The sequence below is a fragment of the Haliotis rufescens genome, unplaced genomic scaffold (assembly GCF_023055435.1).
Source record: "Haliotis rufescens isolate VD_foot unplaced genomic scaffold, xgHalRufe1.0.p SCAF_12, whole genome shotgun sequence".
NCBI lineage: Eukaryota > Metazoa > Mollusca > Gastropoda > Lepetellida > Haliotidae > Haliotis > Haliotis rufescens.
The window spans coordinates 7,336,130-7,446,591 of record NW_025963802.1 but is presented as its reverse complement, the minus strand read 5'-3'; the positions used below and the strand labels follow the sequence as shown (position 1 = coordinate 7,446,591).

The window sequence follows — 110,462 nt, the reverse complement described above, 5'->3', positions numbered from 1 at the left end:
CCTTATATTGGCTGGCAAAGAATGGGAAGAGAATGAGATTTTAGATATTTCAAGATGATGGAAATAGATACATAGAGGTAGAGAAATTAACAGGCTAGCAGACAGTTTGCCAGATTCATTAGTTCCAAAAGGTCAACAGATGAATAGCTTTGTTAAGTTGACAACTAAATTGAATGACTACTTCCTGCCAAGAAAGATAAAACATCAAGCAAGATTTGTATTTCTGAAGATGAAACCAAATAGTGATGAACCTATAGTGGCTTATGCTGCAAGATGCAGAGAGAAGGCAAATGAATGTGAATTTGGTGATGGTTGTAATTAGAGAATCTTAGAACACCTCATTCAAACAACTGAAGACCAGGTCATAAAGCTATAAAGAAAAAGACTTGACACTGTCTCATGAACAGCCATGAAGACATATCATGGAAAAGTGGGGAAATTAGAAGACAGTTCTCAAGACTTGCAGAAAGAAACAAGAAAAAAAAGAGCATAAGAAATCGGAAGTAACGGATGGCACAGGCCTATTTAATTGTGGACTGACTGGAAAAACAGGGAAATACTGTCCAGCATATGAAAAGCAGTGTGATAAATGAAAACTAGTCAATCACTTTGCCAGTGTGTGTACAACACCACAAGCTCTGTTAGAGAATGATGGAAAACTCTTCAAAAAGAAACCACTGAAAAGACGATCATGACAGAGTCGAGAAGGCAACAGAACAAGAGCTTGACTTGACTAGTTCAGATGATGAATTCTTCTGTAGAGTTAATGAACACATCAAGAAGTCTGGAAATATCTCTGAAACAGTCATTGTCAGATGTCAAGGCATAACCATATAGTGGTGCAGGAGTTGATCTCATGGATGAACATCAGTTCAAAGCCTTAGTACACAGCTCAAGTGAAATGTTCACTTTCAACCCAGCAAAGTGAAAGTGAACACCATTCCGACTGAACTTAAGATTATTGTCCGAAATAGAACTTGCGGAACAGAGGCAATGTTTGTCGTTCTGAAAGGCCGAATGGACTCGCCACCACTGTAAAACAAATCAAAATTGGAAGAGCTGGGGACGATTAAAGTCTGTTAGGATGGATCACTTGCAGAACCAAATGACCTGAGGATAACAGACACAAAGGCACAAATGATTAGGACTGTTGGTAAAAACAAACAGGTGAACAGATCAGAGATAACAGACAAGTTTCAGAATGTGTTTGAAGGCATCAGACTTACTAGAAATAAAAAAATGACAGTGACAGTCACTTTGAAAACTGAACAAAATAAATTCTAGAATGTCTAATAGATGGCCAAAATTGTATGGCAGTATTTCCCACGGGTTATGGAAGTCTCTTCTGTTTGAAATGTTTATCCCATTTAAGCGAGAGAAAGACAATGATTTTGAGGGAATCAGTCCTATAGTCTAAATGTCGTTCAGAATACCCTGTGTTGACCGTTTCGAGATTGCATGATTAGAAAACACATTCCGACTGTCATTTTCCTGATCTGGTAAGCAACGCTCCGATTGGTCAGATGAAAGGACCCTTTGACATGAACCGTTATTGGATGTCCTCACATCTTTGTTTCGCCGTAATGAGAACTCAGATATGATTTTAAAGAGATTATCATGCCTGCATCAATGATATTGACTTTACTATGAAAATTTAATTCCACAATGTCATTTCTTTACATATCATTTCTGAATGAATTTGGAGGTTCCCTTAATATTGTTCCTAGTACACAATAGTAAATTCATACATGCATCATAGAATACAATCTGAAAGATACAAATTATCACAGACATCATAATGCTCATTGGCATTACACAAGTATAGTTTACTCTTTACTCCATTCAGTTGACTATGCTTGTCGTACGAGGCGACTAACGGGATTGGGTGGTCAGGCTCGCTGACATGGTTGATGCATGTCATCGATCTCAACTGCGTGGATCGATGCTCGTGTCATCGATCTCAACTGCGTGGATCGATGCTCGTGATATCAATCACTGGATTGTCGGGTCCAGACTCGATTATTTACAGTCCGCCATCATATAGCTGGAATATTGCTGAGTGCGGCATTAAACAACAAACCAACCAACTAACCATTTAGTTAATAGCATAATCATTTGAAGTAAGAGTAAAACTGTGCCTCATTAACTGGTGAAAAATAATAAACAAAATCAGGAATGTAACATCCTTTTCGATAAACAAAATACATAAATCACTGCATGCAAACTGATTAATAACAGGAGTGAAAAAAATTGGATGTTTTCTTGACCTCTCACTGAGCGTTTGCATAACAATTTTCACTAAAAATTCTAAGGTCATGCTAAATACTAATGTTCAACTTCGCCAACCTCACAATTTGTCAATATTAATTGAGCCAGTAACGATATTTACTCTGATGGACCAAACACTGATATTTTCATTGCTGCATTTCAAATACTGCCATATATTTTGAAACAAAAAATGGTTATATATCAAACCAAATCAGTAGCAAAGGTTTCAGGTTTTGCAAACCAGACAGAGTGTCTTTGTGTAATGCTGTATGAAACCTGGTCGTGGAGCACGTATCTAAAAGTGAGTAGTGTCATTTAACTTTTAGCAACATTGTAGCAATGACCAGAGGGATGCAACCAACAGGCTTCTTGTATAGTACTGTTTGGCAATACTAAACAGCCCTTGATCTAAATACAGCCACTAATACTACAGGTGATGCATCATTCATCAACTATGGAGCTGAGTTTTGATCTTGTCCACCACTTTAGCTGGCAGCTGCCTCACAAATGCCTTAGCAACAGGGTCACTTTTCCTCAAACCATACAAGATAGTGAGGAGAAACACAGGTTTGATTTTCTTTTGAAAGCATTTTTCCACCATATCTGCAGTTTCCCTTGACCGTGTGAGAGTTTTGAACCTTTCCGAGTTCTCCTTGATATAGCTATCAAAAGCAGGGGAAGATTTGTTCAGATAGGCACTTTCCTCCACTGCATGTGGCAAAACATGGAAAAATGTCTGCGCTGAATCTATCATTGCAATATATGGAGTATCCGAACGAAAAGACAGAGGAGTGTAAAGAGACGATAGTGATGTTCCCTCAGACACATGTCTCAGTTGCTGCAGACGAGCAAGGGTCATTGGCATGGTTCTTGACCCACTCTCATAGGACCCCAGAAAATTGGAGCCCGAGGCTATACTCTGTTTGGACCCAGCCTTAAACTGGTGGTGGATCGGTAGTCGTGTTTCCTCACATTTGGCACCATGGTTAGGAAGTGCTTCAAAGGCTGGGCTGACTATTGAGGCTGTATGTGCTGCAGGCCCCTGAAGAGAAACTGTCTCATCACAACTTCCAGGTATATCACAGGGGGATCTTCTGTCCAGATTTGGTTCTATGTCTTTGCCTGTTTCACTCTGAGCAGGTACAGCATGGTTAGAATCCCCACTTCCATGTTGATCTTGTCCAGTCATCCCAGACACAAGACTGCCTGACTCATGACCAACAAAAGTCCTCGGCACAGCACTATCCAATTCGGAAGTATCACCATATAATACAGACTCCTGATTTTCTTGACTATCAACACTAAGGCAAGGTGATAATCTCTGGCCCTCGTTACAGGTACTTTTGTGAGCCACATCGTCATCATGTGGTATGGTTGGTGTGCTGCCATTGCTAACGAGGTTCCTGAGAGATGAGTGGCTATAGGTTTGGTAGGCGCCTATGGTGGGGGAGGCTGTGGGAGTCAGCTCACTGTCATAGAGGTCTGTGCTTGCTGTTTCTGGACGTAGGTCTGAGATGTGAGTGAACTCGGTGTGTATGCTTACATCTGGGTATCGGGTGCCACTGTTCGTAGGACTAGGTGACCGACTGTCCTCTGAAACACATGTATGGGTTTGTTATAATATAGCAATGGTGCAGCCATGTCATATAAGGTAAACTAAGCTCAACTTGAAACATTCTCCAAATGTGGTGAACTGGATATAGTCTTGCATGTGAGTGAGTGGGCGAGTTAAAACTTAATGTCGCATTATTTCTGTCCTACAGTGACGAGAATAAGTTGATATACATACAGCTGATTCAATATTTAAAAACAAATTTGTCAAACATATTATATCATTACAAAGTCTTGCATGGAACTTCAAAGTTTGTCAGCCTGACATTCTTCCATGAAACAGTTTTAGTAATTCAGCTATTACAACACCCTGATGACTTAGAGATGACTTTGTATGAGGCCCTGGACTATTGTGCAGAGATTGATCAAATAATTGATGCACGGTAATTGTCCACGACAATATTTTGACTTTTATTATGTATCTGATGACAAAATATTATTGTTATTTGGAAAAGAACATTGATCCACATGCATACCCGTCACTGCCATTTCTTCATGGCTTAAAGTCTTATTATACCACCACAAAACCTACTTCCAGACCTTGACTTAATTAAGACAACTTCTTAAGATCCAACAATTTACCCACATCTCAGGACTATACAAGTAAAATTGCAACAGCAACTGACCATAAATGATCCAACATGTTTTCACAATAATCTCAAAAAAGATCTTGACCGTTGATAAAAAAAGCATTAGATGTGGTAGGATTTGTAAAGATACATGCAAAAATATAGTTTCATACTTTCGGAAAGGTAACAATGCCTCAGAAACTGACAATGATATAACTATGTTTTACAAAAAGCTGAATACTAAGCTTGACCTATGAATAATCTTGACCCAAATCTTTTCAAAGCAGGGCCCCATCCTAGAGAAGGTATAGACCAAGTATAATGATAGTGAATTATTACTTTTTGAGAAAGTGTAACCACAAACTATCTGTGACCTTTACATGACATTCCCACAAGAATTCCCAAGGGCCATTTGGAAGAAGTCTATAGAAGAAGAATCTATTTTCCAAAGCATTTTCCAAAGCATTTTCCAAAGCATTTTCCAAATTCATGGAATTCTGGTGTCAGGTACAGATGCCACAAATCTTTCCGTTAATGTTAAGCACATGCAAGCAGTATCTAAAGTTCTTAATCTGAGTGATATGACAAGTACCTGTCTCAAGGTCAACAATGTATCGCAGATCTAGGAACTTGAGAATGATCTCAACAGCGATGTCCCTTGTGAACGGTACAAAGCGTTCAACCATCACCGGCTCTGAAACAAAGAATGAAGAATTCTTACCAAAACATTCATATCTTTTAAGAGGGTGAGTGATGTCACTTTCAGCGATATTCCAGCAAAATCAAAGTAGGGACACCAGTACACCTAATGCCTCGCCTGCCCGCCTGCTGATAGAAGAATCAACTTACCAACTCTATAGAAGAGTTCTCTGTTTCGGAAGATCCACTGAAAGAGCTCCTTCCCAGAGAAACACTTCCTGAATCTCTGCAGATCTCTCTGGATCTTCTGTAGTATGACAGTCGGTGCTGGCTTCTCAATCTCATGGGGGAACATGCCTCTCTCTCCCAGGGAGTACTGGTGCAAACAAAGGCTAGGATTAGCATGGCTCACAATTCCCCTACTTTCCATTTATAGTGAGTGAGTGAATATGGTTTTACACCACTTTTAGCAATATTCCAGCAATATCAAGGCGGGGGACACCAGAAATGGGCTTCACGCATTGTACCAATGTCGGCAATCAAACCCAGGTCTTCAGTGTGACTAGCGAATGCTTTAACCACTAGGCTACCCGATCGCCCCTTTTTTCCATTAATGGGGTGACTGAGTACCGATATATGTTAAGTAAGTGAGTAAGTTTTTTTTGTTTTTTTCATATAGCAGGGACTCTACAAATGGGATTCATATATTGTACCCATTTGTGGAATCAAACCCAGGCGTGATGTCCCAATACATTATCCACTCAGCTACACACCAGCCTTTTCCTTGATAAGGAAGCAAAGAACTTACATCTATAAGTTTACTGTAGAGAGCCAGGAGCTGGTGTGTGGACAGTGAGTATAGCTGTAGCTTAAAGACCAGCTCATCCTGAAACAAGAAGGAGATTAACACTCATGCAGCGAAATCGAGATTTCTTCGATCTGGTGCAAGGTACATGCAATTTTTAGTTGTTTCTTACAAGGGACTCATTATTTGATATTCTCAAAGGTCAAATCAAGGCCAAAATCTAAAATATAGCAAAAAACAGCAATGCATATGTCTTTTTCACTACAAATTACACATGTACCAAATTTCATTACATTTAGAACACAAATGCCTGAGCATAGGCTATAAATAGCAGTCTGATTATGGTTTCCACGGTGGCCATGTTGAAAATCGGGCGTGGACAATAACAAATCTATAACAAATTTAGGTGTCATCATTGGCGAGAAAAAGCATGTAAAGTTTCAGCTTCATTGGTCCAGCAGCAAATTGTTTGTTTTTTTCCAAAATGGCTGATGGCGGATGACTTTTTATATTTTTATATTTTAAATCTAAGATGGTTACCTGGCAGCCACATTGAAATTCCAATTTTGACACCTTGAACAAACTTGAACCCCCTTATAGTAACAAATATCCACACAAACCTTATGGAAGTTTATTGAATACGATGGGCAATTTGCAATGACATGAGCTCACATAATCCTTCAGGCCAGGTGAGCTAAAAACGTGTCTCTTGAAGAAGTGACAACAAAAAGTCCCACCAACCTACTCTCCATAATAGTAAATTGTCAGGACCTAAAGAGATTTAATGCCCATGACATCTTGTTGAGGATCTGGGAAAATTAATACAACTCGCAGATCTCACTACTGTTAGTATTTGTTATGTTTGTTCTATCAGTGAAAGAATCAAGAACAGATCTCAACACTATTAAGCATGTAACCATGGTAACACTCAAACAATAATGGTCCCTTACTCTTCAAAGTATTTCTGAACCAGCATTTAACCCAAGCAAGCTAATAACAACTTGAAACAATTTAGTCATATATTGGCTATGAGAAGAAATTCATTTATACCAAGCATTTGTTGTTTGAGTTGGGTTATTCCCTGCTAATGTGTGGAAAGTAAGGTACAAACACAAGTATTACATGATCTGACAATGTATCTACTCACAGCCTGGGACAACAGCAAATTTCTTGTGATACCTTTTCCAAAGTTGTTCATAAATTTCAGCAAGTGCTGAAAGTCAGAATAAACATTCCTCAGCTCACATCCTTGCACCTACATTGACATATATTTCTCTTTGGTGTAGTATTTGTTTGTTTGTGTGTAGTTTGCCACACTCAGCAATATTCCAGCTATATGATGGCAGTCTGTAACTAATCGAGCCTGGACCAGGCAATCCAGTGATTGATATCATGAGCGTCGATCTACGTATATGGGATACAATGACGTGCATCAACGAAGTCAGCGAGCTGGATCATCCAATCCCGTAAGTCGTCTCTTACGACAAGACCAATTCAAACCCGGATCTTCACGGGTCCTTAGGTGTAGTAAGGTTAAGCAACTGTCATGTTTAGGTTTCTGTCATCTTCTATGTTGTGAGAAAATGAATGTTTCACGACAGCAATATTCCAGCCAGTCTGGAAAACAGTGGTCAATATAATGAGCAACAATCCTCACCTTGAAGGTACAATCACAGTCTGCTAGGGCACACACTGTTACCACTGATGCTCATTAGTCAGCCCTAGCATGAGGAACTGGGAACCCATTCTGACCCAGAATACACACACTGTCAAATCTATTGGAATCAGCAGGTCTACAGAATCTCAACCAAGAGACTTCATCTACCTACCGTGAGCGCCTGTAATACTGTCTGTGCCCAGAAGGGTGAGTTGTCTTCCTCCAGACGGAGTCTGTCAGCTTCCATCTCCAAATCCTACACAAGCATAAACAAGCATGGTTGTGAAATCTGTACAGACCTTCACCTTTTTGTCACGCTAAACACCATGATACTTCCACAGGCCTAGCGTTGACCATGGTCTTAGTTCAGCTTATTTTTTTTCAAATTTCAGGTTTAAATTTCTTGCTAAAAGAAGAAGTTTAGGTCGGTCAAAATGAAAGCAAAAATAAATCCTAAATAAAAAATTACATGTGTGTCACGCAATACTTTTTAATTCTATCTGGGATAAAATTGTTTGGGACAGCCCGTTTTGTGGGGGAAAAAATCAAATGCTAATTGTGTGTAAAGTGTGACATTTAGCAGTGTATATGTAATTGCTTCAAAGAAGGATTCATTTTTTTCATGTAGAGGTGTTCAGTGGCCAGAGACTTCTTACAATGCCCATGTTCAAATTCAAACGTTAATAATTTCATTACATTTGTATGATGTATGATTTGTAATCTTTTTATTCTTATCCAACTAAGACAGTGTGGTTGGTCAAAGAGCAAATTCAAACTATTTTTCTCTTTTTTTCTGTTTGAGCTTTCGCAAAATAACATAAGTGACACCAAAGTTGGAGAAGAAACTTACTTCTACAAGAAATATCCACAGACATTCTAACAGCTGATGGAAACAGTCTTTATAAAGCCAGCCACTAAGTTTCTCCATGTACTTGTGGAGAAAGTTGGTTACGGGTTTCAAACAATCCTGTATGGAGACATTCGGAGGCTTCAGCTTCATCAGCAGGGCCAGCGCATCATGGAGAAACAAGTTAAGCTGTGGAAGACACAACCATCTATCACATCCTCAACGTCAAGGGGGAACCATCTCAATTCAACAATTGCAGGAGTTTGTGGGTGATTAAAGGTTGAACACATTTCAGCAATATATTGGTGTGGCTTTAAGTTTGAAATGGTTATTGAATAGTTACCATGGTTGCAGACAAAAACAATTTTGATCACAATTTGAAGACAAGTCTTTGATAGGCATTTAGAAGTTGGGAGAACAAGATTACATGAGTTTCAGTTTTTTAATTTGAAGACACTTCATGAGTCTTTACCAAGCATAGAAACACAACCTACCCTGTAAGCCATGAGTCTGCACTGAGCTTTCTGTATGGCCAGCAGGTGGCTCTGATGGGGGTTGAGGAGTTTGAGCACCAGCGGTGAGTCCGGATGTTGCAGCAGCTCCTCCTGGTCTCGCCACTCGTCCTTCTCCAGCTCCTCCAGGCTGAAGTCTGACAAAATAAACGAACGAAATGACCACTTCATGGATGAGGCATCATCTTGACCTTTTTGACATAATGAATCTCAGATAAATAAATCTCCCAAATAAATTAACCTGTACCTATGTTTTTCTCCATCAGTCTCAAAATCATGATTTTCTAAATAATTATTATTGGCTATATATATTATCCCATTCCAGTCATCCCTTAGGATAAGCATACAACCCATGTTTATTTATTGCACTCGCTCCATCTTAAAACTCCCAAAAATTCTGATTACCATTCTAGTCCAAGTATGGTGCTTGGGGATCTATGCTTCTCTGGAGGCAACTTTGTTCTCAAATATTCCAATTATTAAAGTCTGATTACCGTATTTGACGTAATAAGCGCCTACGGCGATATTTGCTAAGATATTGGCTAGTGAACAATCCCAATTAGCACCCCTTCCGATTGATCAATGTACACAAGACTTATTTATTCGCGTATAATACGCACTCGTGTGTTATATGCACCCTTAATTATGGGCATTTAATTCTGGAAAAATATATCTGTGGTACATAAACATTTCAGGCTGTCAGAATAAACCACAAAATTTATCTTTCAACTCTGTTTTTTCAACAAAATAACATTCTAATAAGAGCCCCTGATTTCTAATTTTGAGAGCGCCCTGGGCGCTTATTACGTCGAATATGGTAATAGCCTTTCAATAATCTTTCAGTTTGTTTTGTCGAAGAGCAAAGAAACTAATTACCGGTAGATATCAACACTGGAGAGACAAAGGTTAACAAATTGGGCAACGAATGCATGGCTGCCTTGTTATGAGGGAATGTTTATTTGTTTGTTGTTTAATGCCACACTCAGCTATATTCCAGCTATATAAGGGCGGTCGGTAAATAATCAAGTCTGGACCAGACAATCCAGTAATTGACATCATGAGCATTGATCTACGCACTTGGGATACGATGACATGCATCTTCCAAGTCAGACAGCCTGACCACCCGATCCCATTGGTTGCCTCTTACGACAAGCATGGTTGCCGAAGACCTTTGCTCTACCTGGATCTTCACGGGTCTGTGAGTGAATGAGTGAATTTGGTTTTATGATGCTTTGAACAGAATTCCAGTTACATCATGGCATGTCAGCGTGATGTGGGAGGAAGATCAAAGTATGGTAGGTCATAGGTGTTTGATGAAACCCATGAGAAAGGGTATGATGCTGACAGCCTAAAAATATATTCACAGAAAAATTAGGATTCGAAACAACCACAGGTTTCTGTACAGTGAATCGTGATGCCTTTGACGATTGCGCCCCTCCCACCTTGGTTACAACATACACAACAGACTGCTGACCTGCCACTGAAAAGCAGCTCTCTCTGCCACTCCTAGGGTTCACGCGGCTCCTGTGTACGTCGTCAGAGTTGATCCACAAATCTTTCTCTCCGAACGTGTTGGCCAGGCGACGCTCATAAACCTCCAGAAACTTCAACATGGCCGACACATTGTTGATACGCGTACACATCTGTCAAATAAATGCCCAAGATTCAACAATCAATAACACAGTATAACAGATTTCTAACTACACTTCCTTCGAAGATTTTTCTGGACTCACGGGCAGACTACGAGCTGACAACTCTAACTTGGTTGTCTACGTTGTACTGCTATCTGGAACCTATCAAGACTGTGCAGCTACATGTATGTAGTTATCTACAGAGGTTGTTCTGAGTACATATTTACTTCAGGAGTTTGTACATCTTTGAAGTTGGGTTTAATCATTAGAAATTCATGTTAGATCATAACTTCTTCTTGTTCAACGTTGCATTATTCCAGCTAAATATGGCCTGTACAGAGGCCAGACAAACCAGTCCTGACTCTGAACCGGAATCCCCTTGTAGGGATAGATTACTGATTTTGGTTCACGCTTCTCATTTGGAAAATTTAATTAAGCTTGTTTGTTTCACCCTTCCACAAACCAATAAACTTTGATAATTGATGTTAATGAAGTGAAAGAAAGTGTATTATTACTGTATGACTCCTACCTTCTATTGCTAATACACTTTTGTTGGTTGATATTTTAGTTACACAGGTAGGCAGACTCTTATATTCTCCTGTTCATATCTGCACTGTGATTGGTTGATATTTTAGTTACACAGGTAGGCAGACTCTTACATTCTATTGTTCATACCTGCACTGTGATTGGTTGACATTTCTGTCTCACAGGCAGGCAGACTCTTACATTCTACTGTTCATACCTGCACTGTGATTGGTTGATATTTCAGTCACACAGGTAGGCAGACTCTTACATTCTCCTGTTCATACCTGCACTGTGATTGGTTGATATTTCTGTCACACAGGTAGGCAGACTATTTAATCTTATCAGAAATACCTGCTGTGTGATTGGCTCATATCTGTCACAGAGATAGTCCGTCTGTTTGTTGAGGTACTCAAAGCAGTTCTTCTTCCCATCCAGCTCATGCCGACATCCCCACACAAGGCCTAAATGCTGCTGATTGGTTACGTGCTCTAGGAGCTACAATGAAATCAGTGACATAGATATAGCACACAAATCATTGCTTAAACTAATGTCGCCTTTACCTAATGATACCCTCCGATTTGTTTGTTCAGTATGAAATTGCAATGTTTATCACTGGACGTTTTAATTTTCTTAAGAATTAAAAAACTATTTCTTGTGTTGTGTTGTACCCAGCTTTAGGCTCTTATTATCACATTAACAGTTCGTGTCAAAACACAGTAAAGAAGATCTAATGACCCAAAACGAGGTGATCTTGAATAAAGCAATCTATTGCCAGAGTGGAGTTTACCTTGCCCCTAACCATCAATGGGCGACCATGTCACATGTCGTTAGTCCATCATTGTGTTTATCAATATTCCTAGGCACATTTAAAAACAATTCCATTAATTTATCATCTATCTCTAATGTTTTCTAATTTCTCAAACGTTTGAGATCTACTTACGACGGACAATTTCAACGTACAAAAAAACATATATAAAAAACAACAACAAAATTTTGACGAGTTGACCTGAAATAATATCCACTATGATAAAAGTCCAACAGGTAGGAAGTTAGTGGCTTCTGTATAACTCTATACTTTGATTGGTCAATCATATTGTTTGATTGACAGGTGGCAATAGATTGATCAGGGGTATACCTTGGGTCCTATGAGCTTTTTTGCCGCAGTGTGTGGAGTTCCACACAGGTCGAGACACAGCATGTTGTCCGCGTACTGGCAGGCCGTCACACAGATGGTCTGGGGGAGATGTCAGGGCAAAGTGTCAACAAACATGCAAGTGAATGCCATTTTAGTCACAATTATATCCCAGCCTTATTAATCAAGATTAGATTGTTTGTTTGTTGTTTAACTCCACACTCAGCAATATTCCAGCTACATGACGTCAGTCTGTAAATAATTGAGTTTGGACCAGACAATCCAGTGATTCATATAGTGAGCATCGATCCACGCATTTGGGATACAATGACATGGATCAATCAAGACAGCGAGTCTGACCACCCGATCCCGTTAGTCGCCTCTTATGACAAGAATAGTCGCCTTTTGTAGCAAATATGGGTTGCATGGGTCTTAATCAGGGGTCCGGAAAATTTAAAATCCCAATCGGACATTTGCATTTAGGCCACGCCCCCTTCAAATAGCATATTTTAGTACGACTTTTCACACACATTACAAGTTTACGTATTCATAATATGATGAATTATTAATTGTTTCAATTTAAATTGTTTAATTCACCGGCCAATTAATAACAAATAATATCATTTTAGATTTACATGGAAAACATACGTTTGTTTCTGTTATAATAACGATCTGTTAATGTAGTGAACGGTCTAATTAATATTCATGAGTTATATTCATGAGTCTGCTCAAGTGTACGTGTTGTAACATTTGGATCGAGACTATTATCCCATATTTGGTTATCACGTGACCTCACGGGAAAAGTTTTTTTTTAAACTAAAGATTTTTTTAAAAACAAGACAGATAATTTAATCACAAATACTAAAATATCGTTGATAGCAATAGTTATTTGAATACTTTTTTCATCTGTACTTAATTATTGACCATAAAAAAATTGGATATCGATCGTCCGAGAAAGCAAAATGGCGGTCAATCAAGATTCAATATACGACTAGCTACTGAAAACAATAAAATCTGCAAATCCTCATTGTATGTCAACCAAGTGAAAGTCGTTAGCCACGACTTACAAAATGATCGTCCAGACTTTGAGGGTTTGGCAGAGGTTCTTGTCTGAGGTTACATGTGAACAGATGTGTTTCACTTGAATATTTGGTAGAACTACATATCTTGTGTATTTCATGAGGTTATTGGGATTTCCTTCATCAGTAGGTGGTTGGGACAAAACAATTAAGTGAAGCTTGATGTCTGATAGTGAGGGGAATGGGAACGGAACTGAAATATGTATTTGTTAGGGTAAAAATATCATATATACGTATCTTGACTCATACTTATTGCTTATCTCATTCCAGCTGAGGGGTGCCTTTGCGTGAGATATTTTTCTCTGTTTTTGGGGACACAGCAGAGGAGTTTCTACAGGAGTCAGGATAAGGTAAAATAATTACCGTATTCGACGTAATAAGTGCCCAGGGCGCTCTCAAAATTAGAAATTGGGGGCTCTCATTAGAATATTATTTTGTCGAAAAAAACCCAGTTGAAAGATAAATTTCGTGGTTTATGCTTACAGCCTGAAATGTTTATATACGAGAGATATATTTTTCCAGAATTTAATGGCCCATAATTAAGGATGCATATAACACACGAGTGCGTATTATACGCGAATAAATAAGTATTGTGTACATTGATCCATCGGAAAGGGTGCTAATTGGGATTGTTCACGAGCCAATATATTAGCAAATATCGCCATGGGCGCTTATTAGAGAGGGGCGCTTATTACGCTGAATACGGTAATTTTATTATGGTCTTACTGTCAGGAAATTCTCATATATTTCTTCTTTCCCAGCAACACTCTTCTGATGAAACTCCAACTGTTCCATACTGAGTTCGCCCCCATCCAGAGCCTCCAGGGTCTCAAGGTCATCCAAGGTCGGGAACAGGATCTGGTACATTGTCCGTGAAATCCCAACCAGACGCTGGAGCATCACCACCAGATCAATGGCAGAACCTGATATTGGCAAGCTAGCATCAGAACCAGGTGGGGGAGTGGGGAGAGAAACGTTTGTAAAATCCGAGGAGAAAGAATCCAAGAACTCGTGTCTATCAGAACTTTCAAAGCAGTGGTCAACAGAATTGTACGACTGTTCAAGTGAGTCTTGGAATCTTCTTGTTTCATATTCCGTGCCAGATTCATGTGTTCCAGTTGAAACCGTTCTTTTCCTAGGCAGTCTGAATGCTGATGTGAGTCGGGACACAAAGCCCTGAGGCTCTACTTCAACCTGTGCACCATCTACATGAAATGCCTTACTGCTGCCTGGTAGGCCAGACGACACTTGCTGTATGGGTGGAAACTTAAAGTCACCTACAGTCTCCGAGTCTTCTTCATTGTCAGAATGCACTGTATCAGATGCCACTGTGCTTGTCTCATCATCATCATCATCATCATCATCATCATCATCATCATCATCATCCACATCACTGTGAACCGTAGCCTGGAATACCAGTCCTGACCCATTGATGTCACTATTGCTGTGTCCAGTCTCTTCATTGCTGCTCATTTCATCGCTCTCGTTGAGCAGGGGCATGAAGGGGCATGAATCAGCCTCCCCTGACTGTGTCATCCACAAGCGCTCCGTAGCATCCTCATCCTTGTCCTTCATCTCCGGCATGGACGCACTGTGCTTAAGGCCTTTAGACTTCAAACAGTCAACATGGTCTTCTACTGATATGAGTGACTTGGTCTCAAATGACCCTTGCTTGCGAATCTTAACGACCTTCACCTCCTTCTTCTCTGGTTGTGTGATTGGGTTGACATTGTTAATTGTCTGAGCTGATTTTATTGTTTCAGGGGAGGTTTCTGGGATGGTTGCAGGTTGTCGAGGATGTCTGGATGGAGAGTCTGCAATTGCAGCCTGCAAAAGATGAAAACAGCCAATAACCTTCTATGCACGTTATCTAATATTAGGTGAGGCGAAGTGAAATGGGGTTTAACATCGCGCTAAGATTATTCCACATATATTAGAATGTGAATATTCCAGCTATATGACCGCGGTCTGTAAATAATCAAGTCTGGACCAGATAATCCAGTGATTGATATCATGCGCATCAATCCACGCATTTGAGCTACGATGACATGCATCAATCAAGTCAGCAAGCCTGACCACCCGATCCCGTTAGTCGACTCTTACGACAAGCATAGTTGCCTTTTACGGCAAGCATGGGTTGTTGAAGACCTATTCTAACCCGGATCTTCATGGGTTGCCAACATAGTGAAGTGAATACATGTTGGTGTGTGACTGCATGTACTAGTCTAGAATAATGATGTTTTTTTAATGCAAAACCACATAGACACCATGCTGTTGGGATGGGGTAACAGAACTATGGAGTGATGCTCCGAATGATGGCCACTGAGTATAGTCCTATACTGACCTGCTTGTTTGGCGTAGATCGGAGTGAGGACACGAGGCTGCTGAAGGCGCTGTTTACGGAGGGGGTGAGAGATGTGGCTAACAAAGACTGACTGCGATGGACAGAGTAGGAGGACCCGGTCAGGGATGACAGCGGAGTCATCAGATGAACCTCCTGCGTCTCGAACTACACAAACAGGATCATGTGTCACAAATATCACACAAAGACACATTACATATATATAAGACTCAGATCATGGTAGGACTCAGATCATATTACCCATCTGTGGTAGATCTTAATATGGCATGGTCGACATTGTAAAGAATAATTAAGAAATTAGATTTATTATAAATACACATTTACATCTACACATTTACATGTGAGTGAGTGAGTGAGTGAGTGAGTGAGTGAGTGAGTGAGTGAGTGAGTGAGTGAGTTGGTTTAAAGTCACTTTTTTAACATTAATCCAGATATATCATGGCGTGTTAGCTTGATGTGGGAGGAAAGCTTGAAGTGATGGAGGTCTTCGACGTTTACCACTTTGGTGAAACCCACAAGCAAGGGTATGGTGTTAGGAACATATTTGGAGCGAACCGGGACTTTGAACCCACGAACCTAGGTTTCTGGCATGAGTGAGGGATGAAACTCTACACAGTGAGTGAGTGAGTGAGTGAGTGAGTGAGTGTGGTTTTACGCCGCTTTTAGCAATATTCCAGCAATATCATGGCGGGGGACACCACAAATGGGCTTCACACATTGTACCCATGTCGGGAATTGAACCCGGGTCTTCGGCGTGACGAGCTAACGCCTTAACCACTAGGCTACCGGACCGCCCCCCTCTACACAGTGAATAGCGGTGCCTTTGATGACTGGGCCACCCATCCCCCCTTCCATACATAAGCAGTTGTCCTCCTTGTCGTAATAGTATGTCATATCTCAGTATCCCTATTAGAAGTTGAGTAGTAGAGCCCTCCACAGATACAGAGGAACACCAGCATGTCTCAGTACCTCATCTCCCGACACTGCCTCTGTCACCAGGTCCTGCACGTGGAACATGATCGACGTCGACCACAGCACAATTTCTCGTAGAAATCTCTTACGCCATTGCTGAGCTCTGAAACACAATTATTTAGTGGTATAGCCTTCCTTTCGTCATCTTCCCGAGTCAAGAGAGTTAATTGACTATAAAAGTCCAGTTTCAACCCTTGCCGTAATGGGCTGGTATTATGGAGTTACATTTTGGCAGGACTAACGAGTCAATAAAAAATGCGCAACGAAATCAGAATCCGGTTCATTAACTGTTGTGCAGATTTCGGTCAATTGCAGGATTTGTCTGAGACTAGAAACCACTGAAGTACTCTTGGAAATCTGAGAAAGGTCAATTTTACTTCATTTGATAAATATGACTGAGGGCTTTCACAATAACAGACACTGAAATAATCTGCCTGATCCAGCATACTAGAGCTAAGATTGTGGTAACTCTCAAGTCGTATGTTTACAAGTAGAATTCTGATAAACTTATGCAACACCGGCTCGGTGACATGGCTGATTGCGTGTCCTCGTACACTGCTAGTGTTGATAGTTTGACTGGTCCAGGCTTGATTATTTTCAAGCTGCCGTCTTATAGCTGGATTATAGCTGAGTGAGGAGTTAAGCAACAAGGACGTAAGATATTGATGCATTTCCCTACAGTACTAAATTACAGCTTTGTTTGTTGTTTGCAGATGCACTCAGCAATATTCCAACTATATGATGGTGGTCTGAGAATAATCAAATCTGGACCAGACAATCCAGTGATTGACATCATGAGCATCGATCTACACAAATGGGATACAATGCATCAACCAAGTCAGCAAGTGTGACACCCTAATCCTGCAAGTCCCTTTTACGACAAGTATGGGCTGCTGAAGACCACTTCTAACACGGATGTTTATGGGGGACATAGTGACGACTACTGACAGTGAGGATGTTCACAGGGGACTACTGACAGTGAGGATGTTCACAGAGGACAGAGGGGACTACTGACAGTGAGGATGTTCACAGGGTACAGAGTGACTACTACTGACAGTGAGGATATTCACAGGGTACAGTGTGAGTGAGTGAGTTGGGTTTAACGCCGCTTTTAACATTATTCCAGTTATATCGCAGCTCACAGGGTACAGAGTGACAACTACTGACAGTGAGGATGTTCACGGAGGACAGAGGGGACTACTGACAGTGAGGATGTTCACAGGGGACTACTGACAGTGAGGATGTTCACGGAGGACAGAGGGGACTACTGACAGTGAGGATGTTCACAGGGGACTACTGACAGTGAGGATGTTCACGGAGGACAGAGGGGACTACTGACAGTGAGGATGTTCACAAAGGTACAGAGTGACTACTACTGACAGTGAGGATGTTAACAGGGTACAGTGTGAGTGAGTGAGTTGGGTTTAACGCCGCTTTTAACATTATTCCAGTTATATCGCAGCTCACAGGGTACAGAGTGACAACTACTGACAGTGAGGATGTTCACAGGGGACAGAGGGGACTACTGACTCTGTGGGGATGTACTCGGCCCAGTCCTGGTCCAGTCGGTTAAGTCTGTAGGCCAGGCCTAGCATCAGCAGGTTGATTTCATGGACGGTCTGAAACAGAGTGATCCAGTTCTACCATGACATGTTACACGTTACGTGATCACATCTCTATTATAGTCAATAGCCTAGACCAAATCCCTAGCCTTGTTTCGCATGACAAAGTAGACACAATTTATGGATAACAACTTCTTTAATTTCCTGTAAGGCTAAAAAGAATAATAGTCTTGGTTCTCAGGCACTGCCCACATCAGCATAAAGTTCATTGCACGTTTCGTTTTGGTTTCCATTTTCAATTTTTTTTTTGCATTGTGTTTAAATATTAGTATTTTTACATTTTTTTGAAAATGGAAATAAAAACAAAACAGGTCGCAGACTTTATGATGAGGCAGGTTGTGCCTGAGAACCAAGACTATAATTTTTTAGCCTAATGGCAACGTTTTGGTGTAGATCCTTATGCCGTTGTGAAACAAATTGTGTCTACTTTGTCATTCGTCAATTTCTAAGAAATACACATCAAACAAGTTGTTTGGGATGTGACATCACAACTGCCATGTTCCTATTTCTAATTTAGCACAGAGTTTTTCATGCTGGTAGGAGTACTTTCATTGGAAAGCTACTTCTTGAATCAGGTGATGTCCAGGGTGATGTCCAAGGTACTGATGTAAATAAAATGAGATACTATTCACCAGATGACTGAGGATGCTGAAATGTTGAATGACCTTCACCTTGTCATGTCTTGCCGTCTGCTCCTTGCAGAGTTCCTCCACATCTTCCATCAGCAGGATATAGAAAGCCTGGGCTGCAATCTCGGTTATGTTCATGTAGCGTGAAAACGATGTCTGGTAGTTGTTGCGGTAGTCGATCACTTCGTCACGGATGTTGCCCATCAGGATATTTAACTGCAGGAAAATGGCCAATGGGCTTTGTTAAAGGTCATTTCATTCAACTGAGTATTGTGTCTCTGTGAGTAATTTTACATATGGAAAACAGGACGTTTTGAGTAAACCAATATTGTTGGGGGGTACTGGGCAGCAATTTTGCCACAGAATCTCCCCAGAGTAACTCCACAAATATGAGCACACCAACTCACCAGAATAGGGCAGATTAACTTGTCTTTGTTCTTCTTGATTAACTCGGACTGAGCCAGGATCTTGTAACGCTCATATGTTGGACGGAATATACCCTGGAGATAGAACAGTTGCACGATGATTGATTTGACATGGTATTTTCTTGAACAATTCAATGACTTTACAACTGGAGTGAATGAGTGGTTTTACACAGAGCATGCTGCACTCACAGTAGTATCTGTGCTGTTTAATGTCACACTCACAATATTCTAGATATATGACGAAAGTCTGTAAATAATCGAGTCTGGACCAGACAATCTTGTAATTTATATTGAGAGCAGAGAGGGACGGAGTGAGGAAGGTAAGGAATAAGGTTAGGTTGACAGAGAGGAGTAACTTAGGGAGATGTCACTGGTGTACCTGCACAGCTCTGTATGGAGTGTGGGTTGGAGTGAATGAGTATGGTTTTATGCCACTTTTAGCAAAATTCCAGCAATGTCACTGCGGGGGACACCAGTAATGGGCTTCACACATTGTACTCATGTCGGGAATCGAACCAGGGTCTTCGGCGTGACAAGCAAACGCTTTAACCACTAGGCTACCCAACCGCCCAAAGGGATGGAGTGAGGGAGGTTAGGTTGACAGAGAGGAGTAACATAGGGAGATGTCACTGGTGTACCTGCACAGCACTGTATGGAGTGTGGGTTGGAATGAGGGAGGTAGGTTGACAGAGAGGAGTAAAATAGAGAGATGTCACTGGTGTACCTGCACAGCACTGTATGGAGTGAGGGATAGAGTGAGGGAGGTAGGTTGACAGAGAGGAGTAACTTAGGGAGATGTCACTGGTGTACCTGCACAGCTCTGTATGGAGTGAGGGATGGAATGAGGGAGGTTAGGTTGACAGAGAGGAGTAACTTAGGGAGATGTCACTGGTGTACCTGCACAGCTCTGTATGGAGTGAGGGATGGAGTGAGGGAGGTTAGGTTGACAGAGAGGAGTAACTTAGGGAGATGAAACTGGTGTACCTGCACAGCACTGTATGGAGTGAGGGATAGAGTGAGGGAGGTTAGGTTGACAGAGAGGAGTAAAATAGGGAGATGTCACTGGTGTGCCTGCACAGCACTGTATGGAGTGAGGGAGGTTAGGTTGACAGAGAGGAGTAAAATAGGGAGATGTCACTGGTGTGCCTGCACAGCACTGTATGGAGTGAGGGAGGTTAGGTTGACAGAGAGGAGTAAAATAGGGAGATGTCACTGGTGTGCCTGCACAGCACTGTATGGAGTGAGGGATGGAGTGAGGGAGGTTAGGTTGACAGAGAGGAGTAACTTAGGGAGATGTCACTGGTGTACCTGCACAACACTGTATGGAGTGAGGGATAGAGTGAGGGAGGTTAGGCTGACAGAGAGGAGTAAAATAGAGAGATGTAACTGGTGTGCCTGCACAGCACTGTATGGAGTGAGGGATGGAGTGAGGGAGGTTAGGTTGACAGAGAGGAGTAAAATAGAGAGATGTCACTGGTGTGCCTGCACAGCACTGTATGGAGTGAGGGATGGAGTGAGGGAGGTTAGGTTGACAGAGAGGAGTAACTTAGGGAGATGTCACTGGTGTGCCTGCACAGCACTGTATGGAGTGTGGGTTGGAGTGAGGGAAGTTTGGTTGACAGAGAGGAGTAAATAGAGAGATGTAACTGGTGTGCCTGCACAGCACTGTATGGAGTGAGGGAGGTTAGGTTGACAGAGAGGAGTAAAATAGGGAGATGTCACTGGTGTACCTGCACAGCACTGTATGGAGTGTGGGTTGGAATGAGGGAGGTAGGTTGACAGAGAGGAGTAAAATAGAGAGATGTAACTGGTGTACCTGCACAGCTCTGTATGGAGTGAGGGATAGAGTGAGGGAGGTTAGGTTGACAGAGAGGAGTAAAATAGGGAGATGTCACTGGTGTACCTGCACAGCTCTGTATGGAGTGAGGGATAGAGTGAGGGAGGTTAGGTTGACAGAGAGGAGTAACATAGGGAGATGTCACTGGTGTGCCTGCACAGCACTGTATGGAGTGAGGGATAGAGTGAGGGAGGTTAGGTTGACAGAGAGGAGTAACATAGGGAGATGTCACTGGTGTGCCTGCACAGCACTGTATGGAGTGAGGGATAGAGTGAGGGAGGTTAGGTTGACAGAGAGGAGTAACATAGGGAGATGTCACTGGTGTACCTGCACAGCTCTGTATAGGAACATGTCCAGGGTCTCGTGGCTCTCAAGAGTCAGGTAGGCTCGCAGGTCCAGTGTGATGGAGATCAGTCCAATCAGGATATCTGCAGGAGGAGAGAGACCACGTCACTACAGAGTCTTATACCTGACATCCACTCACAGTCAGATCATAGTTACCCTGTCCATGAGTTACAAGACAATCATACAGTGGACATAGTTGCCACCCATCACCAAATCCTTTGTTTAATGTATCCTAATTTATGTCAAGTAGTTATATTTTGATAACAAGCATAAAATACTCATGTCCCCCACCATTATGACATGTCTGGTTGTGTGCAAGGCAAGAAATATTTACCGTTTTCAAGTCCGCTCCAGAAACGAGCAATACCGCCATTTTCAGTCTACTGTATATCTCTGTGTATAGGGCGAATTTTTCGTACCTAGAATTAGGGGGCTTTCAAGTAGGGTTGTCTTATACACACGGTTGAAGAATTTTGTTGTTTTTTTCCCCTAACACAAAGACATTACTGTGAGATCGTAAAACCGGAAATACCATGTCAACAAAGTCGTTGCTATGGAAACTTGAAAATTTTATAAAAATCCCAAACTATCAAAACTATCTATATGCCAAGTGTGGTTAAGATATCTCTCATGGATTTTGAGTGCTGATCCGGAAACAAAACGTGACGGATGGACAGCCGCCTGGCCAGTCAGCACCCATTCCTATATCCCCCTTCCACTTTGTGGCAGGGGACCATAAGCCCACATGATTATTATTTGTGCAAATGGTAGCACGTTCAGATACATCAGCTAGCATTCAAGTCAAAGTAAAGCACTCATATGTGTCATCAATTATAAATAGAGAGTTTGGCTTAACACTACTATTAATAGTATTTCAGTAATATGCGCAGCTTAATGTACGATGAAAAGCCCAAAGTGATGCAGGTCTTAGGAGTGAGCAGGGGTATGGTGCTGACAAACCAAGAAACATAATCATGGCGATTATGGCTTCAAACTCACAGTCACAAGTTTCTGGCAGGCCTAAAGGATGCAACACAGGGTATTGCAGCACCTCACATGACCGGACCACCCAAGTTCCCTGATTAGTTACTAAATATTGAGCTTGCTCCAAAGCTACAACTTCAGCATAGTCATCTTACCTATTCCATCTGCAGGTCTGATGGCTTGGAATATGCTCTTCATCTGACAGAAGGACTTGGCTGCCTGGACGAGGATGGACTTGACGCAGCAATCCAGCAGAACAAACTGGATCAAAGATGGCCTACATTACACAGAGTTGCATTCCACATGGCCAAATTGAAGGACAATCTTTTCCCAGTATCACTGAAGAATGCAGTTAAACCGTGTTAACTCTACTAATACAATACATGGTTTATTGTGTTCGAAATAAAAGGGATTTCTAGAGTCTTGAGGTCTTCTCCTGATACTGAAGCTTGGGACTCCCAAAATCAAACTCAATAAATGGTTTATTGTGTTCGAAATTAAAGGTTAGTTGGTTTGTTTGTTGTTTAACGCCGCACTCAGCAATATTCCAGCTATATGACGGCGGTCTGTAAATAATTGAGTCTGGACCAGACAATCCAGTGATTGATATCATGAGCATCGACCCATGCAATTGGGACAATGACATGCATCAACCAAGTCAGTGATTCTGACCACTCGATTCTGTTAGTCGCCTCTTCAACAAGCATTTGTTGCCTTTTACGTCAAGCATGGGTTGCTGAATACCTATTCTACCCCGGATCTTCACGGGTCTCGAGGGATTCCTAGAGTCCTTGAGGTCTTCTCCTGATACTGAGGCTCTGGACTCCCTAAATCTTCAACTCCTAGCCATTTTAACATGAAGGTAATAACATCAACCATGATTCAGCGTTCAACATTAAGAGAGTCCTGGAGTCCTTGAGGTTTCTATGATATTTGAATCTCTTGATTCATATGATTATTTTCGTACACTGGTTTATGACGGTTTATTGATAATAGGGTCAAATTAACTTGTCTTGTACTATGAGCTGTATTATCTTGTGGTCAAATGATAATGATTTTGTGATTTGGTACAAGAACATATTATGAGCAAATTCCACCTTAGAATTTGTAAAATTTGCAAATCAGTGAGTGAATGGTATTGAAAATCACAGTTGTCATTATTCCAGCTAAGGTGGCCTAAATGATTTAGTTAAGTCCAGGCAAACCAGTGACTGTTAGCATGAGAACACAATCAGCAAGGTCGCCGTCTGACCACTTGATCCTAATGTCCAGCTCCTATCACAAGATCTATTCTGACCAATAATCCCCACAGGGGGAGCAGACGTCAATACAGGCATCCCCCGCGATAACACGGGTCTCGGGTTCCATGACGACCCCCGCGTTATCAGACACCCTCTTTATTCCAATTATGGAATGTAGGTCGGGTGATAGTTCAACTAAGGGCGTTATTGCGAGGAACGACTGTATATTTTACTCCTATCAAGATAAGTAAAGTGAGTGAGTATGTTTTTTAGCAACATGCCAGCAATATTAAGACAGGGCAAGAAGAAATGGGCTCCATACATTGTACCAATGTGGGGAATCAAACCTAAGCCTTCGGAGTGAAGAGCGAACACATTAACCACTAGTCTCGCAAAACATCCCCAACATCAAAAGAAGATTTGGTTTCATCACAATACCACTGTACACTATATAATGAGTATATTCTGCTTACCTCTTTCTTCGTCATCACGAGTTGTGACTTGTTGCTAGGAAACATGTCCCTCACACTGGCAACAACCGAGGTCATGTGTTGAAGAAACCACACGGATGGAGAGAAGATCTCGATCAAGTGACGGAGGTATAACACCCTGCGGTACTGTTCTCCCTGGGAATTGAAATATATTTTAATTCACTACAATATCAAAATTCATCAATTTTTTTGGGCCAAAATCTGCCTGTACAGAAGTGTACAAAAAATGCACACTGCATGTCATAGCAAGAGTCATGACTTAAGTCATACCCCAACCCCAAAGTCCACACCCCATGAACTGATGGCTACATTTACAAAATATTGGTTTTAAGTTGTAATTACTATTACCAACATGACAAGAAAGTCAGAAGTACAGACGTACTTGTGTAATTTACAGCAATGGTGAGTATACTAAAGGAAGTACCCATTTTCTGTCCACATACAGTTGGAAATTAACAATCATATTAAATGTGCCAAGTATTTTTGAAAATTGAAATCATGTGAATGGGTCTCTGAAGAACTTCAACTTACATATCTAAATTAGTGTATCTGTCTTGTTTATGTTTACAGTAATAATAAAAATTCTTTTTGTTACTTTGAAATAGCACTGAAGACAGTTGGTGAAACGGAAAACGTTGGCACCATAGTATACAATGTTCACATATTCGTACATGTACATATTGTTTGTTTTTTAATGCTGCATTCAGGAACATTCCAGCTACATGTATATGATTCGGGCAGTAAATAATGTTTCGATCGATAATGAGCACTGTCGGGTACAATGTCAACCAAGTAACTGTGACTAACAACCTCAGTTGCCACATACAGCAAGTACAGTTTGCTGAGAACAAAGCCAAACCTGGAATCCTCATGGCTCACTCATGGTACAAAACATTTGTCTGTAAAGTAGAAGGAAAGCATCCAAGAATGAGAGAGTGAAGACAAAACTATCGCTATGAATACTTACGATGCCATATCGAAGTCCGAATTCCCTGAGTAGACGCATTGAAGCAGAAGACAGCAGTGAGAAGAGCGGACTGGAGGTGTCGTCTGTTCCAACTTTAAACTGATGTTCATAGCTGCAAGGAAAACAGATACACTGTATTACTGTGTTGGAATGGAGCCTTGGTATTGCTTATGTCCTGTTTGTGTGAGTGAGTGAACATTTGTGTGTTTGAGTGTTAGAAAGCGAGTGAGTGCCTGAGTGTTTGAGTGAGAGTAAACTTTTGATTAAATGATTGTGTTCAACTTCAAGGCTTTTCCAACTAAAATTGTGTCACATTTTACATGGTAAACAAAATCCCACTAATCATAAACTCAACATAGCAACTTTGCAGGTCTTAATACTTTAACAGCAAATGTTTGACCAAAATTAAATTTGAAAAACGAAAATAGCGTTAAACAGACAAAATAAAATGACAGGCAAGATTGTCCCCCAAACAAAAAATTTGGCACTGCAGGGATTACTGACTAAAACGTTGAAGTTCTGAACTGATTTCAACTTTTGTTTTCAAACTATGAAATGATGTATTTATATTTAGTTAGTCAACTTGAGATTGGTTAGGAAAGTTCCTTCCAGGGCACCTTATCCCTTTATAATGACTTTTCAAAGCATAAATTCCAGCATTTCTCAATACAGACCTCAGAAGCATGCTGCACTCATAGTAGTTTTGTTGGTTGTTGTTTAATGCCCCAATCAGCAATATTTTAGCTACATGACAGCGGTCTGCAGATAATTACGACTTGACCAGACAATCCGCTAATCGATGTTGTGAGCAATGCGCATGCTGTTGGGGTACGATGACACCAAAATCACCGAGCCTGACCACCTGATCCATTTGGTCGCCTCTTACGACCAGCATAGGTTGCTGGGGTCCTATTCTAACCCTGATTCTCCACGGTATGACCAGCATACATTACTGGGAACCTATTCTAACCTGGAACCCCCATGGAATGACCAGCATATAATGTTGGGGTCCTATTCTAACCCACGGTATGACCAGCATACATTGCTGAGAACCTATTCTATCCCAGAATCCCCACAGTACGACCAGCATACGTTGCTGGGGACCTCTTCTAACCCGGAATCTCCATGGTATGACCAGCATACATTGCTGGTGAGCTATTCTAACGTGAGCACTCACAGTAGTAGTTTAGAAAGCAGTATCTCGTAGTCGTCGTGGACAGTGGCAAGGTCCTTGGTGTGCAGCTGGCTGTCAACGGGGTAGGGCAGGGAGAAGTGCCAGAACTTGTTGAGCAGATCCGAGATGTGGGACATCTCCTGGTGGCACCAGATGTCATAGCCATTCCGGGACTGAGACAAGAGAAGGTTGCATGTGGTTTTTAAGATGCTAGGAAACTTAACAATGTTCTCATGCTGTTTGTATTCCTTGGTTTTCACCAATTCCAACAAAAGAAAATCTTAAAGAGAAAACCCAACATGGCCTGAACAACAATATGGAAGTGATGTGTGTGCTTCAGGCTGTTTTGGTCAAAAAGTCATAAAACTAAGCTCTGTAAAGTATTTTTGTATTTCACCCTACTGACGATGATCACTAAAACAAATATGGTATTACAAGTTTAATATTATTTTCATTTGACCACTTCCCTAGGGCTTTGAAAACTTAACAATTACCCGAACAGTTCAACACTCACCAGAAAGGCAGTAGGGCTGTAGAAGGTGTTGCTGGTGTTCTCCAGGGCTGTCAACTGACTCATTAACTCTTCTGCTAACAGCTGTAATCACAGAAAAACAATGAATAGCAACATTTCACACTGGACTTTACTCAAGAAACTTCAAATAAACTTCTAAAATATTGTTAAACATACTTATAAGATAAATAATAAAATCCAGCATGTTTGAAGCAAAGTACCTGCAAAGAAAGCAGCAACAATTGATGAAAGTGAACTGCACTAATTCTTTCTACTTTATAAACAGCATTGAAAAATGACCATAGATCGTACTTGATGAGTGGGCTGATGCTTTAAACAAGGTCTTAACACTATTCCAGTTATTTCAACCCTGTGGGGAATCCCGGTTAGAACAGGTTCCCAGCAACATGTGCTGGTTGTAAGAGGTAACTTGATGGATTGGGTGTCATCGTACCCTGGCTACATCATGTACATGGATCGTTGCTCATAACATCAATTACTGGTTTGTCTGGTCCATACTATTTTGTTTGTTGTTTAACGCCACACTCAGCAATATCCAGCTATATGACGGCGGTCTGTAAATAATCGAGTTTGGACCAAACAATCTAGTGACTGACATCATGAGTGTTGATCTACGCAATTGGGATACGATGACATGCATCAACCAAATCAGCAAGTCTGACCACCCGATCCCGTTAGTCGACTCTTACGACAAGCACAGTCGGCTTTTATGGCAAACATGGGTTGCTGAAGACCTGTTCTACCCATACTATTAACAGAATGCTGTCAAATAGCTTGAATATTGCTGAACGTGGTATTAAAACAAACAAAAACTACAAATATTACCCTTAACAAATTTTACATGTATACTTCCCAAAAATCTTAAAGAATAACAAAAGTCTACTTACCTTCGGTGGGGATTTCTTTTGATATGACTTAGCAATCATGGTTTCGTACTGGTGGAAGCGTTCAGCTGATAAACGGAACGCCCGACGCAGCAGTTCACACAGCGTCTCGGTGGGAATCATGGCTCCCTCGTCTGTTTCCTCTACGCCGCTGTCATGCAGGGACTGGGGGGTGGAGGGACGGCGTTCGGACCGGCTAGACTGGGGGTAGGTGATCTGAGTGGGAGGGGTATGAGTGGGTGTTGTTGGGGAGGGGGAGATGGGGGAGGGGGGGTCTGGAGCTCCGAGAACTGGAAATGCTGCACAGAGGTAGGCATGTTTGAAAGCTCGGAATTCCTGGAAACGAATTATTACTTTTGAAATTATTTATTGCATAATCCATAATGAAATCTTCAATAAATATATTCATAAAATATTCTTTGGCATAAGTTTGTTATATTATGATGAGAAATTAAGTTTGGTTTAATTCCGCTTTGAACAGTATTTCAGTTACTTGCCAGTAGTGATGTAGGTAGAGTGATACCACTTTTGTGAAACCCACGAGCACGGTAACGGTGCTGACAAACCTAGAAACATAATCAGGGTGAATCTGGGATTTGAACCCATGATCATAGGTCTCTGGCGAACCTGCCACTCAACATAGCGAACTACAATGCTTGACACGACTAGGCCACCTGTGCCCCCTATATCATGCATATTATCCTCCTCATCATTTTCTGCACAATCATCAAAAGGCAACGAAGCCTGAAACAAGCAACGATGGAGGTTTAACCCCAGACTGTGATACATGTTCTTCCAACTTCTTAATGCCTATCAAAGACCCCAGACTGTGAGCCTGTTTGGGAACACAATGAAGATACCTGTCTGACCACCCCAGGGGGCGGGTCCTCGGGTCCTTGTTTTTGCATATTGACTACGTCAAGGGGAATTATTTGTATAATGTTCTATTGTCAATATTCATCACGTGACAGGTCAATACTCATCATGTGACAAGTCAACATTCGGGGTCAGTGTCAGCCACATGATTTCGGGGCATACATTGAAATGTATTGTTTCACGTGGTGCAGATTAACCCATAGAACTGCATGATTGTAAACAGAGGTATGATAAATTGATGTATGTGTCGTCAGCTTCCACCCACCTTGTGGTCCAGCTGCTGCACATCCTTGGTGTGTGACATGATCGTCCTCTTCATCGCACCTGTCACGAGCATACCAATATCGTAACTCAGCCAATGAATGCACAGGATCTTTCTCACATGTTGCTAATTCTGGGCTTATTAAGCTTATTAACAACATTGATTTGTAAATTGTTTGTTAATGCCGCCTTAAGCAATATTACAACCATATGACCGCGACATGTAAATTATTGAGTTGGGATCAGACAATCCAGTGATAATTATTACGAGCAATGACCACACTATTGGGGAATGATGACATGCTATCAACCAAGTAGCCAAGTCTGACCACCTGACCAATAAGTCACCACTCATGACCCGTATCGGTTGCTGACCCAATTCCAACCCAGAATCTCACGGGTGTTATCATTTACATGATCATGATGATCATCAAACTGACTGTGATCAGTGGTCATCCATGCCAAATGACACAGAATGTCGTTCTTGTACCGACCGAACATGAATTAAAGAAATTTGTCACCATAATCAGAGACTAATGGTATTGTATTGGTGATGTTGGAATGTGTTCGGGTGAATAGTTTTTAGAAGCTGGAAACGTTTCCACAGAAGGATTGAAAGAAGATGGAAGACATGCGTAGTGGGAGTAGGATAAGTTAAAAAAGTCTTGTATTCATATACTGTAAATCTGAAAATTAGTGTGTCTCCAAATTAATGCGACTGCTGACCTCTAGCCAAAAATGCGACTCAATACCAATGTGACTCCCCCCTCCCCATCCCCAGTGGAATGATACATATCCTTATCCTCATCCAATCAAAAGAAAATAGCACTGCTTATAAGCACAGAGTAAAGCACTTCCGTAAATAAACAATAAACAGTGTTTTCCTAAAAACAACACACAGTTTATATGTTTACTCGGTTGACTGACATTAAGGAAGTTCAAAGGCAATAAAATAATTGAACAAAAAACAGTTCACTGATTGGTATACGGAGAAGGTATCAACAAGCTTGACATGAGTGAGAAGAACTCTTTACCCCAACAGTGATAACTCACCGGATGCCCACTGTGTAATTCCTATTCTTTGAATGACATTGTTCTATACATGTCCCATGTAACTGCTGCTCAATAAACCGTGGTTTATTTCCGCTATTCAAAGTGTGCAGTGAGGCTGTCTTATTGTTAATAGTCATTTTGGAGACATAAATGCGAAGTTAATTAATGTGAGCAGAAGTCCACTAACATTTTTCGCATTTACGTTAATTTCAATATTTACAGTATATCTCATGTGTATCTTACAATGAGCAGACGTAAAGGAAAACATTCAAATAATCGTTGTACGTAAACTGTCTTACTTTTACCAGAGGACATAGTATTGCCCAACAATGTGAAACAGCCATCAACCAATGAAGTTGTAAGTATTTCACTATTTCACGTCGGGAAAAATGAAAATAAACATCTTGATGCCATCATGATGATACAATTTTACAAAAAGCCAGATGTCTAAATTTGACATTCACCACCAAATTGAAGACATTATCAAAGTAAAGTGTACATCAGATCTCAAGATAGATTTGCCTGTATCAATATTAATCTGTATGTTCTGACTTCTTCAGACTATGTACCAAGGGGCTGTACAGTACTGGTGAAATATTCTTAATTATCTATCAGTATCAAACGAACATGCTATAACTGACTATAAGAGACCATGCTATAACATGCAACAACTACACTTTCGTAGTTAACCTCTACACCTATACAACTGACCTTCTTCCAGCCCATTGTCTTGACCATCATTCCTCACCTGGACAAAAACAAATAATTAATTAGGTGAGACTTGTTGGTGATTGGTTAACTGACTCTACCAACATGACCAATGCTATTTCAATGAAAGGTTAAAGAAGTAACTGTTAACTTCAAATTACTACTAGATCACACTCATTGTATATTGTTTTGGGTATCTGCAAACACCTTTCAAAGAGAATAAAGCCTTTTCCCATGGGTACTTAACGTGAAGCCCACTTCTGGTGTCCCCTACCACTACCGTGATATTTGCTAGAATACTCTGAAAAGCAGTGTAAAACACAACTCACTCACTCACCGACAGATGTAACAACATCTATATATTGTATATTGCTGCAAAGAACTTGTCCCAAACCACAAAGTGATCTTAGCGCTCAGGCGAACTAACAGTATTCCCTCGCTATTGCACCCCTCAATATAGCACTAACTCAGTTATAGCGTGTGGTAACGCATGGCTCCCCAAATTTACTTTTATTTTTAACAAACTCAAGTTTTACACTGACACACATAACACTCGACAAATCTTTTGTTTACATTATGAATCATAAACAACTACTATTCTACATGTTCTAATCTTTTTTTAAACTCTGAAACGTGCATCGGAGATCTTGTGGCCAGAGCATGTGCTGCTGTGTTGGTGATCCACTCCCTACGACTCCACCTAGGTAAAAGTGCAGATCGTCTAACGTTAATCAATTATTTGGACCCCAAAGGTAGCGTTATAGTGAGGGATCACTGCAACTCCCATGCTTTAACACTGGCTTATGATTGTCGTAGCGCTAAGATCTCTTTGTGGAATGGGGCCCTGTTTTGTTATTATTATCCTCCTCTTTGGTGTGATCAACTCAAATTTGATCAATCAACTCAATCAAAATTAATAAGGGTAGTTGTCATGGTTGTGTCACACACAGCACTTACTATCAGACAGATGCGTTTGCCTTACTTGTAACCTCATGGATGATATTACATTACATCCTGATTTGCACTGTAACAATGACCTTACAATATTTGTGTAAGTCATTCACATTTGGACAATGAAAGCCCACATATTTCACTGTTGACTGAAAGACCGTTTTCCTCACCAATCGCACATTACTGAAGGTTGACTTCCTCCCTGCCAGCAACAGGCAACACTTCCTTGACCTGTCATGTGGAAAACATTATCAGTCATCTGTCACATGATAACATCAGTCTAACATGTCAATATCAAGACACATCATATCTCATATGAAACTGAAGAATATCTCATATGAAACCGAATAATATCTTATATAAAGCTGGATAATATCTCATAAAAAACTTAATACCTCATACAAATTTAATAAATCTTATATGAAACTGAATAATATTTCATAAGAAACTTAATAATCTCATATGAAACTCATAATGACACCATAAATAAACACAATGCAGCATTGTTTTTTAACATGCGATGTTTTAAAAAACTGCAAACTGCAAACTGCAAAAGATTTGACAACGAAATAAAAAACAAGTCCATAAATCAAACTTACTCAAGATGGCTGAAATAGGATTGGATTTTCTTGACACAGGTGCCATGTCTGAAAATGACAATAAACGTCAGCATGTAAACATGGAAAATGAACTTTCATCTTGGGCTGCAATAAACTTTTTTTTTCACTTTTTATGCACATATGACCTTTGAAAAAGTTGATGTAGGTTGGTAGGTATGTGTCCTTAATATTGCAAATGCAACACTGTCTGGTGTCAATGGGTATTCAGGAGTCCCCCCTCCCCAAACTTCTCTTCCCCCTCCCTAGCAAAGACCACCTACCTCAAAAGCGCAACTCCAAGTTGAGCTGAACCACCTCCCTAGCCAAGACCACCCGCCTCAGTAGCGCAACTCCCAGTTGTGCTGAACCACCTCCCTAGCCAAGACCACCCACTTCAGTAGCCCCACTCCCAGTTGAGCTGAACCACCTCCCTAGCCATGACCACCCACTTCAGTAGCCCCACTCCCAGTTGAGCTGAACCACCTCCCTAGCCAAGACCACCCACCTCAGTAGCCCCACTCCCAGTTGAGCTGAACCACCTCCCTAGCCAAGACCACCCACCTCAGTAGCCCCACTCCCAGTTGAGCTGAACCACCTCCCTAGCCAAGACCACCTACCTCAGTAGCCCCACTCCCAGTTGTGCTGAACCACCTCCCTAGCCAAGACCACCTACCTCAGTAGCCCCACTCCCAGTTGTGCTGAACCACCTCCCTAGCCAAGACCACCTACCTCAGTAGCGCAACTCCCAGTTGTGCCGACCCATGTATGGGGGATGGGGAGTCCTCCTCCTCCTGTCCGGGGATTCCAAGCTGTGCCCACTGCCTCTCCTCTGCCTCATCCACCAGTCTTGCGATGGTCTCTGGACGCAGCTGCGTCACAGCACTCTCCATCGGGAACATGGTGTTTCTAGAAGTATAGACAAGCCTTGAAACAAAGCTCTCTCCATCGGGAACATGGCGTTTCTAGAAGTATAGACAAGCCTTGAAACAAAGCTCTCTCCATCGGGAACATGGCTTTCCTAGAAGTGTAGACATATTTTGAAACAAAGCTCTCTCCATCGGGAACATGGTGTTTCTAGAAGTGTAGACATATTTTCAAACAAAGCTCTCTCCATTGGGAACATGGCGTTTCTAGAAGTATAGACAAGCCTTGAAACAAAGCTCTCTCCATCGGGAACATGGCTTTCCTAGAAGTGTAGACATATTTTGAAACAAAGCTCTCTCCATCGGGAACATGGTGTTTCTAGAAGTGTAGACATATTTTCAAACAAAGCTCTCTCCATCGGGAACATGGCGTTTCTAGAAGTATAGACAAGCCTTGAATCAAAGCTCTCTCCATCGGGAACATGGTGTTTCTAGAAGTGTAGACATATTTTGAAACAAAGCTCTCTCCATCGGGAACATGGTGTTTCTAGAAGTGTAGACATATTTTCAAACAAAGCTCTCTCCATCGGGAACATGGCGTTTCTAGAAGTATAGACAAGCCTTGAATCAAAGCTCTCTCCATCGGGAACATGGTGTTTCTAGAAGTGTAGACATATTTTGAAACAAAGCTCTCTCCATCGGGAACATGGCGTTCCTAGAAGAGTAGGCATATTTTCAAACAAAGCTCTCGCTATCGGTAACATGGTGTCCCTAGAAGTATAGACATATTTTGAAACAAAGCTCTTTCCATTGGGAACATGGTGTTCCTAAAAGTGTAGACATATTTTGAACAAAGCTCTTGCTATTTGAAACATGGTGTTTCTAGAAGTGTAGACATATTTTGAAACAAAGCTCTTGCTATTGGAAACATGGTGTTTCTAGAAGTGTAGACATATTTTGAAACAAAGCTCTTGCTATTGGAAACATGGTGTTTCTAGAAGTGTAGACATATCTTGAAACAAAGCTCTCTCCATTTGGAACAGGGCATGTCTACATGCTCTAGTAATTATAGGAAAAAAGATATACAACAGTTCTCTCCATTGAGAGCTGGTGTCTTGAGGAGTAAAGGTAAACTTTGAAACAAGTACCGGTAAATAGCATTTATCTCTCTGTGTAAAGCATGGGTGCATAACTATTTCCATACCAAAACATCATGGAACACGACGGGTTCACAAACGTCTCGCTGGGATAACAATAATGTAACTTCAGCTTCACCATGTTCACCATATTTCACCATATTTCACCAATGCTTGTCATGAGAGGCAACTAATTTGGTATTTTTTTTCTGTGGTCAGAGGGGCGGTCGGGTAGTCTTGTGGTTAAAGCGTTCGCTCATCATGCAGAAGACCCAGGTTCGATTCTCAACATGGGTACAATGTGTGAAGACTTGTTGACTACATGTCATTGTACCCAATCGCATGGGACGTTGCTCATAACAACAATCACTTTTTTTTCTGGTCCAGATTCAGTTGTTAACGGACTGCCATGGTACAGCTAGAATACTGCTGACTGAGTACTAAACAAAAAACACAACCAAAACTCCCAAAACAATCATCCCATTTCAATGATGTTACTCCATTTTCACAACTACAGTAGGTCGGTTTTGACACGCCATGTTAATAGGACATGACACAGTGTCCCCTTCAGAACAGGGTCTGTGACAGACAATACATGAACAAGAAGTGGGTAACCTGAGTGGGAGCAGACTGTATTCAACAGAGCTGACATGACACTGGCATTAGAACTTGCTGTAATAAAATCTATGTTCTCAAGCGATCCACTTGAAAAACAATAGCATCATTTCAGCCTCCACACATCCCCATCTCCTATTCCGGTTGTACAAAACTACCCTGCTCTCACTATCTAGAGAATGACCCTCACTTTCATAAACATCCTGAGTGTCAAATATACTAGATAATAATCAAGTCAAATATACATGGACTAAGGAAGTCAAGTACACAAACTAAAATTCCCTTAGAGCAATCTCAGATAGAACCAATGATAACAAACATGTTAAAACTATAAGGAAATATTTGATGAAGGAAACTTTGATCAGCTTAATCAGGCGTACTCACATCAGTAATAATCTCCCATTACATACCAGCTTCCGTACTGGATCCAATCAACACTGACATTTCATCACATATTCATGATCAACTACAATGTATGTAACACATTAACCACTAAGTAACTGGTTAGAGAAGAATAAAACAACATAATGACCGTGGCAGGTTGTTACGGCATCATATCCCATACATTCATATACTACAGTGGCAGCAGCCTAAACATGTGATGCTGTCCTGCTAGCAGCTTGTGTACAGCCTGTGGTTGATGTATACAGCCTAGATATCAACCTGGTCTACATGTTAACCCCTGGCAGGGTGGGTGTTTAACCACGTGGGGTTATGTAATGCTGGTGGTCATGGGCAATATATTTCCCTGGCTGACATTTCCCTGGCTGATGCTGAGGGATGGTAATGGAGGGTTTACTTGTTTGTTCAAGGATGTTGATGCTAGACAAACAGCCTTCATTTATTTCAACAGCATTCTGTGGGTGGAGCTTGAAACAGAATTGAAGCCATGTGATCATGGTGATTACACCTCATTTAGTATAAGATTGCTCTGGAATCTGGATTCTGTTTATTCGCAGACACTACCACCATCGGTGGTACATTTAGCATAAATTACATTTCATACACATACCATACACATGACTTCTACATACATTATAAAATATATATTTATTACATATTTCAGTGTGAATGTCTGAGTTTTCTAAAGTTGAGAAAAGTGATACTTTCATTGCAGTGAACATAACACTTGATATTTCACAGCAGTGAACACAACACTTTGACCGGTACTATTGTCTTACAAGAGTTACCTCCCTGCCAATTATCTCCCTTTTTCATAAGTGTTTTGGCAAGGCAAAATAATGATCCATGGTTATTTCTGGAGTTAATATTCTTTCTGTTTGTTATTCTCTTGAAAATGATTCAGAATAAACTGTAAATTTCTCATTTAACTTGTCAATCGAAACTTTTCCTTTGCAAAGCACCATTTGTTACTTGACCAGTGTGTATTCTTTCACTTACAACACAATTACGGCGCCATGGTGACAAGAATTTCTTATGTTGAAGTTGATTTTGAGCTTAGTCATATCCAAATTTATGATAAAGAATCTTATTGACATCAAATATTTTTGGTTACTTTTGTTTACATTTCTTAAGATTTTGCAAACTCAAGAACTACTTTATAAGTCGCACTTACAAAGGGTGGTGAACCGCCCCGGTATGTTAGGTAGGGAGAATTTATGTTTCAAGGTTTTTCATCTATAATGAAATATTTAAATTTTCAGGTAGAAACTACCCAAAAAGTAAATAGGATTTTCACTGTGTCTCGTGAAATATGAAACAAGATATTTTGACACATCAAATATCCTCTATTTATCATATAATACATATTTGTTTACAAAGGTGATATCATTAAGTGCTTTGATGAAATACATTAGGAAGGTAAATTATGTCTAAAGTCGAAAATTTTGACAGATGTTTGATTGATGATCCATTTGATGGAGTCACTGACTGGCAGAATGTCCAAATATTTGGCCATTTGTGATATATTAATTGGCATATAGATAAGTCGTGACTTGAGGGTTTTACACCAAACCAGATAACGAAATTTGTCTCCGACAGTTGCAGCATTACACAGTGGGCAAAATCTAATTTCCCAACTTTTCTCCCTTGCAAACTTAAAGCACATTGTTAAACATCCTCTGGATATAAGAAAATAAGAAATAAAAAAAGAAATCGCAATTTTGAACAAAATAATGATATTTGTATCCAGATTGCCTGCCAGGGTCTCTTAGTTTAGAATTCCAAAAAATCCTGTTTTGCATGACTATCAAATGCTTACATCATATCATGTTTTATAGACATGGTGCAGTTGAAATAGCTCAGTTTCTATAGAATTCCTTCAGTTTGGTTCTATAACATACTAGAAATCAAATTATAACAAATGGCTTGTATTACATGAAGTGTGATAAGGCATGTATAAAGGGAATCCTGACATAGAGTAATATAACAAGAGAGTCTTGAATGCACTTCCACATGACATGATCAACCATGTGTCACTAGTCTACACAAGAACACACAAAAAGGGCTCCATGACAGTGCATAAAATAATTGATCTGTATTCTTTATGGGAAACAATATCACTGTAGGGAGCTTGGAGAAACATCTGTGAATACAAAAGCTGTACATTTCTGTTACGTCTGTCGGAGGCCGCAGTGACGACCTGCATGATCAGTGGTGAGGATCGGTGCAACAACTAGACACTGTGAGTATGGTTTTACAAAGCTTTTATCAATATTCCAGCAATGTCACGAGGGGGACATCAGAATGGGCTTCACATATTTAAGCCCATGTGGGGAATTGAACCTGGGCCTTCGATGTGACATGTGAGCACTTTAACCAATAGGCTACCCCACTGCCCTACAAGAAATTGTAACCGAATGCAAGTCAGTTTTTGAACCTTTAAAGATGCTAACATGTAATACACCAACAATTAGTTCAATCTTCTGTTGATATTAGAACCAGGACCTAGAGAGTGGCCAGCAAACACTCTAACCACAGGGCCGCCCAACCTCTCCTAACCTTGTGGGACACCAAACAATAAAATAAGTTTCTTTTCGTCCACTTGTGGCCAGGGGTATCATATTCAAATAGTTTATGATGCATTAGGCATTGTACATAGGACATTATAATAAACTATGTATATATTGTTTATTATAATTATTACATGTATTTGGCCACAGTAAACTAATTATTAGACTTTCCTCAAAATTTAAAAAATAAATTGAGTCAGGAGGCAATTTGTAAATATATACATATATATTTTGATACCAATTAATATGTGTGCATTATTGTTTGTTTGTTGTTTAATGCTGCACTCAGCAATATTCCAGCTATGATGAGATGATGTAAGTAAGTCTGGACCAGAAAATGGAGTGAATGTTATAGAGCAACGACCCACGTCATCGGGGTTAGGGGACACGGTATCAACCTAGTCACCGAGCATGACCACAGATCCATTTCTATGCCTCTTATGAGTGAGTGGGTATGGTTTAACGTCGTTTTTAGAAATATTCCAGCAATATCACGGCAGGAGGACAACACAAATGATGGACTTCACACATTGTACCCAAGTGGGGAATCAAACCTGCGTCTTTAGCATAATGAGTGAACACTATAACCACTATAGTCTACCCCACCCTTCTTTACTAATGACCAGCACAGGTTGCAGGGGACCTACTCTAACCCGGAATCCCCCGGGGTGTGTGTGCTGATGTGCTTCATATAAAGCACAAATGTTTGGCAGGAATACATATACCGTAATTGCTATAACAAATACCTTGGTTACTTATATAAACCATAAACACTGATACACGAGTTAAATTTGTTGTCAGAGATTGAGTGATAGTGAACAAATTTAGTTAAAACTAAAAAAGAAATAAAATCAATATTAGTTTTCTTTTAAAAAAGAAAATATACAAACAAAATATGGACTGTATTAGAAGGGGTGCTTACTGCAGCAGGGTGATTAATACAGTGAATACGGTATGACAAATTTCATTGATTAAAGAAAGGGAACACAGATAGTGATGTTCTTTATATAAGTCTGTTCCAACTTTGGGACAATAAAATAATGTGACAGCGAGGTGGGCAGGGATGATAATCTTATCATTACATTACAATGGCCTTATCCACGTGATCACTATTATTATAGCCACAGAACAACAGATACTGTGACATACTTACACTGCTGTGCTGTCTCCACACAGACAACAGAGCGTTTTAATAACTGCTACACATGAGATCCAGGTTCAAGGTTCAGGGTGACAATCTCCAAAAATAATTAAAATGACATTGATTTACAACATGTATAAATAGTCTCATTTAACAGCACAGCCGCATGTGAGCATAGTGCAGGACAAGATGGCAGGATGTCAACTTTAATTTTGTTTTTAATTCTAGGTACTTTTTCATAATCATGATAATTGGCCCTTGTTTCAAATCATGCTTACATAAATCACTGCTATTTTAATATGGGATAATTTATAAACATATCACTTCCTGCAATCTTTGATGAGATAAGATGAGTCAGAAAGCATGTTAAGAATATTATCAGATGAATCACAATGAATAAGGATATCAGGGTCCTAACTTGTTGAGGTGTACAGACCCGCCTTTAAAGCCGCAGATTTATTCTTGTGTGCCAAACCATACACATATTTTTTGTAAAAAAAATCAAATTAATATTTACAAAACAAAATGTAACTGTTATTATAGTGTTAACTTTTTATATAATAACTGAATAACGGTCTCTGGACATGACAAATTCATTAAAATCAGATCTTTTACCCCGATATACTTGCGTGAAGATCTAAGGACACGTCCATAGACAGCTGCTAGGTCTTGCTTGGAGAACTTCCTAATTAGCCAATCAGTGTCAAGGCTTCTAAATAAAGTGAAGCATTCTGTATCCCGAAAACCACCAAAAGTAGAAAGTATATTGTTGTGGATATTTCATACATCCTGTCATTTCTGAAAGTCCAAGGGAGTACCATCAAAGAAATATGGTGTTCCGTGTTGGTTTTTATTTCAGAATCAAGGTGGTAAACAGTAAAGCCAAACAGTCTTAGAGAACTGACAGCTGATTGGCTCTAGAAGCCAGAGAACCTTCTTTTAGAGTTGGTGGTTTAAGTTCACTTTGGGTGCCCCTGATGCAATTTTCTATGGAAGGTCTTCAGGTCTTAATGCAGAGAGGTATCGTATTGGAGTAAAAGATCTGATTTCGACCATTGCGGCCACTGCAATCATCTATAAGAACAAACCTTTTCTCACAGAAGTAAATAAACTTAATTGTTACCATGGTTACTGAATAAATATTAAACATCTTGTCCACAAACTATTTAGCACTAAGTTTTTTTTCAATAATCCAACTAACCTAAATTACTTAACATACTTAAGGACCTTCTGAAACATACTGAACTACACACACACATTTTTATATTTAATTTGTTAGCAAAATATATTGTAAATCATAAACTTAGTGTGTCCTAATATTTGTCTCATCTTAGCTCTATATCGGACATAGTCTATTTTATCAGGTGTGAAATCAATAGGTGTAGGAGCAACATGCTGCCCTTATTACGGACGCCTGCATTACTACGTTAGTTTAATGCCTGGTCACTGATTAGGTCAAGGTCGACCCAGAGTGTCATTATGGATGAACATGATGAAGATAGCAACCCGCTGTACAAAGTGCATACCAGGCCAGCCGTACATGATGTACTCGGTGTCAGATCAAATGACAGTCCTGGTGGGAAAACAGAGAAACCAGTCTGCCGAGACTGTATATCCATGGTTCAACAACATAACCTGCATGTCAACATAGTGTCTGGCTGGTACAAGACATACAAGTCTTAAACAATGTACAACATTATTTAACATATTCCATGTAAAAGTGTAATTTAGTAACAAAAAGTATATGTATCTGTTAAAAATGTCAATAAACTTGAAAGGGTGACTGAAGAAAACAAAGAATTTTTGTTTGTTTGTTGTCTAACGCCCCACTCAGCAATATTCCAGCTATATGATGGCGGTCTGTAAATAATCAAGTCTGGACTAGACAATAGCGTGATTGACATAATGAGCATCGATCCACGCACTTGGGATACAATGATGACATGCATCAACCAAGTCAGCGAGTCTGTCCACCTGATTCCGTTAGTCGCCACGAAAAGACCTATTCTACCCAGATATTCACAGGTCTAAAGAGGTTTTAGAAATCTGAAGCACAATAAACCTATTTATACCTAATCCTACTACTCTACTAATAGTGAGTTAGCGAGTATGGTTTCAGCAATATTCCACCAATATCACGGCAGGGGACACCAGAAATAGGCTCCACATGGTACCCATGTGGGAATTGAACCTAGGTCTTCAGTATGATGAGCGAACGCTTTAACCACTAGGCTACCCCAACGCCCCTCTACTAATAATCATGACAATGATATAAATATGTCTTTCAACAAGAATGTCAGAATAATACAAACCACTTTGAAAACAAATTGCTGATTGTACAGTGAAAAGTGCAGGAGTCCGAACTCTGTAACGTTCCCTTGATATCAACACAGCTTCATGGCCGAGACCATGGATGCAATAGATACAACTGTTGCCTAATGTCAGGGGCACACAACTCCCACTTTCCCCCCGGTACATCTACTCAGACTCAGGCATGTAGTTGTAAGGTACAGATAACACCTTTGTGTCGCACTGACCTGCAGTTGTCGAGAACAACAGGATCAAGTGGACAATGGAAGAATGAGTGAGTGAATATTGTTTTATGCCACAGCCAGTACCCCTGCATTATGAGTTTTCGAATACTTATGAAACATTCATGGTTTTCTCGCTAATCACAAGAACAACTGTAAAACATCTCACTCCCTTATAAAAGACAACTTTATCTATGAAAAAAAGCCATCATCTGGGTGTATACAATATCTGTGTGATGCCACACTCCTTGTTATAGCGCGAATAGTCCTGATAAACATGGCCGTCCGAAATCTTATGATGTCTGAAAACCCATGATCCAAAGATAATATTACTGTTATACTTGTATATTTTGCCTCTAACTAATCATGTCTGGACCAGGCAAACCAGTGACTGGAGGCAAGAGCATCATCCATGGCATGCTGACAGCCAATTAGCCAAGACACTGGGCCTGGTCTCTGTGGGGATTCCAGACTAGCAGTAGAACCCCAGCAACCTATGCTGGTTCCAAGAGGCAACCAAATGGATCTAGTGGGCAGACTGGGTGACTTGGTTGATTGTGTGTCATTGTGAGTGGACTGTTGCTCAATATATCAATCACTGGATTGTCTGGTTCAGACTCGATTATTTAATCTCCATCATATTGATGGTATATTAGAGTGTGGTGTTAAACAAAAAACAAATAAAACAAAACACTCGGCTTGATCATCAGATCCTCAAAATTTGGCTGTTGATAAAAAGCATGCGGGGACTTGGATTTAGTTGAGTCTTATTATTTTCAAGTCCAGGGGAATAATAATAGTTTTTGGGTCCAATGCATGAACATTGGGGACCCAGGCTGGCAACATGAAGCAAGCATCACTGAACTCCAAGAATTCTACGGATGTCATTTCACATAAAGCCTTAAGTCACACTCTGAACTTGAGTGTAGTTCTCACCAGAATCTAATTATTGAATCGAATGTAATTCCTGCATTCTGACTTGCTGAATTGGTCGTGTGAACTACTGCATTCATTTCCCGATGAGTGTAAAACAATAAGCCACAACCACCGAAAGCGAACTATTTATTACTATATACGGAATGTTGGGGAATCCCAATATTAGAGTCGAGGGAATTCCCTTTCTGCTCACGTTTACCGTCATGCACAGGACATTTAGCTACGTGGATTCAATCAGTTTGCACATCGGTTTTTCAATTCATACCTCAATGAACCGAACAAAATCCATTGACAATCCTGTAAGTATTCAAACAGTCCTCCGCAGTTGCATCCAGTCTCAAGCACACAAGAAGCAATATTTTCTGTATAGATTCCCCCCCACCCTGTTTCCGAAGGAAGAAATATCACATGATTACACTGTAACCAAGTGTTTATATACTGTCATTGGTTGGTACAAAAAGTTGGAAGTCTGCTTTCCCTCAAATTGCATAGTGTGTGTGTGTGTGTGTGTGTGTGTGTGTATGTGTGTGTGTGTGTGTGTGTTTTATATGTGTGTTTAAACAGCAGGACAACTAACTTTCCTGAACCAGCATAAGACTGTGGTTGGCTAGTGCTCAAAGATGATCGGTAGCCCTAAACAATGTAACACTACATGGTATATACAATCATAAATAAAATAAGTTGAAAACAAATTTTCAGCAAGGGTTGAGAGGGTCACCCCAAACAAGCATAGGTTTACTGACCTCACTGACTGTAACTCATGCATCAAATCTACATCATCACGGACTATACTTCAAACTTGTATAACTAGCAGATAACCTTAATGTTCTTGGATTGATTTCCGAACAATCACACCAAAAAGATATGCAAAATACAAAACAACAACATGACAACCAACAAATAAACAAGACATTTGTATGTTTTCAAACAAATTGGGCCGACATACGCATAATGTCGATGATGTCCACTACCACACAAATGCAGTGAAAGTCACCATGGTCACTGCTCCAGCATGTCTAATGTTCAGCGGTGAACGTTTACGACCTGCATCACTTCGGGCTTTCCTCCCACTTTAAGCTGACACACGCTGATATAACTGGAATACTGTTAGAAGTGGTGTTAAACCCAACTCACTCATTCAGGTTCCCATGGCAGCTAATACTGAACCTACGTGTATGATAAAAAGATGAAGTTGTTTCACGCTAAACAGAATATACCTCCAGGACCTTGCCATTACAGGTTCCCAGACAGCTTTCACTGAACCATGCTTCTACACCCAGACAACAGGGCAACAGCTGGTGGTCCTCTGCAACATGTACAATGGACCACCCATCACAGATTCAGAATTGTACCCAATGCAAAACCCTTCCTCAGCAAGCATGAACGACCTCTTGGTGACCTTCACCCGTCCCTTGTTCAGTCTGGGCACAAACTTGGCTCTTAGCATCATGTTAAGTAGATTTTAATGTCAAAACATTGATCATTGTTAGCTTTGGACTAGTGGCGGAAGAAGCCGGCTGATGTCAACTTGATTAAATGGACAGAATCCCTAGTAAACTAGAAATCTGTAAACTTTACAAGCATCAACAACATGGACCCATAAAAGGTTATAATGATACATACAATCACAGTGACAAAATTACTTTTTTGATGAGTATGATGTAACTGACATACATGTACTCCTTTTAACATATATTGTCTATGTTTTGTTAAAAAAAACGTGCTTTCTATGTTTGTTCGACCCATCCCGTAACTTGTTCAATCTATGTCTTTAGCCCTAAACCATGATTTCATGCCTACCCTTCATCAAATATACAACAGATTATGCCAAGGCATATTTAGTTTCTAAATGTCAAAAAGTACTTTTTTTAGGACCTTTGTAACTTTCATTCACGATCTTTTTAAGGAAAGCCACAAAGACCACAACATTTTCAAAAAAGTACCCTGAATTCATATACAATATCATAGATTCTGCATTTAAAAGGTTGTCCTGTCTCACCCTATTACTGCTCCTTGTAAATCCTTAAACATGTTATCTCCTATATCCTCAGGATGCTCAAGGCAAATGAAGTACAGAATAACACACCCATCTTGTCCATCAATATTGATACTTACAAGCATCAGCAACAAGAACTGGATTAACTCACACCAACAATGGGCAAGGGTAATACTTGTTCATATCAAATAAGCCCCCCAGTTGAGAAGTGACCAGTGACCTGTAAGTGACCTGTCAGTCGACATGGTCAAGGACATGGCTCACAGCTAATCCAACGCTGTCCAAACACACAGACTGCCCTACTGATAATGGAATCTACAGCACTATTACATAATGTATACATATGTCATGAGGCTGACCTCACCTTTCACTTGTGAAGGCTGTAATGGTAAGTGGCATTATGATATAAACTCACCGCCAAAAGAAACGTGTTCAAGAAAAATGGCCAAATTGGTGTCACATTTACACAGACGGGTTCTTTGACCCAGGCTCAAAACGCACAGGATTCGGCATCCATATTAACAAACCCCAAAAAGAAACACAATCATATAGGCTCCCAAATAATCAATCAATTTTCACAGCCAAATTAATGGGGATAGTAACAGCCCTGCACAGCGATCAAATAAACACCTTAATCCTTTCAGACTCATTAAGTGGGCTCCAGGCCATAAAAAAACAAAAACACAAAACAACGCCCAAAACTAATACAACAGATAATTAAATGCGCCAACAATCTACGTAAACTAGTTAAAGACATAGAAAAAGTTTGGATCCCTGCCCACGTTGGAGTGTTTGGCATCGAACACGCAGACAAAGCAGCCAAATCAGCACTAAAATTAGAAAAAGTAAGCATCAACCTAACAATATCAAAAAACGAAATTAAAAGTATCACCAAGGAGAAAATCTTCCAAAAGTGGCAAAATAACTATCAGAAATCTGATTGCAAACTAATACACCTGCTACAAAAGCCACTCAAAAAACCCAAAATCCATAATAAAACCAAAAAAATTGACAGAGAAATAACTAAACTACAAACAGGCCACATTAAGTTAAACTCCCACCTACACCAAATTAAAAACCACCAAACCGGTAAATGCCCCCACTGCAACTTAAAAGAAACGCCTGAACACGTAATACTATATTGCACACATTACCAGCAACACAGAACAACACTCCAATCCACACTAAATTGCAACAATCAAATGACACTAGCAACTGTACTGAACCCCGTAAATGACTTACAAAACTTTAAAGCACTAGGCATATATCTAATCAAAACAGGCCTACTGGGCCGCATTTAAAAATAAAAGTACAACAAACAAGCTGCCAATAAACCTTAAAATTCTAAACCTATAAAAACACACAAACTCCTTTTAGTCCTCTCCTCTTCCACCTTTATGGCATATATTTCAAAATTCCAAAATTGTTCTCCAAATTAAGTAAGCAACCATAAAGAGCCCCACCCAGGTTGCCTCACCTTTTCGGATATACCCTTTTTTTGAGCAAATCTAATATCTCTTGAATATAAGTAATTCTTCATATATCAACCAAAATATATCCTATTCATGTTTCTTTTGGCAGTGAGTATATATCTGACGGACAGACAGAAACATCTGTCGCTGTAACAAAAGGTGTATTGAACTCCAGATGTTTATTCAGCATGTACATTTAATATATACATACAGTAATGTACGTTTATAATGAACAGGCCTATAACGAAATGATTGATATAACAAACTAAAATTGGTATATATATATGAAAATGTGGATTCATAATTCCGAAAACTAGACATGGTTGGTTGGTTGGTTGGTTAACGCACATTTTTTAATTTTTTGTTTCACAGGCTGCCACCATAACCCGAAAAGCTGTCTGTCCATGAAATAAATTAAACATAAGAGTATTTATTTTCATTACGTCTCCTTCTAGTAAAACAGTCCCCCTTATACAATAAAAAATGTTATCCAAACATTCCATGTTGGCATCACTACATCAACAGCAGAATGACTGCACCTGCCTTGGGTGGAAAAACTGGAATAAATCTGTGAAACATAGAATTAAAAAATTGGGGATTGGATTTGTGCCTTGGAACACAGAGATTGGTGTAATATACTATGATTACAGCAAGCTTGAAAGTAATAAATTGAAGGGTTGAAAAATAAAAGTGATTATCCACGTTGATCATCAGATGGCAATGCCCCATGGGATACAATTTTCTGTTTCTAGGAGTAATTGTTGTAAACACTGGCGTTAATCTGTCCTTCTGCAGCTTATCTGCACAGTGTGATCGTGAGATATTTACATTCAAGAAAAAACATGAGAAAGTGTTTCTTTGCTATCACTTGTTTACAGATCTGATGGCTTAACGTTTGCAGTTTATTTTCTTGCTGCTGAATCTGGAAAGAAATACAAGTAACCATGGGAACAAATTGAAATCCTTAGTAGATCCATGGGAAGATAACTCTATGACAATCTATCATGATCTATATTAATATTAGTAATGTAATTATTTTTATCTGCCAGCCAAGGTCAATTTATTTATGATCTACAGATGAACCTAACCATTACTTTAGCTGGATATCTTTTTAAAATATGTTTAGGAAAATAAAGAAGAAAACTTTTCACTTTTTATTTTGCTTTTGCCTCCCGCCTTTTTGAAAAATGAAATTGGTCTTCATAAATAAACTCATAATTCTTTCCTTTTTAGCCCATGTGTTCACTGTGCACCAACATTCCGTTGATAGGTCATGCTTATTTACTTGAAGTAACAAAAAAAAGACATAAATACAAGATAATTAAAGTAAAAATTAATCTGTCATTTTGCAAGTTGTATAACAATACTGTAGTCAAAGTAATGTGGAACAGGTCAGCTCACCTGCTCAGGACGGATCTCAGTCAGAACTACTAAATCAACATTTCAATTCAAAGAAATAACCTAAACACGACAGACACATGGTAAATGGTATTTCCATCTTGCAACTCCACAGAAACTGTCTAAAACTGATCTCATGTAATTTGAAATATACTTTACAATAGTTCAAAAACTTGATATATACTTTACAACATGTACAATGGTTCAATAACTTGAAATATACTTTACAATGGTTCAAGAACTGTATATATACTTCAGAATGGTTCAATAACTTGAAATATGCTTTACAATGGTTCAAGAACTGTATATATACTTTAGAATGGTTCAGTAACTTGAAATATACTTTATACTGGTTCGGGAACTTGATATATACTTTACAATGGTTCAAGAAATTGATGTATAGATTACAATGGTTCAAGAACTCGATATATACTTTACAATGGTTCAAGAACTTGACATATACCTTGTGCAATTATATTGACCAAGGTGTATTTTGAAATACATGTATTCCCTAATAAACAGCAAAATGAAAAAAATCCACTGACATAGGTCACGGTCACCAAATTCATCCCTGTTTATGGACTTCGGTGTTTATGGACTTCCCAAACAAACATATTTGAAAGAAACAATCACCCCTACTGTGGTTCTTGCTATGAAACTTTCAATGACCTTAAAAGTAATGACAAGGTCACAATCATCAACTGGAGTCTAGAAAACACCACCAAGACACCCTTGCACCAAACTTTAACCAAATCCATGCAAGGTTCTGGTTAAAAACTAAAAAACAAACAGAAATATAGACAAACATGTCAAATGCTTCCCATGACCTTGAAAATTTTGCCAATGTCCCCACTATGTGGGATTTCCAAACACCCCAGAGACACCATGGCACCAAATTTAAACCAAATGAAAGGGAGTGGTTCTGGGAATATCTCACTAACAACAAACAGAATATCTGCCAAATGCTTCCCACGACCATACAAAAAGTCAAGGTCACCATAATCAAATGGGGTCTGCAAGATCTGCAAACACCTTTTGCACACCCTGGCAGCAAATGTTTCCAAATTAATTTCAAAGATCTGGAGATATCGTAACTAACTATGGGATGTCAGTACAGACAAACAGATGGATGGATAGAGCCTACTACTAGTATGTCGCAAGACTGGTGGATGGGACCAAATAGGTAGAATGTATGTACACCAGATAACTGAGGTTCCAGGACTGGAAGCTTTCACTGAATCCATTGGACCCGTAGTAATAGGTCTTCAGCAACCCATGCTTGCTGTAAAAGGCGACTATGCTTGTCCTAAGAGGCAACTAACAGGATCAGGTGGTCAGGCTCGCTGACTTGGTTGATCCATGTCATCGATCCCAATTGCGTGGATCGATGCTCATGATGTCAATCACTGGATTGTCTGGTCAAGACTCGATTATTTACAGACTGCTGTCATGTAGCTGGAATATTGCTGAGTGTGGCGTTAAACAACAAACAAACAAATTAACGAACAAACTGTATCCATTGTATTCAAACCAACGTTTTACCCAAAGCAGACATAGATATGTCAACAGTACTGAAGGGTAGACATGACCTCGTGACACAATGTATGACATCACCACGACAATGGTTATCATGGTTATCATCCTTAGTCACCTGGCCTGAATGTGTTTCCGATGACTTCATATGATAATACCATTAACGCACAGGAAATATGGCTGATAACATATCATTATCTTCCCTACTACTATACTATCATACTTCATCACACACAACATATATATATCAAAATTCATATACACTACTCAAAAGAAGTTAAAGAACATCCACTTCTTTTATATTACTATACATGGCAGATTAACGATAGTAATATGAAGAATTGGGTGTTCTTATACTTCTTTTGAGTAATATGTTAACAATATTAACATCACATACACGACATAGACCAAGTCTGTATGCTTTCTACTATTATTCAATTGTAACCAGATATTATGCAAGGCAGTTGGACATGTTCATGTGACTAAACACATGCTGTTGTCTGTACTCACTTGCAACCATTGGACTTTCAGACATATTAGAAAATGTTTGTATGAACAATGCATGACCCTTCATTGTTTTGTTATCCTTCATATTCTGATCACAAACCATTACTTACTAGATATCTTATTACCTACCTAGTCAAAAAAGGGAATTAATCATAAATGCAAAAACAATTACGGATTTAATAAATTCAAATTTCTATCAATCATATTTGGTACTGTTCAGGGCCCACTTGCACAAAGTGATCTTAGCACTAAGACTATTGTAAGCCTATGTTAAAGTATGGGAGTTACAATCATCTTAGCACTAAAATTGCTTTGTGCAAGTGGGTACAGGACATGTGGGATCATCTAGACAAACTGACAGTGCTAATTCACTCCAAAGAAAACTTACCCATTCAAATCCATTAAACACTTCCCACAGAAGGAATCCGACTCAGAATTCCCCATTGCCAAAACAACATAAGCTATGTCCTTCCTTCTTTACTCCACTTTTACTCTAAATTGGTAAAAACAATGTGAAAACAAAATCTCAAAACTTGTACATACAAATGTATATGTACTAATATCATTTGAATATCAACTTGTTTTTCATTTTCATCACAGACATTTGGAATTTGAAATTTAATCTTGAATTCTGAGCCGAACCAGGATGTATTATGAATCCCTGATCATCACTGGCACAATCTCTCTGTATCCAAAGCTTCATCCACATCCATAACCATGCTCACATCCCTTTTGGTTGAATCACATCACAAAAGAAATCCAAAGCATACCAATACGTTCATTCCAATATTATTAAAATCACAAGCATTTCATGATAATATTGATACGCCTTGTGGGTGTTGACATTGTATAGTTCATACAAATACTGAAGCATACAACAATATAGTCAAACAGAACCTAGGCATGGGACAGTTCTTGACAGCATTATTTTCATTAACAGGGACAGCTATTATCCCAAATTTAATAAAATTCAGCTACTCTCGTCTATTGCTGGTGTCAGCTGTGTCCCAAATAAATGAACAAAAGTATATCTACTGCATCCATGGTAAACTAAATGAACTGATATTGATTATGAAATATGAATGCAATTCAGCAATATTCCAGCTATATGATGGCGGTCTGTAAATAATCGAGTCTGGATTGATGACATGCATTAACCAAGTCAGCTAGCCTGACCACCTGATCCTGTTAGTCGCCTTTTATGACAAGCATAGTCGCATTTTACGGCAAGCATTGGTTGCTGAAGACCTATTTTACCCCGGATCTTCAAGGGACTTCTGATATGAGATATCACATTATTTACAGACTCTTTAAGCAAGTTAAGGATTATATAATACAATTTACAAGCTGTATTCTTTGATCCTAAATAACGATGACTCCATGAATACAATCCAATCTTGGCAATATTGGACAAGTCCATTTTATGAAAAGGAGGACAAGATTGGAATTTTCTGAAAATTATCAAAACTGCCATTATCCATGATTATCAATGACATTTCTCCCAATACAGATTGTCATATCTTGTCCACTTTTGGATGCGATTGTTTGAGGGCACCGCGTTTATCTCAGTTGCCCAGCTACATTTAACTCACTCAATCACTCAAAAATAACTTTGTCCAATTGGAAGCTTATTTTGGAATCTCCAGAAATGGAGAACAGAGTTTTATGGAGAAATAAACCATGTCTCGTTCTTCATTGTTCTGTGCGATTTTTTGCTCAGCTATCTTAAACATGGTCATAAAACTGCATTTGCTGAATGACTGATGAAATATTACTGGATATCAAAAACATGATGAATATGCTCAACATAGGACCATTAGGCATGTTATGGCATTAACATGATCATTGAAACACAAGATAATTCCCATATCAGGGACAAAAGTACTTAACTAAAAACAGACAGGGACCATGAATATTTTGGGGGATGTTTGAATGAAATTGTGTGCTCAGTCTCAAATGCAATCAAAAACCCTAAAAACTATTCATGATCCCTAACTTTTTTGTTCAGTATATTTATTCTGTTAGCATTATCAGGTCTATGGACATTGAAAAGAACACACAAACAAACTGTCAAAATCAACTTGTCCTGAGTTGAGGGTATCTCAAGCTATGAACATTACAATGATATACTGTATTCGACATAACAGTGCCCGGCTCTAATAAGTTTATTGCATATAGCGTGTTTCAATGTAGATTCTTACACTGTTATCATGCTGGATTGACAACAACCAAGTGATGAGAGGTATATATGCTTGACATGTTGTGATAAGCAGCAGATTAACATTGACAACAACAGGTAACAGATAAGTAGCATACACATAATTGTATGAAGCCAAATGCACAGTAAGAATAACCAGCAGTTGTTATCCACAAAGTTGTACGTTTTCTTACTTACTCACCAACTTTTAGAATGCCAATCAAACAGTAAGTTTTAGCATGTTTAGATATGCAGTAATGTTGTTTTTTCACAGTTGTGAGTGTCTGCTTGTACTAGTCCGGACTGACGATTTATAGTGCTAGCACACTGAGATACCATGCTGCAGTTTGACATGAATACCCCATATGAATATGCTGAGCGCCAGACAGGTAACAACAAGTACCATCTTATAACATCTTTGGGTATAATGCGGTCTGGGATTGAACCCCAAACCTTTGGCTTTCCCGGCAGACGCTCTACCACTAGACCATGGAGGTTTTCTGATTATAAAGAGATCAAAGACATGCCTATTAACGCGATCAAGTACTAACAGTAACATGAATAGTACATGTTAAAAATGACAAAATATATGAACTAAAACCTGTGTAAAATGAGACGAACAAGAAAACTAAGAGTATTAAGTTTCAATAGTGAGATAATTCAATTTAGTTTCCAGAGAATTTAACTTGTCCATGGATTATGTAAAGAGAAATTATGAGAGTCTGTTGATAAGACTTCCACCATCGCCTTCTTTGATGGTGTTGGTAGTGGAAAGGCAAATGACTGGTTACAAGAATGATGACAGCAGTAGCCTTGTGGTTAATGCACTCGCTCGTCACGCCGAAGACCCGGGTTCGAGTCCTGATATGGGTACAATGTGTGAAGCCCATTTCTGGTGTCCCCTGGCGTGATACTGCTGGAATATTGCTAAAAGCGGCGTAAAACCATACTCACTCACTCCCTCATTAGCATGGCTAGTCTGAGACAAGTGAAAATCTGAAGGGAAAGGTTATTTTTCCCTGAAATCTAGTTATTTTAGTCTCCAGCCTGAAATAAGCAGTGAACTAGTTCAATATGACCAATAGTGTCTCTCGCTAATGAGATGAGTAATATTGACGTTTTTCTATGCAAAGAGCATGATGAGATTATTGCTGTTGTAAATCAAGCTGAGATCATGGCATAGACTACCGGTAACATCTAGTCACTGAAATGAAAATATTTTACAGAAACAAACATTAAATCATCTTAATAGCATATAATAAAAGGGATCCCAGAGACTCTTCATTTTCAGAAACTGCAGTAATCTGGAAATGCAAACTGGTATAGACTTTCATGGGCTGTATTGGATATACAGTAGAACACGGATATAACGAACTACTAGGGACCAGAGAAATCAGTTTGTTATATCCGTTGTTCGTTATACACGTTTTCGCTCGGAAACGTCCGCCATCTTGGATAAGACAAAACACAATACACACGTAACTGCAGCATTGATTTGTATTAGCAGTGATCATTCAACTGATATCAATTTACAACATTCATTTAATAACATTAAATTCATAACATTTTCTGAAGATTGTTATCAAATACATGTACAAAATTTAAACATATTTATCATTTTTGGATTAACATACGAAATGTGAAGTCTGTGATTTTACTTTGGCCTCGTTTCGCTGACTGCATTCTTGAAACGGCATCGTTCAGATCCGCCAAACTGTCAAAAACTGTTTGTTTTACAGACAAGATTACATGTACAGGTAAGATTAACACAATGCAAATTTAACAAGGTTGATCCGTCGCCACTGATTGTATTGATTCGCCGCCATTGTTTTGATTCGCCGCTGATTGCATACAGCCAATTGTCAGTGACACTTGACACTGAGTGAGATTTCTCAGTTCGCTATACATGCGCTAATTAGTGATAAATGGGCTTGTCGGTGATCAGGTATCAGTTCACTGTATCCGTTAGTTCGCTATAGAGAGTTTGTTATATACGTAAATTTTATATGATATTATACAGGAGATAAATCGGGGATTTTTTAACAGTTCGTTGTATCCGTTTGTTCGCTATATCCGTGTTCGTTATATCCGTGTTCTACTGTATTTGTTTCGGGGTCTGTATGAGATGAATCATGGCAATACACAATGTTTAAACATCCCCCCTCAGTCTACGAGTCTTGCTTGGAGATGTACAACTCAAAACAGAACAATATGACAATAATATATTGTTTCCACCAAAGGTGTCAATGTAAGAGTGAATATTATCCTACCCTATTTTTTATCCCAGGGATGAAATTCTCTAGTGTCAGGATGATTCTCCCAAGTGAATTTGAACCCATACCAGTGTGTTTAAAACCTATCGTATACTATAGAGTAAAACTTCCCCTGGAATAATATTTAGGTAGGATATAATCCTTGATTACAACTGCACCCATTCAGCTGATATGCATCGTATGTTATTATCATGTATACAAACATGGCAGATAATATACCAGATTGTGGTAAACTTTGACCGTTTCATAAACAAGATAACAACAGAAAACATGAAAAAGGAAAGCGGACATTACAGCATAAACAGGACTGTCTTGAGAGCATGTGTGAATAATATATGTACTAGAACTAAACGTGAACACACAATGCCGTTTAGAAAGTGGTCAAATGTAACAAATGTTATATTTGGGATAACACTTTCTTTAGTAAAGTACATATTCTCTTACTTTTTTTTGGTTGAGTCCCATCCGGGAACCAACACTGCTTGATACTACTAAATGGTATGCAATAGGCCTAGGATGTGTCCAGATTTACTACCCAGGTCCCAACCTCCTATCACCTGACCCAACCTGGGTGACCGCTGTAGGTCTCAAGAGATAGGTACGAAAGGTCCGATTGGGAATTGTTATACCGGAGCCCTGGCAGAAAGTATTTAGATACACACATTAAATGATCTGGTCATGAATACACTGAATATTAAGTTGTCTGCAGTTTATCTTTATTCAAACATATACAAGTCTGAAGGAATGTGTGCATAGTCACAAACACATCCCCATAGTCACTGTAACAAAGTTTCACACCACAACAGATCTGGATAACTTAGTTACGTTATCATCTTTGACATGTATCTGATGTATAATGGATTCAGGAAATGTAGAACAAGGGTCTTAATTCACACAGAGCAGATGGCATACATGCAGGCAGACATATTGGACCTCAATTCTTCTTACTCCCTAACTGAAGAGTACATTTTATAACATAAGCTGTCCGGAGTTATCTCCCATAGACCATGAACACATTAAGACATCAGGAGTTATCTCCCATAGACCACTACATTGACCACTTGAGAACAACACATGAAAACGAGAGACTACATCATGTGCCTAAACTAGAAGCATGAATTGTTCCTAAATGTCACTTGAAATCACAAACATGAAAACTTTTTACTTAGTAGAATTGAGAGATAAGAAAATTTACTGGACCTATCTAATAATTTCAGTACATCATGTCATATTGTCCTTTGACCATTGTTGACAATACAAAACCATAGCATAGCAAACAACCTAAGCTTATCAAACTACTAATGTAGGTGCTTGATAACATGATAATATCATACAACATTATAATGATAACAAATATGTCACATTGTGTCACACTGTCTCAAACAGTTCAACAAATAACCAAACAGACGATAGCGTTAAGCAGGTTCAGCCTTAGGGGTGAAACGATATAGTAAGGTCACGATACGACAAGTATCACAATGTGATATATGGCACAATACAGACATATAAGTCTTATCGCATGGAAACTTCTTGACGATAAATATTTCTATAATCATGATAATTTTGTTCTTGTATCAATCATAATAAAGTGCCATCGATGTCCATGACATGATTACGTTAAAAAAGACTAAAAGTGTAACACTGATGGCTAAATATTTTTAATGAACATCATTTTGACATACACTGCTTGATGTGGTCAGCAATTAACACATGACTGTTTTAGATTAGCTCTAAATGCAGGTTAAGAAGGACTTCTAATGATATCGATTCTGAGTTTGTCCAATGTGTATAGTGAATCAGTGTTAAATGTTCTTTTGAAACATGGTACTGTGATCTTAGAAGTGTTTCTGAATTGACATAAATATCCGACTTGATATGCGGGATAAGTCAAGATAGACATGATCAGTCAGGGTGGCCTCTTGCCTACGCGGCAACTCAATTCCCATAACTCTGTGTAGAACTGGTAACTGGTAACTGCAAACTTCATGTGCTGAATTTTGTAATAAAACTTATATCATTAGAATTGCAAATGCTTGAGGAACACTATAATGCGATTTGTTTCGATTATTTTTGCCAACTTCCATACGTAACGCGGTGGCGAGAAAACATCAAAAGCAGGAGAAATGTGTTGGAATTGGTTGGCAAGCCGTTCGCCTGCATTCAAGGGAGGTAACCGAGTGCGGCTTATTTACCATCAGCTACCAAGAAGATGAAGCGGCAATAAAATATATACCTCTAAGTTTTTCGTTATTATAAAGCGTAATACAATGTTGTCTTCAACCAAAAAGACATTGGAGAGAGAATGAGAAATGAGGACTGTCTCAGGTATCCAAGAAATGACATTTCATCACATTTTGAGAGCTCCTTGACCGGATGAGCAGACCACTTGAGAGTTCTTCGACCAGATCAGCTGACTACATGTGCCTACATCGTATTGACAATGCAAGTTACACCATGTGAATTAATTTTGGTAATTCCTGCAAATACAATCGTGATCTTTGCTGTAACACACAGGAAACGTTATGTAATGAGCATGTCGGGCAGGTGTGCTGTTTATGTAATAAACTTGTCACCAAGTTGTTTATACAGTGATTTATGGCACCTTGTTAATAAAATCAGAGCCGGAATTTCCTCAAACCATGAATTTTGTATGACAATTTTTAGGTGCTTATACAGGGATTTAGGACATTTTCTTGAATCCATGAACTTTATATGACAAGTTGATAACATGAGAATCACAAATGCTTACGGAACACTGTAACGAGGTGGCTAAAAAAGGAGAAATGTGTTGGAATTGTGACAGCAAATTTCAATATATAAAAATCATAATAAGCGGTTGGTTTCCACGGATATCACCAGACAAATATGTATGTGGGATTTTATTATTTATAAATCTGCCACCACACAATTGAATTGAAAATTACAGTCCCCAAGAGAAATCTTTGTAACATGTGGTAACCTAGCACGATATGTCCACGAAGTTCCATATTTTAACATCTGCGCGATTTCCAACTGAAAAATGGTCAGAATATAACGATTCAGCAAAACGGTATCCATTGTTGTAATCTGACCAACCATGATCCGGCAAAATAGATGATGGCAAAGCTTAATTCCGGCGCAGTGGTGACGTGGCATTACACCTAATTTGCATATCATGTGACACAACTTTTTGTAAACAAACTCTTATTCTGAAATTAGAAATACAAGCCTTTCTGTGCGCTTTACATATTGTTTGGCATAATTATTTAGACTATATTGCTACTGGCTATAAATTATCGCCCACTCCCTATTGGCGCACGGGATATCATTTTACTTTTGCCCCTATTCATTAGAAGAGAGAAATATTTATCCGAACATGATGAACAAAACACTTGATGATGAACATTGATTATTATTTTTTTCATATATTGTAATAAGTAGTGATTACTTTAACCTACCTGTGTGCAATTACCATTAGCAGGATCAGGTCTGCATTATTGGATAAATAACCCTTTATGGCCCATTAAATACTTCTTACCTTGCTACTTGAACTTAGATTTTTTGGCTGTGTTTTATATATTTGCATGACATAAGTGGGTAGTCTCACAATCGTGTCAAACTGAGAAAGACATGTTTTATTGACTGACTGCACTGCACTATTCAACTCCTCGACATCTGATGAAACCTCCCGGACAATAAAGAGTAGGACCTGTCTAAATAGCTACTTCAAAACACAGTTCACATACTTCATTTGATTGTATTTTTCAACAACATCAATGTTGTTATCACACCATTGTTATAGTCATGATAGTAGTAGGCATGTTGAAGGACCTTTGGTCATTAATTTGAAACTGTGGCAACATATCAAGCTCTGGTAAATAATAAAGACTGAATATGATACGTCAGGGTTCCATTGTATGTACATATATTTTTCATGCCTGAAAATGAAAGGCACTAACAAGTTAAAAGGCTTTGGTGGAAGAAACAAGACACTGCTAAAAGTCAATTTGTTCATAAAACATAAACAAATTCAACAATACAACTGGGATGCAGTGATAGAAACTAACAATTGTTCCACTAGTCCTTATAATGATAACATATAGTAAAACCCTTAAAATTGTCTCAGCTCTCAAATTTCTGCTGGTCCTTAAATTTAAATTATGATATTTTTCCCTTTTTCTGCAAGGACAAAAGGACTAGTGCCAATTTCTATCGCTGGGGATATTCCCTGTTCCCTCGGAATGAATAAGGCTTAAATATCTCTTTCATGCAAGTTTCTAGAAGTAATTAGTTCAAATAAAGAAATATTCAGAATTTCTAAAAGTCTACTGTCGGCATAGCTCATAGGTAGCCCTGTTGTGTAACTGGAAATTACATTTCTCTTTTGTCGATGTTATTGCAAAATAATTCTTACTTACGGCAAAGGTAAAAGGCTGTATCAGGACCTCGAAACAGCCAACCGCAACATGCATCAGGGTATTTATGAAATTACGAATGACAGTTTCTTTAAAAAACGGTTATAAATAAAGACAGCACAGATCTGAAAGACTTGAACTTTCCCACTCCGCCATTTTGTATAGTCACATGATTCCTTGATATCCGAACGAGCTCCTTACTCGGGTAAGGGTGCAAGGAGCTCCTAGCTGAACGCCATCCACACGCTGTGTCCTTGATAGCAAGAGCCGTGGATACGTGAGGTGATCACAGTAATGAATGATAAGACGCGAAACGGTCCTCGACAGATGTGTTTCTCAAGAGCAGTAGATAGGAAAGAACTAGCGTGTGAAACGAACCAAAGAATTTAAAGAAAACGTATAAATAAAAAGAAAGAAACGTAAGATACTTGTTTCTTGAGTATATTGTATTTAAACACTGCACATGTTTGTCGTCAAATATCAGAGTGTCCTTCGTAGAGCGGCCGTCACTTCCTAATACCACTTGTACAACAAGCAGTTCACAAATAAACACCCACAGACACTGGTGACAAACAAATGCAGGCCGATATCTAGATTTAAATCCATTCATGCTTGATTGTTGTAGTGCTATGTTGAAAACATGTACGTTTAATAATTAAAAGATCAGACATATAAAATGTTCAATGCAAATATATTAACAGCAATGAACAATATAATAAATAGATTATTAAATTTTTACCCACGTTTTTTCCCCCTAAAAGTATATTTTATTTCACAATTTTCTAAAGTTACGGAGCATAACAGTTGTACTGTACACAACTCCAAAGATAACCAGTTGGGTCAAAGACTTGCTCCATCTTCCCGAGGCAAGGGAGTCAACTGACTTTAACAGTTTAAAGGTAACTGGACTTTTAAAGTCAGTAAACTCCCTTGCCTTGGGAAGATGAGATTTGCTCATGTTCAAATATGAAAATGCCCAATGACACATATACCACCTCTTGCGATACAACTTAGCCTACTCCAACACGTCCAAAACGAGTGTTAATTGAGAAGCGTGGGTGAGTGAGTATGGTTTACGCCGCTTTTAGCAGTATTCCAGCAATATCACGGCGGGGGACACCTGAAATGGGAACAAGAATAAAGTCATATGGACACATCTGACATATGTCCATTTCTTACATAATCCACTGAATCTGGTGGACCAAAACATGTCAGCATGTCTGTGGTGCCTTTATAGATTTACTGTGTATTTTCATATAAGGGCCCATACGGGCACCCCAGGGGGCGGTGTGGGTAGCCTAGTGATTAAAGCGTTCGTTTCTTGCCGAAGACCCGGGTTGGATTCCTCACATGGGTACAATGTGTGAAGCCCTTTTCTGGTGTCCCTCGCCGTGATATTCCTGGAATATTTCTAAAAGCGGCGTGAAACCATATTCACTCACACACAGGCACGCCAGGACATCCCTTCCGGATCTGCGAGCGGATGAACACACGAACGATATGGCTCATCTTAAATCTTCCATGCCTTATATTTATTATATGTAATATATATATTATATTTATTATGTAACATTTCCGATGGAAAATCTTGATAACGGAGTGAAAGTCTACACAGAAATGTCGCTACTGTTTTAACAAGAAACTGATGAGTCATTAAAAGTCAGTGAGTAAGTGAGTGAGTGAGTTTAGGTTTATACTCCTTTCACAGTATTTTAGTTATGTTACAGCTTGTCAGCTTCACGTGGATGAAGAGCATAAGTGATACAGGTTGCAGACGTCGTTAACCACTTCGAACGGTGAAACCACGGAAATGGTTGGTACTGACCAACCATTGATCATAAACAGAGTGAAAGACCAGTAAAATCTTTTACTTGTGAAGAAATTTTGGACTTCGTTACCAGACACAGCCTGTAATGAGCGGTAAAACATACGCATTATATAAAAAACCCACATCCAGTTAACCGGTGAACGCGTTAACATACATACATGTGGCTTTATATCAAATTCTCTTCAGTCCAGTCTGTAAGTTAACGTTAACAGGGGCGATGTTTGTGTAAAATACTTGTGAAACAACAAGACTCTAAGTTGTTCACATTACCTTGCTCTGTTACATTTTAGTGTTTTATTTCTCAACTATTTGCTTCTTTCGAAAACAGGTCTCAGTTTGATGCTCAATGTCTAAACAAAACATTTCGATTCTTTATCACACATAACCTGTAATTATATGAAGCGTCGAAGTGAGGCGAAGGGAGACAACTCTTACAAGCTTAAAGTAAAATCCTCCGTAGCACGTCTTGACACTTTACCAGGAATAATGATAAAACATCTGTAGACTAGACCAGACAACCCAGTGATTGACACCATGATCATCGATCCACGCAATTAGGATACGATGACATGTATTCAACCAAGTCACCAAACCTGACCACCGATCTATTTAGTCGCCCTTTTACGACAAGCATTGGGACATATTCCTACCTGGAATCCACATGCACGGGTTTATTGAAATAAGAGCCATGGGTATTGTTAATAAAAATTGTTCGATGCAAATTTCAACTTAGTATCTTGAAATTCTAAGAAGAAAAAATCCAAAACAAAATGGCCCTAAAAGGCTTCCGTATAAAAGGTTTCCGTACAAATACAACCCACCACCCCCATGAAATTGATATTGAAAAATGGCTTTTCAAATAATATTGAAATTAACTATGAACGCGCCAACCCATTCCAAGAATTAAAAGGAAAAAAATAGCAAAAAAAACCCAGTAAATAGTTCATACCGTGCGTCAAAATAAAAATAAAAATCTCTGCAAAATGAAACAATGGTCGCTAGGTAGGGCATCGGAATGTAACAAGAATCTTTGATTTATGCGTGGACCACGTTGCTGTACGGACATCGTTATTGTCGAACAATGATTTGCTTCTCACATTCCATCATGACAAGGACTACCCCGTCCCTGGCAACGTGGCTGATTCAGCAGTGAATCACACCATTCACCTGCGCTCTTATTTCCACGTCACGTACATTTTCCCACAGTATTATCAGCGGTGGTATTCTACTCATCATCGGCTTTGTTTACGTACCGTAAATCGTATTGTGGAATCCATACTATAAATAACGTCATTTGAGATGAGATACGATGCTGTTTAGATTTAGGTTTATAAAATGCGTAATGTTAAACTAGTAAGCTATATAGATTGTTTTACTATGTCAAATTTAGTCGCGTTTGGAGTTTGGAAGCCTGTCGCAGGACGAGGTGTTATTTGACGGTTTATGGTAGGTCGTAAATAATTTTTTGGGAAGAGTACATGTGCTACTGGACCGTTGTCATGATATTAGCTGTGAATCATTAAACGTGAATCACAGGTGCGTCTTACGTGTACAACATGCACTTTAAATAGAAACTGTGGTCGTTGTCTGTTATTACATCCACGATTATCAAACGAATTATATATCCTTTGTTGATATGAACACTGGATATGCTGGTTTCGAATTGCCCGACGCTGACAAAAATAGTCGTCAAATCAAATTATTCGCATTAGCGAGTGAAAATTGTGCTAAGTCAGAGAAGGCGAACGAAGCCATCGTGGCGGATGGGTAGGCTGTCTCCCAATAATAATACATTAAGAAATAAATCCAAATCAAGCCCAGAATGATTTGACGAGCCTAAATTTCCTCGTTAGATTTAGCATTGTTCTGGGCTCCATTTGGATTATATTTTGAATAGGTATATATTTAACAACTTTATTTCTGGGACAAAATGTTAGTCTGGCAGATGGGCCCAGGGTTCGTATAGACTGGATAATACACATGCTAATAATCAAGGATGCTGCTGTGCTTGTTAAAGAGATTGACACACTATAGACTCTGCATGGATATCGACCAAAGTCGGCTTTGAACAATTTCATTAATTTAAGTTTGAACAGTAAGTGGTTTCGCTTATTTCGATTTTTGGTCATTATTTAGCGTCTAAGGATGGGCGGGAAAGGAGATCATGATTTATATTTGTGGTGGGGTTGAGGGTTTGTGATGGGTGAACTGGGATCGGTGGTGAAAAGTTGTGGATGGAATGATTGCCGACACAATGTCTGATCTGTTAGGGGCGGTGGGGTAGCCTAGTGGTTAAAGTGTTCGCTCGTCACGCCGAAGACCCGGGTTCGATTCCCCACATGGATACAATGTATGAGGCCCATTTCTGTTGCCCCCCCGTCGTGATATTGCTGGAATATTGCTACAAGCGGCGTAAAACCACACACTCTTATCTGTTATGTAAAAAAACCAGACGTGCGTGTGTAAGAAGTGAGGTTTAACGCCGCTTCGATTCAGGATTTTAACGTCATGTCAACTCAAAGACAATGGGAAGCCCACATTGGCGCATGTGAAATCAACGAGCAGGGCCATGTGACAAACCAAGGATGTTTTGGCTTTGTGACGTAATACCTCTGCGAATCGCGTGCATGAGACACCCCTCAATCCCTCTGCACAATTAAACTCTGAGATGCCCAGTTGTGATTCAAATGAACGACGAAAGATGTTTATTAGTGAAATCGTAGTAATTTTTATTCGTACCGGTGCTAGGTCTATCATTCAATTTGAAGTTTTCCCTTGCGTTGATGGAATCTGACAGTGAGTGGGTTTACGTCTCAGTGATTACTTCACATCAAATCGTTTTAGAATCAAGTGAACTGTCTGAAATAAACATTCCATGCATCTGACGAATGTGACACGGCCGTCTGTGTGACGTGTCGGACTTGGCTATTTATAGAGCAGTGTCATTCATCACGCGAGATTTAATAACAGGAACGAGTTTCTTCTTTAAAGGTCACATCGATGGTGTAGGCGTGGCAAACTAGACTATGTAAAGTATCTATATACCAGAGAAATCTATACATGGACATACTCCATTTCCTAATAATCATTACAGTTGTCCATATGAATATGCCCTGGGAACCAATAAAAGGCAGCTTTTGCCATTCTCGTGTATCCTGTGTCTTAGCCTTACTATCGATAGGTGGTCAGGCTCGATGACTTGGTGGATGCATGTCATCGTATCCCAATTGCGTGGCTCGATGCTCATGATGTCAGTCACTGGATTGTCTGGTCCAGACTCGATTATTTACAGACCTCCGTCATATAGCTGGAATATTGCTGAGTGCGGCGTTAAACAACAATCAATCAATCAATTACTATCGATATGATGTACTGGATAATGGAGGATAAGTATTAACGTGCAGAAAGAAACACATATCTACGTTGTGCCGACATCTTGAAAGGCGTTCACACATTTATAAATTATGTATATTTTTTATTTGCGACGATATCCTATTTCCTATTATATTTTTGAGCGATCCAGTTTTTATGAACCTTTTATAGTTGCTTTGTAAAGGACAACGGTGTCTGGTTTCTTTTCCCCTTTTAACCTTTTATTTGTTGCTGTTTTTCAAATTCCATCCCACGACGATTTTTATTTCCCCCCAGGAATGAGTTGTCATAATAAAACCACATGCCCTGGATATTTCCTGCGTGGCATAACACAAATCCATGTGTGGTAAGCGGGAACTGTCTTTTAACCCACCCCCCATTCAAACAGGTTATTCATTCTGCGTTGTGTTGTGTATATGGCATTATTCAGAGCAATGATTAATACTTATCCTAATTAGTGATCATAATAATCAGCTTCATTTTTTTTACATCATTTTCTATCGAAAAGAGTGATGCTTTTACAACAGAATCAATCAACCAGATATGAAGGATTCATATTTATGATATTCCTACCTCCATGTCAAAGTGTTGAGATCTGACTGGTTCACGTGATCTTGATAAAATACTGGGTATCCCGCCTTGGAGGGAAATCAATTTCTGAGCGTGAGAATATATCCGGGACACCCCGCCACGAAGCAAAACGCTGTGACTCGTGATATGACACCAAACGCTTGACGTAATAAACCACATATACCCCTCGTGATATTACTTACTTATAATATTCCGACTTAGGAGGGAAATACATTTCTGAGCGTGAGAATATATCCGGGACACCCCGCCACGAAGCAAAACGCTGTGGCTTGTGATATGACGCCAAACGCTTGACGTAATAAACCATATATACATCTCGTGATATTACTTACTTATAATATTCCGAATTAGGAGGGAAATACATTTCTGAGCGTGAGAATATATCTGGGACACCCCGCCACGAAGCAAAACGCTGTGGCTGGTGATTTGACGCCAAACGCTTGACGTAATAAACCACATATACCCCTCGTGATATTACTTACTTATAATATTCCGAACTTGGAGGGAAATACATTTCTGAGCGTGAGAATATATCCGGGACACCCCGCCACGAAGCAAAACGTTGTGGCTCGTGATATGAAACCTAATCCTTGACGTAATAACCCACATATACCCCTCGTGATATTTCTTACTTATAATATAATACTTTCATATATTCCTGAAGGGGACATGTTAACTAGGGTATGACGAGACAATACTATATACTGACAAATAACTATAAGCGAAAGATTGAAAAGGGAACAAATGTCTGTGACATTCTTTATGAAACAGTGACATTATTGATGACTCGATGACATCATTGTTGAAACAGTGACTGTATTGTTGAAGCAGTGACATTATTGATTAAACAGTGACATTCTTCATGATACAGTGACATTATTTTGACTCGTTGACATTGTTGTTGAAGCAGTGACATCATGTTGACTCGATGAAATTTATTGCTGAAACAGTGACATTATTGATGAAAAAGTGACATTATTGTTGACTCGATGGAATTATTGTTGAAACAGTGATTGTATTGTTGAAGCAGTGACATTATTGATTAAACAGTGACATTAGTGTTGACTCGGTGACAGCATTGTTGCCTTAGTGACATTACTGTTGACTCGGTGATATCATTGTTGAAACAGTGACATTAGTGTTGAAACAGTGACATTAGTGTTGACTTAGTGACATTAGTGTTGACTCGGTGACAGCATTGTTGACTTAGTGACATTATTGTTGAAACAGTGACATTATAGTTGACTCGGTGACATCATTGTTGAAGCAGTGACATTATTGTTGAAACAGTGACATTAGTGTTGACTCGGTGACATCATTGTTGACTTAGTGACATTCGTCTTGGCTCGGTGACATCTTTGTTGAAACAGTGACATTACTGATAAAACAGTGATATTATTGTTGAAAAAGTGACATAATTGTTGACTTGGGACTTCATCGTTGAAACAGTGACATTATTGTGGACTCGGTGACATTATTGTTGACAAAGACAGCTTTACAGAATACAGTGGTTAACATTAGCTCGCAGCTATAATTCGATGTGTTCTCTATTATATTTCAAGAGTTTTTAAACGATTCTGTAAACGTAGGAGAAGTTAATCATATATTTGACGTCACAATATCATGGAGTGTTTGGTTACTTAACACGACCCACATTGGAACTCGCATAACATGACGAATCACTCTTCAAAGTCACCTAAATTACCAATTTTAATAATCAACAAGCTGCAAAGCCCATTGGGCGATGTAAGAAAACCAAATTTGTCTTGTATTCCCCGTTTTCGGTATAAATGAACCCGAATCTTTAAAAACTAAATCGAACATAAAAAGAAAACGGATAATACGAAATGCTTGAAAGTACAAAATCAGAGATAAATAATTGATATTAGAATACATTTCAAACAAGTTATTTTAGATGTATATGTGCATGATTATTTTCAACTTGGATTGATTTGGAATTCAGACATGCAGCAGATTTATGAGTCAGAACACGATGACGGAGACAGGGAGGTAATATTTCCTATCGGAATTTTAGATTCGTGGGCAGAATTGGTCGCGTCCATTGGTCGAAATTGGACAGTGAGTAGAACACAGTCAAAATATCGAACAGAACTCCCAATCACAATTAGCTGAACTCAAAACAGAGACTGCACGTGAGTCATGACGAGGCGCAAGAGAGCTACCTTATTGACCGGAGTTATGTCACCGCCCTCGCTATAACGCGGTCGCATACGGGTCTGATTTTATAAATATTTAAAAGACTCTTGATCATTCCGTATCCCGCTGTGACGAGTTTTATAGCGTGTAAAGGAATCATATTCTTCCGTGCTGTGATTTTATTGCTGTATATGTGACTCGAGCATTGTAATAATATGTTAAATTTGAAAATTGAATAGATAGGTAGTGTACTATAAATACATGTAATATTCTTTTTCTATAATTATTTTACAAGTTCATAAAATACGTTTTTCTTACAAACAAAATAAATTACCATGTTTGTAAAGTATCTTACTGATGTTCCCCGCCAGGTATTTAATTGCTGAAATATTGCTAAAAGCGGGTTAAAAAACATACTCACTCACTACTGATATGTATAATATGTATTAGAGATAATAGAATATTATAAACGAAATCGAATGCCATTTTATATAGCTGAGGCGGAGGGGTAGCCTAGTGGTTAAAGCGTTTGCTCGTCACTCCGAAGGCCCGGGTTCCATTCCCTACATGAATACGTTGTGTGGAACCCATTTTTGGTTTCGCCGTGCATAATATTGTTAAAAGCGGTGTATAACCATACTCACTCATGCACTCACATATTCACTTACATATTCCAACAATAGGGGGCACGGGCGGTCCAGTCGCCTAAGGCGCCGCGATTCACCGAGCGTCCCTCGGGCACTCCAGAAACCTTTGATTGTGGGTTCACTCTACCAACAATAATAATTGCTGACATTTAATGACATTTAAATAAAACTTACTCAGTGATAAAGACGTTGTTCCATACCGTTATTGAATTATTGGTTCACTTTCAGCAATGATAATCAATCTAATTAAGGGACCGACCATTTGATATTCTGGGGGTGGGGGTGAATTCTTAAAAATATAAAATATTGCTTTAGACTGTTGAAATAAATATGTTTCTGCCACAAAAATTACATTGTTTCAAGGCGGTTTTTAAAAAACCTAAAAAAACAATTAAGCTCATATTTTTATCTGGTTTTCGCAGCTTAAGTGCCCATACAAAAAAACCCAGACCCCCCACCCCCGCCCCCTGTCAAATGTGGTCGGTCCCAAAATTGCTGGTAGCCAGATTGCAATGATAATAGAGAGATCATTGTTTCAAGCTTGTCTGAAAATACAACCAATCCTGAAATGAGAAATAAGAATTTGTAGAAAACCTAACCTGTGACATTTCCTGTATTCATATTTATTCCATCTGTGAATTGTTACCCAGGAAACAGCCACGTCTATCAGGAACCGGAAGTCATACTTCTTCCTTAAGGTGATTACAGAAGAACGCAGGGACAATAAATTTTAATATTACGGTGACACAATTTGCTTCCTGATTTTCACAAATAATTCCATATGTCTCCTAATTCATGTGACTAAGAGAAACATTACAATGATACCAGAATTCCCAAGTTTTCTATTCCCTGTTAGAAGTGCTTTATTGGCCATGATGCCTGCAAGTCCTCACAGTGCACTATCGATTAGTTCACAGTGAAGAAAGAAGTCGGTGATAACGTATAAAGCATGAAGTTACGATATCAGTTTCTGAACCTTGTAGTGGTATTGAACTCGACAAATGTTGTCCAATCTGTTATATCTCGACACAACTGAATGTCATCAGCTGAGATATTAAACTGCTAATTTGACTACAAACGTCAATAACTTGACAGGGGTGAAACGGTGAAACCCCGGTAATCCAGATTAACTAATGTCCGGGTTAACGAGTCACGGGTATGAAGGAATATGGGACTAAACAGCTTTAGAAACATTTGCATGTTACCGGGTATATTTGTTCGGAAAGCCGGGTGTCTGGATAAACGGGGCTTCACTGTATCCTTATATGGAAGCTGAATCATTACGCATGTCCCATTTCCATGTGACCAGGCATCGGGCAACTTCGTCTGTTTCCGGTAATACCATCTCATTGCAGCCAAGTGTCAGAGTGTCGACAGTTGGTTTTCAGCCGATGAACTGATTTCAGTCATCATCTTATTGGGCAAACTGATTCTTCTGAAACCATTTCTGTGAAGTGATGCCATAAGCGTAACCACCGAACATATAGGCTGACTGAATAAACTGCTGATAATCGGTTCGCTGTGCAATCACAACTGAAATTATATTCGAAAATAGGATTCGCAACTGGCAAATGTGTACACTGAACAATGAGTTTGGTATATCAGTAGCGTTAAACAATGTTCGGTATGTCAGTACCGCTGAACAATGTGTTCGGTATATCAGTACCGCTGAACAATGAGTTCGGTATGTCAGTACCACAGAACGATGTGTTCGGTATATCAGTACCACAGAACGATGTGTCCGGTATATCAGTACCACAGGACAATGTGTTCGGTATATCAGTACCACTGAACGATGTGTTCGGTATATCAGTACCACTGAACAATGGGTTTCGTATATGCATACAAAATTATTTTAGATAAACTGATAAGGCATGCTTTTCCGAGAAAAATAATATGTAAGAAAGAGAATGTAGGGTAGAAAATCCAAACCCTTAATTTATCAGAGGTACTTTTCCAAAGCTATCTCTCTACGCGTGAATTAGGATCAGCATGTAGTTTATACCAAAAACAGCAGAACGTCATGCAAGGCCACGTGACTTTTATGCGTTGAGCACAATTAGAAACAGACTTAATCCGGAGAACGGCGACACGTCATTCCAACAGGAATAATGTTAAGAAGCCCATGTCCAGGCACGACATGGCGGTCCCATCCTGCAGCACAAGACTGACCCCGGATAACTACTGGCACATTTGATTACGACTTGATCAGTTGGCCTGTCATTGAAAGGTGATTAAAGATGTTTCAATTAAATACTAAGGTAAATCCATAGATTGCTGTAGACTGTACCTGTCAGTCTAGACACGTATCAAGTCGATACTACGATAGGACCTAGGCCCAAGGTGTGGATTTCCACGTTAGGTTTCCTGGGATGGGCCGAAACGAGGATATTCGTGAACGATCATGCAGTCAAACTCTCTGACGTTTCTCAAAGTATGCTAAACAACGAGTGCAAGTGTCTAAATGATCAGAAACAATGCTTCTGCATCTGTTCGTGTTAGGGAATTCCCAGGGGTTTCCCCAGGAATGTGGAAGTAATCCGTCAGTGTTTACGTCATTTCAAGAATACAGTCCCGTAAAAATTCGTATGAACGTCAAATTGTGTTGTTTTATAATCTTATGTGTCATGTGACCGTCCTCTCTTCCAATGGAAAAGCCGTATATCGTGTCAACTTCCAATTAAAAAACCATATTACTTCTTGACCAGTGGACAGAAGACAAGTTCTGTCATGCCGAGCACTTGCCTCTGCAGCTGTCCGAATCTAAACATTCCTCCTTCACAATTTGAGCAGAAAGTGGAAGTGGCCATCATCATCATGTAAATATTCTGACATATTTGGAACCTTTCAGTGTGATTTGCAGATTGTTTTGCATCATAATTAACTAATGCAACTCCGACAGTGAGAAGTAGGACAATATACCGATACACAAACAAATGTCAGTCTCGCAAGCTGTCTGTCGGGCTTCGATGTCTGAGCGTGGTGAGTGAGTTGGGTTTAACGCCGCTTTTAACAGTATTCCAGTTATATCACGGCGTGTCAGCTTAGTGTGGGAGGAAAGCCCGAAGTGATGCAGGTCTCAGACGTTTACCACTTCGGTGAAACCCACGAGCACGGGTATGGTGCTGACGAACCCAGAAACATGATCGGGGCGAACCGGGATTCGAACCCACAATCATAGGTTTCTGTCGTGCCCAAGGGCCGCAACTCTGCACAGCGAATCGCGGCGCCTTAGACGACTAGGCCACCCGTGCCCCCCGTCTGAGAGTGGAGCCGTTCAACAATTTTAAACAAAGGATAAATACGCAAATGAAAATAGTTTTTTAAATCTTAGGATATTTTTCTCCGATATATCAAATATATTAAAACCTACAGTAAATCTTGAATGCGCCTCCTATAAATGCGACTGCTGGCCCCTGGCCAAAAATGCGCTTTCTGTAATTTGTAATTTGCTGAATGGACTGTGTAAGATGAGACGAATCTTCTCATCTCGCTGGCCTATGTACAACGCTGACCATGACCGGAAGGAACTCTGGGTGGCAGTGCATGTATATCCAATGCTTCACTGTTTTGTTGATTGTTTCGAATTAAATGTGTCCATGTATACCAAGGGGCGGTCGGGTAGCCTAGTGGTTAAAGCGTTCGCTCGTCACGCCGAAGACCCGGGTTCGAATCCCGACATGGGTACAATGTGTGAAGCCCATTTCTGGTGTCCCCCGCCGTGATATTGCTGGAATATTGCTAAAAGCGGCGTAAAACCATACTCACTCACTCACCCGTGTATACCAACCCACTGTGTGTCCATTGTTTCGAATTCAGAGTCGATTTATATGACAAATGCTAGTATGCTAACAGCCTGTTTCACTACGGCGCCATACCCAGGGAACAAGGCTGGTATACTTACTCAGTGGACGTCCTGATATGTCTTCGGATGACGGTGCACGTGACTGACCCTGGCGTAAAGTTAAACCCTTCAAGGCTGGAGTGAAAAGTTCAAAATTAAATTTAAGTCGCGATTGCTGCTGAAGGTTTGATATTAAAATAAAATTTTAAAATAAAATATTACTGCAGTGTTTTTTTATGGACTCGTGTTGGCGTGGCGTCAAATACATCTCAAGATACTTGAAAACTGAAATTCTCTTTGTGGTGAGCGAATATGTGACGTTTGTGTTATGCCTATTCAACAAACTTCCATCAATATCACGGCGCACTGGAAATGATCGATTGTCAACCAGAAAACCAGTGGTTGATTGCATGAGCAACTACCGACGCTGTCGGGGTACAATGACACACAAGCAGTCACAGTCGCACCTTCCAACACAGGCTAGAATAGGTCATCAACACTCCACTGCGTGTCGTAAGAGGCGGCTATGTTGGTGGTCAGGCTCGGTTAGTCGGTTGCTTGCGGCATCGTACCGTCGGCTTGGACGTTTGTCATAATATCAACACTGGACTGTGCCCGATTATTCACAGACCGACACCATACTATTGCTCGAAGGTTTCCCCAAAGTGATAAACGTCTGACACGCCGTGATATAACTAAAATACTGTTAAAAAACGGCGGTAAGGCAACTCACTCACTCACTCAAACCCTGTGTGTCGTGTCTCATGCACTGCGAACAGTGCGTAAAGCACTGTGTAGTGGCTGACACATAAGAAGAGAGAGAGAGAGAGAGAGAGAGAGAGAGAGACAGAGAGAGAGAGAGAGAGAGAGAGAGAGAGGCGCGGGATTATAATATCGACTTGTGATTGACTTGAGAGATGTAGATGGATTGTTGTTATCAATGGATTGGGAGGGGGCAGGGAGGAACTGGAGTGGGGTGAAAAAGGCAAGGAGAGAGGGGTAATGCAACGACACCAACAAACATCCCACCTCACCTTAACTTCTTCCTTCAAGTGCTAACAAGTTATTGGAGTCATAGCGTGGAATTATCCACTTGTGATCATCTAATCATCACACAATCTCACACTTCTTGTTAAATGTCAGTTATTACGACTTTGTTAATTGACAAACTGACATATGTTCCCTTCATCAGAGTTCCCTCAACTCCATCTCTCAATGCTGGACTTGGCAGTTACATTCGCTGGCTCAGCATCTTCACGGAGCATTGCGAGAAACACCGTAATTACAACGCGACTTTGAGGGATGTTCCGTGTGCAAAATATAGACATTCAGCGCTATCCGGAACACACATGGAAATCTTCATATTTTCTGTTTGATGATTATGGTGATTAAGAGAAATTAGTGGTTATTAGATAGTAACGTTTTATAAAACATATTTAAATCGTTATTACCGAAAAGTTTTATGTTGCCCTCGGCGGATCTGCAATTTTATATAATTTTAACTACCTTAAGATTTGGTAACAGCTACCGTATATCTCGTTAATAGTTAGCGACTATCTATCACGAGTTAATGAATGGTGTACTGCAGAACACAGTTAAGAAAATCACCTAACATATGAACCCGTTGATATCTTTTACGGAGGAGGGCACAGTTTTATATTTAACAACATGATAGTTCTTTAAACAACTTTTTCAGGTGATGGGAATGAAAAGAACAAACAGCAGATATTGTTCGTGGAAACTGTACTTTTATAGTCAGTTAACGCCCTTGCCTTAGGAAGATGGATATTGTTGGGTACAAGGTATTCGTTGCCGTGTACCGTATTGGCGTTTAATAGACTATACCCGATTTTGAGTTACTTTGGCGCCAAACAGACTGTAAAACATGCACTCCATTAGTCTGTCTCACAGTCCCTGAACCATATTATTTTGCCCAGCCCTTACTGTAGTGCTGTAGCTCTAAATGAAGCAAGTCTAGATTTTCCATAGGATCTCACTTCTCACTGGGGCTCCTTTTCAATTTAAATGTTGTTGCTTGTTTCTATGAAAATAAAATATTTTCAGAGACTAAGCTTTAGCCTACCGCGTCACACTCCGCACATGTTGATCTCAGTCATGGGGATTTCTTGTTACGGGTTCAAGTGACCAATCAGCATTGAGACTGGCTAATGTGCAGATGTAACAAATGCTATATTTGGGATAACACTTCTTAGTAAAGTGCAGATATCAGGAAGTTATTCAACACGATTCACTTTCCCTTATGGCTGAAGTGATGATGCTTTTATGCCGTCCTATAATTAATTCAATTTTCCTGGGGTACTGAATTGACCTTTGAAATAGGCGGGGCATATGAGTCACTGGCGCTAAACATGAAACACGTTTATGCCTAGTAAGAGCACCAGACACAATCTGGATAAACGAGGCTTGATCGTTGTATATTAGTTATGCACAGTGCTACATGCAGCACGAGACAAATGGACATAAACATATAGTCACGCACTGATTGCGACAACCATAAATCGCTTCAACATCTGCTGTATAATGTATTATTATAATAATTAATATACACTATTCAATATATGTGGAAATCCGTCATCAACTGAACATCAAAGGTTTCTAATATATATATTTTACAGATTTCAAGATTGGCATGCATCTCTAGGCAGCAAGACCCTCTCATTCTATAAACTGCATAAATCTAATATCGTTTGTGAAAAAATATTTATCAAATATTAAGCATTGTGAATATAGAAGGCTAATAACCAAATTTAGATGTGGACAGAATACTCTTGGTATTCATCTTATACGTAGGGGTGTTGCTAATATTGAGGAGGATGCCGTCTTATGTAAACACTGTCATGTACTTGAGGATGAACTTCATGTTATATACAACTGTCCTCTTTATGCAAGTCGGCGGGAAATGTATATCCCAAAGACAGTTAATCATAATTATTTTTGTTTAGAAAGACTCTGTCAAGTATCCAACAACGATGCAATGATAAATTTTGCAAAATTTCTAATGTACGTGTTCTCAACACACACACACACAAAAGTATCAATTAGGTAACTCTTAGATAAATAAAATGTAAATGTATTTTGTACAATGGGTCAAATGGCCTTATACAAATAAATCTGTCTGTCTGTCTGTCTGTCTGTCTGTCTGTCTATTTTACAGATGTCGTGCCTTATCGGTCTTCATTGGGGTTGATTTTGAAAGAAATACAGAAATTAGTGATATTTTAATGTCATCATTCATGGACCTACGCATACATATTTTGTTATTTGCTTCGTTATGTAATGAACAATAATGACAGTAAGAACTCTCAAAAGTTTATCCTTTGTAATGCGTATACTCACTTAACAAGCATTTATTCCGTATCCATGCTAAGCCGGTTTCGAGACTTTGATCTGTTAATTTTGTATATTGCAAAATATTAGAATATATATACAGATACAATACATGATAATGTGGTTCCAGTCAGACCAATTCCTTTGTATTATATATTCTGAAGCTTATTTAAATATATACATGTGACATGCATCTCATTTTGGCATATGTCTAGAATACCACTGATAGCTCATGACAATTTGCTACAGGAACACTGTATGTTGTTGGTAGGAACTACACGGTCCCATTATATGATACAAGGTGAGGTGAGGTGAAAAGGGGTTTAACGTCGCGTCCAAGATTATTGCACTTATATAGCGACGTGCATGTACGTGTGTGTGTTTGTGTGGCTGCTTGTACTAGTCCGGACTGATGCCGATTTATAGCGAGATACCATGCCGCAGTTTAACATGAATACCCCACTCGGACACAGTATACTGAATCCGAGCCGAACAGTCCTTGTTTTAGCCCCTTAATGCCGAGCGCCAGACAGGGTAACAACAAGTACCATCTTTTAACGTCTTTTCGTATGACGCGGTCGGGGATCGAAACCCTGACCTTCCGCTCTCCGGGCGGACGCTCTACCACTAGACCACGGAGGCGGTCCCATATGATACAAAGAATCAGTGGAAACAATTGAAAGGCAAGGCGAATAATTATTTCCATGGAACAGTTACAAAACATGTATATAATCGAAATCAGATTCTGTATGAAAATGGCAATTTAGAAACAAAAGAAATGTGTTTCGCTAGACAATTAGAACAAAAATACGATTTCAAAACGTGCATATTTTACATGGACATAATTACTAATATTTTACTTATTTCCAGTTATATATAAAAAGGCCTCTTGTGTGTTACATCTCTCATCTCTATCAAGCATTTGAAGAGTCTGAACAATTGTAGGGGCGTTTATAAGATGAAGGGCGGTAGAGAACTGAAGACAGACACCTGCTTGTAATGGGGACAGAGGCTGTCTGTCGAGCCCCGTCACCAGGCGGAGATACGCTCTCAACATCTTCAAACAAACAACTAAAAACAGCTCAGCATCCTGTTCGAGAATAAAGAGCCTCGTTGAATCAAGAGAAATGGTATTATTGAGCACTCAGGTAATCGTTGAATGTGCGGACCATGATACAATTATAGTGTTCTGTTCTCGAAATTCATCCTTGAAAAACAAGCTCCGATGTCTTCCCATGACATCAGTGAAGACTTTTCTTATTCAAACCCGAAAAACATTCGCTGCTAAATCAGGCGTTGTTTCCTTCGCATTTACTTAAAATTAAGACCTATTCAGATTTCAAGGAGGGGTTTCTTTCCGACTAAAACGGACATTGAACTTTTAAAATAAGATTGTACCATCCTGACATTGATTAAAAGCGTCGGAGATTGTGGACAATCAGGAAAGTGGTATTAGAAATCGATTGGCGTTTAATCATGTGATGTTGTAGAAATAAGAATCGCATGACAATTTCAAGGGCTTCCCTGCCATTATCACGTCACAAGGACATGGGAGGGAAATAATCGATACAGGCAGAGGAGGAACTTGTAAATAAATTGTACTGATCGAGACACACGCGGACGTCGGAAGCGCTCCCAATCGGCAGCGTGTGAATGGGGTGAATTTTGTGTAATGCCGCAGTTAGCTCTAGGTCCAGCTATATTTCAACTATGAGTGAGTGAGTGAGTTGGGTTTAACGCCGCTTAAACATTTATTCCAGTTATATCACGGCGTGTCAGCTTAATGTGGGAGGAAAGGCCGAAGTGATGCAGGTCTAAGACGTTTACCACTTCGGTGAAATCCACGAGCACGGGTATGGTGCTGACAAACCTAGAAACATAATCAGGGCGAACCGGGATTCGAACCCAAGGGACGCAACTCTGCACAGCGAATCGCGGCCCCTTAGACGACTTGGCCACCCGTGCCCCCATTACAACTATGAACAGTTCGAAGAATGATGCAAGTGTTGAAGTTTAGCATCATCAGTTTTGTCGATAAACAATTTGAGTGGTGAGTAAATGTTGCTTTACGCCGCAATCAGTACTGTTTCAGCTGCATCACGATGTCCTGATAATTTTATCGGGCGACGAACCATCCACGCCGTCGGGGTACCACCATCAAGGTCGTACATTATACCCAAACGAGCCTTATCACAGTCGGCTCTCACAAGCAGAAAGAAAGGGTTACAGTTGGTCTTCAGCAACCCATGCTTGTCGTAAGAGGCGACTAACGTGATCGGGTGGGCAGGTGCGCTAACTTGTTTGATGCATGTCATCGCATCCCAGTTCCGCGGATCGATGCTTGTGAAATCAATCACTGGATAGCCTGGTCCAGACTCGATTATGTGCAGACCGCTGTCATATAGCTGGAATATTGCTGAGTGCGGCGTTAAACAACAAACTACTAAACAATACAAGCAGGAAACAAGGGACAGCAGCAAGGCGATGTTTTCAGAAGATTTCTCGATAAATCACAGTGTCTATGGACCCGTGAATATCCGGGGTAGAATGGATCTTCAAAAACCCATGCTTGCGGTAAAAGGCGACTATGCTTGTCGTAAAAGGCGACTAACGGGATCGGGTGGTCAGGCTCGCTGACTTGGTTGATGCATGTCATCGATCCTAATTGCGTGGATCGATGCTCATGATATTAATCACTGGATTGTCTGGTCCAGACTCGATTATTTATAGACCGCCGTCATATAGCTGGAATATTGCTGAGTGCGACGTTAAACAACAAACCAACCAACCAACCACAGTGTCTATGAGGTTCTTTAAAGAAATAACGAAGAATTTGAATCTATCTGACCGTGTGACTTTTGTTGTCGTTGAATGAATATAAAATGGTTAAAGACCTACTGTGACATTACACAAGGAGATGTCATAATGTACCTTAGAGAGGGCTAAGGGGCGCAGGTGGCACAGTCGTCAAAGCCGCCGAGGAGTTGCGTCCTTTAGGCTATCATCGTGGGTTCGAATCTCGGTTCGCAAAGCTTATATTCCTAGAGCTGGGTTTGTCAACACCGTACCCATGCTCGTGGGTTTCACCCAAGTGATAAACATCTAACACCTGCATCACTTTCCTCCCACATCAAGCTGACACGCGCAGTGACATGACTGAATGACTGTGCAACGCGCCGTTTAACTCACTCGCTCACTCCGATTATGTTTCTAGGTTTGTCAGCACCATACCCGTGCTCATGGGTTTCACCGAAGTGGTAAACGTCTGAGACCGGCATCACTTCGGGCTTTCCTCCCACATTAAGCTGACACGCAGCGATATAACTAGAATACTGTTAAAAGAGGCGTTAAACCCCACTAACTCACTCGCTCACTGTATTGGCACGGGGACCTAGGAATGTGCTTCAAGTATTGAGCTATGAGTGAACGGAACCCTTGACGAGCAGACCGCTACACTACCTAACCGTTCAGAACAACAAGACCTTATGCCATATAGAAATGTGCCCTCAGTGTCAATGAAACGACATTCTCCTGTAATTCAACTCATCTTTCATACATTGAGTAGGGCTAAGTGGTTTGATACTGTAACAGGATGTTTATGTAAAAACTTAGTCTTCATTACGTCCACACAAACATATGGCTGTGACCTGTACATACATCTCTCTGACTACTACATCCGCGACACTGTTTGTTCTGCATTGTGGCCGTGACTAGGAATCGATTCAGAAACTCTTTAAGGAGATACTTTTATAGTTACAACAGCCGAGGTGCATTGTAGTTGTTTTTTTTGTTATTTTTTAATCTAATTATCCCCGCGTTAACCAAACTCAATGAAGGTTCCATCTCCGGCAAAAAAACTGCGATGTCACAGAGCCGTAACACTTCTTGAGATCGAACTACAGTTAATCGATTGGTGCTTCATATTTGTCTTGTTGGGGTCCCCGGGAATATTTCTATGAACCGTGTCAGGTAGCACTGTTACAGATTGTGAACCCTTATATTCCGTTTGTTTAGCTGTTTTTTCAAAGAGTGCAGGGGCGGTCGGGTAGCCTAGTGGTTACAGCGTTCGCTCGTCACGCAGAAGACCCGGGTTCGATTCCCGAAATGGGTACAATGTGTGAAGCACATTTCTGGTGTCCCCCGCCGTGATATTGCTGGAATATTGCTAAAAGCGGCGTAAAACCATACTCATTTGTCTTACATATCAACATAATATCCCGTTTTATATGAGTCACAAGATACTGATGTTCCATTTATGGAAACTGGACTAACGAGGTCCGATTATCGGGGCCCTGACAACCGGAGTCCGGAATCGGAGTCCGTGTCCAAGTCATCATCATCATACCCCAGGGTTTCACCAGAGTAGCACGCGTCTAAGACTTCAAGCCACTCTCACTCACTCACTCACTCACACACAAGTGAGATAATTACTTCGTACTTCGAACTATGTGCGTTTCCCCATTACGAATTAGAGTAATGAATGACTATTGGATTACCGTACCCACAGAAGGATCTCGAGTACCAAACTGACGAGTCTTCAAAGAAAGATTAATTCAAAGCGGCTGCTATGTGTTTGAAGCCATCTAACATAGACGTGTTAAACTGGGCCGCTTCCTCTCTCACGCCGAACTGAGGCAAACTAGGATGCTTTGAGACAGACTACTTGATTAAAACAAACGATCGTTGGGAGGCGAGTAACGTGTATTTGCAGTATTTCTTCAACTATATGTGTATATCGAGTTTGGTTTGAAGATGCTTTGAATACTGTTTCAGAATTATCCCGAAGTGATGCAGGATTTAGATATAGGTCTTAGATGAACATAAGACAAAACCCACTCGTGTGTGATGCTAAATCATAATCAAGGCAAATATGGTATTCGAACCTATGATAACAGGATTCTGGCACGCCTAAGGGACGTAACTCTGCAACGTGAATTACAATGCCTTAGGCGACGAGGGATTTATGCCCACGGCAGGGAGGTGATTGAATGGGTGTTATTCTAAAGTCAGCAATATTACTTTTTTGACGAAAACCCTATCCACAACAGAACAACAGCGGCAACCTCTACTAGATGCCCATTGACATACCGTCATCCCCAACGAAACCCACAGGAAACACGATAAAGTTTCATACCGGCAATAGAGATTCTCAACAACACGTCAAACTAGTATTTCACCTGATTACATTGCCTACCTTGATCGCCATGTCACCATAGCAACCAGGTGTGTTAACATCAATCCCCACAGCGACGTCAAGAAAGTACTATTTGATGATATTTCTACGATAGCTTGACGAAACCATAATATTCTTTTCGTTTTGATTGATTTATTAGTAAAACCGCCCCTTCACGGCAGTTCTGAAATGTTTAATAATTAAGTCGAGATGAGAAAAACATGTTTGTCTTCGAAGACGACAATAATTTTTTATAATACAATCCGAAAATAAATGACATTTCTGGTGCGACAGTTAGAAATCAACTAAAGTTTACGTCGGTTAGAGAGGCGGTGTTCTTGGCCACTAGTGTTCGTTACGTTATAAGAAACATTCAATAATAAACACTCAAAAATGATGCTTAAAAGCCTCAAAATCATTCCCATGTATTGATCTCTCCTTTATAACATAAAGCTATATTAACTATGTTCACAGAATAACATCTTCCCTATAAGTGATCCTGTGTTACGAATGTCCTGATCTTGCTTCAAAATAAACACTCCCAATACGCGAAGGTAAGTGCTAGGGTGAGTTTACATTTAATGTCGCATTGGGAATATCTCATTCATTATAAGTCACTGTGACATTTGTGTCTTGCGCTGTGTATCTTGACAATGCTTCAAGGATAACCTTTCCCTGGCTATGATCCTGTGTTAGGAATATACCTACAAAGCTCCAAGATAACATCCTCCTGTTTCAGCGGTGTTTTGTTAAGCCAACATGTCCAACGCTACATTGAAAATCGTTTCCCCCGAAATCATAACGCAACATAAAAGTTAGATTTTAGTCCCAGAAATAGGAAATAAATATATTTGCGTTGATCGATGCTCATGATGTCAATGACTTGATTGTCTGGGCCAGACTCGATTATTCACAGACCGCCATCATATACCTGGAATATTGCTGAGTGCGGCGTAAAACAACAAACAAACATAATAAATAAATATCTACAAAATGAACACTAGAATACATTCGAGCTCAGAACAATGCTTAATTTTAGAAACTGAGTCCATCAAGACTTGCCAAACTATTCTAGACTTGAGTTGGATTTATTTTTAAAATTCTTCGCCAGGGTCTGGGAGACATGATCACGTCTAATCTGAATTATCGCTTCTGTAAGTTTCTTGACAAAGCCAACAGAACTCGTTGATCCTGCAGTGGGAATATCTTGACAATTTGCATTATACACCAATGTTTCATTAAACCGGCCATTTTACCCCACATCGACGGGGGGAGGAGGGGGTGTGGGGTGTAATAATGAAGAGAGGTCGGAAAGATTGGAAACTCCGGACCCTGAAAGGCTAAAGGTGGAACTTTTATGTACAAGGGGCATCACGCCTGGTTGAACACTATCTGGCGGCTCGAGCCGGCAGCTGAATTAAGTTCCTTTCATGTTGTTATCCCGGCGAGCAGGGCCATCCCGCGGAAACATTTTGAAGGGCCGTGTCTATATTCAGGTAAACCACGCGTGTTTAAACACGGCTAACACAATCACGGGCCCTCCAGGACACGATGGCTGTCTGGAGGTTGTGCATGTGTGAAGTGGGAGGACTTACAAGCTGCTTCTATGCATTGTTTTCTGTGTGGATTGAAAAGGGATATCTGATCAATATCTACGTATAATGGTGGCTAATTCCAAGAAAACTTAATAAACAAGCTTAGGTGGTATCGATATGCTGCTTGATAAACAGAACGGAAGAAAGACTGAAGTGAAATATTTATGAAGGCTAGGCTATTTTGGCACATCTTCCTGAAATAACCAGGTTATAAACAAAGTTGTAATGTTGGCGACACTGGTACGGGTCACGTTGGCTTCATTATACAACACACGACATATTTACAAAGTTTATTTAAAAAAGAACTTGCACACACGTGTATGAAGTTGTATTTTCAAGATTTTTGTTGTATCTAGATCACGTGTGCACCTGGGGAAAAGTTAATCACCTCCCCTATTATACTTTCACATACCTCAAGGTTCTGTGTGTATTTTGGAAATATCTGCATGACATTGATTTCATTTTGGGGCGGTCGGGTAGCCTAGTGGTTAAAGCGTTCGCGTTTGCGAATGCAATATATGTTGGTTAATATATGAAGAATTGCGCATAAGAGATATTAGATTGGTTTTATGCTCAGACAAACATACTGGTATGTTTTGTGGACCGACGCTCATGAACGCATCGCATGTGACGTCATAGATCCATGACTCGAGATGCACCATTTGTCTCGTGCAGGAGTTGCATGTAAAGTTTGGCAATAACGTGCAGCATATCGTGATAAGAATAAAGACACTCTGTGGTTACACTTGACTTATTGTTAGTTTTGTCATTAATTTCCACACGTTGGAAACATCTCTTATTAACGAACATATTTTTCTGAATGTTTCTATGGTTCGCGTTTCTTTTGGTGGTGAGTATATATGCAAGATACCATGGATACCTCCTGGACTGTTGGTACAAGAAGCAGTATGTTCCTCCAGATGGTTACCATGAATACCCCCTGGACTGTTGGTACAAGAAGCAGTAAATTCCTCCAGATGGTTACCATGGATACCTCCTGGACAGCTGGTACAAGAAGCATTATGTTCCTCCAGATGGTTACCATGAATACCCCCTGGACTGTTGGTACAAGAAGCAGTATATTCCTCCAGATGGTTACCATGGATACCTCCTGGACAGCTGGTACAAGAAGCAGTATGTTCCTCCAGATGGTTACCATGGATACCTCCTGGACAGCTGGTACAAGAAGCAGTATGTTCCTCCAGATGGTTGCCATGGATACCTCCTGGACAGCTGGTACAAGAAGCAGTATGTTCCTCCAGATGGTTGCCATGGATACCTCCTTGACAGCTGGTACAAGAAGCAGTATGTTCCTCCAGATGGTTGCTAGTATTAGGATATGGCACATGATGCAGAGAAACAGAGGAAGACGTGGAAAGGGTAGTGAAATAATTATTGCTGCGGAGCAGTTAAAAAACATGTCATTAAATGTTCGACTTCGGTTGCTGATTTCAATGTGAGTTTATCACTTTGCAAACAATAACATATTTTTGTGTGATAAAGTGAAAATAGGATGTCATTTAAAAAAATGACTATTTTATGTGAAAATATGTAAAAAGTAGTGCTGATTCTTTTCGAGATTTATATGCATTTCCTTGCTCAGCGAGGTTGTACTCGACTATTTACTTATAACAAACACCGATAGCGGATAATTTTTCCAAGTATCAGTTGATAGGGTTATAAGGAACTTAAATAAACAATCGCAGTATATCGATATCGATTTTCGTCACGTACACAGGAATATAAATATGCTTTAATACCTAGTGCCCTCGGGAGAGGCTATTTGTCCACAGGCATCAGCTTTGCAATATAATTTATGCATGCGTGAACGTCATGCAGTCTGCAGGCAACTATTGTGTAAACACAAATGCTAACACTCACCTTTCTTGTGTGCAAGCCACTGCACAGTGCTTTACTCACGGTTCAAAGTGCACTTGAGACACAAGGCACAAGGTTTGAGTGAGTGAGTTGGATTACCGCCCGCTTTTCGGACATTATCGCAGTTGTATCACGGCGTGTCAGCTTGATAAAGGAGGAAAGCCAATGTGATACAGACGTTTACCACTTTGGAGAAACCTACGAGCAGGGGTATAGTGCTGACAAACCAAGAAACATAATCGAAGGAATCTTGGATTCAAACCTGGTTCGCCTATACGAGACACAGCACAGCGACCACCCATTGCATCAGCAATCTTTTAGCTTTTTGCGGCTGGAGATATATAGGGAGATCGGGACATTTGCCCGAGCTGTACGAAAATATTCTCGAGAAGATATGAAATCTGAGATGTAAGACATACGCTATCGCATATAGTGAGATATGAGATACCAGCCAGCGTTCCACTGAGAAGGGTTGAAGATTCAAGATCTGAGATACGAGACACAAGGCGTTATGAATGTTACTTAAAATAGATACGTGATGAGACATGTGATACTTGACTTAATATGAGAGACGTTGGATATGAGACATGAGAAATCTTAACGAGACGTGAGATATTTGACAAAATATGTGAGACGTGAGGTAGCTGAAAATGAATCTTCCTCAATGTCTCAAGAGGGGTAGAGAAGAAGACATTCAACTGTCATCACAGTGATGAGGTGAAGTGAGGTTTAACGTCACGTCCAAGATTATTTCACTTACATAGAGACGCGCATGCTCGTGTGTGTGTGTGGCTGCTTGTACTAGTCCGGACTGATGCCGATTTTATAGTGCTAGCCCACTGAGATACAATGCCGCAATTTAACGTGAATACCCTACTTAGACACAGTACACTGACTCCGAGCCGACCAGTCCTAGCTTTCGCCCCACGGAGGCGGTCTATCACCACTGAGGAAAATGTTGATAAAATACATGATATGGTTATGAAAAATGGACGAATCACCCACGTCACACAGTCAATACAGTAGGCATGTCTCATAAGGGAGTTAAGAACATTCTGAGGAATGACAAAGGTTTCAGCACGCTGGGTTCCAAGACTTCTGACTCATGGTCAGACATACTCTAGGTTGATCATCTCTTGTGGGAATTTACGTCTTTTTGAAGCAGACTCAGCTGATTTTGTTGATTACTTTGTAACCACAGATGAGCCCTAGATTCACCACTTTCAGTCTGAGACTAAACAACAAGCAAAGCAATCTCATTAAAATCAGATCTTAGTTCTCGCTACCGCTAAACAAAGATCTGCCTTCTGATTGGTCATTCCATTGGTCGGTCAAAGTTCGCGCAAGGTCGGTCTGACGTGACCCGCAATGGGATGTCCTCAGATCTTTGTTTAGCGGTAGCGAGAACTAAGATCTGAATTAAATGAGATTGCAGTCAAAGCAGTGGAAACATCTAACAGCTCCCCCGACGAAAATAGCAGATTTGTTTCATCAGCCGGCAAGATGATGGCTTCGGTTTTCTGGGATTCCAAAGGAATCCTACTGATGGACTACCTCTCGAAATGGCCAGTGATATGCTAATCTGCTTAGGCATCTGTGTGAGAATTCAAGGCAAAACGTCGTGGAACTCTACGGGTCAACATGTATTGTTCCACCAGGACAATGCACCTGTGCACGAGCCTGTTGTCACCATGGCTGGGAGGCACACCTTTTCACGAACACTGGTATCATCACTATTTGGTAGTGAGTCTTTAGCACATGCTCATGATATAGTCGGAATTGTACAATCGACTCTGGCATAGATTTCTTATGAATATGGAAAGGGTTTTGTAGCTTATATTTTATTAGTATTTGAACTCATTGAACATTACCCGTATTCACCAGATTTGGCACAGATTTCCACATCCTTCCAAACAGAACGAACTGTCTGGCAAGCTTATGCAAATTACGATGACATCCCGTCTGCTGTGGAGGACCTTTCACACCAGCATCGTTGGCAGAAGTGTGTGGACCACGGAAGGGATCACGTTGAACATTAGTTAGCATGTACATGAACGCGGTTCATCTTAGTTAGGCTCATAACTGTTCAGCCACCACTCGTAGTTCCACTTTGCCCCCGCCACACATTAGCGTGATACCATAGATGGTAGCTGGTGAAAACACTGTATCTGGACATTTCGCAGAAGAAACTACCTCTGGAGAACCTAGTAGAAGGGGCGGTGGGGTAGCCCAGACGTAAAACAGTTCACTCGACACGACGCAGGCCCGTGTTCGACTCCCCCCATAGGTACAACTTGTGAATCCGATTCCTGCCCCCCCCCCCCCCCCCCCCCCAACAAACTCACTCACACTTTCACTCACTCACTCACTGACACACTCACTCACTCACCCACCCACCCACCTACCCACCCACTCACTCACTCACTCACACTTTCACTCACTCACTCACTCACTCACACACACTTTCACTCACTCACTCACACTTTCACTCACTCACTCACACACAGACACACACAGACACACACAGACACACACACACACACACACACACACACACACACACACACACATACACTAGGAATATTTCGAAAACCAATACTTATTCACTCACCCAGCAGGATAGTCCTTCCTTAGCAAAGCCTCAGCTGGCTGTACTGAGACATTCTATTCAAATTAATCAGCTGGAATGTTTTGACGCACGTAATATGTGCTTCATTTGGTTTAGAATAACGTACATCAGAAACAAATGGACACACCCATTCTCGGAACCTGTTTGGTATTCATGCTTGATAGTATGACACTGGCATAAGTAATGATACTCAAAGAGCTTAATCAACGTCACAGTTGCCATAAATACCTGGATGCCAGGAACAGTTTCATATTGGTAAAACAGGGCATTATTGTTCGCAGTCTGTGTATAGAGATTCCAGCGTCATGGTACCATCTCTACCATTTATAGTCCGGCGATGATACGTTTATGTGACACCGGTGTTGATGATATGACATCCATGCGGCCCCCAGAGAGGTGTAACATCGTCATGCATGCATTATATTCGATACTTTAAATGTCAAATGCAGTGATGTGCGCGTCCCGCATGTTCCTTTCGTATGTGACATTTGAAAGTGCAGGTATTGGTGTAGGGTTGAGTACTCTGACGTAGGAGTCTAGAAAGGTCAGATCAACTTATAATTATGTTTTTTTACCCTAAAATGCCACATTTCATGTTGTCATTGTAACAGTTATATTGACTTTTCATATTTTCAGGCGCCTTTTTCTCAGAAATTAAAGAAGAATTTTTAACATATTTTTTCAATAAATTATAAAAAAAATAATAAAAAAGAATTTGAATGGAATTACCATTACTACAATCACGAATCTTTGCCTCAAACAGTAAGTTTATAAAGACCTTGGAATTTATGCAATTATCATTGAAGACAATTTAAATAAAATTTACCGTGGTTTAATTATGTAAGCTACTTTAACCTTTGATTGAGAAGAAAGTAACTGTATTGTGCACTGCGAGATTGATCTAGACTTTCATCTTCTGTGCCATTCTCCCATCTGCTTGAGCACTGAGTCTGGCATACCCTCGACTCGGTGCAGAGTAATTCTATTATTGGAAATAAGAGCCCAGTGATCGAAGCTGTCGATAAGTTGTAACGGCCATGCGACCATCGATCTCCCCATCTTAGAGCTGCCGAAACGGTGCTGCAGAGGACGCTGATCGGGCGACTGTTTCCTCAAACAGATTAATGTCGACGGAATAGATGGAATCAAGGATTTATGGAGTGATGGAAGAGGGAAGGAGAGATTCGTAGATTGGCTGAAAGATTAATCGTAATTTAAAAATATAGATACAGATGTAGATGGATTGGTTGATATCAGTGGACAAGGAAGAGCTGGAGTGGGGTGAGAAGGCAAGGGAGTAGGGTGATGCAACAAGGGGGTGGGGGGAGGACGAGGGGAAATTTAGAGATGATACTTTTAGAGGAGAGAGAGAGAGAGAGAGAGAGAGAGAGAGAGAGAGAGAGAGAGAGGAGAGAGAAAGAGAGAGGGGGCAGAGAGAGGGGGGCAGAGAGAGAGAAAGAGAGAGAGACAGAGAGAGAGAGAGAGAGAGAGAGGGGGGGGGGGGACTAAGTAAAAAGAAGCGAGGGGATGGGAGACAGATGGGTAGGAAGATGGACTATATGAATATATACAACACCACACATCATCGTCCATGGCCGATATTATATATATGTATATGTCTGAAGAAAAAGAATAACTTTCTGTTCTGCTGCTATAATGGTATTGTGACAAGACAAAGTGCATGGCATTATTCTGATGACATTTTAGAGTGGACGCTGACGACAGAAAGTAGCTATATTGCAACCGCCTCCGTCACCACGACCTCAACCACAACACCGCAGTGACGTTATTATAAAAGACCAAAGAGGTCTAGTAAACAACCTAACTATCAATGTGAACAGATTTACACAACACGTTGTCGTTGACGTGGACGCTGCGCGGCGTTTATACAGGGAACCATGATACACACCAGTTCTTTTGGATACTCGATAAAGAGGCTACGTGATAAACCAGTTTTACAAAATGAATAAAACGCCTAAACTGTATCACTGCTGGCTGTACAGAAATCGAGTCTGGGCCTGATAAACGAGTGGTTGAAAGTATGAGCATTGAACAATGTCTTCGGGCACGAGAACGCACGGTCAGTCTAGCTACAATCACGACTGAGAGTTGGTCGTATTTTTTAACTGCTGGGTACTACTCTAAATATGATGATTGATTAACAGCCATTGTTACCATCTGATCCACATTTTATTCTTCTGACTTGTCAGCCATTTGATTTGTTTAACCCCGGAATAAGAGTGCAGAGTACGGAAATGGGTTATTCCTTCCCTGTCAATACATAACGTTACCTTAATCTTAATCCGATGTTATACTATTGGCTCGTTGGGTAGCCCAGTGGTTAAAGCGTTCACTCATCACGCCCTATACTTGAGTTCGACTACCTATATTGGTACCATGTAGGAAGCGAATGTCTGGTGTCGATCGCCGTGATACTGCTGGAATATTGCAAAGACGAAGTTACTAGCTTACTAGCTAGTCTGCTAATAAGTATTGAGCCTCGATGTCTACAACTACGACTATACCGATATCTCGAACAAATCAGTTGTTTCGATACGCTATTCCATACATATCACACAAGTGTCAAAATGCATCCTGGTATAATATTTACTTTTTTCTGAAAAGAGTAAGCTGAGTAACTTCATTCAATTCAATTATTTTATTCAAAATCCTTATTTGGAAACTGGGTTTCGACTGTTTATTATGTATTGAATAAAAATAATCCATTTGGTAATTTACATTTTACTTACGTTTTACTCCTATAACCTGTACGGATTTAAGTTTTGGCCTCTTTTCGTGCCACACAAATACGGCATGTCTATTGTTTGATGTTGACATGTGGCTACATGAGAACACCGTGTACTCAACACACATGGAGTGGGCGTTTCTCAGAGCTTGTCAGTATGTCATAATATGGCGTGCCAGCTTATTGTATAGAAGGATAGTCTTAATGGGTCTGTGTCTTCGACGTTTGTCGCCATGGCGAACACAGATGAGTTGCTGACGAACCTAGAATCATTATTAGGGTGAATCGGGGACTTCAACCGACTATCAGCGGATCCTGGAATGGCAAAGGGACAAAAAACTACACAGAGAAAAACGGAGCCTCAGACTACTATGTATGTATGTATGTATGTATGTATGTATGTATGTATGTATGTATGTATGTATGAATGAAATTTCAATTTAAACCTTTTCAACATTCAACTTACTATCTTGAAATTTCAAGAAAATAAGGAAACAACAAGTGACCCCAAAAGACTTCCGTATGATACAGTTGATCAGGCTCATACTCAGTCAATGCAGTAATCGAAACCACTCATCTATTTCGGTTAGTGTAGTTCCTTATTCGGTGCCTATTCCTACTTTTGTGTTAACCAAGGCATTCTTTCCCTCCCTCAGCAGACAAAGGGGCTACCCCGCCTTGTGGTACACTGGGAAGAATTCAGTCATTGACCGCTGGCTGCTCCCTTCCTCGATGGTCAAAGTTGACCACATGGTGTTCATCTGACCAGGCCTCGCCAGATCAATGATACGGCTGGAATGGACACCGTGTCTGTGATCTCATGTCGAGGGTAAATAAATAGATTATTTCCTGTTTATCCTTTGACGAGGAAGGTTAGAATTGGTTTTCTGAAACACTAAAACGATTGGTGATCGCGAGATTGTAATATGCTATTGAGTTACAACTTTGAAGATGTTAACAGAAACTTGCGTGTTATCTGCTATACTGTGAAGGATTTGTTGTTTTGTAATTTGCCTTGAGGGAAAAAAGGTTTGCTTGCTCTTCATTATTAATATCATTTTTAATTACCATAGGTGCTCAGGTAGAAGCATGTTTACGTGTTCAAATATATAATAAAATGTAATTCGTTTGCATGAACAAATATTTTTTTAATAATTGATTTGCACTTGTTCATAGTTTGTGTGTATTTTGTCTGCTTTGCTGACTAAAATTGTTTATTAATGAAGTTACAATCAATGGAAGGAAAGATTTGATTGGCGAGAGAGACTGTCAGCGATTTATCTAAATGTTGAGCATTGTAACAATAGTCACAGGACACAAACAATGTTTGTTTGAGTTTTGTTTAGCCCCGCAACGAGCATAGGTTCAGCTATATGACGGCGGCCTGTAAATAATCGAGTCTGGACCAGACAAGCCAGTGATCGATATCATGAGCAACGTCGGGCTACGGTGGCATGTAGTCAATCGAATTTGACCACTTATAGTCGCCTCTTGCGACCATGATATGTTGTGTTGGCCGGTTCCACAAAGCGATCGTAACTCACATACCTTAACATAGCCTAGCGCTAACATATATCGTAGCGGTACGATCGCTTTGTGGAACGGCTGCTTGTTCTAGTCCGGACTGATGCCGATTTATAGTGCTAGCTCACTGAGATACCATGACGCAGTTTAACACGAATGCCCCAATCAGACACAGTATACTGACTCCGAGCCGACCAGTCCTTGTTTTAGCCTCTTAATGCCGAGTGCCAGACAGGGTAACAACAAGTACCATCTTTTAACGTCTTTTGGTATGACGCGGTCGGGGATCGAACCCCGGACCTTCCGCTCTCCGGGCGGTCGCTCAACAACTGGACCACGGAGGCGGTCTACTTAAGAAGGAAATAGGTTATAACTCATCAAAATGATGAACTGAAAATTGTCTTGACCTGTCACAGCCTCCTCGATTAACAATGATTATATCTCCCTTCTTTTACTATAAATACCTTTGTTCTGGTCGACGCCAGTGCTTTGTTCCGGATATGACGTCACCATCTCCATCATTCACATCACTTAGCACAGAATTTCTCTCGCATACGAAAGTTCTTGATTGGACGGTTGTTTATAGCGTCTTGGCATTCGAATTAGAAGCTATAGTGGCGAACATCTGACCGAGGCAAGGGAGTTAACTGATTACAAAAGTCCAGTTTCCACCCTTGCCGAACTAGGCTGGAGTTCCATGGCACGACCATAGCGCCACCAGTGACTGTTACGAGTTATGCCCCTTCTATGTCCCTCCTATTGACCAGTCAGATTCCACCTCTCACATCATTTGTTTTCGCATCAAGCAACATGGCGGCGCCCAGTCAAGACGATCTGATTGATAATGAAGATCTATTTTGTAATAAAATGGGTCTTTAGCACCTTGATAAAAACATGAAAAGATTTGGAAAATATCTGCAGTCGACCGAAATCTGCTCGTTGAAATCCATGTTATTCACGTTCCGGAATTCCAGCGTACTTTGGCAAGGTGGGAAATTGGACTTTTATAGCCATTTAACACCTTGCCTCGGGAAGGTGGGTAGCGAATTGGTCCAGGGTATTTACAATGATAGTATTACTCTAGATAATCGAGGATGCTGACAAATTGTCACAGTTTTCATGAAATAAATAAAGTCAAATCCTAAATGATAATTGAAGTAATTGGTGATAACAATGTCAATTTGTATGTCGATTGGAGATGAAGAATAAGTTGATTCCAACTTTTTAGTTGGCAATAAATAAACAAATATAATTAATAATAGAAATAAGTCGAGCGGTGAAACCTTGCGACAAGTCAAATCCAGGAAGCAGGCGTATATTACTCGCGACTCTACATACCAGACTGACGAACAGTATAGATGGCAATAATGACAAGGCAAGGCACAGACGGAGAGACAATGGCATTGTCCTGGACAAGGGACTTATGGGTGTGATTAACGACCCAGGGAATATTGATTAAGGTTATAAATGTAATAATAAAATAATACATATCTGTGTTGGACAATTACTGCTGTAACACGCATAGATTACAGCATGTGAAAAGTTTAGATTTCCCTAACGATAATGTATCTCAAGCCTGTACAAAACAGACGTAGTCCAGAAGTTGTAATTCATAAACAATACACGTTGTCACAACAGACTGTTATTAAGACAACAACAGCAAAGTTAACAGAAACAACAATCTTCTAAAAAAATCAGATCTTCGTTGTCGCTGAGGACATCCCATTACAGGTGAGAATGACCATGCGCGAACTTTGATCGACCAATAAAATGACAAACAGGAAGTCACCATCAGCCAATATGAAAGCAGCTTTCTCGAGGTTTACGGCACTCGTTTCAAACTGGCGACTTCTATTCCAGACTACGCCTTGAGACATATTTTGACAAAATTATCGATTTAAAATTTGGAAACAGAAAAAAAAAGAAAATTCTAATTGATGGCCGAGATGGTATGACAGTACCTCCCACGGGCAGTGGAACGTCTTTTACGTTTCAGATGTGTATCCAATAGAAATAAGATATAGTCGATTATTTTGACGTAATCAGTCCATAACTGTCGTTAACCTTTTCGAGGTTGCATGATTAGAAAACACATTCGGACTTTCACTTTCGCGATCTGGCAAACGATGCTCTGATTGGTCGGATAAAAGGCTGTTCTGGTGCGAACTGTGATCATGGGAATGGGATGTCCTCAGATCTATGTGTAGCAGTATCGAACACTAAGATCTAATTTTAATGAGATTGACACAATCACCAAACGCACAGACACATACACATACACACACAACGGAAAACGGATACAGTTTTCTGATAAACACGGCATAGCTGGAGAAAATCGACCACAAGAACTCGCCACTTGAACTGCAAACATCATGACTTCATACACAGGAAGCAAAATCCAATTCTTAATGTTTTTCGTGATCACGCATCGGAAATATAACCGGTGGTTGTGTCTATTACCTCAGAATACGCCCTGGAACCGTCAGCGTTGACTGATTCAGCTGGAAGAATATGACGTGATGATTAGAATGTTCCTCTATATGGAAGGGACGGTGGGGTAGTCTAGTGGTTGAAGCGTTCGCTCGTCAAGCCGAAGACCAAGGTTCAATTCGCACATGGGCACAATGTGTGAAGCCCATTTCTGATGTCCCGCCGTTATTTTGCTGGAACGTTGCTAAAAGCGGCGTAAAACAATATTTACTCTCTATGTATGAAAACTAAGGTTTTCTTTGGGGTTTATCCAGGATGCCTTGTCAACACTAGTTGATTCCAAGCTTGGCAAATCGGGAATACCAAATGCACAATTCTGAAAATAGAACTTTTACAACAATTATTAACGATGAGATAAGTGGATGAGAATGCTTAATTCGTGGAGGGATAGAAATATTTGAATTTTTTTTATTAGAAACTAAACTTGATTCATTTATATTTAAGCTTAAGAATCTTGATATCAACGTAAATTAATATTTCGCTTGCGTGTTAGACTGACATATTGCCATTGATATTTATGAAAACACTCATAAAAACCAAGAATTTTGTTTTTAATGCTGATTTCATAGAGCAAGCTAGAGTTGCTTTTTATAATCAAGATTGATTTAGGTTTTAAAAAAATACATATGTTCCCCGAATCATGGTGCAGAAGTACTTGCGTACATGCACGTGCGTCTTTAGCCAAAAGCTATGTTACTGAAACCAGAATGTTAGCTAAGGACAGTTGATGTAAAGATGACATTTGAATACATATGAACATTGCATATAAATAAGAATACATACTCTCGTTCGAGCGATTAGAAATCTGCACGGAAATAAGCAAGCAGATGTCCTCATCTGTGAGTAGCATGTTTTATTATTGAACACAATCGTATATAGAAACAGCTTCCCGTGAATATGCTAGTTGAACCTATTTTTGTATTGCTGTATCAACAATATGTAGCAGATGCTGTCGGGGTTTTCGGATTGCAGCTTTTACTCCATCGCGTTTTCATGAAATCAATATTTCAAACATTAATTACGTCGGATGAGACACGCACTTGAAGCACTTGGGCCTGCCGATTGGGAAACTGTCGATGCAGTGCAATATTGTCCATGACCCGATGGCAACACATACAAGCGAAAAAGTAGCGCTAGCGGACACGGATACGGCATATACTGACGATCGAAATCATTAATTTTCAACATTAATTTACGTCGACCTAAAATTTCAAGGTTGGGTCAGTCCTGGTTCACCATAAATCGTTAACTAGTCGTTAACCAGTCGTTACGAGTCTGCGATCGTAACAGACGACCCAGATCAGTCGCAGACTGGTGCCCGCAATCATATCCAGATTCAAATTTTACGGTGTCTGCTGGCTGGCCTTGACCTTGAGTTGTGCCTAATGGCGGCTCGAAAGAAGAAGTAAGTGCTGTGTTTATTGCAATTGGACATACAAATTCGTTGCAGACATTTACTATTGTGGATCCAATAGGTAAAAATACATTCAACCATTGAAACCATTTCAACCTTCCCAACCCGTCACAGATCGGTCCCCGTCGCAGCATATGGTCACAGATCGGTCCCCGATCGCAGCACATCGTCGAAGATCGGTCTCCGATCGCAGGATATCGTCACAGGTCGGACCCCGATCGCAGCATGTCGTCCCCGATCGGTCCCCGATCGCAACATATCATCACAAATCGGTCCTCGATCGCAGCATATCGTCACAGGTCGGACCCCGATCGCAGCATGTCGTCCCCGATCGCAGCATATCATCACAAATCGGTCCCCGATCGCAGCATATCGTCACAGATCGGTCCCCGATAGCAGCATATCGTCCCCGATCGCAATGGATGGTCACAGATAATCGCAGATGTGTCCAGCTTGATTACGGGTCTGCGGTTGCTTTAGGTTTTTATAATGGATCAAGGCCTTATTGATGTGGGGAAACATACTAGTAATAGTATCAGCTATTGAAATGGTATACAATGATGAGAATACATACGTTATCATGATTTCCACAGATTCTTATTAAGTGACCAATACAAAAAACGAACATTTTATGTGTATACAACTTATTGAAGGTATATTTAGAAAACGATTCTATTTCATTGAGTGAGTGAGCGGGCCAGGTTTAACGCTATTTCAGTAATATCACGACAGCACTTACCACTTGAGACCATTATTCAAAAGGTCACAGGTTTAGAGTAAATTCAACGACACGCACACAACCTATCTCACCTGGTCGTGAGCGCAAGGCTGATAGACACTTACGCTGTATCATGGCCTATGAAGCATTTTCACGAGCTTTTCGAAAACCGGAAATCTGAATAATTGATTTCCAAGTCATCGCAACGGTAAGATTGAGATGATCCTTTCAATGATAATAAAGAATGTATGTATAAGCTGGTAAACTTTGATTGAGAATAAGAACACATTCAAAATATAGTTTTGTCCCTATCAATACTCTTGAATATCATATTAACATTTAAGTATAATAATATAGAGAGAAATTAAAGAGACGTTGCTTCTCCTCCCAACCAGAAACCGACTAATTCTCACTCTAAGGGCTGCATTTGATCTGATTATCAATATACAGGTGTCTCAAAACTGCGTTTAGTGTTTATTATCACCTGCGGTTATCAGTTAACCTGGAAAGTATGTGGTAAATCAAAACCTACTCCACTGTTGATATCCCGAACAACAAAGACATCCATTGTGGATGGATACTGACACTGGACCCTGTAGAAGGACGAGCTGCGGCCATAGAGCTCGTGCGTGTGTGCGCGTCTGTGTTTTGTTTAACGGGGACCTCAGCAACAGTCAAGCTGTTTGGCGGCGGACATTAGACAAGGCTGCCTATAGTAAACCTCCTAGGACATTTGACGGTGCTGATTTTATAAAACTCTCAGGACAATTAAATTAAAAATGATTCCTGATATTATAATATAAACCTCCCATGACTTTTGAAGGTGCAGGCTGTGTTAAACTTTCATGACATTTGACGACATTTGACATTTGACATTTGACTTTCATGACATTTGACGGTGCAACCCATTACATTCGATACCCATTGGTATTGGATTCGGGGTCAGAACAGATCCCAAGTACATCATGCCAGTAACAAATGACTGAGTGGGAATTACTAGGCCTCGATGAACTAGTTCATCTGCTCCATACTCAATAGTTTACAGTCGTGATATACAATCTAGCTGGAACAATTCTGACCCGCAGCGTAAAGCGCGAAAAAAGGACCCCTCTATGAAAAGGTGCCACGATACCTAATCGCCCCCTTGTATTTCTTTGAATGTTTGTTTGTTGTTTAACGCCGCACTCAGCAATATTCCGTGGTCTGTAAACAATCGAGTCTGGACCAGACAACCCAGTGAATGACATCATAAGCATCATATACGCAATTGGGATACGATGACAAGCATACAACAAGTCAGCGAGCCAGACCACCCGATCCCGTTTGTCGCCTCTTACGACAAGCACAGTCGCCTCTTGTGGGTAGCTGAAGACATATTCTCTACCCGGATCTTCACTGGTCAGTAATGCAACCCGCTGATACCGGGAAGAAATAATGACCACTTACAAAAGATTCAAAGAGGGCAAAATAAGAACGACAGTCTGAGATGATTGTCAGACGATACGAACGCCTATCATCAATTTACTTCCGGAAGAGTTACTTCCCTTACGCTACAATCTTATCGTCTTCCGTTAGACTGGTTTGTAATGTCCGTCGTGAATAGCCGTGCGCTGTTACTTTGTTCCTAGACGGTAACACGTTACATCAGCTGGAAGTCAATCCGGAAAATATCTGACGGAAATTGCCGACTTACACCGATATCTCCCGTTGTTTTCTCGGATCGATTGACAGCAAAATGATGAATCAGTTCAACCAAGCCGTACATCTGTTTCTCGGTGAACGATATTTCACCTCTACCTCGTTATTACGCGAAAACTAGAACGCGCTAACACTGAAAGGTCAGAAAAGTGAGAAAAAACGCATTAAAGCTGTTTTGGAAGGTATGGACATGAAATATAAACTGCTTAACGTACAGTGCATACATGCATGTTTGTATACTTATTCATATTATGCAAATGAATGTTTGTGCACAGTGCACGGTTGATGATACGGAATTTTTGTTCATGAAATGAGGCTGGTGTCATGCTGTGGAATATCAGTAGAGTCATGCAACATAACTGATTGCTTTAAACACCTACCCTATACATGCACAATTCACCTGTGAAGATCCGGGGTAGAATATGTCTTCAGCAACCCATGCTTGCTGTAAAAGGCGACTATGCTTGTCGTAAGGGGCGACTAACGGGATCGGGTGGTCAGGCTCGCTGACTTGGTTGATGCATGTCATCGTATCCCAATCACGTAGATTGATGCTCATGATGTTAATCACTGTATTGTCTGGTCCAGACTCGATTATTTACAGACAGCCGTCATATAGCTGGAATATTACTGCGTGCGGACAATAAACAAACAACAAACAAACCGTACATGCACAATAACAACCTATACAACTCGTGCCATGGCTAAATGGAATACGCATTTAAACATAACCAATGCACTACTGCATTCACTAATAATAACCATGCGCGTCAGCTACTGGTGCACACATCAAAGTAGTTACGGCTGCGCATAACCATATAATATATTTTATATAATCTTAGAAGTAGACAGTGAGAAAGAAATATTTTTTGAAGATTTTCTTCGGTAAATGTATATTACAACTTATCGTTGTAACTCCTACTTAACTCTGACTAAAACGATGAAGAAAGACCGCTGATGTCGTTCTTAGGTGTTAAGAGCTGACCAAGTGAAATGTGTGAGTGGTGCGCATACAAGATCAGGGTATTACGATCAACGTTTAAAAATGCTCAAGTGGGGCACGTATCCCCTATAAACAGACCCTCATCGGGCATATCGATTAACTTCCGGTTTTACGGAACTGGAGGATAACAAGGATTATGACCTGTTTTATGATAAGTCGGTGTACTATTCTCAAAGATTGGGCATTGGATGAAAACACCTATTCCGGATTTGATATGAAATCAAAGAAAAATCAGAATTTGCAAGATTCTTCAGAAAAAGGTGAAGCAAAAAAGATGCAAGTCATTTATTCGCCTCTGAATAGCAGGGTCTTAAATGCCCTTTCCTTAGGGAGCAATGTACTAAGCGGACTATCAACATCAAAGAAAGTTGGTTCCTTTGAGACCAAATGCAGAGTTTGACCAATTTTAAGTTCTTGAGCCGATAAGGCAATATGGCTCACTCCAAGAACACGGGACAAAGGGCCCTGTTTCCGAAAAAGACGCAAAGTAAACGTGATTAAAAACAACAACATGGAGGTCATGAATGAATAATAGTAATCGTTTTCATATTTCAGTTTCTAAACCTCTCTGACTTGGTTGATGCATGCCATCGTATCCCAAGTACGATGCTCATGATATCAATCACTTGATTGTCTGGTCCAGACTCGATTATTTACAGATCGCCGTCATATAGCTGGGATATTGCGACGTTAAACAACAAACAGACAAACAATGTCTATACCATGCACTACAGGTAGAAGCAAACTAAATATGTCTCACAGGGTGGGTGAGTGAATGCTGTTTTACTCGGTAGTCCAAAAGTTCAAGCAATTTCAAGGAGTCCTATATAAAATCGACTGTTAACCAAGGCCCACTTGCACAAAACAATCATAGTACTACAACTGTAACTAAGATTGTTCTGTGCAAGTGGGCCCTAGAATACAAATGTGTGACTTCACGATCGACGCCGTCGGGGTACGTAACAGAAACAGCCAATAATGCATTCACAGACATCCGATCCCCATCAGTTGGTTTTAAAGACCTGCATTAGTGCTGGGGGCCTATACTTGCCAGAATCCCCACGGGGTGTCTTTACATGGAGCCTAATGTATTAGGCGACAGTAGATATGCTCGAGAACTAAATAAATTGAGAAATGAGTTTTCCATCCTAAAAGGTTTGGATAGATATCAGTTTTACGACATATGTATTCTTGCTGTTTGAAAACATTAGACGTGATTCCTGGTTGCAATTTGAGTTCTAATATCAATAATATCTGTCTATATGGTGGACGATGTGTCCCCCTGGGTTACAGGCTTAATGATATTGAGTGATATGCCTGTAACGACCCACCCACGGGCAACGTCAGTTTGGTGCACAGGATACACAGACGACCGATTCAAGATGGCGGCGGAAGTCCTTGAGCACACAACTAGAATGTTCCGGTTCATTGGTCTCCCGTGGCATGAGGAAGTGGATTGAGGCAACTCTGTAAATCCGATTTGTTGTCATTTCGTTTCCTGACGAGATAGGTTACCGCAATTTCGTTGCTTGTTGGAGTCTGACGAGTGTTTAATTAGAAAACAACTTGTGTGCCATACACACGAACACATGCATGTTGAGATAAAAGTATCCGACTGTCACAGATATGACCAGCGGGGGTTGCCAGACAAGTTTTGAAACAATGAGTCACGTATTGCGACAACCACTTGCTGAAGACTTTAATCGAGGACAAGGCCAGGCATAGTGTTTAAGAGGGCGCAACATGAGCATCCGGTCTCACAAGGAAGGAAGTGGCAGGACAGATCATGTAGATTGTACTGCAATACTATTCAGGGGCATATATAAGATGTCCTGTAACTTATAGTCATTCAAGCTCAAGAGACTGTGTCGTGGAGTCTGTAAGTTGTTCCGTTACCGCAACTGGAGGTGAGTTGATTGCAGACCGGACACAGCAAACTCCTTCGCAGTACTCTCAGTATTAACACCGGATGTTGGTGAACAGACAACACACAGCTGCAGTATAACACCGGATGTTGGTGAACAGACAACACACAGCTGCAGTATGACACCGTATGTTGGTGAACAGACAACACACAGCTGCAGTATAACACCGGATGTTGGTGAACAGACAACACACAGCTGCAGTATGACACCGGATGTTGGTGAACAGACAACACACAGCTGCAGTATGACACCGGATGTTGGTGAACAGACAACACACAGCTGCAGTATGACACCGGATGTTGGTGATCAGACAACACACAGCAGCAGTATGACACCGGATGTTGGTGAACAGACACATACACCTGCAGTATGACACCGGATGTTGGTGAACAGATCACACACAGCTGTAGTATGACACCGGATGTTTGTGTGCATACCACACACAGCTGCAGTATAACAGCGGTTGTTTGTGAACAGACCACACCCAGCTGCAGTATAACACCGTATGTTTGTCAAAAGACCACACACAGCTGTAGTATAACACCGGATGTTTGTTAAGAGACCACACACAGCTGCAGTATAACACCGTATGTTTGTTAAAAGACCACACACAGCTGTAGTATAACACCGGATGTTGGTAAACAGACAACACACAGCTGCAGTATAACACCGGATGTTTGTGTACAGACAACACACAGCTGCAGTATGACACCGGATGTTGGTGAACAGACCACACACAGCTGTAGTATAACACCGGATGTTGGTGAACAGATCACACACAGCTGTAGTATAACACCGGATGTTTGTGAACAGATCGCACACAGCTGCAGTATAACACCGGATGTTGGTGAACAGATCACACACAGCTGCAGTATGATGTTGATGAATTAACAGACCACTTACAGCTGTTGTATAACATCGGGTGGTGTTCTTCGCTGTTATCGCCCGTTAATCTTTAGTTTTCCGTTTTTCGCCTGACTAATAGTAGAATGAGTCACTCTAAATTATTATTATTCGTTTTTATCTGACGGAACATAAGCACTTACGTCACCAACCATTAGGAACATCGACGCAATGGCATCAATGGCGTCTAACCAGTTTAGCGTTTCAGAAACTATCACAGAACATAAAGACCACTATTTTCTCCGTCACTGTGGAGGATTTTTTCTACTGTAAGATAATCTAACAAGGATGTTGGATTAGGGGCAGAAGGCAGCGTGACTGCGTTTCTAGGAGTGTTTGAGTTGGTTGAGTATGCAGGAATCAATAGACGAGGCTGGGACCACGACTGTCACTGACAGCAGGATTCACTGGCTGAGTTGTATGGCCGCTACGTGGCGCACAGAATACGAGTTGGCTAGACTGAGCCCAGTCTCTTCCCTCGATGTATCTGCAGTCAATTACGATGGGAATGAGAGAGAGAGAGAGAGAGAGAGAGAAAGATAGAGAGAGAGAGAGAGATAGAGAGAGAGAGAGTCTGTGTGTGAGAGAGTCTGTGTGAGTGGGTGAGTGTGTGAGAGAGAGATAGAGTCTGTGTGAGTGTGTGAGAGTCTGTGTGAGTGAGTGAGTGAGCTGGGATCAGTGGGTGTAGGATCATCGTGCCATTTACCCAAACTTAATATTCTATTCATAGTGACAAAGTAAAGTTTTACAAAAAGAGTCCCATGTACCTCCCCAAAATATGAAATTGTCGGACCCTATGCTCTTGGATACTTCCCTCGTATTAGTTTCCCTTCCGTCCAGCTTCACTGTCGTGCTGGAGGGGTCACTAGAAGCCCTCAGACAACACTCAAAGAACATCAGACTTCTGTCAACAAACTAGACCTCAAATCCGCTATTTCCGAACACAACCTCAAGAACCAGGACCATAACATCATGTGGGGAGCCAACAAAGTCCTGTCTACCAACAACAACTGGCGACAAAGAAAACTACAAGAAAACATTGACATCAGGAGACTGCAGCCAGCCATGCACCGTGACCAGGGGCCCTATCTGCCCAGTGCTTGCGACTTATTGATTTGATTATTGTCTGTGCTAACTATCCAGCTGTCTTCCATTTGTCCGTTACCATTTCCATAGCTATTACCTATAAGTACTTATTACCCCCTGCCTCCCGTTTGCACATTGCCTGTTACGAGTCGGTGAAAATTAGCTGTTAAGTGTTGGCTTCCATTTGTCCATTGCTAATGACCCATCAGCGCCAATTAACTGTTGGCTTCCACCTTTGTTAACTTTTCACTTTTCTCGTTATTACAGGTACATATGTATGTTCTCGGCTTCATGGCCTTCATAAACCTGATGAAGGAGTAAGTATATACTCCAAAACGTTAAGTTTCTCATAATATAGAAATTGACATCCATAAATTCCTTATGTATTTCTATAGCTGTAAACGAAGCAAGTCTACTTTTTCCATAGGTTCAGGAATCTCTCATCTCACCGAGACTCCTTTTCAATTTAAATGGAGTTGTTAATTTTTAACAAACCAAGCGTTTTATGACATTAAACAATGAATGCCATGCCCAAAGTCCCAAAATTAATTAAAACGAAAGCAAAGCTATATGTGTAAAATCTACACTTGCTTCATTTAGTGCTATAGTGTTACAGTAAATACTGGGTGGAAGGGAACATGATATGGTTCAGGGACTGTGAGTCAGACTACCAATGTGGATCAATACTTTACATGGTGTAAAGAACATCTATCGCGATTTTCATATGTTTTGTTTCATTGGTCATTTTTAGAGAGAACAGTTTACTTGAAAAAACATTATGTCCACGTTGTTCTCTGTTTGACTTAATCTTGTCACTTGCATGCATGCTCCACGTGTTGACCTTGAGTACAGGTGGCGGCACACCCTATGTAATTGATCAGCGATTTTCTCCAACATGGGAGATGACGTGGCGTGGGTTTCATAAGAGATAGTGAGTTGGTTATCGGTGGGTTATAGCTCCTTTCAACAGTATTTCAGTTATGTCGCGGCGTGGGGGAGGAAAACCCGAGGTGATACAGGTCTTACCACTTTGGTGAAACCAACAAGCACGGGTGTGGTGGTCAAACCTTGAAACAGTCATAGCGACAAACGCTCAAGGGAGGCAACTGTGCATAGAGAATGGTTGCACCTGAGCCGGCTTGGCCATTTAGTACTCACAGAATTAATGCAGACGACTTGCAAAATATAACCCGAGGTTATTTACACTAACCCATATTTTGTTTCTGGTAATCGTTTCCTCTTAACGGAATAGCCATGTTGGGCCCTGGGTTAGAAACAGGTCCTCAGCAATCTATAACTAATCGACTTAAAATTGGATGTGATGGTCAGGCTCGGTGACTTGGTTGATTGCGTCCACTGGTTTGTTGGGCCCAAACCAGATGATTTACAGGTCATCATGATGTTGCTTAAATACCACTTTAATACTACCGTGCGTAGCGGGACTATTCTTTCTGACGGTCTATGGAGGAGGGTCGCTGTCAACCTTATATTCACACTAAAGAAGCTGATATTACAATTTTTGCTGAAAGGGAATGTCGCCATTATCCTGACAAAATATTTGTGAAACGTTTCCTTTCTGTCAACAAACACATGACGTTCTTAGTTCATCATTTCTGCTGACACAGCGATTCATTTGCTGTGTAAGCACAGTTACGGGATGTGTTGATCATCTCACACGCTGTTTAACATGACCAAGGCCTGAAGTGAACATGTGGACCGTGACGTGTTGTCAGGAAGGAAGGAGGAGGATGGAAGAGAAGGCACATCGGAAGTGCAGTAAGTGAGTGAGTTATGTTCAGCGCCGCTTTTTAACAGTATTACAGTTATATCACGGCGTGTCAGCTTAATGTGGGAGGAAAGCCCGAAGTGATGCAGGTCTTAGACGTTTACCACTTCGGTGAAACCCACGAGTACGGGTATGGTGCTGAAAAACCTAGAAACATAATCGGGGTGAACCTGGATTCGAACCCACAATCATAGGTTTCTAGCGTTCCCAAGGGACGCAACTCTGCACAGCGAATCGCGGCGCCTTAAACGACTGGGCCACCCGTGCCCCCGGAAATGCAGTAAAGATACCATGTATGTATATAGTTGTACATGTCACAAAATGTAATACTGCATGTGACAAGTTACAATGTGTAGACATAGTTGTCACCACATGTAATACAACACGTGACAAGTTACAATGTGTGGATATAGTTGGACTTGTCACCTCATGTAATACCAGATATGACGAGTACAATGTGTAGATATATTTGGACATGTCACCTCATGTAATACTACATGTGACGAGTTACAATGTATAGATATATGTAATACTACAGGTGTCGAGTACAATGTGTAGATATATTTGGACATGTCACCTCATGAAATACAACACGTGACGAGTTACAATGTGTAGATATATGTCATACTACAGGTGACGAGTTACAATGTGTAGATATATTTGTCACCACTTACAATACTACATGTGACGAGTTACCATGTGCAGATATATTTGGACATGTCACCACATGTAATACTACACGTGACGAGTTACAATGTGTAGATAGATATATGTAACATTACATGTGACGAGTTACAATGTGTGACTATATTTGGACATGTCACCACATGTAATACTACATGTGACGAGTTGCAATGTGTAGATATATTTGTCACCACATGTAATACTACATGTGACGAGTTAAAATGTGTGGATATAGTTGTCACCACATGTAATACTACATGTGACGAGTTACAATGTGAAGATATAGTTGGACATGTCACCTAATGTAATACTACATGTGATACTACATGTGACGAGTTGCAATGGGTAGATATATGTAATACTACATGTGACGAGTTACAATGTGTAGATATATGTAATACTACACGTGACGAGTTACAATATGTAGATATATTTCTCACCATATGTAAAACTACATGTGACGAGTTGCAATGTGTAGATATATGTAATACTACATGTGACGAATTACAATATGTTGATATATTTCTCACCATATGTAATACTACATGTGCCGAGTTACAATGTGTAGATATATGTAATACTACACTTGACGTGTTACAATGTGTAGATATATTTGTCACCACATGTAATACTACACTTGACGTGTTACAATGTGTAGATATATTTGTCACCACATGTAGTACTACATGTGACAAGTTACAATGTGTAGATATATTTGTCTCCATGTTTATACTACATGTGACGAGTTACAATGTGTAGATATATTTGTCACCACATGTAATACTATACGTGACGAGTTACAATGTGTAGATATATGTAATACTACACGTGACGAGTTACAATGTGTCGATATATTTGGACATGTCACCACGTTTATGCTACATGTGACGAGACCTATGTATAGATATATTTGGTCATGTCACCACATTTTATACCGTACTTACAATGTAGTGACACATGTGGTGAAGGTTACTAGGACACGTGATAGACCAGTCTGTCTGTGGTCCAAATCGCCCAATATCACACTACAGCCTTGTACATTTGTGCTGGTGTTTTGTCAGGCAGTATATTTGCTCACGTCTGGCAGTTAAAAGAGTGTCAGACAAGTCTGAGAACATTTTCCAGTTTATATATTTATTGCTGAAATATAGGTACAAGCAAACGGTGAATAAAGTGTGTCATCATGTGTGGCTACTTGTACTTGTCAGGAATTACGTTTATTAGTGCAAGCCCACTGAGATACCATGCTGCAGTTTAACATGGATGCCCCTCTCAGACACGGCACACTGACTTCGAGTATTTGTTTTATCCCCTTTATTAATGTCGAGCGTCAGGCAGGGTAACAACAACAATTTTTTAACTGTTTTTGGTGTTACGCGGCAAGGGGATCGAACCACCGACATTCCGCTCGGGCAGACAAGCTATCCACTACACCAAGGAGTCTCAAAAACCATGAGATGTAGCTGTGCCGTCCTGCCCTCGAATCGCACGAGTAAATATGCTTGTGAAGTCAGGTTAAAGTCTTCAGAATACAATTCCTCACAATCAAAAGACTTTGTTCGTTCTTCAAATATCACAAGAAGAGGATGCTTTCCATTTCTGACTGTTAAAAATAAAAATAACAGAATATGTTTCCAGTTACAAAATAACATTATGTACAGCCTCTTTAAGGATCATGATAAGATGTACAAGCTTTAACAATATTTTCCTGTTTTTCAATAATGATGACTCCCTCAATAGGATTCGACCTCGGCAATGTCAGACAAGTCCATTTCATGAACAGGTGGGTAGTTCTCACAATCCTCACGTCGATTACCTTTTGTGACCGATTGTCATATATATCCCGCTTTTGGATGCAATCGTTCGGTCATCGCGTTTATCTGCGTTGCCCAGCTACATCTTTGGGGAATAACTCACTTAGAAAGTCCCCTCTGAAAATATTGTCGTCCAATATACGTACGACATCATCAAGTTGCGAGCGCATGTTCGAATCCCCGGAAATGACGTCTAGATGGAACAATGGTTTATCGCTTCGTTCTTCATTGTTCTTTGCGATTTATCGCGTCGCTATCTTATATATGGATATAGTCTATATATGCCGTTGTTACACACGGTACTTGACCGCAGATACGCCAAGGCAAGAGACTGACTTCAGTCTAGCTAACTTGTATTCTGTGCGCCACCTAGCGGCCATGTAGCTCAGCCAGAAAATTGTGCTGTCAGAAGGTGCGTTCGATTATTAAAATTTAAGTGATCCGAGTCAGCCGAGGTTACCAGATTTCTGACAACAAGGGTTGACTAGATTCAACCTGAGTTCACCAGTGTCAATCAAGGATGACTTAGGTGAGCATCAGATATATAACGCATTAAATGCAAACATAGATGTAATAATGACTGCCAGGAGACGGAGAAACCATGTATTACAACATACATCTATAAAAACTTAACAAGTTTTTATTCCTGTCATAAACATATCCTTATGATATACAATCGACTCTGCTTTTTGCAGGGATCTTTTATGAATATGGAAATGGATTGTTGCTTTTATTGACAAAGATGTCAAAGTATTTTTTTCTATTAAATTCATGTAAAACGTAAAGAAAGTTCAAAATAATGCGTAGGACATCAAAATAATGCGTAGGACATCAAAAGAATGCAAACTCATCACCAAAGTTGCATTATTAACTCTAAAGTAGTTGTAGGTAAAAATCGAAAGTTAAATTTTCCTGAATACACATTTACTGTCAACGGCTAGTATTATAATAATAATTAATTTCATTAAAATTCTTTTATTCATGATTGAATAAAGTAATAAAACTAATTTTCTTTCCCGATGACGCCACATGGAGGCTGCTAACCAGAGTACCGCACCCCAATGTTTCAGTTGGTATGGGCATCTTAATGTCAACCGAAGTCTGATGTACACGAGTTGACATTGGTCAATCAACGTGGATTATACCTGGTCAACACGGGTTCACCTGTCACGTCTAGGGTTTTCAAATCGAACGCCACACGTGACAGTCGTGGTCCTGGCACTTAGTAATATGTTTATATTTATCGTCCATCATCCAATCCCTTGATTCCCCTACACCCAACCACCTTAAACAGCCCTAAAGAAACGCAGTCACGCTGCCCCCTGCCTCTAATTCATCATCCTTGTTGGGGCATCTTAATATAGAAAAAAGTCGAAAATACTTCCTTTTATGTGGTAGATTCTAAACTGGTTAGACGCAAATAAGAGTAATTATGCACCGTGAGCTGTTGTCCTGGTAAGCCAATTTACTCCATTGTTGTGTAGAATGGAATATTTATGTATTGTCTTCTTATTTAAGAAAAAATACGTTCTTGACATTGCTTAAAGAATGGTTCTGTACCCACGTGGGGAATCGAGCCAGGTTCTAGACTACCCCACCGCCCCGAAACATGTAGGAGAACGATCCGTGTTGTGTAGTTATTTGGTGAATTGCTTTGATATATACATAAAGATATATATAAAGGTATATATACCGTATTCGACGTAATAAGCGCCCCGCTCTAATAAGCGCCCGCGGAGATATTTGCCACTATATTGGCTAGTGAACAATCCCAATTAGCACCTCTTCCCATTGATCAATGTACACAAGACTTATTTATTTGTGTACAATACGCACTCGTGTGTTATATGCACCCTTAATTATGGGCAATTAAACTTTAGAAAAATATATCTGTCGTGTATAATACGCACAGACTTTTCTTTTGTATCATTTCAGGTACATAAACCTATAAATTTGCGATCTTTCAACTCTGTTTTTTTACACAAAATTATATTCTAATAAGAGCCCCCTATTTCTAATTTTGAGAGCGCCATGGGCGCTTATTACGTCGAATACGGTATATACACACACCTTGATATCATATGTCAAAAAGATGATCAAAGTGTACATACAACAAAGACCAAATACAACATGCACCATTTAACTTTTGTATTGACAACAGGAACATATGTTTCACACTTAAAATAAAACTTAGATAAAAGAAATTACGAAGTTCTAAAAATATAGAAATGAACTCTCTCTGAATAATCAACTTTAAACAAATAAATAGGTATTTTTATGGCTTTCTCCTTGCCAGTGTTTCTAAAACAAAAGGGGCGGTCGGGTAGCCTAGTGGTTAAAGCGTTTGCTCGTCACGCCGAAGACCCAGGTTCGATTCCTGACATGGGTACAATGTGTGAAGCCCATTCCTGGTGTCCCCCGCCGTGATATTGCTGGAATATTGCTAAAAGCGGCGTAAAACCACACTCACTCACTCACTCACTCACTCACTCACTCTAAAACAAACTACCAAATAAGAATTAGGAAATGTTATCATTGCCAGTGTTCCAAACTCACCTCGTAATACTGGGATGGGTTTAAAACTGCTTTGAACATTCGCAGCTCTTGTCATGTTCAGGTCAGTTGGCTAGCCTTGTGGGTAAAGCGTTCGCTCGTTGCGCCGCAGAACCGGGTTCGATTCCCCACAGTGGTACAATATGTGTCATCGATTCATTTTGTCCCCATCCGTGTTCTAAATAGTGAAACATGGTAGGTGCGGTTCCCTTTATTCCGAATACCCAACCTTTCATATTTACCGTCTAGATTAATAGGGTTTGAGTGAATTAGGAAAACGGCGTAAAACTATACTAACTACTGAGTGCTTAAGCAAAGAAGGCACATGCTTCGAAGCAATGGTGTATATCTTTGTGCTCAAAGCTTCATGAAATAAAAGCGGCAAAATCCATTTCCATAATCATGAGAAGATTCCGACGGTATAATATCAAGATAATAAATTTATCTCATCGAGTGACCTGACAAAGTTGATGACTATATCTGACAAAATATTCCACCTCATGTATGTTTATATCAGTCGATTATTGCTTTGGTACAGCCACACGAAATCTCTTCTAAAAGCAGAGTCGCTTGTACGATTCCGACTGTATCATGAGCATGTGTTTATGAATCATTAGTCCTGCACAATGACTGTGGAATATATATATATATTTTTTAAAAGAAACCCAACAATCTAGCTATGTATACAAAAGCAAGTCAAACAAGCTCTAACTAGCTCTATGAAATCATCATCGGGAAAATTATTTGTTTTATTTCAGGGTCGAGAAGGGTATTGTGTAATATAAGATTTCATTGACTAAATGTTAGTCTAGTGAATCTTTATCAAATAGTGATGATACCAGGTGCTTATCCTGCCCCACCGGTGTCACAAACACATGCAGAGTCAATTGTTCATCTGAAAACAAACACGGTAACATATGGTACACCATCTTCCCGAGGCAAGAGAGTTAACTGACTTTAAAAGTCCAGTTTCCACCCTTGCCGAACTAGGCTGGAATTCCTGGGCTCGATCGTAGCGCCACCAGTGGCTATTGCGAGTTATGTCCTTTCTATGCCTCTCCTATTGACCAATCAGATTCAACCTCTCGTATCACTTGCATTTGCTTCAAACAAAACGGTGGCGCCCAGTCAAGACGGTCTGATCGATAATGAAGATCTATATTGTGATAAAACGAGTCTTACAACGCGAAGTGCATCACGTGAGCACCTTGATTAAAAACATGAAAAGAAAATATCTGTTGACAACGAGTTAGCGGTGCACATGCTTAGCAAATCCTGCAGTCGACCGAAATCTGCATGACACTTTACGAACCGGATTTCGATTTGGGTGCGCGATTTTGATTGGACTATGCAAAGACTCGTTAGTCCAGCCAAAATGTAACTCCATAATACCAGTCTAGTTCGGCAAGGGTGGAAACTGGACTTTTATAGTCAGTTAACTCACTTGCCTCGGGAAGATGATGGTACTCGTCTGAATGAGGAATTGCATCGGACATCTTTCTTTTGTCACTGATGCGTCAAATTTTGAAATGTCCTCCACATTTTTAGCATCAAACGTTTTGAAAGCTTCACTGACACCTTGAGTGAGTGAGTGAGTATGGTTTTACGCCGCTTTTAGCAATATTCCAGCAATATCACGGCGGGGGACACCAGAAATGGGCTTCACACATTGTACCCATGTCTGGAATCGAAGCCGGGTCTTCGGCGTGACGAGCGAACGCTTTAACCACTAGGCTACCCGACCGCCCCTTCTGACACCTTAAACGTGGTAACCTTGATCAAACAACCATTGAGTTGTATCACGCTCTTTGAAATATTCGAAGAAATAGCAACTGTACCTCAAAAGTTGTGAAATATATATAGACACCAAAGACTGGAGCTGCTGGAACATTGCTCGAAATAAAGGGAAAATCATCCCTCTTGTCATAGTGTCCTGTGTATAGACTTTTGTCACTCTGAATCTGTATGCATAGATTTAAATATGAAAGTGATGAGGCGGTCTCACAGATCTTTATCTCTAGTTCTAGTTTCTAGTTATTTGTAGGTGGGAAAATCAGTGGAAGGGGATGGGATATTTGATGGTTATTGAACGATATCAGATCATCGATAAACCTGAAGATTAAGTTCAACTTCTTGGCCATATTACCTTGTTTTGACTGCCAATCCGTGGAGGATTTACGATTCACAGCATAAAGAAACAGACCAGCAAGAAGTGGAGCACAAATTTTGCCCATGGTGACCGACACGTCTTACCTAAATGGCTTACTCCTAAATTTTCAAAGATGTTCTCAATTTTGGAAGTCCAGCATTTTACATATTATTTTCTCAGTAAATTTCATTACTCACTCTTAGCGTATGGTTGCGCTGGTGTCTAAAGGTCGGCCATAGTTAGCTAGTTCTCGTCGTCGGCTAAAGGGCTTCTCATGTACCGATAATTCAAATACCCCGAAACGTGTGCGTCAAGGACATCCTCGCACACAATCAGAAGACGTAGAACTGTTAGCATTTTTTTAAATATCGAAGAATCCTTTCCTCGAATATTGACCAGAAGTGTGAAACGTGTTTACAATTGCCACTGCAGTGTAGAAGAAGAAGTCATTGGAGAAAGACACAGCGTGTCAATTACATTGTCCTCAGAGGCCATACAGTGGTAGACTTTGAGGTTCCACTTGTCATTTGACAAGGCTAGATGTTTTTTTATGGTCAACAGACTGTGTATTGAAACAAGTCCCATAAGTTACCTTGTAGAGTTGCTCTCTTGTGGAGTGTTAGGTTGAAGAAGCTAGGTGTATGATGATCTCTTTATGACGCCTTCAATGGTGAATGAATGGTTCATTCCTGGCATGGTGACCGAGCGGTTAACTCCTGCCAAGATGACCGCGTGGTTAACACGTGACATGGTGA

The 110,462-nt window shown here is 40.2% G+C and overlaps 1 protein-coding gene across 2 annotated transcripts; it reads right to left on the bottom strand.

The window, feature by feature from the left end:
• Positions 1 to 1,970: 1,970 nt before the first annotated feature.
• LOC124141230 lies at positions 1,971 to 58,307 on the bottom strand. 2 transcript variants are annotated; one of them, XM_046509170.2, is made up of 30 exons: positions 58,156 to 58,307; positions 32,918 to 33,094; positions 32,189 to 32,236; positions 31,760 to 31,820; positions 30,642 to 30,678; positions 28,882 to 28,940; positions 27,744 to 28,076; positions 26,839 to 26,919; positions 26,328 to 26,497; positions 25,151 to 25,262; positions 24,166 to 24,318; positions 22,607 to 22,712; positions 21,450 to 21,550; positions 19,268 to 19,360; positions 18,903 to 19,076; positions 18,140 to 18,228; positions 16,607 to 16,712; positions 15,620 to 15,784; positions 14,002 to 15,102; positions 12,200 to 12,298; positions 11,416 to 11,559; positions 10,383 to 10,551; positions 8,891 to 9,045; positions 8,400 to 8,585; positions 7,722 to 7,805; positions 7,040 to 7,105; positions 5,896 to 5,973; positions 5,298 to 5,463; positions 5,041 to 5,142; positions 1,971 to 3,861 (listed from the first exon to the last, which is right to left on the bottom strand). In XM_046509170.2, exons 2-30 carry the CDS (start codon positions 33,085 to 33,087, stop codon positions 2,717 to 2,719), a joined length of 5,553 nt encoding a protein of 1,850 aa, XP_046365126.2. In that variant the 5' UTR covers positions 33,088 to 33,094; positions 58,156 to 58,307; the 3' UTR covers positions 1,971 to 2,716. The 2 variants fall into 2 exon arrangements, with proteins under 2 accessions (XP_046365126.2, XP_046365127.2); XM_046509171.2 differs by lacking the exon at positions 58,156 to 58,307 and adding an exon at positions 35,187 to 35,421.
• Between the last annotated feature and the right edge of the window lie 52,155 nt (positions 58,308 to 110,462).

Coding starts and splice junctions, on each gene's coding strand:
- LOC124141230 (XM_046509170.2), bottom strand. CDS start 33,087: ATGTTCCCGATGGAGAGTGCTGTGACGCAGCTGCGTCCAGAGACCATC. Junction 30,679..31,759: donor CCTTCAGTAATGTGCGATTG/GTGAGGAAAACG, acceptor GTTTTTGTCCAG/GTGAGGAATGATGGTCAAGA. Junction 16,713..18,139: donor GCCGAGTACATCCCCACAGA/GTCAGTAGTCCC, acceptor ATTGTGTTTCAG/AGCTCAGCAATGGCGTAAGA.